Raw genomic sequence first — 144,179 nt, forward strand, 5'->3', positions numbered from 1 at the left:
CCTGTGATTAAATCCCACGGCCTAGGTATGGATTTAAAATTTATGGAAATGAAATTATAGACATAAAAATGAGGTTGCATAGATCCAGATGAGTGTTAACGAGTGTGAAGGCCTGTGAGAGTAATGTGTTATTTTACTATTATTGTAACATATGTTTATCTTTAAAGAAGGTGTCTGTAAAAGGTATCACACAGGGATTTAAGTCAGGTGGGTAGGTGCAAGTAGCGCAGGATTAGGTGGCTGGGGGACCAGGCTAAGATCAAGGAAATTACATCATTCCGAAATTCAGAAAACTCAGCAGTGAATCTCAAGGGAACAGGGAAGAACTCCACCAGAAGATGTTTTAGGAGTGGTGAATGTGAGGATGTTACACTTTTTTTTTTTTTGAGGAGCTAAGTCCCGGTAACACTTTCCAAAAATACAGCAAAAGACAGCAGTTCTGTTGGTCAGCTCAGGCATTGCTCCCAGTCCTGTGTACAGAGACCCACCTCTCGTGGGACAAATTCAGAAATTCAGCTCCCAGAATTACACAGCAGATTTTGACTTATTTGCAGCAGCCTTTCTTCCCATGACACTATTTTTGCTGTGTGTTGGGAAGCAGTAAACTGCTTTTTGGGCACACATGGCTCATTGAAAGCTGGCCAGTAAGCGTGTGTATATCTACCTATGGGACTGGCCACGGACTCATTGTGTACTGCTGGCGCTCCTGGCAATCCCAGGGAGAATGCTCCTAATAAGCCAGGTGTGAATGAATTTTTGAGATGTGGGATTCACTAACTGAGGGCAAAGCGTGGTACCTGGCTTTAGAAAGGAAAAGAAAGACCACCCGGGGAAGGATAGAGCAGTCAACAGAAGCTTGACACCCTGAGAAATACTCAGCCAAATTATTAGACAATCAGTCTGTGATTCTGAGACAATAACAAGGGGAAGGGAAACAGCCAACATGGATTTGTGAAGAGCAAGTTTTGTCAAACAAACCAAATTTTCTTCTCTGGTGGCATCAGAGGGCTGGTGGGTAGGGGTATGCCATAGATGTGGCATATCTTCAATATGGCTTCAATAAGATTTTTCAAAAGCATGAGGCTGGAGAGGCCTGAGCAGCATTTTCACCAGCAGAACTGAAAGTCAAAGCAGCCCTGATAAAACAAAATAAAGCGGATCTGAAATCAGTAGGGTGAAACTCGGCAACAAGGACATAGGGAGGGGCATTCAGGAAGGAAAACTTGGGTGCCCAGCAGGACAGGCTGGCGAGATGGACTGGGCTGCTGTGCAAACTGGTCCGGGGGTGAGAGCGAAGCAGGGAGCGAGCATGAATTGACAATGTGATACTGTTGGAAAAAAGGCAAATGTCATTCTGGGACATGCCAGCAAGCGCTGTAAACAATTACTCTGCTCTGCTCCACATTGAGGAGCCCTGAGCAGCAGCCCCGCACCCAGACCTTGGCACCAGGCTTTGCAGAGGATGCAGGCAGATGGGAGCACATAGGAAAGAGGAGCAAGAGGAGCTGCAAGGGACTGAGATGTGTGATTTATGGAGAAATGATGAAGGAATAATTCGTTTAGGCTAGAAAAAGGCTTTTGCTGTAAATAATACTCAGAACAGTATTAAATGCTGAAATTCACAGACTTGCTGGTGTGGGGTGGCTATGCTGGGGATCTCCAAAAGACTTCAGGCACAGAAGTGGGGAGCTGGTCCAAAATGCTTGGGAAACAAGCAGTCTGCCAGGGGCAATGCGGATACACTTGGGCTTGCTTCAGAGCAGAAAATGGTCCCACTGACCTCCCGGGCCACCCACCCACCCTCCCTCTCTATGGCTTCACAGTCCCACCCTCTTCTTGACTGAGATCCAAACCCACCAGAGCTACCAGCTTCCATGAAAACCCTGCCTTGACCTGACATCGCTGGTGAAAGGAGGAAAGGGGACAGAGGTCCATGCCCCACATTTCAATGTATGACTTTCTTAGGCAATGCTGAGCCCCCACGTGTGCCATGATGGGCTTTGGGTGCACAGGGTGGAAAGGACAGAACCCGGCTGTCAGTCTCTCTGCCACGCAGCACCCCAGGGGCGCTGGGCAGGCATGGAGCAAACATAAGCTAATGCAAAACAAAAGAAAACAACAGCAAATCATTTCTGGCTGTGGGGCAAAGGACATCTGCGGATGGGTTAGCTCCATAAAGAGAGAATCATTCAGCTGAGAAAGGTTGAGTGGGGGGTTATTGCTGTTGCTCAGGACCTTCTTCTATGAACAGACGCCAGTCTGGAGGGTGAGGACAGGGTATGTTCCCCCCAGCATCACCGGCTGGGGTTGTCTCTGCCAAGTACTAATCATTGAGGTGTGGGAGGGTTAGGGGGAGATCACATGTGTCCCTAGCAGTTGCCAAAATCATGCTTGCTTGCTTGCCTTTGGAAAACCAAAATCCCACTTACTTTCCCTGTGCTCCACATGACACGCCTCTCTGCCTGGGTCTGCTTTGAAAAATTGCAAAGCAACCATGACGTTCTTTTACTTTGTTGCTCATGATAAAAAGTGCACGGTATCAGAGTTTGTCTGGGTGCTGCACTGTACAGACTGATGTGTTCAGCAATTTTCTTACTTGCACACTGCACCTCGGCTGCTTTAATATTGTCCTTTGGTCTTCCCTCACCCATACATTTCTTTCCCTTATTCTTCTTGTGGACAAAAGTTTTTGATAAAGGATTCAAGACTCCAGCCACCCTGGAGGGGCCCTAGTCCCCAGAGATCTCCAGCATAGACACTGCAGTGCCATCAGAAGCCCAGCAGGGCTGTGTGGACCATCAAGGTCTTGGTGACAGGCTCAGGTCCTCACTTTGCGCAATGGGAAAAAAAAAATCAGTCTTCACACATCCCACTGTCAGGCATAGTCTTCCTCAGCAAGGGTAAAGACTGGAACATGACATGCCAAAATTGTACCCTGAGCAATTTTGCAATTTTATCCTGTAGTATGTTACTGTGAAACAAGAAGACCTTACCCTAATAGTAACTGCCAGTTACTATATCAGTGCTACACTCTGCATCTATTTTCTGTACCCTCTGCTCGACTGCTGGCCAGAAGGTCACTGCAACTGGTGCTTCTGCCAGCGTGCTGGCCACATTGGGCTGCTGGCATTTCAGCAGGACCTGCAGGCAGCAACACAATGCAAATAAATTACAGGAACTGAGCTCCCACAGGAGAATAGACTTCTCTGGAATGGAATATGTTTGTTGTTTGTTTTTTTTTAATTGGTTTCTGAGTTTTTCATTAACTTGTTCTTTCCAGACTCATTTTTGGAGTAGCTGTCCTCTATACTCTGGAACTGGATCACCCTAGAGAGTTACACTGCCCTCTGACAGTCATCCAGCCCAAGGCAGGTGTGAACCTTCACCACCTCCACAGCACACCTTGTACCAAAATAATCAGGACTTTCCACGAGCCCCCCCACGGCCGAGCAGTAAATCTGCAGAACCAAAGACGTGATCTTACTCAGGGTAGAAATGTCTTTCCCATCAATGGACATGATTTAATGCACGTCTGATACATTTCTTAAGTTGTGCAAAGCATCGTATTTTACCAACAGCACATCCTTCTGGGACTGTGCATCCCTTTGGATTCCCTTGGAGGATTCCCATTCCTACATGGAGAAGGGCAGAGAGAAGTTATTTCCTGAGTGAACTGAAAGATGCCCCCCCTGTCCTCACCCCCATGACTTTTTCCTCATAGAGAACAAGCAGAGTATAAAACCAGGGTTTCTGAGAATGGAAAAGAAGCATGTGATAGTGCTTTTAATGTCTGCTGCTTTTCCATGCCCTCCTCTGTGTTTGTTTCCTGGGGCAGTACACAATCTCCAGCAAAGAAAAGATTTTGAGTAACCCTCTGAAAATACTCCTCCACTGTGTCCAGGGAGCTAGTCCTGTGGGACAATACCAAGAAACAAAAAGCACTGTGGGCTTCCTAGTCAAAGGAATGCTCTGCAGCTTGAGCACACGTATCCATGGATGATAGAGATCAAAAGAAAAACCAGACAAGTGTCTCAGTTATTCTAATTAACACAAACGCTGACTCTTACAAAGTCCTTATCTCCATTGGTTGAGGTGCAACGTCAAACCCCCCCGGGGGCTGGGAGTCTGCACAGCTGCTTTGACAGTCCTGGCAACACCACTGTGTTCATGTTCTGGCTTATGAAACATTGCAGTTGCTCCAGGCTTAGTGGGGTTGCTTTGTTGTTGCATTACAACCATTGGACTTCACAGCACACTATGCAGAGGAAACACACAGGGGCCCAATATTCAGCAACTGAGGATCTCACCCCTTGATGTGCATTAATATGCCAGAAAGAAATATGAAGTTGACACATATATTCATTCCCCATTGTGCGAGTCTTCTGTTCCCATATTGGCTCTCAAATGCAAGGCTGTCACAGATAGGAAAGTGCTGGCTCTTCAGCAACAATATACATTGCAGATGGGAAAAAAAAAAAAAGAAAAGGAAATGTTACAATGTTACTAAGGTCAATGTGTGCTTTACCACAGGTCTTTGCAGAGCAAATAACCTAGAATATGTGCTGCACATAAAATGTTATTATGTAAAATAACATGTATTAGGCGTTTTCAATAGCTTTCTGCATAACCTCAGGATTGGATGGTAAAAGTTTGTTGTATAAAATATATTAGGTAAAAGCCCATTGCGATATGGAATATTTCCCACCTTTAAAAATGCTAGTTGATTACAACATTCAAGACCTGTTTGCTTGGGGTCTACAAACTTATTCATGCCAGGTACCTGCATGGGAGATGGAGCTGACTCTTCAGAGAAAAACTTTCCCTCCAAAGAGGTAGTGGAGACCAGTGTCTTCTTTTTTTCAGTACAATATTACCCTAGAAGGATGAAAACTAGAGGTCTGCTGTAAAAGTGAGAGTTCATGATAATTTCCTAGCAGTTGCATGTCATTACTGAGTCACACTTATTATACAAATTAGAAGCAGGTAACATCATGGTTTCTGGCTGGACAGATGGATGGCATTTATGGCTATAGATTTTTCCTGGAAAATGCTGACACGGATCGACAAAAATAACTTCTAATTTATGTCCAACATTGCCTAGTTGGACTGATCAGAAAAGTAAGTCCTTAAAAAACCCTGACAAAGTGAAAAAACAACTCAATGTTCGTATTTTTAAGACGAAATGCTATGCTTTCATTACTGAAAACACGGTTCCAGCTTCACTTAAATGACTGTAGTGTTTAATGTCAGGCACAATAAGCTGTTTTGTTCAGCCACAAATTATTTTTTTCACTCTTCTGTTCATCCAAAAGTCTTTGCATATTCTCATTTTGGGGCAACCTGAATCAAATTGTGTTTTAGTTCTTTCAGTACTGCCAATGAACTGAAAAAAAACCCTTGTTAGCCAAGCTCTATTTGCAGGTCCCATGCTCTGTTTTAATCCTTCAAAGCGTCTCTGTGGTTTCTAGCAATTGTGGGTGTTTCGGGCAAAGCACATGTGCACATTTATCTGTAAAATAAATTCTGGCACAAAGCTTTATTTAGTATGATGAGAAAAGCTTTTTGATTTATGAGAATGAAAAACTGCTTTGCTTTGTTTTGCTTCTTCGGTACCTGACTGAAATGTGGCTAAGACTAACTTAAAGAGGACTTAAGAAGGATACTTTATTTTAACCTAGGATTATAGTCACTTTAGCTAATGACATATAAGAAGAGCAAAGTTTAAAGACACATTTTCTGAAATACAAAAAAATTCAAGTTTTGTCCTTGTTCTAGAAGTTCTACTGATGTTATGGGGTTTTGTTTGTCATTTTTTATACCTGCTTGTGGAGCGTCAGGCAGCTTGAGTCCTCAATGGTACTTCTATAAAGTAGTCATTGAGTTATGTGGGTGCTGACAGAAGCCAAAACCAAAACTGTCTGTTACCACAACAGGAGACCCATTGAATTAATACCAGGCTACCTCTTCAGCAGGGGAGAAATTCTGGCCCAGAGAAGAGCAAACCCTCTGACTAAGCATCTCTTCCCTTCCAGCTACCCCGTGGTCACTCTCTGGGTTTTTGTAATGTCACCACTTTCCCAGCCGTCTCATGACTGTACCATCTTCCAGGAAGCAAAATGTAGGTCCTCCCGCCGTGCACCGGCAGTGTCACACCGCAGCTCTGCAGTGTGGCCCCTCTCTATGTCACCCACATGTGAGCTGATGCTCCAAGGAGCAGAGAAGGAACAGACCAACGTTGGTGCAGGGTGCTGTAAAACTTGGCCATGCAGAAAAACACCCCTTATAAACCAAAGCAAGGCTGATGTTAAAAGAAGAGACTTGGAGGATGATTTCTGCAGGAGCGGGAGGGTTAAAAGAGAAATTAGGTATGGTTATGTCTTGCCTAACCCTTGACCCCTCCAGAGCATATACTTTTTTCAGAGAATTTTGTACACAAAAATGGAAGGTGAAAGATAAGCCGTTCTAAAGCGCTGGTGTCTGGCAGCATCTGTGAGGAGGCTGTCTGTATGGGACATCCATCCCACCTGGGCAGCTCTGCTGGGAATGTAGATTCATTCACTCATCTCTTTCATTAACAGATAAAAATGAGTGCTGAAAAACATAGTATCTCCTAATGGTGATTCTGACATGGAAAATACCTGATGTGTGTGTCAGGTATTCCCAAGCAGCTCACATTCCCTGAAATAGCCAACAGAAGTAAAGCAGCAGATTAAAATGTGATGGCTGAACAGAAAAAGAAAAAACACATACGCCTTTTTTCCTTATCTTTTTACAAAGCTGCTTTCATAGAAGTTATTTCCTCTAACACCTTGCAGACTCATGTTTGTATGGATACACATTGTGGATGAGCATTTTCCTTTCTTTCTGTCATGGCTTCAATGACTGCGAGGGAAGCAAGAGTGTATTTTCTTTTAATCCAGTTCTTCCTCCAGTTTGACTCCAAGGTTTAAAGAGCTAAAATGTCTGCATTTGTCTTCCACGTCCTTCTGCCTTGGCAACATCAGCTGCAGTATGAGAGCGTAGGCTCCTCAGGGAAATACGGTTGTGGCTCTGAGTTTACTATTTTTCAGACCCAAGATCCCATTTCAGCTACTAGTAAATTCAATGGGAAATGTGTTAGATGTATGGAGTGCAAAACTTGCTTTATTTGTGTTAAAAGTAGGTGAGTTTAATCCTGGCTTTATGATAGACGGTAGCAAAGTCCTTGCTGTTTTCTGAAGGGTCAGGCTTTCACTCAGTGTGGTTTTTCTAATGAGCAGATGGACAGTGTCACTCAAACAGGGATCTTTCTGTCCTTACTAACTCCCCTCCTAGGAAAAGTCCTACAAGCATCTTCGAAGTGCCACACAGCTGGCCACAGATAAGGAATTGATCTGTCATTTCTTTTTGATGAGGCAAAAAATAAAATACAATTTATTTTACTGCCTCAGAATTGTGCTGGCTGCTCAGGGGTGGCAGAAGAAAAAGCCATATTGCCACCCAACTCAGCAAGCCTGGCTTTGAACTGAGGCAGCAAGCACATAGTGACTTCTTGAAGGAGAACTGCACATTATCATTTAGCTGGATGAATGCATGAGACAGAGAAGTTTTTCTTGATTAAAAACAAATATCGAGCATGGCAAGAAAATGAGTAAGGATAAACAGATTAAGTGTGATATGTCTGAAGGCTTCCCACAGTATAAAAGCCATATGTGGGAGGCATGAACCTAAAATTAAACTCCTAATAGTGTGAGTTAAGATTTTTGAAAGAGGCACCTGACACAATCAGACAGGGAAAGTCTGAGTAATTGGCTCATCAAGGGAGGTTCTCACCACTTTCCCATGATCTGCACCTTCTTTCTTCTGCTATGGTCATCCAAGCAGGAAAACACCATTCAGGGGTCAGACCAAACAAGCTGACTTACTCATCCCTCCAGCCTCACTCATCCGAAGGAGTCCCTGGGCTGAGCCAAAGCAGGGAAGCAGCTGTGGGCAGCTACAGCTAAGCCATGGCGCATTCAGTGCTAACCTATGCCCAGGCAGGCTGGAGCTGGTACGAATGCTACAGTCAAATCAACCTACGAGTGGCCTCCCCTTCCTGTGCTCAGCCAGGAGCACACAAGCTCAGGTATGGGAGAAAGATTCTATTTTAAAAACAGGCAACACATTTTTTAACAATCAGTCACAGACTAATTGCAAGAAGCAATTGCCTGGGACAACAAGCAATTAACACGGGGCCTTCCTTGGAAACAATAAACTGTTGGTTGCTGGCTCTGTGGTTGTCATCATGGGCCATAACCTCAACACCCTCACAAGCAGAAAATCAGAGTGGCATGTTTCTAAGCAACATAAATCTTTTACCAATTTCATTCAATCCAACAAACTGTTTTCATTTGAGGCTGCCACTTTTTGTTCGCTTGGTGATGCTGCAGCCTTTGCTTCCACAACGAGCCCGCACTTCCAACAGGAACGCCGTCTGGCTTGCTGCCGGCCGGCATCCTCGGGGTCCACGTTGGTCACCACCCGTTGCCATGCAGCCGGCATTGCCGCATGGCCCTTCAGAGGCTCCCCGCTCATCAGCAGACACAACGCAGCCTACCGTTGGTGGGAACCCAGCCTCTCCCAAGGCTTTACAACAAACTGCCTGTGCTGCCACTCAAGCCACATTTTCCAGTAACAGCACAATCGAGCAATCATTCACCCAGACCAAACTCAATAGCTGTGTGTTGCTTTAGCTTGCAAGCCGCTCAGCTCTGTTGGTTTCTTCCCAAATAGTTTTCTTTATAGACCCAATCAACAAAATCTTCTCTTTTCTTCACTGAGGAAGAAATAAGCCAGATCCAGTAAAGGTACATTTCTTAGTAACTAGGAAATCCTGAAGTTTCAGGCTCTCCCCATAATGCTGAGAGACCTATCTCTGCTGCCCACCGCCTCACCTTCCCGCTGAAGTCTTTGCAGAGAGAGACCACACAGCAGCCCAGAGGCTTTTCCACTCCCTTTGGGCACCTGCAAGGAGTGAGACTGCAGACACTCCCACGGCCACCCTTGCTCCTGCAAAGACCTGCTCTGACCACAGAAGAAATTCCTGCTCAAGTGCAGCATACGGGGCCTGAACACAACATTTTTTGCAAAACAAAGTTCTAAATTAACTCCACTGAGAGAAAAATAGTTGAGAGACCAACCCCGAGGGGCTGCTACAGCTCCCAGAATATGAGCAAAGCTTGCCAGCCTTCTGTTACATTTACCAGTTATATAGTTTTTCTCATTTACTGAGGGGAGACTCTATGCTTAGGCAGGGTGCAGCACACTTAGCCCATGCCTGGCTGCTGTTTTGGTAGCCCCAGGGTCTAAGCTGTGGTCCTTGGAACGATGCTGCACAGCCACGGGAAACACACGTGGCACCCTGGTCCACACCTTGCGGCGAGATCAGCCACCGCAGTCAGCTCCCATAAGCAAAAGCAATGAATGGATTTGTTATTTAAAGCTATCGGCCATCTCATGTCAGGCATGAAATTAATAAATGATTGGGAAGGTGAGCTTTTCTTCTTCTCCCTCTGTGGAGGAGCTGTGTTCATCCAACTCTGCACTGGTCCAAGATGAAGTAATTTTGGCTCCTTGCATTTTAGCTATTTGAGGTAACAAATTCAAATTTCTTAGTCATCCAAAGGCAAAACTGTCCTTAGCTCTTTGCTGGTGTTATGGCTTCATTTTTGTTGTAACCTGTGCTCCGGGTGCAAACAAGACACAGAAGCTGCTCCTACACAAAGCAAGTTTCCTAAATGAGATGCTGTGGAAGGACAAGAGGTGAAATTCAACCATTATCGGTAAAATTTCCCACAAAACTGTTCACAGGAGAATGTAATTATTGTAAAGTATATTTTAAAAAAACCTAATAGAAGGAAGTGGTAGGTTTTACATTATTGCTCACAGGCTGCGCTATAAACAGGGCCTGAAACACCATGTGCACCCATGTTTCCTCCCAGGAGCCACAAGACAGTCCAGCCTGAGGGTGTGTCAGAAGGTTAGTAGCACAGCCAGGACACAGTCTTCTCAGGAGTGCCCCAAGAATCACTCAGCAAAGCAGTGTAGATGCAGTTTCAAATACTAAGTGAACCCTTGATGGCATTTTGTTCATATCTTCTTTCTTTCTTTCTTTCTTTCTTTCTTTCTTTCTTTCTTTCTTTCTTTCTTTCTTTCTTTCTTTCTTTCTTTCTTTCTTTCTTTCTTTCTTTCTTTCTTTCTTTCTTTCTTTCTTTCTTTCTTTCTTTCTTTCTTTCTTTCTTTCTTTCTTTCTTTCTTTCTTTCTTTCTTTCTTTCTTTCTTTCTTTCTTTCTTTCTTAACAAGGCAGTGTAAATCTTGCCTTCAGAAGCACTAGGCAATCATAAGGTAGTTGGCAGGTATTTCTGACTGGACTAAAATTTGGGGAAAAAAACACTAGCTGCATGCCCAGCTGTGTAAAATGACTGTGTTCAGCACCACCTGGAGCTGGATGCCTGTGGCTCTTTACAAGGGCATGCTTCTAGGTTTCTAATTTGGGAGGACAATCAAATGTTAAGGATATGAAGACAGGTCACCATGGAGGCAAGGGTTATTCACCACACCTCTCTTAGTCATATTTGTTTACTGAGGCTAGCCACAGCAAAGGGCTTCTTGAGATTCAACTGCTATTAGAAACCAGGACCTCCAGCATTCTCCAAAAGCAAAAGGGAGCATGTCTTTTTTACCATCTACATAAAATCTTCTTATACAGGTGAGTGTACCTTCCTTTTTACAACATCATAGATATAGCTGGGTATTAAATATAGCTACTAGAAACCTGATTGTTTAAGCTGTGCTTCCCTAGGCAGCTAGCAGAAGCATGCTAAATGGCAAAGCATACAACCAAAGCTTTGTAAATATCTGTTACTCGCTGTGACCTGCCCCAGGCCAAGAGAGTAAGAAATATTTTTCAGAAGTTATCCAGAAAGTGTTGTTGAAAAATGAATGTGTTCAAGATAATGAGTTCTCTTGGAAACACATTTAAAAGAAAAACAAGATTAAATTAAACCAATTGATTTTTGCTGACAAATTATTAGCCCAGCTTTGACAAGTAGCAATCTAACCAAAACAAGGACTGTATGATCTGCTTTCCTTCAATTGTCCTAGAATTGCCTCTTGGTTTCCTGCTCATATAGAGCACTTCTCTTCGTTCAAGCTTCAAAGAATCCTTCTCCATCAAAAAAAAAATGGTTTTGAGTTGGCTAGTGTGAGGATGACTAATTTCCATCTCTCTCACTCATCTTAATCACAGTAGTCAGTCAAACTTTGGAATCCAGAAGATTGTATCAAAATAAGAAGGCAATAAAGCCAGCTGATTCATTGATAGCTTCTGCTTATTTATCAAATTAGGCAAAAAGAAATAAAAAAAACACCTGTTCTCCTGAAGACAGGAACGATCAACATCAGGAAAGGAGTTCCTTGCAGGTACTCCTCACAATGTTTTTGGCCAGCAGCTGTTCCCAAAACTTCTGGCCAGATGCGCTACCTTTCCATCCTCATCATCTCATTCCATGATGGTCTCATAGCGGTCTCTCTCATAAACCTCAGTTCTCCCCAAAAATCTTAGAATCATAGAATACCAGGTTGGAAGGGACCTCAAGGATCATCTGGTCCAACCTTTCTTGGCAAAAGCACAGTTTAGACAGGATGGTCTAGCACCGTCTCCAGCCGAATCGTAATAGTGTCCCATGTTGGAGAATCCACCACTTTCCCAGGGAGATTATTCCAATGGCTCAGTTCTCAGTCCAGTTGGAACCTCCCCAGGAGTAACCTGTACCCACCACCCCTCCTCTTTTCCATGTGACTCCTTGCAAAAAGAGAGTCTCCATCTTCTTTGTAGCCACCCTTTGAATACTGGAACATGGTGATAAGGTCTCCCCTAAGCCTTCTTTTCTCAAGGCTGAAAAAAACCAGTTCTCGCAGCCTTTCCTCCCATGGCAGGCTTCCCAGTCCTTTGATCATCTTTGTGGCCCTTCTCTGGACCCTCTCCAGCCTGTCCACATCTTTGTTGTATAGCAGGGACCAGAACTGGACACAGTACTCCAGGGGTGGCCTGGCAAGAGCTGAGTAGAGTGGGATAATGACTTCCTTAATCTCTGATCTCTGATGCCTTGTTGATGTCACCCAGCATCCGGTCGGCTTGCTTTGCCGCAGCAGCACACTGTTCCCTCACATCGAGTTCGCTGTCCACCAGGACCCCCAGGCCCCTTCCCACAGCGCTGCTCTCCAGCCGGGAGGATCCCAGCCAGTGCAGCACTCCTGGATTATGTTTTCCCAGGTACAAGACCTTACACTTGTCCTTGTTGAACTTCATAAGGTTCTTGCTAGCCCACTCTTCCAGCCTATCCAGGTCTTCCTGTAGGGTGGCTCTCCCTTCCCAAGTGTCCACTGCCCCACTCAGCTTGCTACCATTGGCAAACTTCATCAGGGCACATTGAGCCCGTCATCCAGATCACTTAGGAAGATATTAAACAGCATTGAGCCCAATGTCGATTTCTGGGGGACCCCACCTGCGACAGACTGCCCATTTGAAAAGGAGCTATTTACCACCACCCTCTGGGTGCGGCCCGCCAGCCAGTTCCCCACCCAGCGCACAGACCACTTGTCTAGAACTGTAACGCATCAGTTTCTCTAGGAGGAGGCTGTGGGAAACCGTATCAAAAGCCTTGAAGAAATCCAAGTAGACAATGTCCACCACTCGACCCACATCGGCTGAGCAGGTTACTTTGCTGTAGAAGGCGATCAGGTTTGTCAAGCACGATTTCCCCTTGGTGAAACTGTGCTGGCTTTTCCCAATCACATGCTTCATTTGACCCCCAGGAGGATTCATTCCATAACTGGCCCAGGAACCAATGTAAGACTGAAGGGCCTATAATTTAAGACCATCTTGTAGATGGGGGTGACATTAGCCTTCCTCCAGTCTTCTGGGATGTCCCCCAATCTCCATGCGTTCCCAGGGATTATGGAGAGTGGCCTTGCAATGATGTCAGCCACTCTCTTAACACCCTTGGGTGGATTTTGTCAGGACCCATCAATTTGTAGGGGTCAAGCTGCTGTAACAGCTGGCGGTGGGTCTGTGTTCGCATCAACCTGGATTTTTGTTCCCAAGGCCTGGTGCCCAACAGTGCTGGTAAAGACAGAGGTGAAGAAACTGTTGAGAACCTCAACAAAAAGCCCATCTATCCATAAAGTTCAAATTCTTGAGCTAGCTGTGGCTGCACCGAGTGTCATAATTGATATATCTGTTGTCTCCTAAAGAAATTATATTACCCAAAACGTGCCTTCTGTTCCACCAAAAAAGTTGCCAGGACTAACTTAAACAAAGTTACTTGTTTAAGATATCAGCAAAGGGAGTGGTATAGTTAGGTGTCAGCTCAGGCAAATTGAATTTGCTCAGATTTATTTTAGCCATATGAATACGCACCAAACTGTCCATGCATGTTTGTACATGCATGTATACACACATGCACACCCACAAAAATGAATGCACTGAACCAATATATATACTTTTTTATATGAACACACAGAACATATTTTCCTACAGTTACACCCATATACACCAAACAGTTGAGTCCATCACTTTTTTATTTACTATTTACTATTTTACCACCAGGCAGAAACTTGTAGGTGTTAAAAATCTGCTAAACCCAGCAAAGAAGAAACTGATGGTTGCTGGGCAAATTAAGGTGCCTACAGCTGGTGAGGAAGCTGAAGGTTTGTGGGCCTGCTGCTGCCAACTCAGTGTGTTTGGCAGGACAGGGAGGAGAGGAGATCATACACAGATGTTCCCCATCACAGGAACATTAACAAAAACTGAAGGAGAAAATTCTTCTTCCAACAGGACAAGACCACCTCATCAATATGCTCTTAACCAAAACTGTCCTCTGGGGAAGGTCCCTCTATTTCCCAGTCCGAGGTCTCCTGTTATGAGATAGCTATAAGATTTTATGACCCGCTAATGTAGTCCAGGATGGTAAAAGCCCATATTCCTCACTTTCCCACCATTTCTTTTCTCTGACCTATGGAACGAGAGCATGGACAAATCCCATTGACGTAAATGCTGTGGGGTAGCAAGAATGTTTGCCACCAGGCCATGGTCTGGAATGACAAGTATGCAAGAATTAGCATCTATAACTCTCCATAAACATTGGGGTTAATCTCCAGGGTTTACAAGACTCTTTAAATGTGTTTTAATAGGACAATCTGCTTTACACAGGACCCATCCAACACTTCACATATCAGCAAAGTTTACAAGGAGGTGAACTGAGCTGGGGTAATAGTTCAGATGTACAGCCAGGGCTCTAATGAGAATGCCAAAGTCAAAGTAATAAGTGGATTTGCAAGTATAATACCTTCCCAAATGGCTGAAGAGCTTTCCAAGTCTGGCAGGACAGTTGGAAGGGAAGAGCTGCAAGAACTGCATTGTTCTTTCTCAAACTCTGAAATCTAAAGGAATGGATCAAATCACCACATATTCAGTGCAAAATCATGGGCTGGCTTAGACCTGCAATCTGCCAACCTGCCCGGCTTGGGCAGGACTCTGCTCCCTGGGAAGTCCTGCTGAGGGGACCAGTCCTGCCCACAGAATTTGAGGCTGCTGAGAATGAGTAATAGTGGTCAATTAAAACTGAAGACTCTGTGGACATCTGTGTGGACACCTACGATAGGAAAGGAAAACTGAGGCCCTGGGCAAACCTGCTCTTCTCCAGTGATAACAAAAGCTTCCTTCTATCTTCCTAAAGCCAGGAGAGAGGAATCCTGCCCTGGGTTTATTCAAGCCTTGGGTGTCTACTTGCCTCAGGTAGACTCCACCTCTGCAGTTAGAGCAAGCCACCAGCCCCAGGTACGATGTGGTTTCATTTTGGAGAATGATTTTTGAGATGACTGACCTCGGCCTCGCCATTATTATCCAACATACACATACAAAAGGCAGAATAAGCCTTTGCTACTAGATGACCAGTTTGTTTCAAGTTAACTTATTCTCTCTGTGCTTTTCATCCAAAACTGAATCTCAACAAGACAATAAAGCTGGGAATTTCAAGAAGTGACACATTGCCATTAAATCAATATGAAAACCAGCCAGACTATGTTAATAAACCTAATGAATGAATTAGGTGTTCAAAGAAGAAGGATCTCATGTTTCACTTCATTATCCTCGTCCTAATTATCACAGAACATTTGCCCAACCTAGACTCTCTTTCCATGCCTCTGTAAAGACCTCAGGGGACTTTTTGGAGGGAGGCAGCCAATATCTTAGCTTCATTTGCTCTTGTCTCAGTTTATCACTTGGCACAACCCCGTCAGAGTAAGGGTAGAATGGCAGTAAAAGGATGATTGCTTCATTACAATAATTCAATCTGCACTGAGACAGGCTGTCTCCTGTGCTATGCGAGAAACAGCTAGAAACTTTATTTCATAAGCAAAATTACCACTGGCCATTTTAAAATGCCAAGAGCAACTATCATTACATTGTGGTTCGGCTGTCTCTGCTCTCCAGTGCAGGGGCTGCGGCAGCCTGGGAAGCATCCATCTCAGGAAGGAACTGACCTTCCTGAGAAGGAAGGAAGGTCCCTTGCTGGAGCTAAAGGGTGACAAGCAAGACAAGATCTGACCATTCCTTTAGCATAAAATCAGAAAGTTCAGAAAAAACATGTTTCTATACCAGGAGAAGAAATTCTGTAATTGCTTGTATAGGGAATTGGGAACAATTTTTGTTCCTTTAGAAACACAAGCTTGACCTGGTTGCTATCGCTGAAATCTGACAGGAAGATTCCCATGGCTGGAATGTTTAAATCAATCTTTGTTGCGTATTTCAGGAGAATCAGCCCAGCAAAACCTAAGGAGGACTTGCACTCTCTGTGAAAAGGGTTTTGGCCTGCTTCCAAGTTATCAGCAACTCAGGAACAAATGTTCTCACGTTGTTATGGATTAGTGTCCTCAGAAATGGCGCCTCAGATGGGTACAACCAGCATCAACTCCAAAGCCTACAGGGAAGAGTGAATTTAGCTCACTGGGTTGTGATGCATAGGGACAAAAAAAGAGGGAAATGTGGATATTGACAACTGCTTAATGACAGCAGATCAGTGATGACTAAGATTAATGAATCTTGGTTTGTGAGGAATGTCTTTCACCACTAAGTGACTGTTGGTATCTGATAAGGCTTGAGCTTGGTCAAAGCTTTGCTTATTGCTAGCTATTCATAAGGGCTCTCTCTGGGTGGGTCCTCTGATGTCTAATAAGTTAAGAAACTGTACCAAAGACTTTTGTCCAAAGAAGTCACTAATAAAAAAAGAGTAAATTGATAGTAATTAATATAAATTATAGGCTGTAAATTACAGCAGTATGGTAAGAAAAGGACACAAGTGCAAATCTATGGTCAGCAGGAGTTTCAAAAATATGTTAGCTACAAATGGGTTCATCGCAAAGGTACCACATTGCTTCTAAATGGGCATGCTAAGACTGCCAATAATAAACCCAAAGAAGTAAAAATGTTGAGTAAAAGTTTCCCACTTATATTGGAGAAAAGCCAGATAATGCATTGCATCTTATGTAAGAAAAACAAGGCTTTCTTTTATAACAATAATTTCCAAACTTAGAAATTTTTAATTGGCAGTTCCTGAATAATTTGCGTCCAACAGGCAAAGATGTTCATCGAACCCCTGCTGCTGATTTTAAGTAAGTCTTGGAACACTAGAGAAGTTAGAGATGTGAAGGAAAGATAACGTTGTGCCAGGACTTCAAGAGAGTAACTAGGATGACATGAATAAATATAGGCCTGTCAGGTTGACATCACTCTGAACAAGATAGTAGAACGGTTATTTGGGGACTCTATTGAGAATTAAAGGGGAAGAAATAGAATTACATTGAAATTATCATGAACTTATTAAAAACAGACCCTATCCAAATGATTTTGTAATGTTGGAGCATGTACAAGTTTAATTGGTAAAGGTAATAGTGCTGATGTAAATGATACTGTTGGACTATTTTACCAACTGATAGGTCCTCAAATACAACTGTCTTTGGGGAATCTGCCAATCTCATGAGCTGGGTTCTTGGCCCTTCTCTCTTTAAAAATCATTCCCTGCTGATGGATTTGGCAGATAACACAAAGACTGGAAAGGACTGGTGAACTGCAAAGATGTAACAGCTAATCTGGGAGATGAATCCGGTTTGCTCCATAACTGTGACACAGCACAAGTAAGGGACAGCAAGGAGGGCCAGACTTACCAAGTGAGGAGATCGGTGATTTTGAAGAGATTTCCAGATCCTGGTAGGAAGTCAGACAAACACGAGCTCAGTGTCTAAAGAGGCCAAGACAGCCTTTGGCTGTGCAAAGCAGGGTCTATTAAGGAGCAAGGTATTCGCTGCGTTTCACAATGGTGTGATGGCTCCTACAATTGTTTTGGTGTTCAGAAAAAGGGTCCTGAAAAAAAATTGAGAAGATTCAGAAAAAGCCACAGTAACCCCATTAAAGGATAGGAAAGCATGCCTTATCCTGAGAGACCCAAGAGCTCAATTTATGTGACATGTCCAAAGGAAGGCTCAAGGATGACTTGATATTAATGAGTTAAGGCCACAGAGACAGAACTTTCACAAATATGGGCTCCTTCTCTTATTGGACAAATGTTTGACAAATCTCATGGTCTGATGCTGAAGTTAGACTAATTCTGACAGAAATAAGACAGACACTTATTTTCAGAGGGGAGAATAATTAACTGCCGGAATTGCTTACCAATAGGCTTCTTGTTATCGATCAGTTTCTAATAAAGTTTGGAAGAAATCAGGAAATTTCAAGCAGGAAGAAACACAGGCAGGTCCCGTGTGTTGTGTTCCAGTAAAGATCTGTCTAGAAGATCTTCAGATCTATTCTAACCTTAAAAAATCTGAGAAAATAGATTGTCAGTGATGACACACACTTTCAGCGGGCCTTTAGTCCACCACTGAGACAACTAGGAAGACCTTTCTTTACACAGTAGAGTGCTCAAACATTCCCAAAGTTACTGTTTGCTTTTACCAGTTAGTTGCTCTTACAGATAAACAAAAAAAGAGATGTCTTGGCTAGTGCAGCCACCATGTTTAGCCACTGTGAAGCTTTTCAGCAGCTGTTCTTTTAACTCTAGCTTGAGAGTATGGTAATTTCCCCATGCCAATAGGACTTACAGATGTTGCAAATCAGCAAATATTTAGTAGCAAGGAAGCTAGAGTTCAAAACCATTTATCCCATTTCTTCATACTCCTCAGCTCTTTCTGTGGCCTTGTAAAACTTCTTGCCCACTGATTTTATGAAGAAGCTGGATGCATCTCTGGCTGCTCATCAGCTAAAGAGCTGATGAAGCACCGCTGTGAGCAGCTTTGCTGCACTTGGTGGGAAAGTTTCCATTTGCAAGACTTGTTCTTTTAGTTCACATGGCCTTGCAGCCCATCAGTTTGATGAAGTCTAAAGCCTTAAATCACAACTCAGGCAAAATCACCACCATTTTTCCCCTTTTCCCATTAAAGATTTGTGAAGCTACCAAGTTTCCCATGGCCTTTCCCCAAAACCACAACCTGCTGCAAACTCTTGAAAAGTAATTCCAAACTTAACCCAGATTAATAATGCTTCCAATTAGCATGGTCAAGTTTTGCAGTTTAACAGATTAAAAATTGTCAGATTTCTTGTCTCTTTGTGAATATTTTGTTCCACTCAAACTACAATCCCACCACAAATTATTATCGCCAAACTAAAGCTAGGAAAAAAGTCCACCTTTGCATTTTGAAAACTCTACACTTTGGTGGAGGTCAGATCCGCAGTTTAATTTTGTCCTGTTGCATAAAGATGGGAGGAACCTGCTTCTAGATCCAGAAGTGTTTCCAAGTCATAGCCCTACCCAGATCAGGATATTTGGACCCATATGCTTTTGTTTGGATCCTTCGCTATGTTTTCCTTAAAATGGAGGGCGTGCTCAGATAATCTGCAAGTGTTTCAAGCTAACATATTTTCAACCGTTAACCTCCCTTTAGCTGAAAATCATTGCCCCTTGACTGAAGTGTAATGTCTAGCCACCGTTCCCCACCAGTGCAATGTGAAATAGGTTTTCTGGCTCACCCTTATGGAGGGGAAGGAGATGGGAAGGGTGAACACCTGCAAAGATGCTAATTCAATTGGTTGTGATCACACTGGCTACCCTCTACATTTTTCTGAGGTTGGTTTCTTCCCCCAGCTTCTGCATTCTTCTCCCTAGGTATGGTATTTGGAGGCAGAAACATGGGCTGGTGATGACTGAAACCACGCTCCCCTGAACAGGATGGCCCTTGCACTTTCTAGACCAAAGTACTCTCCGGGACTGTGCTGAAAAAAAGATTTATAGTTTTTAATCTCCTCATAAGGTATGACTGTTAAGTATGCTGTAATATATAGGACAGGAATTAATCCTGAATTTATTTAGTATTTTTTCTTATTTCATGTGTCAGAGGATTGCCATTTCAATTATTTATTAAAAAAAAATATGTTTTTCAAGGTAAATGCATTACTTTTGTTATCTGCTTTCAATTAGCTGGGAATTCACTATGTTCAGCCAAATGTCCATTCATCAACAAATTCCAGATTCCTGGCAGTCTGAACAAATTCCCAATTTTCTTCTTTTATGGGTAAAATAAGTGAAGATATTCATGCCTCATGCTAAATTATGGCTGGGGTTAGACTAGCCTGGAGGGAGGAGAAAACAGCTATGGAAGGTCTTGAAATTTATTAATAGAAATACATTAATAGAAGTTTTGATAGAAGTAGAGCTAAAATATTTCACATTCTTTTTTCTTCAGGTGCTTTGTTATGTTAACTAGATGGCCTCCTGCCCTCCTTCATGGGCAACCTAATGAGCTGAGATGGTCACCCTCCAAAGTGCGTGAAATAGGTTGATGAGACTGTCTCTAGCTGCAGGGCTCTGCCTTCCACAGGTACATGCAGGAATAAAAGCCAAGCAAAATACATCCCATGCCACTACAACTCTTCATGTCGTGTCCAACCCTTCCAATTAGTGAATTCACATTTTCAGTGCAAAGCTGTGTAAAGTGGCTCCAGCAGTGTCACGGGCTGCCCCAGGGTCACCTGTACACCCTGGAGCATCAAGGGAGCAGGGAGAAGCAGAGTGGCCAGCCACGTGCCTGGGCAGAATAGGGGCCAGGCTCCTACTTCAGAAATATTCTGGTGCTGGTCCTCCTTTCTTTTCCTGCAAAAGAGAGCTACCTAGCTGAGGTTCAGCCCATTGCTGACACAGCTACATGGCTTGTCAGAGCCCAACCAGTTTCTCAGCCGAGCACCTTTCCATGCTGCATAACTGCATCCACCACAGCCAGTTCCCTCCCCAGCCAGCTGCCAGCTGGGAGGAGAATGCCCCATGCTCCAGCATGAGAGCTGGGCTTCTTGCACAGAGGCTTTTTATCCCCAAAAGAAAGCATAAGCCCTTTCTAAAATGTAAATATGCTTTTTCAAATGCTTCATATCAAAAGGCACTTTTGCTACCTGCTTGCAGTTGACACTTCACCCAGTGCTGGGCCAGAGTCCTTTACAAGGAATCTCCTGGAAAAAGCTGCAAGAAAGGCTCTGCCCCTGGCAGCCATGGGGATGGAGGGCAACCAGAGATGCTGCTGCAGCCTCTGTGCACGCTCACCACGGCTCTGAGTTCAGTTATTTTCCAGGCACTGATTGGAGTGGTACTTCTGTGTATGGTGTGACTGGCCTCAAGCCATGGGGAGAGCAGAGGAGCTGGGTGGTTTGATCCCACTCTCCCCAGTGGCTATATCAGCCTCCTTTATCTCTGTGGGGCATCAGGCCACATGCCCGAGGAGTTCCCAGGGAACAACACAGCTGCTGGCTGGCCCCCATGGCCATGGTGCCTTCCCAGAGGGCAAGGAGACAGGGAGGAGGATAAGCTCCCAACAGGGAATCAGGATCTAGCCAGGATGCTTGCTGGGACTCAGGAGTTTTGGTGTGAGATAGCCTTAAAATATAAGCAGTATTTAAAGCTCAGCATTTTCCTTCCAAACAAGGAAGTTTTTCGGTCATTTTAGTCATTCATTTTATCTCCTCTTTCTTTTGTTAGTGAAACTGCTGTCTCCCCTGGCTTCCTCAGCTGTTGTCAAAAATCCTCTGTCCTGGTCATCTCCTATGGGTCTTACTAAGTCACCTTGGTTTTGTGCTGCCCTTCTCTTTCCCCCCTTAGCCATCACTGACTGATTATATTTGCTTGGTCATCTCTTCTTTCCTCCTTTCCACTCACAGAGGATACTTTCTGCTCCTTTTGTTTCCTCTTTCCAATGATTTGTAGTCAGTAATGCTTTCCTCACACTGCAGAGCAGGTCTCTTCAGCCTCTCTCATCACATTCGGGTGTTCGTATGTCTCTCCCTCTCCGTGCATGCTCTGAGATTGCATTCTCTTGTGCACTGTATTTTTCATCCTGTGAGTGAAGAAACAGAGCCACTGCCCTGCCTCTCATTCCCCAGGTTGTGCAGAAAGCTAACCGTCCTTACGTGGGCTGACGCCTTTCCCACCAGACGTCGGAGAGGCAGGAAGATGAGATTTTTTTCCTTACGTGATTTGTGTGCATCTCAGCCAGATATTGCTCTCCACCCAGCAAGATGATTAGGCTGGTGTTTTGGGATAAAAGCTATGCCGCCTTCACTTCTTGGTGACACACAACCCTGAGAGCCGCCTCGCCATCCAGAAGCTGTGCCAATGGCGAGCGCTCCTGCTGAGGGCTCTCCCAACAGGCAAAACCATCGCCATCTCTTCAACATCTGCCTAATGTCCTACAGCCTAGGCAATCGTGAACTCATGTGTTTATTTTACTGGTAGAATACACCTGCAACTTAAATATTGTATGATAAGCAGATGTTCACTTCTATAAATTGACCAGCACACAAAGATTTATAGACCCCAGAGGTTCAGATTTAGCGAGTGGGAGCCAAGGTCACAACTGGACCTTCAGATTCAATAAATCTTGACATTACTGAAGCATTGGGGGAGGGGAAGAAGGCATCGTTATAGACATATAACAATTTTAAAAGTATGCCAGTGATGATCTGCAAAGCAGATGTAAGGGAGGCTGATTTGATACATTAAACTGACCCTTCCAGGCAAGAGATGAAATAACTCAGTATTTGATTTGGTGTCCCATATGGAATATAGGAGTGGAAATGGTGATAATAAGCCCCTGTTCATATGAGAAGCGGAGGGAAAAAAGCTCCATTAAAAAGAATAAATGTTTTGTTTTCATGCTATATGAAGGACACTGTTGATATCATCAGTGGTGGATTTATTCTAATTAAGGTACTTCAAATGACATATCTGTGCTGTATTTTTCTTTCATACAGTGCACTAATGAAAACCACTGGTTTAGCTACAGAAGAAACAGAGTCCTGCATGAGCGGAGTAGGTACCTGAAACACCTCAATGGTGTCTCCCAGCGCAGGAGGCAGAGTCAGTGCTGCTGGGTGCATTCGGAGGCCTGGCAAAGAGAACAGGTTGTCAGAAGTAATTCAGTCTCTAATTCCCCTTCGGACCCTGGTGTCTCTGCTGGACCTTTAAACACAGGCTGGCAGCAAGGATGGAGGGGAGGGAGGTGAGGCAATATGGCCAGTCTTTGTCAGTGACACTGCAGAAGAAAGAGAGGCTGGAAATAGAGAGAGTTAGGGAGAGTAAGAGGCAAGGAGGAAGGTTTTAAATGGGCACCAAAATATCCTGACATGGCTGTGCTATACAGGCCTTCATAGGAGCAACTCAGTAGCCATTGCCTTGTGATAGATGCAAAAAGATAGTGCTAAGGGTATAAACAGAAGCAGATAAAGTCTGAAACACCAGAGGCAGCCTGAACTGACCCCTGCCAGCCCAAAGACCAGCCTGGGCTGTAAAGCTCTCCAGAGAAGTACATAAGTTCTTCTACTCCAGACACCACACCGTACCCAGTGACTCCCAGGTCAGCACAGTCCAAGTTAGCTTTCATCGGCCGACATGCCGTCGCAGCCTGCGCTGGGCAGGGAAAGCCAGAGCTGTCGCTGATGTACACGTGGTATACGTGACCGACTCCTCCCGCACCCCCTTCACCCTGCGGGCGCCCATCCTGCTCCACACCTGCAGTTTTGCAACTGCCCACGATGTTTTAAAACAAACAACTCAACTGGCCCATTGAGCAGCTCACAGTTACAATAAAAACCCACACAGAGGTTTCCAAAGAGCGATTATAAATTACACTGGTGTTTTGGTGTTTTCTGCCTTTCTGTTTAGAGTAACTAAGAGCAGTTTATGAGAATCATCTAACTAGCCGTTTTTAGAGACTTCCAAAACATGCAGTTCAGCCAAAAACAAAGCAGAAAAAACACTACCAGTAAGGAATTCCCCAGTTACTAAATAGTAACTAATAAATACAAATACCTACTACAGTAGAAGATGGAGGCAGAGAAAAGAACACAAGAGGCAGACAAGAGAAAACAAACATGAAAGTGTTGTACTGACTTTTTTCTCATTGAGGTAGATATGCATGTGAACATCGCCCCCAAACTCATGTATCTGAAAGCAGAGCTGTCTGAAGCAGAAGTGGACAGGAAGATGTAGCTTTTGATGGCTTCTATGGCAACTGAAATGAAAATTTTGGAGCCAAAGTGAAGTTACCGCTAGCTGCCAGATACAGTCTTTGCAACCGCGAGTGCTCCTAAATAAGGCTGTGGGATATACCCTGACTGCCAGCTGTAATACTGATAAATAGTCGTATCATCCAAAAAGCATGACAGCCTGAAGCACCCATTCAAGATTTTCAAAGTGCTTACGCAAGCATCCTCTCGATGGCCATGCACGGCTACTTGCATGCCCTCCTGAAAGGAAACCCAGCAGGAAAAGCTGGAGTGAGGCTGAGGTGGTCAGGGCCCAGAGCACTACCCTCTCTTGCTCTCATCCTGGCCCCAGTTTTTCACATCTGGGCACAGGGCTCATTTTAACTCTCACACCCATGTATACAATATATGGGCATGTTTTGCTTCAGAGGACATAGTAAAGCTCACGGTACGACCAGGCTTGGAAAAGGCCACTGTAACAATCTGATGTACAGCAAACCTTCTGTAAGTGGTCTTTCATGACTGACAGTGCGTTTTCTGTACCCAGCTCCCATGTTACAGGACGGAGGCACAGAGGGTGATTGCTTGCCCCAGTGCCGCCCCGCAGCCCCAGCCAGCAGCCCCCTGCAGCGATCCCGGTCACCACATCCCCTTGCCTGGACATTTTTTCCCCATGAGCACAAGCTCCGGGATGATTAAGGAAAGGTATTTCTCAGTGGTTTCTCCACTGCTCCTTGTGAAAATCCTACACAGCCAGGGCAATCAGGAAGTGTTTACACTATCTGGCCTTTGTTCTGATGTCTTTAAATACTGACTCCAGAATGATTCTGATTTCCATACCAAACAAACACATTGTGGTTTCTTTACTGGTGAGGCACAGACTGAATTTCCCTGCCTTGGAAGTTGCAAAAGACAGCTCTGGTATCTGCAGCTTCTTTTAAGGGAGCCCCTGGTGTCCTTAATGAAAAATTTATTTAGGGTAAATCGATATTCAGCTTCATTGTCACCCTATATCAGAACAGGCTGCAGGTGAAAGTGAGTTTAGTGGTTACTATTTGTTCCCAGCGACTCCTAATCCCATTTCCCATCGCTGAAATAAGGCGTTAAAAACCAAAATAATCTCCCATTGAAAGGAAGACATTCCAAACAGCTGTATCCTTCAAAGGCTTTGGACTTTTCTTTCCCCTTACCGTCTGCCTAGGTAGCCCTCCGGGACTCACGGTTATGTGGGATGCCAACTGCTCACTATTCATCATGGCCCTATTCTCTAAGGGCCCATCGACTTTCAATAATTTATCACTCGATGTTTTGTGTGTTGCTGCAGAAATAAATCAGAACTGGGAGCACCAGATGCTCCCGCATCCCATCATACTGTGTTAATTTATTAAAAAGGGGTTTTCTCAGCCCAGCCATGGGGTGCAGGAATCTCCTCCACAAGGAGTAGTGAAGATGGGGGTTAAGGTCCACTGAGCCAAGTGCAAAGAGCACAGAGAGAGAGAGACTTCAACATGGAAGCACATGAGCTTGGAAGCCCTCGCAGGGTGAGCAGGCGGTCGGCTTTCCAAGCAGAGCTAGTGGTGACAGCGCTCCAAGAAAAATACATTTAGTCCTTAAGCATGTAGCTTTTGTTCTGGGCTCACAGTCTCTTTTTGTTTCTTGGACTAGGTCTCGCACCCGGATACAGCAAGTAAATATCAAGCCATAAATCACAAATTCGATGCTTGCTTTTCTTTCCTCAAGGTTGTATAATATAATGAAAAAGATCAAGCAAATGGAAAGCTATTTTACGCTGCACATGCAGAGTGCAAAAGGCCCTGGGTCTCTTCCAATGACCCCGCAAGAATGATAGGCCTCCTGCTAACAAGAAGAGCTATTTTTCTGAGGCATCACACAAATCCTCTCATGGATTGAAGAGTTTCTCCTGTTCTTGTTTTCTTTAATGCTCTTGCAATACAGTTAATTTAACATATAATGACCCTTCATTCAAACATATATATTATGGTAGTTTCATCAAATGTGCCTCTGGCAGAACAGGAAACACAAATTTCCTACGTTCCTTCCCAGAGTCCTGAATGCATGTCAACAGCTTTTTGGTACTTATCACCCTTGGTCATTTCTCATCTCCCTTCCAGAGGGGAAGAACTGTGGCTGCTAACACAGAGTCTTGCCTCTGACATTACCACTGGAGCACCAAGTTGACCGCACCTGGAAGATGGGAGGGGGCTGGGACTTCTCCTTGATATTATGGCACCTTCTTCTCGAAGTCCAGCCTTGCCAAGGTTGCACACTCAGTTCCAGCACTCCCTAATGCAGCAGGGCCTCTGGTGCTCTTATAAAATCAGCTTCTAGTTACCTGCAAGGGGAAGAGCCAAACTGAGACTGCATGATTCTTCCTACCCCCCAAAACATTGTTCAGGGTAATTCTGCATCTCTAGGATGGTGCCCACCAAACAGGAATTGCGTAACGGGATAGGATCGTTCCCAGTACTGCTGACACGTTAGCTGCCTGTCTGCTCATCTCTAAGGATGTAAAAATGGGACTTTAGAGGATCACATAACTAACTGAGAGCTAGTTTTTGTGGGGACAGCAAGAAAACACACTTTCTTGACACCAGCTCCTTTGCCAGGTTTCAAGTCTTTGATGCACCTCCATAGGGACTTAGCAACCTTTCTGGGAACGAGCTGGCAGGTGGCTTGTAAGCCTCACTTCTGTCTCTGCTCTCTCCTCTTCCTCAGAAGTTTCCATTTGCATTGACATTTTCCCAAACTTGTAAGCTAGGGAAAGATGTCCAATGCGCATAATTCTAGAGAAAAAGCTAAAGCTTGTCATGTTATGAGAAAGCATAAGCAAGAGCTTGTAATGGGAAGTGTTGGGCAATCCTGTCTTTACTGAAGGCAAAATCCCCTGCTGTGCCTGCCACCAAGATTAATTCCAGATTTCCTTAGGTTCTGTGACATGCACGGGGCCTGTCCCAGCAGCTGCTAAGCACTATCAAGTCTAATGCTCTTTCACATCCCTCAGCCCTAGTATCAAGAGCATTATTCTGAGAAGATTTTTCCTGAAATCTTCATGAGACAACATTGGGAAATCCTGATTAGTCAGTAAGACCATTGTTTATCCTCCTGGTAAAACACAGCTTCTGCTAAACCAGAGCCATTCTCTCCTTGAAGATAAGCAAATGTTAGCAAAATTACTGTAAATTGTGAGATTACTGGTTAAGGTTGCAGCAAAACACAGTTTGCATCTTAACTCTGTTTTCTCTCATTTACAGCCTTCTTCAGATGTCGTCTTTGGCACTGAAAACATTTGTCTCAACTTAAAAGTGAACTTTGGAGTGGGGGAGTCTGAGTAAAACCCCTACAGCTGTTTTTGAATTATCCAGGAAGAAAAAAGAAATGCACATTTCCCAGTATAAACATTATCTTGGTTTTATTTTGGGGTTTTTATTGTTGTTTTGCAGTGGTGTTTTTTTTTTTTAGTTCAGGGAGAACATTCAGTTTATTTGGAGTTAGATTATTTTATTTTATTTAGATGTCAGCACAGCACATCTGTATTTCCTTGTGAGACAGGAACATAAGAACTGCTCTGCAAGGTCAGACCACGGGTTGGTCCAACCCCGTATCCTGCCTCCGAGGGCAGCCAGTAGCAGATGCTCAGAGCAAAGCACAGAGCAAACAGGACTGGTGCCCGGGGGCCCTTCCTGGTGTCCCCGCTGCTTCCTCAGCTGGAGCTGCAGCTGGGCTGTTGCATTTCACAGTTTCCAGCAGCCCAGCCCTCTCTGAATTTGCCTAAATTCCCTTTTGAGCCCCTCTACCCTCTTGGCCTTCGCAGCTTCCTGTGGCAAAGACACAGGCACGAGGCAGCTATGCTGCGTGTGAAATCAATAATTTGCTGCCCTCTTTTTAAACCTGATAATGTCCTTGGAAGACTCTTAGTTCTTACATTATGAGAAACACTGAATAGGCTCCTTCCCTGAATAGGCCCTTTTTCATAAGCTGTTTCATCACTCCTCTCATGCAAGCTTGGTCATATCCCTCCTCATTCTTGTTTTTCTTCTCTCTGTACCTCTGGCTCTCCTGTATCCATTTTAGGGGGGCGGAATCATCGCATGGCTTGGACTTAGGATTCAGGCAACAACTTCCTTTCCTGGTAGTATCTAGTACTTAATTTGCCTTTTTGTTTTCCTCCATTGCTGAGAAGCAGACAATGCCATCAGAGAATTTTCCATCTTTATTCCAAACTTCTTTCTAAACAGCAGCAGCTTGCCGAGAGCCAACTGCTGGATAAGCAGTGGTCATTTTGTTGCTTTCCCTCTATTTCATTACTTTGCACTGGCTTTCTCCTGACATTTTATATCCCAGCCACTCAGCAGAGTGCAATCCTCCTGCAACTCTTTGCTCTTGGCTCTTCTGAAGAGTTCTGCATCATCCGCAAATGTGGTTAACCCACTATTTATCCCCTCTTCCAGATCTCTGATTAATACATTGGAGTATACCACATATGTCTACACTGTTTCCTAGGCTAGAGTAGCTCCGCAAGAGGACTTGGGCCTTTTTCCCTCCACAGCTTGGCTTTCCAATATGCCCAGGGCAAAGCACCATTTTTGGAAAGCTTGATACGCTTTATTGGTGATGCCTTGCTTAGTCACTTACCGACGTGTGCAAAGACTGCCAACAGATTTGCGAAGCCTGACTCCCCCCACAGAAGCAACATTTCTTTCCTTTCACCGTCTCTCTCACACACATGGGATCCACCCATGTGTATCAATTCTCATCTGTGATATAATTTTCAATACCTTGCCTGGTATAGAAGGCCAGGACATTAGTTTGCAGTTCTCGAGTTCATTCTTGAATTATTTCTAGCTATCATTAATATATCTGGAATAAAAGGTTCAAATGTGAGGTTTTTACTATCACTTAGAAGGGCAACAAATATTCCCTGTAGACAAGTTCAGATAAGTGCTAGTTTCCCTGTTAAAAGCGTAACTTCTTCTACAAACTGGGCCAAAGTACACCCACAATTAAAATATTTGGAAAGTTGCCCCTGTTCCTTGAACAGTGTTGATTTAGTTTTTGCACTGCAAAATGCACTGGCAACTTCTTCCCCCATAAACTCCAGTTTTGCATTCACAATTTTGCTCCTATATTCTCTCCTGGGTCAAACATTATACATGGCATCAACTGAACATCCAGAAATTGTCATATAGTTTGGCATCTGCAATTAATGCTGCGATCTGAGTTCACAGTTAAATAGAGCCCTCCTACACTGGGGAATGCACTACCATTATGTTGGCTCTATGATTTCAGCTATATTGGTACTGTGGTCGATGCCCCAAGCCTGCCAGTGCTTAAGAGGCATTTGGACAATGCCCTTAACAACATACTTTAACTTTTGGTCAGCCCTGAAGTGGTCAGGCGGTTGGACGAGCTGGTCATCGTGGGTCCCTTTCAACTGCAACAGTCTGTTCCATTCTCTTCTAAATCAGAGCTTTCCCTGTGCTGGTCCAATTTCCTGGAATAATTGTGCGCATTTTTTGACAGTTTAGCATATTTTCCTTCAGCGTGATTACCCCCAGTTTTACAAAGTAGAAATCCGCATACTTTAAAAATGTAGCCAAATGTATAACATAGGGTAAAAATATGCAAGTCTATATTTGACCCGTCTGCCTCTCATACACCTGAGTGCACGCACGTGCGTGTGCGTGCATAATGCATCATGCAGACGCTAGAGAAGGTAAATGCGTAAAAAAAGGTATGTGTACAGGAATTGTGTTTTATTTCAAAAAACGCTAAATAAACCCCAAAGAGGTAGAAGTTACCTACAGCAGTGAAGGCATCAAGTATTTAATCATGAACATAACTACACATACGAAAGCACTGTCTATGAAATTAATGAAACCTATCAGGTGCTTTAAAAACACGCTCCTCCTGCTTAAATATTTTGCCTACCCAGGAAGGGCTTCAGTGGGTGCCATCACGGTACCACCTAGGTAAACAAATGCAGATTAATGGAGGGAGTGTGGGCACTTTCACCTCTCTCCCTCAAAATTAGCAGCAACGCCGCACTGTGCATTCCCACACGATAATACATCAGGGCTGTGCAGCCTCTGCCTCCACCCTTGAGTCAGCTCAGGGCTGCGTTTGCCTCTGGGTAATGTTAAATTCAGGGCTTGCATTTCAGGACTACTCATCTTCACTTCGCAGCTCTCTCAGCTGCAGTATATCACTCACAGGCCAATACCCTTAACCCAGAGGGGGGTATCCCATGTGGCATACACTAATTTATAAATGAGGATGATATCTGAATGCGTCACATTTCAGTGAAGAAAAACAAAACTTATGGACTCTTTTAAGGCTGTGATAAATTAGAATGTGCACGGTACAAATATTTATCTTGCACCCTTATTAGAAGTATTTCCTTTTCACTGGTTAATTTAATTAAGAGGTGTCCCTTTGGATTAAAACTGTGTAAGATGGATATATTTTTCTCCAAAACATAATTCATTTTGAATGAAGAGGGGAAAACTCATAGCTCCCGAACTTATTAATAATGATCTGAATTAAAATACATTCCTGGCTTTCTTGAATACTTATGTATGTTACAGGATAGCTGGGAGGAGGCAAGAGGGATTATTTTTGTTTTCATGAGAAGGACCTGATCCCAGAAACACTGTCGGATGCGTATGATGAGCAGTTAGTCACAGTGATTTCTTTGGCAGGGGAGAAAGAAACAGAAACAAAAACAACACTGACCCAGCTTTCGTCAAAGCTGGGGGCGGGGATGAGAGAGCTGGTACGGGATCATTCTTCTTCCCTCCCGATGCCCAGGATCCCCTCTCACTCCAAAAAAAGCCTCCTTGTGCTTGGCAGCCCATGGCTGTGAAGGAGAGAGAGAACAGGAGCAGGAGAAGTGGTCAAGCCTGCCGGGAGCGGCTCGTGGCCCCGAGGGGGTCACTATCCTGCATGGCCGTGGGGACTGTGGGGACCTCCCTTGTGTCCTCCTCTCTGTGTGATGCTGTATCTGAGCTGTAGACCCAAAAAGAAAAAAGGAAAGATGAAGCTTGCTGGAGAAGGTGAAATTTAGGGGTTCTCAGGGCCAGGATTTTGCCTCAGGTCTGCCATGCTGATCTTGGATGTGCCACTTCATCTCACTTCTCGGGGCCCCTTCCTTCCCAACCTTTGTCTGATCTACTTCAAGGGCGATATCTCTGGATCTCAAGCCAGGTCCTGCCTCTGTGCAACGAGATGAGGCTCCACGCACAACTTTGCTGACATACAGGCATTACAGGGAGATGATGACAAAACTGCAACTGCTTTTCCAAAATACCTGCTTTGCCTCTGCTTACAGAGCAATTCCTAGAACTGTCCGTTAGAAAATTAGTCCCCAGCTCAGTCCCTACAGAGGGGTGAGTGATTTTGTGCCTAACTATCTCTTCAAGGGAGACTTTAGACATACAGATGGTTGGGAGACACACCTATTTCGAAAGGCCTCTTCTTCCACAAAGGTTGGTGTTTACAACTTCCAGCACTGCCTCTGTGGCACGATGATGAGGGATGATTTTAATGACGTTCCAGGTTGAATAATAGAAGCAGGCTTGCCTTTTCACTTCCTCTTTAGAGGGGAATTTTCTGATCAGTTTCGAGTATTGTGTCAATAATTCCTGCCGTATTTTCTTTCATTACAGAGCCTACCAATACACTGCTAACAGACTCATTTACAAAACAACCAGCATCACTGCCAGAAGAAAAGGCTACTCAAATATAAATACAAAGTCTAGCAAAACATCTCAAGCATAGAAGCTTGAACATGAGTCATTGCTGCAGCTATAATTGAAGGGGTTTCTCGACACATTATTCAAATCCGTGTGGATGCTGCTTTGCTTCCCACCCCCCTCCAGCACCTGCAGAAACCTCTCTGCTGACCCTAAGACCATTGGTGAGATTCACATCAGAGCATTTGGTCAATGCCAGCTCTTACATCAGTGACTGGCACCCCTTCATGGCTCACACGTCCCACTTTTAAAAGAACAATTATGGCCACGCTGTGTGTTGAATGACAAAACTCAAAGGAAAATGAACTTGAAGATGTTTCCCTAGCAACTGCATGCAGCAGTGTTCCCACCAGTCCAACATTACAGCATCACACTTTGAATTGAAAAAAATACAGATTGAAATCTTGGTCACTTAAATGGCAAGTGCAGCCTGGCAGAGACACAGCCTGCCTTGGTCACACCGGCCAGTACCCAACTCGTAATGCTGGCTTTCACCTTATGCGGAAGACCGCTCCGGGTAAGGACAGCAACAGCCATGAACAGAGATTCAGAGAGTGTAGCAGCCTCAGGACCTGGCCCTGAAAATAAAAAAGCTTAATTTCAGTACTCTTAAAAGAAAATAAATGTTGATTATCTCTTTCTCCTTCCATCCCTGATCTTTTTCACAACAACAGTAGTGTGCTTTGAGCATATGCTGTTTAACAAGCCACCTTCAGCCATCTGACACACATTGGCTTTCTTGAAACAAAAGCCATGAGTTCCCAGTGGGCAAAGCAAGGCTTACTCACCTAACTGTAATCATCTTTGTACAGCAAGTCTTTCCAGTCCTTCTTGCCCATCCTTCCTAAAATGACCTGACTCTTGGAAACAACATGCCCTGGTGCAACCCACCCTTTCTTTCCTGGCAGACTCAGAGGTCTGTGTTTTCTCTCCACCCTATTACCCAGAGCAGATACAGTGAGCGATGCAAACAGGGGGAGGGAAGAGGCAACAGTCCCATCATTATCCTAATATCCTATCCTTTGTTTACATTACCACCATTGTTTTAACTGATGTGGTTCAGCCTACAGCATGAGGCCAACTTTCTATGCTGAATCCTGCGTTATTATCTTCCAGAAGGACAGTAACCATTTCCCTCAAGGATGCTATTCTGGTTTGAATATTTAGGCACACAGATGAAAGGCTGCTATGACATCATACTGTAAAATCTATTTGCACTGGTACATTATGTATTAGATGTACTCCTGAGATAAATGCACCATTATACCGCATCACCCCGAGAACGATTTGCACTCACCTGTGCTGGAAACGTCCTGTTCCATAAACTTGGGTTCCACCTTCTGGGCCTGAAAACACTCTGAAAATGCTCCCCAGAGATGACTAATCAATTGCTTTCCTTAGTTGATGCGTGCTCAGCATCACGAACATGGTTTAATTAGCAATATTAAATCCAAATATTGCATCTCGCACTATGATTTATGGTTTACCTCGTGCAATATGAGAAGCCTTCTGCATTGCTGAGGCAGAGGCGCTTCAAATGCCAACAATGGGACATTTTTACAGAAAGAGTGTGAGGGGAGGGAAGCGTTCATCAACATCCGCGCATTAGTTGTGCGGCTCTTCATCCTGGTTGTTGGGTACTAATACTCACACCATTCATTCTTTCTACAGCTCTCCACATGCCATCAGTAGGAAAATCTCAGCCACGGGCTTTGCAGGGCAGGGCTAAACAGTCTTGAAGTTCCTGAAAGCCTCAGCTGATGAAGCAGGAGGAAGACTATGCAACTGCCCTGACCACAAGAAAGGGAGCGTTGCGTCTTACCTATGGAAAGTGGTAGGTTTGATGAGTGGAGCAACCCAGGAGGTAAAAGGACACTCAGAAAGCTGAAACCTCTCCTTGGTGATGAGACAATCCTGCAGTTGCTGGGCCTGCTTTGGGACAACAGCCCCCCATTGCCTCCCGAGCTACACGCAGGGACTTGGGCATCCCATGAGACCCACAGTCACCTGAGACTTCAAATGGCAAGTTTCTTACCTGAGGGAAGGGCCTGCTTTCACTCCCTCTAAATGACCAGGAACCTCTCAGGAGGCTTTGGAACATTTCATAGCTGCATACAATGGAGTCAAAGCCGAGAAGTCCAATTTTCTTCCCTATAATTGATGTAACAGCCCACCCACATACTTAGATTAAGGTGTACTTTAAGATAATGAAAAGTCATTAATTCTCTTCTTACAAGAGTTTCTTATGAAAATGTCTCTGTTACTCCATCGATCCCCTCCGTTGACACAGGATGATAGAGATGTAGTAGATCAAGCAGACAATGTTACAGACATTTTTCTGTGAGGCAGAATCTCAGATCCTGTCCTGCTCATCAACATACTTACATGGCAGGAGGAACGTTATCTCATACCTAGGAATTACTCCTTTTCCCATCCCTGTGCAGTCTTGCTAACATTACTTGCAAAACCTCCCTACTCACAGGTTGGAGCTGGCACTGGAGTCACCATCTGTCTTCCCTGTCTGCACAAGGCTTTGTTCCAGCCTCTCATTTTGCTAGGAGCCAGAGCACGGCTCCTCCTGGCTCTCCATCCCACCAGGTGCCAGGAGCCAGAGCCACTAATGGTGCAGCCAGGAAGGAGGCGGTACGACCTGTCACGAATGGGCAATTTAGATCTCTTAAAGAACCACTGTCAAAGGTATCAGCAAAAGCAGTTTTATTGAAATACAGTGTTGTAAAAGTGCGACTTAACAAAGTTTGATAGCAAGGTTCGCTTTATTACTGTACTGCACAATCATTTGAACAATGATTCAAAACTACCAAGGCAGAGGAAAAGTTACCAAGGCAAAATCAAAGTTACCAAGACACAAATCAAAGTTATGTGTGACATCGGTTGCTTACCAAAGATCTGCCATTAGTGAAAGGTCTCTCTGCCTTGAGGACCAATCTTGGCAGGCATCCCGACACAAGGGGAGATCACCGCCATAGAGCCAGACTGCTTAGCAGGGAGAGCTCAAAGAAGGCTCACTTAGGCTGTCATATTTATGGAATAAACTGGTTGGCTCATAGTCAGGTTACACGCGATGGGAAAGGTATGCATGAGACTCCTTGTACCCACAACTTTCTTTGCTTCTTGATAAATGAGTCTTGGAAAAGCCACCCGCTATTCATGTGTTAATGGCATGATGCGTATTCCAAGCTCACATGCATCAATGCTTACTGTGTCACTCGGCTCTTTTGTGGATTCTCAAAGAACAGACTGGAATTAGGGATGTTCTTGGCCTGGTTACAATTTAGGCCTTTACCTCCTTTGGAGCCTGTACCAAACTACTGCTAGTTCGGTTAAGGAGTCGAGTGCATCTCTCACAGACCCCCATACCTGCATATCTGCAATACTGCATTTTGAGCTGGAATCTGCCAGGATCTGACCCAGTCCTAGGACCTCGCTGCTGCAGCTGAAGCATGTGGACTACCCTGAGATGAGTTGAGGATTTGGTGTGCAAGGGTAGGAAAGCAGCAAAGCAGTTGCCCTTTACCAGGAAGTAAAGCCAAACCCTGTTCCCACAGAAATCAATGGAGAAACTGTTGGGACCTCAGCAGTGACAGTTCAAGTCCTTTGTGATTGTTTTCCTCCTAAAAAGACACTTGCTTCATTAAGATGCTGAGTCTTCCTAATTCGAATATTTTATTTACTTTGGGTCTTGCGTTGTCTTCATTATGTGGGTGCCAACAGGGCATCAAAAGGGGCACCTCGGAACCTGCTGCGAGACCGCGAAGCTTTACCGAGGGAGCGAGGGAGCGTTACATGTGGGGGAGAGCAAGTGGGCAGGCACATTCCCGAGGGGGCGCCTCCCTGTTTGATACCATTGTTATGGAAACTTAAAACTTCAGGATAAACCGGGAAGGCCAGTGAAATGCAAATGGCACGAAGCCCAGGAGAGACCTATTTGCATATTTGCTCACTACTTACCACTCTTCTACAGAACAAAATGTCTGATTTTCTGCCTTTTGTGAAAACGAGCTTTCCTGGGGTCCTAAAGGCCAAATTCCCTCGTAGGCATAAAAGGTCAGGACTCCAGCAGTGTAGAGGTGATCCCAACAGCCACTTGAGATGCTTACTCCGGAAACAAACTCTTACACAAAAGTGGCAAAAACAGAAGACACGATGCAACAGCAAAACAAATGAAAACTGTGTGTTTCGTCCCAGGGTGAGTTACCTACTGGGAGAGGGAGGACAAGAGCAGTGGCTCTGTTGTGGACTTCCAGCTTTTCACATCCATTTGAACCCAGATGGCTGGTGATGACAAAAGCTTCCTGCATTTTTATGAACGGAAAAATATGATTTTAACAACACGGGAAGAAATGTCCTTTGGCAGCAAAGTAAGTGACCAGATAGAGGTGGTTCATTGCACAATGGTTTGCTAAGCAGAATGGCACTCTACCACACTGCGAAATAAAGCTCTTTTGGACAAAAAACAGGGTTCATTTTTTGTTACAAGTGCCTTAATTAATCACTTGCCTCAGCTCCAAATGGAATGAGGCTTGGTCTACAAAAGCTCTCCTTGTATTAACCTCCAGGCAAGCAGACACTCTTCCCTAAAATTCATTTAGCTGTCAAAATGGGGAAAAAATGCCAGCAGCAGAAAGGTTCAAAAACTGTGAAGTCCAGGCACTTCGTTGAGGCTTTTGCTTTAGAAAAATAATAGTAATAATAGAAAAGTACACTGAAACACAACCCTAGAGAAGATTTTGTTCCCATTTCTCCAGAAGGGAGAGGCAGGGTGAGGATACCACCAGTGCTCTTACATGCAACCCTTTCATGTAAATGATTTCAAATGGGAGCTCTTGCTCTTCTCTGCAGACGAAAGCAGAATGCATCACTGTTGCCAGACCACCTGGGACACGGGGAGGAGAGGAAATTTCCAGATGGGTTTTAAGACAATTCATTTATATTTATATAGCCAGAATAAATGTTTTGGTTGGGTTTTTGGTTTTTTTTGTTTTGTTTTGTTTTGTTTTGTTTTTCTGAGATAGCATTTCCCTTTGCTCTATCTAGACCACCAAGAAAAGAGGGAGGCACAGAATTTCTATTGCATTAATAGTCCTGGTGTTTACGATTTTGGCTTTTATGAACTTGTGGGAGCTGTTTATTGAGTCATAAACTCTACTAATGGGAATATTATCTCTAAATTATATAAGTACTACAGTATTTGGGTTAGTTAAAAGAAAGGTTTAAAACAGTTACACACTTACAGTTTATCTCAATTACCAACATGATCCCATAATGGGAATTTAATTGCTAATTGCTAGCTTATATTGCTGAAGAACTACAATAACCACACACAATATATAGCCTGTATAAACATGTCCAGACAATTCTGTATTACCTCCTTTCACTGCTACCTTCTCGTATGGTAGCGTTTTTTTATTACAATGACTTAATTCCTAAATGCCTCAAATTAGGAATTCCTCTTTGTCAGGAAAGCATTTCCACCAGTGCTTCATTTGACCGATTTCAGCAAGCCGCCTGCACACACTCGACTGGCTTTGTGCAAAAGCAACAGCCTTATGCATATGCTTAAATACTTTGCTAGATTAGATTCTCAGAGAGCTCTAACAGGAGAAATCATAGTTCCATTTAAACCAACCCAGGTTTTCCTGTTTACCTAGCTAAAGTGAAATTTGACCAAGACCCACTGGCCAGAGCCTGAGGCAAGATCACTGAGGACAGTCAGGTCCACCTGCTAAGCATGGCACTGAGTCTCTGCTCAGCCAAAGCTCCAGAATATCCCACGACAGGGATCACATGCATGTTCAGCATGTAACGTGGACTCACGCTTTCCTCTGCCCAGCTCAAACCGGACTACCTAGAGCTGGCTGAAGCTCAGCCTTTCCTACACATACCGTACTCACTGCAGTGTGGCCGCAACCTGCAGCAAGGGTGGGGAGCAGTCAAGCGGTCACCATGCTTGACCTCAGTGCTCCTCTAGCAATGCTGATGGGCCCAAGGGTGGGATTCACCTCACCTGGCAGCAATGCAAACATCCACATTTAGCTGGTTGTTTTAAATCCCTTCACAGTCAGAGTGGAGGGAGGGGCAGTGTACAGATAAAAGGCATCCTGTAGATATTCCTGTAGGCTAGTCACTCCCTAGAGTTGCCCATCACCCTTCCATCAGCAAGTAAGGGATCCAGAAAGCTAGCAGAGGTGCAGACATCTGCACTGTAGACACCTGAAGGCAAGGGACATAAGTCTCACCCATAAACCTCATGCTGATTTAGAGGAAGCTGCGCCCCACCTGTGCCACAGCAGCTCTGCAAAAGGTCTTCCTCTTATCTTTCAAGACAACGCCATTCTGACAGATCTGCCTTTGAAAGTGGGAGCTCTCTCAAGTACCGTTAAGTGATGCAATTAATTTTTGCTGTTACAGATCATCCCACCATGCTGCTCGCCAGGGATCTGCATCAGATTTCGGAGCAGTTTGTGGATCAGCTCCTTTACTTCTCTTTGTTCGTAGTTCTTACTATGCAACTAGCCTGACGAAAGAGGAGAGCAAAGAGGACATATGGCTAGGGTGAAGGGCAGATGAGGACAGCTGGGTTATTTATGTGTAATACATCCCAAAAGAAACTTCCAGATGATTCAGAAATTACAAACTGTGCAGAGAAAGAGTTTATATGATCAGTCTATACCCTTAATATATGGTATCTACATTAACTTCCTTCTTGGTCTTAGTTATACTGTCTTACTGGTTTTAAACTCTACATTGGAAACTGGCAGGGACACAGACTTCCCCCCACCCCCCTATCTGGATTGTTTGACCATTGCCTAAACCATCACTGCTGCTTCTGACTGGTTCTGAGTCACCACCCTAAACAAACAACAAGAAATTAATTCAGAGCAAACAGTAACTTTAAAAAGTCTTCTTTCAAGCTAGATTTCTCTCAAATGTTATCTATACTGACCTCTAAAACCTAAAACTAATTTTAAAAATTTGTCTGAGCTTGGATAGTGGTATTTTTTCCTCCTCATACTGTAACTTCTTCACAACCATGCTGCCGTTCTGTCTCTCTCACGGTACTGCGGCTTGCTGGCTAAGCCACCTCGAAGAGGAAGAAATGCTACAAGTAAATATGCAACAGGTAAGTTACTGAGGGTAACTTGCTTAAAGAACTAATGTTTCCCTCCATGTCACTGAATAACCTACGTATGACTACAAGATGTTAAAAACTGGAAAATTTTCCTAATGATTAGGTCCATGTTCAAACCACAGGAACACATAGAAGGGTCCAGCAAGCAAGAGACCAGTGAATTACCATTGACACATGGGCTGCTGTTCTCTGAACGCTGTCAAGTGACTGAAAACATCCAATATTTTGGTTATAGTGGAATTAGGATCCCTGCAGTTTTCCCATGGAAAGTTCTCCTTTGGGAGGCAGAAGTGTCTCCTGGGCTAAAAGGACAAGATGAGAGAGCAGAGATGGGAGTCAACTGAGCCTCAAACCTCTTCTGTGAAGAGCTTTCCTGCCATGAAGTAGGATCAACTCACATCAGCATGAGGGACAAATGCAGAAGGAGGACTTCAGCATCTTCTCATTTATGTAGATGAACATCTGTCTGATGTTGGCTCTGTCTAGAAAAATACAATAGATGCCTGTATGATGGGCAGGACACAAGAAAATATTGCCTGCTGAGGAACTTCATTTTTGTCCACAGATCGTCTGTGGCTGCTTGTAGCTACCATGCCTGAGGGGGCCCATCTGCCGGCAACCAGAGCAGGCACTCTGAACTGGATAGGAGCAGAAGCTGATGTGAGGCCATGAGCTAACCAGTGCACCGCCTGTACATGAAGACTGGTCCTCTTTGCTGTTTGCAGCCTGCCATTTGCTTGCAGCAGCAGTTATTCCAGAGAACCTGAAGCCTCTTATTCTCAAATGCCAAGTTGAGGAAATAAAAATTAACACTGAACACACAGCAGACCCCAGCAGTGAGATGGGGAGCCGGTACTGTAATGTGAATCTCTTTGCTCCTGCCGTGGACGGCACAGATACTTGTGGAAAGAAGATATCTTTGGCTCCCCTACAGAGATCGAGAGCTGAGATTAATGGCAACTGTGAGGGCTGCCTTCCCCTTTATGCGATGCATGCTTTAAAGCTGTGGCCTCCTGCCATCTTGAAACATAATCTTGTGGTATTGTCTTCATTCAGGCCCCTCATCAGCCATGTGAAAAGAGAGAAGAAGCTGGTGGCAGGATTAGAAGAGAGGTTGAAATATTCTGGGCAGCATATGCTGTAAGTCACATTATACAAAGAGTATTATTGGACTGTTCATTGGCTAGGGCTTTCCCTTCTGGAAGCACTGCTCCTTGTAAAAAAGGAAACCTGGTGAAAAGTGTTTATAACACATCAGACCACAGCATACGACACATTGTGAGCACAGTGACAAGCACTGAAAATATTTTTCAGGCCCTGTCTGCCCTGCTCCTAGGAGATCCTTTTGTGCTTGTTAGGGTTATGCAAGATGCATGGGAAAAGAGGAGAAAGAGAAGTGGGAATCATTCTGAAGGGTATTAATAAACATCCTAAAATTACTGTCATCAGATGACCCACCTCAACCTTAAAACTAACTGAGTCTCGGAAGACTGTTTGAGGCTCTTGTTGTTTTAGAAATGAGGAACCATCTTTTGCTGTCCAGTTTAAATTTATTTGTGGCAAATTATACCCATTTGTTCTTAGACGATCAATGTTCTTAACTGAAATAGATCATTCTCATCACCTGGCCATAATGTAGTTACAGAGAGAAGATTCTCGCCGAGACTTCATTTTATTTCAGTAAATAAGACAAGCTCCTGTAGTTCCCTTTCTTATCTCCATTCTCTTGGTCACCTTTCTAGTACTTCTCTCCACTGGTTCCAGTTTGCAGTCACCTTTACTGACCATGACCAGACCAGACCATGACTGACTAGACCTATACACCAGGTTCCACTTGGAATTACATGAAATTATATTTCTTGTAATTTTTTTTTCCTGAAAAAGGCTCCTCTTTGTCCTATACACATAAAGGGAAACAAACTAAAGTGAATTTCCCACCTCTAAAGGCTACTTGGGAAATTCTACATGTTCAGAGCCAATCTTTCTTGGAAAGCCTCAGCTGTACAAGATTTCCACAACTGAAATATATTCTTCTGAAGCCTGAGGAACATTAAACATTTGCACGGGCAACTGCATCCACTTAAAGTGTCAAGCTCAGTCTTGGTGGCATGTTTTAAAAATCTCCAGCTTTCATCAAACTGGCTTCAAATGCAAATTATTATTGTTTGACTCCTGACACTATCCCCGTGGTCAGACATTTTTCTTGTCATGTAAGAAACCACCTTCCTCTTTTGGATCAAAAAGCAATGCATGCTCTTGTCTACAACTTGGAGCACTTTAACAAGTTTTCACAGTTTTCTTTTTGACCCTGTGGACACTGACCATCATTTACCCATTTTATTGCAAACATCTTTCTAAGTAGCAGAAACACACATAATTATGCCTTGTCTCAAGTCCTTTTTTGGTTACAAAAAAAGGTAAAAAGCTGCCGAAAGCTTCATATTTTGCCATATGGAGGGAAAATTATTTCTTCTCAGGAGCTGGGGGGGGACTAGAGAGAAGCCACACAATTAAAAATTTCATTCACACTATCATGCAAAAGTGCAGCAAGGTATTTCTATTAATGGAATCCTAATTCTAAAAGTGATCTCCAAGTCACCAAGAAGATACAGATTTACTGAATTAAATTATTCATTGAACTATTGCCTTTCCCTCAGTTTGGGGATTTAGATACTCTGAGTTCTCATCCTTCTAAATCAAACACTTCCTCTCTGAATTGTAATTTCAGATTACAGAAAGCACAGGGTTCTCAGTCTACTGAATGTGTGAGCTTCCCAGCCACCCGCAGAGGTGTGCTGGATCACACCTCTTCCCCTTCCCCTGTGGAATCGCTGTGGATTAGTCAGCTCCCCCCTTCACCTCAGCTCTTCCAGTCTTTTAACTGGGGTAATTACATCTCTCACAAAAGCATGCAGTAAATTCAGATCTAATCATGGCTTTGATCTGGCATAAGCTTAAAAAGATATACAAATATTAACAGGAACTGCATTTAGTCATGGCAATTTTGAGCAAAGAGAAAGGCATCAATTAATTTTCAAAGGGCAAGTACAGTGCTACTGCAAGAAAGCTGCACGCTAAAATTGTACTGAAACACCTTCTCTTCATACATGTGTCACCCAAGTAAACTTGGGTGGCTACTAATCTGAGCCACATTTAAACAAAAAGCAAGAACTGATAGCTTCCGTGCCATGCCTACAAAGTATTTACTTTGACACTGGAAGGCTATAATTATCTCTGACACCAGAGGAACTTTATACTGTGCGAAAACCTTGCTAGTATTTCCTCCATAAAATAACAAACTTTGACACAAACAATACTTAAGCATCACGACAGCAATATAGCAAAAACACAGATACAAGCTAAAGACCATGAGAGGAAATTTGAACGTAATTACCTTATCATGATAATATAGTCCTACCTCATATTTTAAGAGATCATCCAACAACCTCTTTTGTTTGAAGAACAAAGCAGGGTCAGTCGATTTTGTCCTGTTTGATTCAAAGATTTGTCAGTACTTGTAAATCCTCCATATAACCAGACAGAAAGATTAGAGGATACAGTTTTAATTATGCCTGTATAAGTATGAAAGAGTACTGTTGATTTCAAAGGAGTTACAAAAACACACAAAGTATACATTATGTTATAAGAAATGAAATGCAACAAAACCTATATCTGATTTTTTTTGTTGTTTTACAAGGAATGTTTTCACTATCTAAGTAAGCTTTGGGGCTGAATCCAAAAGCAGTGCCTTGCACAGACGAGATTATTCTTCCTTGCCAAATAGATCATCCAGAAGAGGTAAATATTTGATCCCTTTCACAGGAAGGGATGGTGGTTCTCTGCTCCAGTCATCTTCATTCTGAAATTAGTAACCCAGAGAAGAGCTTAGAATCTAATATTGAAAACAATAATAATTAAAAGCTCATCAACATAAGATTGAATGAGCTGCTTCATTTCCACATACAAAGCTGTGAAAAAGTGGAACTTTATATAGCACATTCTCTTACAAGATCACTACATGCACATTTTTTATCAATCTTGCAGAGTATTTTATTAAAAATATTTTCTATCATTAGCCCATTGCAGATATTTTCAAATTAAATAATGCTATATTGTCTTCCTTAAGACACTTATACTACAAAGTCTGGCAAGTCATCTACATCTCAACACCAAAAATCATACAAAATAACGAGACAGACAGAAAGAAGAAAAAAATCAGCTAAACAAGCACAACTCTGTTGCTAAAATCCATCTGTCAAATAGAGGTACTGTAGCCCCAAGAGCTTGCTGTTAGGTGATGGTAAGTCATGAACAGAATGACAATTGGATTCTAAAGCTAACAAGATTTAAATTCCTTACTTTCTCTGATTTTTTCCATTTCATATTGATCTCTTCATTAAAATATTCTTGTACTGTACCAAAGATAGCCTAGGTATTGCAGCTAACTAACCAAATAATAAACTTAATAAAACTCAGTAAGCTATACTGGCACCAATTTAGGCGCAGTTCATTAAAAACAGTGCTATATATTCGTATGACTGTTACAGCAAGGCCTTGGAGCTGATGGGGAACTGATATTCTCAGCATAATGATGACTGATTATAATTTCTATTGATGCTCTTTCTTCCTTTTTGACTTCAGTTGAACCCTTCCTCCCATAATTCCATGTACCATTCTTAACTGGGACCCTTGGCATCAGCCACTCCTGGAAAGCCCATCCACTGGCTGTCCAAAAGCAAAGAGAACATCTTCTTCATACCCAAACAAACCTCATCTCTTATGCTGATCAGCACATACATTTCACCACAAATGTCCACTTTAACCTCCTGCTCGTTTCACACGCACTTCTTCCTCCACACCTCATAGAATCATAGAATGCCCTGAGCTGGAAGGGACCCACAAGGATCATCGAGTCCTGCTCCTGTCCCTGCACAGGACAACCCCAAATTCACATATGAGTCTGAGGGTGTTGTCCAAGTGCTTTTGAATACTGTCAGACTTGGCAACATGACTGCCTCCCTGAGGAGCCTGTTTCAGTGCTCCACCTTCAACTTGTGAAGGCTACCTCTTGGTTCCACCACCACTTGCACCCCACCTTGACCCCGCAGGAGCTATCTCCTCCCCTCACCTGCCAGAAATCAGGTCATGCTCAATGGCTAGGTAAGTCATTCTGTGAGGGGAAAAAACAGTCAAATATGTTCAACAGCAAGTGTATCTGTGCTTCTTTCACCCTTGCTTTTTGGTCAGAGCTTAGCACCACCTTCAAGGCAAAAATCCTCCAGGCACAGGCTCTGACCTTCTTTTTGTTTCTGTGGTACTGAGGCTTACAAGGCCCCTTATCCTGACACAATCTCCTGAGAGCAGTCACTGTTTAAATATTGAGTTATAACTTAAGCACAGAATTCTTCTGTAAAAACAAAGAGTAACCCACTGAACAAAACCTACTGCATACTTTGAACCACAGGACTGTTGTATAAAACACATTGCAGGGCTTTGATTTTATCTGTAGAAGATGGAAAAATTCTTCTCAATGACAAAGTGAAAAATAAACCACCATGGAAAGCAGAGCAAAGCATCAGCATTGGGCCCTTGTTAGACATCACTGACAGTTTGAGATGCTACAGAAGAAAGAGCTGGTAAGCCAAGTAAGAGAGAGGAGTCAGGTTAATAGCACAGCACTTGAGGAACATTGGTTTAAACTATGTCACAGTTGAACTTGAATTTAAAGGAATGCTATGTTTCTAAACGGTCAAAATACAATCAAACACATTCTGTACAAGCATAGCAACATGTTGGCTTGGCCAGAACAGCGAAACTGTGCGTTGGCAGTAGGGCTTCAGATTTATCTGTTCCGAAGTTTTTAAAAATCAGCATAATTGCCTTATGCACCATCTATTTTAAAATGTTCCATTCGTCACAAGATGGCAAGTTCAATCTCTGCAGTTTTTTGATACTGCATTTTTATTTATCCTAAGTGGCAGGCTGGTGGAGATATACAAAGTTGATCTATCGGTACTGCTCCTGCTGTACGCCTACCAGTGATGTGGTGTATTATGTACAAGTTTCTATAGAGTTATAAAAAATACATAGCTATTTTCTGCAGTGTCAGTGGAGTTTAAAGTATTTCCTGACTACCTCAGCAAGCAAAAAGATCGTTTGACATGTGCCAATGATATTTGTGGGTGAAGCAGTATTCACGCCCATTGTTCATGGACAAATACACCTGTTTCCCCTTCTCTTTTTTTTTTCCTCTTCTAGAAAAATGTCACAGAGATGTAACACTTAGTAGACATGGGTGTGTTAAAGGGCTTCTCTGCTTCATTCTAAACCTCCAAGAAAAAATTAATTACTTGAAGAATAAAGGTACAAATACACAAATATGAAAACTATTGTGGTCTCCATTGGATAGAGCACCCATGTTAAAGTTGGACAAGTTATATCTATGTACTGTACTGTTCCTTTGCTCAGATACGCTGGTTTTACCTTGAGAGGAACCTTTATTGTCTGGAAGGCAGGGATTTGATTCTCTCTCCAGTTCAGCCCATCTACAAACTTTTTATATTCCACTTGCTTATGGTCATCTTCAAACCTAAGCAGAATATCCATAAGATGACTCAAGGTTAAAGGAAATTTTTAACAAAGTTTATCATGTTATCTACAGCACACAAATACATTACCTTTTGGATAATAATTTTTCACTCCTTTATTACCAAACACTGTCAGGAGTACAGAAAAACACTACCTAACTCTCAGGACTCTATATCAAACATTCTATTCCACATTCTTACACCTTATTACTGTCTCTCATAGTAGAATTCAACTTCTTTAAGGTTTAATACATTTCGACTAATTTCATTTTACTTTTGAAGCATCGCCTAACCTTTTCCAACACTGGGATCTCACAACTCGTGACAAACATAGATGTGGGATGATCAGTGTCTGATTCCTTTGTGTAGAAAAGAAACAAGTAGAATCATGTGAGAGAGCTGTGTTATAACACAGCTGACCTGCTTTATATAGCTTCTAAAATAACTTCCTGAAAATAAGCTGTTTGCATACACCTTGGGATCAGTTTAGAGTTGACCAACATACAGCTCTCTAACCTAATCAAATAACAGCCAGATCTGAAAATCACAAGCCTTGTCATTTGGTAGTTGTTTTACGGCATTGTTCTTTATTTCTATGGAATAAATATGTATTTGTGTCAGTTATGAGGGTCCCCTAAATGCATGAAGATACATATGCTGCCAGCTAAGGTCTACAGGTACATGCGGAACATGCTATCTCCCTCTCTCAAATTTCTGAAATCATTACCCTGCACTAATAAACCCCATGGGAGCAGATTTGTAAGCCACGTCATCTTCTGCCATTGATTTGGATGAAGCAGCTTCAGAAAAAAAGTCCTCAATTCAGCAAAACACTTAGGTGATTACGGCACTTGGGAACCACTGTTATTTCAGTGGGACTAGTCAAACGCTTGAAAGGTATTAGCAAGCTGAAGCTACCATGCAAATCTTTGTTGAAATGAACAGCTGAACTGCTCTGCTCACAAATACAGTACTAGCAGCTTTTGTGAATGACATCTGTCTCACCTAACACTATCTACATATACAAGGGATGTGGTTTAGGCATATAAGGACACCCTGGAAGTGTCTGTGCTTCATTGGGGTCCACAGAGGGAGATATAAACAACTAGCAAGACTCAATACTTACTCTTTGGTCAGAAACATCAGGTTAAACTATTCTGCCCTGTAATCTGGTGAGACAAGATTGCACAGAAGCGAGATCATCTCCAGGAAACAAGTCTTTTAGAAAATCATTTTACCTTGTTCTTATAGAAATAGCACTGCACAAAGCATGGGTCTCAAAACCCTTCAACCACTGCAGAGGGTTCTGGTAAAAATGAATCATGAAGGTACTTTAAAGGAGAATTTACAGCACAAACTTGGAAAACAATACCAGAGAAGAGAAGAAATAAAGCTAGTGACAAAACCAAACTGTAATAAAGTGCAATTCATCCTCTTCTTCTCCCCCCACACCTTTCACTTAATAGTCAGCAAAAGAGATAATAATAAAATACACTGAGAGCCATAAACAGAGATGCTAGCGATAAACTGGAATGTTAAGTACATTGAGTTATGCTGAAGATGAAAGCAAAGTCAGAGAAGAATGCTACTGTTACTAGTATTAAAGAGGAGCCTGAAACATTGCCATGAGAAACTCTCCTATGACAGCTTGCTTCTTTATAATAGCTCACATGCAAGTTAACATTTTCACAAAGCTTTACTTTTGGGGAATATATCCAATATACAATAAAATTAGCATTCCCACTTCTAGGGTATTCTTGCTTGTTTCATGTTTTTTGCAGGTGGCAATTGGGAAGAGAAAGGAGTTTTGCCTTAGAAGTACCAAGACAATAAAAAAGCTTACACCTCTTGTAAAAAAACCTATTGCACACAGATTTTGAATTTCAGAACTATCATAACAATTTTTTTTTCTAGCATTGAGTTGGCAGTTGGACTTGATGATCCTAGAGGTCTCTTCCAGCCTTAATGATTCTATGATTCTATGACTATGTATTTATCTTCTGCTCATTGTGAAAAACCAAAAGATTAAGTCTGCTGCCAAGATGCGGAGCTGTACAAGCAGGATTTTTAAATAAAGAACAAGCGAAGGTGTGTAACTACTTAAACTCTGTGTTGAGGCAGTGAAGTCAAGGAAAGCATTGCTTCTGCTTTTGACAAGCATTAACAAGGAGAAAAGTCCTTTGATGTGACAGCACTAGCAAACCGAGATGACAACATGGGCATGAAGTTAACCATAACCGAAGATTTTAATGTGGGCAGAGAAAACAGGATTCCTAAATTCCATATTTAAAACGCTATAGAAAGCAGCTTAAATTTTACTCTAGAATAATCTAGAAAGAAAGAAACAAATCTACTCTTTAGATCTCTTTTCTGCTGTGACTTACAGTATCAATGTAGTAAAAGCACACACTTGCAATTTGGCACAGAGTATCCAGATGGACTGAGGAGATGTTATCAGTTTGTGCATTATTAGGACAGAGATGTCATACATTTCAGTGGCTGGAGTTAATATGACTGAAACTGACAGTGCTCTTCAGGAAAGGAAATTAGATTTGTCTTATCAAGAAGATGCAACAAAGATCTCTTGAAAACACGCTTCTCTTTAGTTTTGCCCTATGACTTCACCAATGCATGTGATTTTAGACTATGAAAGTCACTCTCCCATCCCTATCATAGTTTGAAGAGCTTTTTTTTTTCCTTTGACAGTACAGAAATAATCACCCATTTCTGCTTCTAAAAATATATACATAATGAAATACTACACGTATGTGAAATCTGGTTAAACCACATTGTGACCATTCCTGAGGATGCTTTGCTGAGTAAACGCTACTTAGAAATATTTTTTCTTTCCCATCAAGAAATCTGTAACTCCAACACTTATGTGAAAGGTTAATGTACTATGTTTTGAGTAACATTTTTTAAGAAGTTAATCTGATAATAATAGAGAGGAAGCCTCATGCTGCTTTAACTTTAGAGAAATGTCTGGATTCTTCAGCCTGTTTGATAGTCTTTGTGTAACAGAGGTATATACCTAAATTGTCATAAACTGTTCATACGAAAAGATTTAAAACAGCAAGCATGGACAAGTCTATGCAGCTGATCGGTATGACTTAAGTAATGACTACCATCTTGTGTATACAGTTTTTCGCACCTTGAACAACTATAAATTGAACCACCAGTTCCTCAGCATACTGAATAACAGAAATAGTGCCTTTTAAAAAAGCCAAATATTAATGTTTGAGAGTCTTTTCATCACAAAAGGTGTAAGGAGTGTCAGGCATCAAAGGTAATGAGCAGAAGACAGTGCAGGAGAAAGACCTTGTGAGCATTTCCAACCTTGCTCCTGCTACAAGGACACTTGCTGTAGCAGGAAAAGAGCATTTGCCTCCTGAAAGAAACAGGTCAACCCTAAAAAAACATTACAGGTAGGCAATTAGGTAAAAAATTATTACCCAGCCACAAAACAGGGGAAAGCTGAGCAGGCAGGCTGGCCTGGCCTGGCCTGGCCTACTAGTGACTTAAGAACTGGGGTGAGCATGTAGGAGGCCCATTTTTATCAGGCACTGCTACCTGAGACACTAGGGATTAACTTCTTCAAAACAACAAGCCCCCCTCCAAAGTCCATCAGCCTCACCCTGGTACTGTAGAGAGGTGAAGAACTACACAGCTGCTTTTAACAGAAATTAAAATATATATTTAAAAAAAATTACAGGCATACGCTTAACAACTGAACTAATGCAGAACAATCAATGTGTAATACTTGTAAACTTGTCATCCATTCTTTCTTCCCTCCATTTTTTCTTTCCTTATCTGCCAGCTGCTTATACACCCTCTGGGGAAGGACTGCATCTTTTTAAGCCCTTGTTAGCATATATTTAGCATTGCAGTAAATAAAAATAACAGAAAAAAATACCCTAAATTCATTACTTAAGCACTTTAGCAACATTTATTTATTAAACAAACTATAATTGTTCATTATGCCTGCATGAAATTAAAGAAATGCTTATAATGACTACTGCAGTTTTCTGGCAGAAACAATTGTGTACCATCTGCACTGCTTAATACATTGTGATTAGAAGTCTGTATTGCCCTGTGATTAAAAAAACTAAGTGAGAAAATGCTGATGGAGAAAGGAAATACTTTTTAATAAGCCAGCTCAGGTAAACTGGAAAAATGGACACATTGTTGGGTACTTAAATCCTACTATTCTACCATCCCACAATTAAAAATATAAATTTACTCTAGACAGAGAATTTGAAAGGGTCTTATGAAACCGCACAGTCTTTGTGCTAATTCTCCCTGAACTCTGTGGAAACTGAATGGTCTTTGGGTACAGTAAACAAAGTCTCGGGTCATCTGGAGGTGACCACAAAATTAGACAGTAACTTCTAGTCCCATCTCATGCTTTTAATAAGTGACAGATCATTGCAGTATAATTTACAATGTAATTAATAAATACTTTAAGAGTATTGCCTTTCAAAATGGAAAAACAGAACCATTAAGTCCTACAGAAAGTCTTTGCCACCTAATCTCAGATAGCAAAGCTGAATAAACATACAGCTTCAGTCTTCAAGTATTATCTGATCACATTGTCTAGCTTCATTTTATAGCAGAATAGGGTCCAACTAGTGCATTAGTAATATACACTAATTTTGTGGGAATCAATCCAACAACTTTTATCATTCCACTTTCTTCCTTCATAAACCCAGTTACAGAGTAGGAACACCACAACCACTTGCTTCAGAAACATCAATGGACACAAAATTACATGCTTCGTCATCAAAAAAAAAAAACCCAGGGAAAGAATATTGTTGACAAATGTCGCCCACACTGAATTGCATACTCCCCAGGAGTGAGACTTCTTCATTAACAATAAACCTGCCTGTTTCATGATTCTTCAGTCTCAGAGAAAACTACAGAAAGGAGAAGGAAAGGAAAAGTCTAAATCTCATTCAGCCAACTCTACTCTTTGATTTCCAGTTTACTAGCTCCTATTAGACTTCAAAAAAATCTTTCCCTGACTCTGCACCCTCATGAAACAATAAACTTCTCAAGCAGTGCCAGCTGCATGCATTATTAAGAATGTGACAATCTTCCTTCTTATCTGCAGTGCAGTGACTCACCACAGAAACTGCCATTTTTCGAAGCAGCTGATACTGTAACGTAGAACTGGCATTACACATAGCACTCCATCATATGAAGTACTTCTCACACTGACTTCTGAGGCCCAGCTTCACACCATTTACCTTTCTCATACAGAAATCTGCAATACAGGCTGGCTACAACCCCTTTAGAATCAAAGGAAAACGGATAGTAATTTAGAAATCCAGCTTTTACACAGGCTGAGGAGGTAACTCTTTCCTTCTCCATCGCCTACAGAAAGAACCTACAGCAGCTGAATCCTAATTCAGCTGTCATGAGTACCTGCCTAAAGCTGCGTGAAATCCAAACCTTAGTCTCCTCCTTGTCTTCAAAGCTTATCTCTAATTTTTATTATAGTGTACTGGGCTTTTTCTTTTTAACTGCCTACACTGAGACTCTTTAGGAGAAAAGAGGTTCATCTCACAAAAGCTTTCTGTGGTACAAATTCACAAACAATAAACACGTCTCTGGAGCCTATGATGTGTCAGGCTTGTCTGTTTTTCATCAGCACTGAATTAGTGCATAAAGGAAATTCTCCAGTCCCTTGTCTGTGCATCTATTCAATTTCAGGCTTTATGAAGTGGAAACTACGAGAACCCCTTGCCTAGTACAGGATGTCAATTGTCCTCCAACACTTTTTGTGTTCGGCAGCTTAGTGGGAGTCCTAAAAAATTAGTTTAGATTAATGCTAAAATTCAGACATGTTTCTGATGACTAATGCTTGTAACCTGCCAGAAGTGATGAACGGCAAATTGCCAAAGCTGTCTATCTGGCTACTGTGGGGAACTGTTCTGAAAGCTTTTGGGCTGGAAACAGGGGCTTTATGAAAAATAGTCCCTTAGGCTCTTAAAGCAGTCTCGTTGATACTGATTTAAGTAGGAAGCCTTGCTTGCAGTACAAAGATGCTTTATTAAAATGTATTCCACATTTCTGCCTGACAAAAGCCTCTTCATTATTTGATAAATCCAGATGCTTAGTTTGCAATTCCTCCTGAAATCAAGAAGCCTATCTACCTGAAAGCATCTAAACATGACAGAAGAAAAGACCTCCTCCTGCTTTTAACACAGTACAAAGGCACAGACAAAACATTTCAGGATTTCCCACAAGGGAAAGAAGAAACCAATGAGCATGTATTTAAACCTATTACCAGAAAATCTGGTCATGAAAACCAGACTCAACATGACATGAGTGTTCAAAACACCACAGGTTACTCTGAACTCTAGCTTTTAATACTAGTGCACTGAATACTAGTTCTTTTCACTTTTATTCCCATTAATACAGCTAGCCAAGCAATTTGTCTCAAAACAATTAGATGTGCTATGGAAGAATACCAAAACCATGCCAATACTCCTTTTTCCCTTTTAAAAATTACAATGAAATATGTTTCAGGTGAGATTAATAGTAGCATCACTTTTATTTACTGGTGATGCTGTCTACTTCATTGAAGAACGTTTCATTGTATTCATCTGGGTATGTTTCTTAAAACGCCCATATAATGTGCTTTCATAAGATTATTGTTTTTACATCACTATACACAGGAACAACTAATGCAATAAAAGTGAATCTCATTGATAACGCTAAGTATCAGAAGCTGATTCCCGTAAGACTAATTCCATTGAATACTTGCAAAACCCAGATGATCTACCATGCCAGACAAAATGAAGAGATGTTGCTAGGATGGATGCAACTTAGTCATTTATAAATATTCTAGAACTAGGAAAGTCCACATATTTATAGGGACAAAATAGCATTGTGAAATGATTAGTATTATATAAATGACAGATTCTTAAGAACTGTGTCTGCAGTAGGTATTTAGCATTGATTTGCACCCATGCATGCAGGTCATACTGTCCTGCCCTTAACTTACATGGTCAGTAAAGCTTGCAGATCACCATCAGCCACTGGCAACTTAAAGGACTTGCAAATAGTCCAGCAAATCTCATGAGGCAGCACTCCACATCTACACAAACAGAAAGAGAAGGGGAGAAGTGTACATTAGGTATTTTCCAGATTTACTTCAAGTGAATGTTGCTTTGAACAGGAAAATACATGAGGAATATTGGGGTAGAGGTAAAGACAACAAGGTTGCATGAATTTTTGCTACTACAAAGCCGAGAAACTTGAAGTGCACATGGTGGCCTCTCTCCCACACACTGAGGCCCTTAGTGATTCTCTTGTGATTCTTTATCCATAACAGCAGGGAACAAAAAGGGCAAATGAGTTGTATAAAGAATCAGCTACAAATCCTTTCTTTTTTCCCCATAAATCACTATTTTTCCTCTTTGATTTAAAATACTGCGTTTTGCCTGTGAACAGGAATCTGATTATGTCACAGAATGTTCATTACAGCAGCTATAATAAAAAGTCCACAAACAAAATCAAAAAGAGACAAAAAGGCTAGCCTTTTCTTGTCTACTGTCAAGTGCTGAGAGGGGCTTAACATTACAAATAATATTGCTTGGCTGCAGTGTATCATTTGCTCAGCAACAAGCAGAAAGTAGGTAGGTTTACAAGCAGAGCTTCCCAAATAACAGTTTAGGATAAATGGAGGAAACTTACTTTTCACGGTCGTTGTATATAAGCACTGCAGACAGTTGTTCAAAATTCTCAAAGTTATTCTTCTTTAGTTTTTCTTGAGCCACTGCAAGGAGGAAGCGGAGATCCATTTCACACTCATCTCTCACACTGTAATAGCGCCCAAGAGTCATAATTTCATGTTCTGAAAACACTCCATCAGTGACACTGACAATCAAATTTCTGTTCACAAAAACAACAGTCTACATTAGTTATAAGTAAGGGAGTTAAAACCAGTTAATAATCACTAAATTTGGGGGCTGGGGGGGAAGGATTAAAGTGCACTCATTATAAAATGCTGTATTTAGATCTTTAAAGAATATATCTACTTAAATTTGAAATCCCGATCTGTTCAAGGAGATATAATGGAAATTACCTGAACTCTTAAACTTTTGCAGGATGTCCACATTTGCTCAGTAGTTGGCTATACATACAAAAATATGTAATAATCATGACTGAAGCCTTTTACCAGAGATGCCATACTGGCATGGAATATTAGCAGCACTGTTAAAGCCGGCCCTGTTGGGTAGCTTTCAGCGGAAAGCTGGGGGAAAGGAAACAGAAATTGCTCACAGAGAGAGGGCAGAAAATTACACCCAACTTGTAATCACAAGCCCTCCTGGCAAGAATGGAAGACAGGAGGCAGTATGAAGACCACTTTATGCTTGGACACTGTCAGCGGAGAATCAGATCCCATGCAGAGAAGAGCCTGAGAGGTGCTCTCCCAAGACTGCTTGTGCTGCTAAGAAGAATCAGCCCAACCCAAGGGAGAAGAAATGCTCCTGAGATCCATCTGATGGGCCAGTGCTGGCACTGAATGACTAGTCATTCCTGCTAATATCAAGAATTTGTTGCTGGCAATAGAGCTGGAGTGACTTCTGAGTAAGCTCCTGAAGGCCCTTGTAGTGTATCAGCAAATGGACGCAAGCTTTGGATCTTAAGAACCAGGACTAGTAACATCAGTTCAGAACAATCTCCATTATCTGCTTTATACTGCTGGTGGAGGGAAGGAGAAGGACTAATTTTAAAGACTACATTGTCTTTGTAGTAGGGGGTTTGTTGCCTTCAATGATTACAGGGTTCTTCATATGTCCTGGATGTTGATGCAACATAAGGGAAGAATAACACCAGCAGTGAGGTATGCAAGGAAACCTAGGAGGCTTCTTGGTCTCCTAGAAAAAAGATGGCCTGAATTGTAGGTTACTTCAGCTGTTACAAGGCCTCTTATGAAACCTGGCTTTGTGTAACTATACTTCGGTGCTATGAACCCAAATGCCTGCCTCTGGTGAACTCATGTTCAACAGGATTTGTTTTAACAGCAAGCATCAACATAAGCCTATGTGCCTCAATCAAAATTAGATTAATTATATATAATACTTGTGGTTAAACTGCACTGACAATAAACTTCACCATCGTTGCTGATGCAATTAGAGCTGTACCTTGTAGTACCCTTGAGGGTACTGCATCATTGTGATTCTACACCGACCTTCAAAAACAAATGGAAGAAACTATTAGTGATGCACAAAGTTCTGACACAAGCCCCAGACTTCTGCCTGGAGAACAGTTAAATTCTTGAACAAATCTGATAATGAGTCTCTTAACACCCATGTGTGAACTGAAAGCGCAGAAACTTTGTACCCTTCCAAATTGCAAAATTTTATCAACAAACATAATTTCTCACTTGTTTCCTCTCAGAGACTTGTGCGGTCCTGTTCAAATGAAGATATCTCTTCATAGAATATGATTGCACTTACACAGCTATTCAAAAAAGGACACTAAACACGGTGTAGTGGCTGCGTTGACTCAACTGCTGCTTTCTTCATATTGAATAAATCAGAAAGATCTATTTGCAGTGGTAGGATATAAATATAAGGAGGAGACAAGCTGTGACAGTAGCAAACCTTATTTGAGATTATGCAAATTCAATGACCAAAACTTGGTCCATCTGTTAATATTACTATTCTCTTATCAGTATTATTTTTCCACTTACTGAATATTATTATTTATATTGTAGCAGCATTCAGGGATCCAGTCAAACTGGAGCCTCTTTCCTGGAGCCTGCCGTAATACTACTGCAAGCACAAAGAAGAGGACAATACTGCCTGATAAGCCTGCTACTCTAAATGCTTGGGCTGGCAAAGGTGAAAGCATGTAGATAACATCACCCATTTGAATATTTTCACAGACTGGATTTCCACACATGGCACAGATTTTTCCAGTGTTGGGATTTTAATTCTTATTTTCTCAAGCCACTCAGTGAAAAAAAAACCCAAGATAAGATTATTGTCTCATTTGGGAATTAAGGAATATTCTAGTGGTTGCTAGGGACTAATGAGTGAGACCCAAGATTCACAAACAGAATTAGATCTAAACTCTTCCTGACAAATAGAAACAAGCTGCAACAATTGTACCAACAGCGTAGTTATCTTTTGTTTTACTTTTTTTTGTTCTAGAAGAATAGGACAGATTGCAATCTGAGTTTGGTAGAGAAAGAAGACATAATAATAAACTGTTAAGAGAGCTGTTTCTCAAGCTGGATTGAAGATAGGCATCTTTGTTAAACCCACATGGTTCTTTGTCTCTAAAATGGAACAGTCTTGCCAGCAGCTTATGAGAAAAAGCAGTCTGGAAGGACCATGTGATGCATGGGCATCTAAGTTTTAGTTATTTTTTTCTTCTCTTTTTAACAAAGCTTTCAATAGTTTTAACAACAGCTTAGGGGGTAGCTTCAGTGCATGCGATGTATTTATTTCCTGGATGACGTGCTGTAGTTCTGAAAGTAGTTAAAGTAAATTTTATCATTATAATTCTGCTTCACCTACATCGTATTTATAGGTGTATTTTTAAATGCAGCTCATATAAAAATACACAGGTAGAAAGGAAGAAATATGAACAGCCCAATTCAGAGCACAGTAAAGCTTTAGCTGTATTTAAGATAAGAAAAGAGGATTATCATTCTGGTTGAAGCTGTCACACAGATAATTGCCTGTACTAAAAATATGATTTGTAGTTACTTAATAGTCATGAAATGCCACGACAGATTAAAAATAAACAGTGATGTACACAAGAAAATACAACACTGAAAGAAAAATATCTATTCTATTCACAGACAAATATCTTTGACTTTTCATAGATGAAAAGAAGCGCTCTCATCTTCATCATGAAAAATGTTTAATTCATTCTAAAATAAGATACGTGAAAAATAAAAAGAAGAGAGCCTTTAGATTTCTGGATATAATATGAATTAACAGAAACAAAATCTACTATCACTATAAAGCACAAAAGTTAAATTTTCCTTAGAGGCAAATTCTTCCTCTGGCAGTGTAAATGTTTCCTGTTAGACCTCTTGTGATCCCACCGCAGGAGAGATGTAGACCATTAGTAGGTGTTCAGACAGGGCCAGTTGAGCACCAAGGCCAAAAAAACAGTACTACATGGATTCCCCTGCTTTCTCTCTTACTCATGGAGAGGGCTACTGCATTTTTGTTGCTGAAACCAAGTGCCTCAATACCATATAACTAGACACATCTTAGTCCATGCCACAGAAAAGCACTAGCCTAAATTAAACAGCTGGGCAGTTCACAGCTGCATAGAGTATGGCTGTGATTAAATTTACAGTGAACTGAGCCTCTTCTTGATAAAAATCTTTCCCTGCTGTTTAAAAGTGCAATCATCCCTTCTAAAAATGTGCTCGACCAATTTCGTCATGCACATGTTCCAAACACTGATGTACTCTTGGTGCATATAAGAAGACAAAGTTTTGCAGATGATTATTTCATAGTTTGAACCAAAACTGCAATTATTTGATTTTAAAAAGTTCTTGTGTATACAACTCAAAACCCTTTTCCAAGTGCTACAAGTTTCTCCAGATGTACATTAACTTTCAGTTTTCTCTCCATGTCGTATTCTAATAACATTGTCCTTCTTAATGTAGTTAACAATTCAGATTCTTGCTTCTGTTGAGTAAAACATCTGAGTCTAGAAATATTTTTACCAAAAACTGCCAGTAGCTGTGGCCTCTCTTAGTCTGAATCCTACCTTTTAATCACTTCTTTTTTATTTCTGGATACCAGCTTGTTTTCATTTCTCACTACTTTCACTTTGAATTGCTGGAAGAACCTTCTGCTGATCTATGTATCTTCTGAGATATTTCAGAAGCGATTGCTGCCTTAGTTAACATTCCTATAGGGATGACATTCCACACAATATACATCTACTTATATGCTTCAGTTACTATGACATTTCCTAAATATATAGTACATTACCACTGTGAAAACCAAAATGCTTCTAAGTAAAATCTCCTCCTCTGTTCCCCATCATTAACTTCCCAAGTACCCAACACAGTTCATATGCCTAAGCATTCTGGCTGTGGACAAACTGAAATCAGCTTGCATTTGAACATGATTTCCTCTTTCAAGTATCTATACATTTGCCCATTGCCATATCTGGATAAATTCCAGGTATCTACTCACCCTATCTCTGCTGAAATTACTATCCAAGCATTAATCATTGCTCTCACTACTGCTTTCCAGTCATTTTTGAAGATGCTTATCCCTGCATCCTATAACTTCAGTACGCTGTGGTACTGCAAGACTCTATCAATGATTCAAAACCCAAATAACATCATTTTCAGGAGGCCAACTCAAACATTCCTTCTTGAATTTCAAAACTACTAACTAATTTGTTTGACTCTCTCAGGATAGGCTTTTCTTTATCCTTCAGCATATATATTACTGCTGACTTGCCCTTCTTCACAACACCTTGTGGCAGCTCCACCAAAAGCAGGCAGATTTTAGTTGTGCTTTTCAGCTTACTTGAAACTAATGCATTTCTCTTTTTTTCTGGGGCATGGATTCACTTTCTTTTTCACATACAGTTTCCAAGTAAATGCAAAACAAATGTATCCCATTTGTCAGCTAGCACATGCAGAAAGCATCAAGAAACAGTCATGCTCTACGCATTTTTGGGGAACGTGCTTTCATTAAATATTAAAAAACAAAATCCACTGTCTTACCTGAAAGGGTCATACTCAATCACATTGGTATGCTCAGGGTCAGCGGCTGCAAACATCTGTCTGATTTCTCGGGAACGAGGTTCAGCTATGTATTTCAGTTTCTTGAGGATGACACCAATATCAGCCACAGAGAACTTAACAAAGGAAAGCAAGACATAGATTAAGAAGAAAGGCACTATGCGAGCAGCCATGCATGTACCAGCAAGAGCTGTCAGGATGCTGGACAATGTTGAACTGTTAAGTATTATTAGTTTCTTCATTGTCTCACTTCAAATGCATAAATCAGCACTATGTTAAGTTTGGAGGGAAGCTTGCTACTGAAAAAAATTGCCTCCTACTGAGAATATAAAAATTAAACAAAAATCATCAGATCATGCGCTCTCAGAAAGCTTATTCCAGCTACATAAAAGGACATCCACTTTTGCTTCAAACTGAATTGTTAAAGCAGAAGCAGAAATATTTAAAGTACGGTTCTAATAACTCAGTCCTCATTTGATGTTGGTACACCTCACTTAATTCTTGATTAATAAAATTCACCATTTTAAAACTAATCTTTTCACCGTTGGCTCTGGTGAACTGTTGAACAGATATGCTCGTTCATATTAGACTGAGTATGCTGTTTTACATGATCAGAATTATCAGCTTAGAAATTTGTTAGGAACCATTTTTTCCTGTCATGTAAGAAGAATGCTTATTTCTTCTAAATATAGGCCATTAAAATAAAACGAAATTTAGATGAACTGGAGCACTTAAGCTTCCACCCTATATTCAGATTGTTGTGTTAGGGCTCTACCAAAGATTTATTCGCTCTACTCATTTTGAACAAAACATTTATGTATTTAGTCATGAAATAGGGGTTGAGTCCAAGCAAGAGTATCTGATATGCCCTTACATCTGACATGCTCTACCTAATTTACAAAGCACAATAAACTGTCCAAAAATAGTTTTCTCCCATTTCTTCCAGTAAGCAATGTTGTTTTAACTAGCAATTATTTGAAATTTGGTATGACTGGTATTAAGGACCTAATCACAATAGAGATTGGGCCTCACTCTCAATTATGCTGAAGTCTGTCTACAGCATTGTATCAGTTCAAAGGTTTCTAGAAAAGGCTATTTAAAGTCTCTGTGACACTGCCAGAACAGTATAAAGTGATCCAAGTTTAATAAATACATGAGTGGTTGCAGGTAACATGCTCAGATTTAGAGAAAACAGCTGCTGCATATGCCAAAACTGCTCCAGGTACAACCCTGGCATGCAACGCCATGCAAGGCAGTGGTGTGGAGCAGCTGGACCAGCAAACAAAACATTTGAGAGACAGCAACTTTTTCAATCCCCTTCCCAAGCTCTTCTTGTCTGGGCCGTAAACACACAGCTTTTTGCTGAAAAAGCAAGGAACAGAGATTGAGAAAAGACGGGGCAGAAGGAATCAATCTGCAGAATATTTAAAGATGGACAAAGTGTTCTGTCTATTTAAAAAACTTCCCTCTCTACCTTATTAAAGCAGTTATTTTACATCTTTTTTTCTAAACTACATATTCCAAACACCTACACAGACACTGAGCATCTGAGCAGCATGGCAATAAATCTTTACCTGACTCCCCCCCTCCTCATGTAATTGCTGAAACGCTAGCAGTCACAATCTAGTTTTGTTTGATTGCCTTGCTTAAGTCAGAGGTTATTATGTTTAATTCACTGGAAATAAAATCAATCTCCATGTTTGTGCTGCAGAAGACTACAATGTTTGGACAATTGAGACTGTTTCAGAGATTATGAACTAATTTCTAAGGAGACACAGTGATGCCTTGTTTGAGACTCCTCCTCAAACCTGACAATACCAGTAGGACTGGCCACAACACATATATGTGCTTTGCAAGCAAATTTACGCTTTCTGAATACATCTTTTTTCCTCAAATTGGAAAAGAAACTAAAAGTGCTGAAAAGTTTTGAGAATTAGAACCTTAAAGTTACTTTCAGTACAGGTGGAAATCAAAATAACAAGTCTCAGTGATTCTTCTTTCCCCATAACTTAACAATACAATAAATACAATTTTGAAACAGATATTTCGAAATCTTGAAATATCTTATATGGTGTCAAACAAATGTTTCAATTGATAGCAAAATCAATTCCCACCTGCACTACGATTACCAATCAAAATTTCATCTAAACCAACATATGCCTATAGAAATGTGGTCAAAAATCAAGAATAAAAACATTCCATCTGGAATTCTTTCACCAGCTTTCAGAAAACATACTGATGTGTTCTGCTGAAAGAAAACCTCTGTCTATTCAGGCGGAAAATTATTTATTTTCTAACTTTAGAAATAGCTGACAAATAGTCATCTTAAAATTGTTTCCCTTTCTTCAAACAATCTTCCAGCTCTGCTCTTCTCTAATAATTGCTGAAGTTCTTGTGATTTGAGTATGCAATTCCCTGACAAACTGAGGCAAACAAGGTGTGCCCTTACTTCTAGAGCTCTATTCAAAGGATGTGAATAAAGCATCTACCACTGGGAGAGTAAACCTTTTTTTTCTACCAGCTGTTTTAAAATCTTAACTGTACAAAGAACATTTCAAAGTTCACTTTAAAGAAGTATTTTTAGTGTTGCTTCTTCCCATTTTGCAGATTTTATTTTGATAATATACAATCATTCAGTCTGGAAAACTAAGACCTCATCTGCTTGATCCAAGATAATCAATGCAAACAGAAGCTCCAAAGAACATTTACAGTCTAATGATGCACTCTGCATTTTGGAGAACAGCTTTGGCTTTGATTCTCCTAGGAGGAGAAACAGTCCAGCAGTAAGAAAACATAATGTATATAGCTTTGCATTTTACTGCTTAAAGCACTTAGCAGTTGTAGCATTTTACATCAACATGCATTTTGCAGACCTTTCTCATTATTCCAGGGGAAGGCAGGTGGTGCTAACTCCACGTTAACTTACAAAGAAATCACACTGTTCTGCTGTTTTCGTTTGAGTGAGAACGTGGCCCAGCACGTGTGGCCCAAAGGCAGCCCAGGGTCAGGCTGCATCTACCTCTGCCTCAAGACTCACAGTCCCCAAGACTGCGCTAGGCATACTGATGTCTTGGGAGTCCTGCAGGTTGACTTACTTTGGTGAGCCAGCAGACAGAGAACAATTAAAACTTGCACTAAGAACCTTCTCCCTTCTCCATCCACAGAAGGTCTGGACAAACAGGCAGGGGATCGTAGCTTGATAAACCCTTCTGGATACTGTCCCCAGGGGTACTCTCAACAAGCCTATGCAAAAGGCCAGCTCTGGAAAAGGTCCGCTGAGTGCACAAGTCATGCTGCTGCCCCACCATGAGCTATGAAGCATAGGCACTACCCCAAAGTCCTCACAGCACAGCCCAGTCCAAAGGCTGATGTTCAGGATCACACTGTGACAAAGCAACAAGCCAGAAGAGGGACTGGGATGCAGAAATGCCTTGGTTCCTGAGCTGATGAATTCTCAAGATGCATCTCAGAGTGACTGAGTCAGAGCTGCACATAACAGGAATTTCCAAATATACCTGCATACATTTATTCAAATATTGCAGCACAAACTTCCTTGTAAAAAAAAAAAAAGTAATCTACATTTCTTACCAAACCAATATAAAATCCCACAAAATGCTCTGTGACTCTTCTGTGGTTCTCCATCCCTGTATCCTTTCTTTTTTGACCTCTGTGACAATTGCTATAGGACAATCAATTTCCTCCTCTTGGATATGTTTCTGGCTTTGGGGAATGAGGGCTTCTTTACCAGCCATTTCTGTAATGACTGGTAGTATAAAGTATACATCAGCAGAGGCACCCCAGCTCTCTATTTATTCTTGTTGTCCCCTCTGAAGACAACACCAAAAGATAGTGAAACTTAGTACAAACTGTAAGCTTGAATATGTGATATGAATTTCTAATATTACAAGGAAACGTTTTGGCAGATTGTACAATGCCCTCAGACATATGGTGTGAATTTTGGGGTACTCCTGTGCAGGGACAGGAGTTGGACTCGATAATCCTTGCGGGTCCCTTCCAACTCAGGGCATTCTATGGTTCTTTGATTCTATAATAAATACGTATGCACCGAAAAAATCAAATCAGGGAATAAAATAGCCTCATCGGTAAGACTCTAAATTGGATGTGCCCACATCTTGAGTACTGCGCACTGTTCCAGTCTCCACATCTCACAGTGGCCTTGCAAGGACAGACTAAAAAGGATAAGACTCTTAACTGGATAGGATTAGGCTCAGGAGGAAGAATGTCTGAGATTTACAAAATTATGAAGGTGGTGCATAAGGTGAATGGGGATTTTCACCAAGCCCCAGAACATTAGAACTAGCATTGAAACTAGTGGGAGGTTGGTTTAAAACAGATAAAAGACACTTACTTCTTTTATCATATATTTTTTTAAATAGTAGGCTGTGAACTTTTCAACCTGCTGCCACAGAAAGCTGCGGAAGCAGACAGTATCTGTAGGTTCAACGAGGGTTAGACCAGTTCAGGGACAAGAGGTCCATAAACAGTCTCAAGAAGGAATAGGCAGGGATGTACCTTCTAACAGCCCCTAATACAATAAGAGTGGGCGCTGATAAAGTAGAAGGGGAATGGATGACAAAGACTGGCCAGGCTTGCATGCAATCCCTAGCTAATGTCTTCTAAATCCACCGCTAGACAGAGAGCACTGGGCTGTGAACTTTGGGTAAAGAAACTAGGTATAAATAATTCTGAAAAAATATACAGATAAGGTACAGTCCTTAAAGATAATAGAAAGTAACAAGAGTCTGCTTCACCTCATTTGCATGCTTCTCCATATAGTTGAACGTGTACTCATCAGCATCCACCAAAAGAAAGTTGTGACCATAGAAACAAACTCTGGCTCCAACAAACAGATTCTGAGCCTTGAAGTATTCAGATGGCTCACTCTTAAAGAGCTGCTGCCCAGGCTTCTTAATGCGACCTCTTTCCAAGAACTTCCCACCAAGTATCCCTATGGGAACAGAATTGTAAATAATTAATTGTGGCTTTACTTGGGGGAAAAAAAGCACACAAAAGAAAACCCAAAAGACACCCCAAACCAGCTGGTTTGTATTTAAATATTACTTTTTGTCCTTGAGTTTCTGGTCTCATAATATACCCTCCCGCTCTCTCTCATTGCTAAAAGAACTGTCTTTGCCAGTGTCCACAGCAACAGTTACATTGTGCAAGTTCTGTGACATGTCTCATTTGAACGCCTGCCAAACACCTTCCCTTTTTTTCTTTTCTCTAAAATGAGACAGCAACGTGCCTCTTCAAATCGTTCCCACAACCCTGTCACCAGCCTTGGGACTGACCCTTGAGAAACGTTAAGATGCAAAATGTAAGATGCAGGCAATTATCCTTGAACTGTTAAAGCAAAAAGAAAAAAAAAATCACAACTTAGGATAGCACAGTCCTACAAAGATCATGAATTCTGGTGCGCTGTAATTCTAACTTGTTTTTAAGTGCTTTTGAATGTAAAAAAAAGTAGGAGTGACATGACACTATCTTCCACATACCGTTCTCCCAGTGCAATTTAATTGCGAATTTCCTTTGTGAGCTGGGTATGTCACATCTTTTATTTTCACATTATAATGGTTTTATTTGTGCCACTGGAAACTGCACGCAGTACTCAAGGGTATGTAAGATGCTAAAAGGAACATTTCACTTTCCAGTAGTATCTTCTGGTGCACCACAAGATTGCATTGCATGTACCACGCTTTCTAGAAAACAGTCACATGTTCAGTTTCATCAGGATATGGGCCCTACAACAGCTCTGGAGAGCCTGAGGTTCATTTCCTGTTTATATGTGAGCTTCCAAGCCAAGAGCCAAAAAGCATACTTTAGTAACGTTTAATGATGTCTTACATATTAGGTAGTGATGCAAGTCCAATAAAAGGCTGATGAACAGTGTAATAAAATGCCTTTTATAGTCAAAATTATAAATGAATGTGAAACACAAACTAGTTATTAAACCAGAGTTTGGATCAGATGTCTGTCTTAATTGCTTTACTAGCACCATAAAAGCAAAAGACAAAAAATACACTACGGTAATGGTCAGATCTAGCCTGAAACAAAAAACAATTCAAATCACTAATGTAACTCTAATCTTAATACATTCATTCTCACCTAGCTATTAAAACAAATATGAAATTTTAGGTTATATAATCCTGGCAAATGTTCGTAATATTTAAACAGAACTGGTCTCTGTAAGATTGGAACTTCACTCTCATCTCTCTATTTCCCTGAAATTGTATGCTTGGATTGGAAACTTACCTTAATACCTCTGTCCCATAATTGTTTTTAAAATGTTACGGGTTAGTACATTTCAAGAGGTATAAAGGAAAACAACCAAAAATATCTCATTAGGTTAGAGATTCTACAATGAAACCTGATGAGAACATTTGATGCAAATCTACAAGAGCCAGGCTCAAAGCACAAAATAAACACCACAACCAAAGACCCTCTTCCATTAAGATCAGATCAGACTTTGCAGGTGTTTGTACAGCTGTTGGCTTGGTCTTACACCGAGTAAAAAAGGGGTTGTGATCTTCTGCATGGGGAGCCAAAGTTCTCATGCTTTGACCCCCGTCTCAACAAGTGCTTCAATATGTCCAGCCCTGTGCATTTCAGATACAGTTTCACAGTGTTACTAATGGTGTGATGTACTTCTCTGCAACCTTCAGGTTGCTGGACTGAGAAAAGTAAGAGCAACCTATTACTTCTATCTTAGTACTGAGAAATATTTTTACCTGCCAATTTGTATCAATTCATGCAAATAAAAAGCTGAAAATAGCCCTTCGAATCTGCACACAAAAGGATGGTCAAGTTGTTATTTTGGGAGTCAATTACTGTTTTAACTCGTCCGCTCTGTAAGATGTGCTCAGACTTACTCTTCTCCCACCCCATCCTCTTCAACATTTTTCCTTCTCACACACAAATGTTCTCACTCCCATTTCTCATGCCTTACTCTTTTTTCCTACCTGTTCTTAATTGACCTCTGCAAAGCCTTCTCATTCTTAACCTCCGAGAAACTTTTCACTTTTCCTTCAGACATGACTAAAATGAGGGAGGGGGGGAGAGAGAGGGAGAAGAGAAAGGGAGAAGAAAGAAAAGAAGGAAGGTGGGAACAAAGAAACTTCTGTAGTCCCAGGCCTCTTTCCAACTGCTGCTCTACCTCCCCACCAACACACACACTTCTTATCCTGCCTCTTCAGGGCTGTTCTCACTAAACTCTCCAATGGCCAGTTCTTAGCCACATCCTTCCACTTCACCTTTCTACCACCCCTGAAAGGCAGCTACTCTATCCACGTAAACATCCCAGGGAAGTTAAAACCCCATTTACAGATGCTTGCCTTTCATACTTGTCTTAAAGCATTTGTTATTGTTGGTATGCAAACTTGCCCATTTATTGTTTCACATTTTGTTTGACTAGCAATGTTCAGTGGGCTCCCAGCTGCAATCCCAGCATATATTCTCATTCCAAAATAAAAGGAAGCCAGGAAGCAACCTCTGGCCTGGCACCCCTGTTGTTGAGACCCTGACCAATTGACCACATCTGCACTGCACAGTGTGTGGCTCTGGCTCTGCTCTGGGTGCTGTGTGATAAATCTGGCGTCTTAAGACACAACTATTATTTTTGTGTGTTCAAACTGTTTGAAGATATGTGAGGGCTGTGCTGCAGTCCAACAGAGTGGTGTTTCACCACATGAAACTGGGGGTATTTATTGCAGCCCCTGGGTGTGGCAGAAGGACCTGAATTTTTCAGTGTGCAAAACTGCCTGCGATAGTGTTAGACGTCTGATAAGAGTGAAGCAAGCCAAACCCGGTGCAGCTTTGTCCTTACTGCCTTGCAGGAGAGTTTTCTGGAGTTAAGCACCCTCTAGGAGGGGACCCAGGCTCTCAGGGCCTTGTCTAGTCGGAATGGTGCAAAGGAGAACCAGGAGTGACCGAACAGGCAATACATATTATTGAGGTCCAAGATTCAAACTGTTCCCTGGATTTGTTTAACTTAACAGTGCAGATGTACCCTTAGCATCCTTTATGTGCTGGATATAAAGAATGCCAATTAAACATGTCACTCACTAGTGGAGAACTGAGCTGCTCTTGAGCCTTACAGCAGCATTACATAATATATACATAAGGCTATGTGTCTTTAGCTGTAATAGAAGAAGGTGCATAAATTACAGGCCACTGGATGGCAGGAAGCTAGTAAAATAATGATGACAGGACAACGCTGCCATAAGCAGTGCCAAATCTTGATGTTGCAGTGCAGCAGGGCTAACTGGGAATGCTCACTGAAGCCTAGGCAGGTACTCTACACATTTTCAAAACATTTCTCAGAGAATTGCTTGTATTTTAGTTAGGGGTGAGGTTCATTTATGCGTTCATAATTTGTTGCATACAAGCAGAGATGCCTTTAGAAGTTCTTTGCATTGAAAAGCTTCAGGCCTTCCCAAAAACCTACTCACGTGCAGGGCACTCAGAATGACTTAGTAGCACCACTGGCACAGAAAGAGTTCTCTAGGAATATGGAAGTCTAGCTATTCACCACACCTTCATTGTTTATCAAAGTTCATCATAGGTCTGAAAAGTATTAACATCAGAAATCATTTTCAGTAAAGGCTTAAGTGTAGGGTCGCAAGAGTACTTCATCCTTAACTGTAAGCTGAATAACTGGACCTCAGAAAGTCAACTGCTGGCACCAGAGCCTGAACCAAAGGGGCAGTGAACAGTCCTCCCTAGGACAGCCTTTGCTCTAGGCAGTGAGCTGGGAGTACTAAATAGGTCAGTACTGAGCACAGTGAGCTGGTCACCATTGCAGGGTGGACCTGAAATACCATACTAAGGCATGCTGTGCCAAGAAGCTGATATAGGGCAATTCAAGTAGTATGAAAAAAGCCAGTCACGAGGTTCCACAAGAGACTAACATGGTAACTAAGGAAACCTTCAATTACTCTTTTTCCCTTGTCTTGGAGAGAATACAATTTCCTAATTTTTTTCTTTCTATGTTTTTATCAGAGGCTGACAGCAGCTTTTAAGAATCAGTCCTTTGACTGCACATGTTGAGAGGTGCCAGAGCACTTCTGGATGTTAACTGCGCTGAAACTGTTGCTGCAGATTTTCTGTGGGCTTCACAAATATACACTAATTTCTCCAACAGGGTCATGCTTAGCCAAGGCTTCCCTATCTCTCTGAGTTACAGAAAGAATTCCTGATGTCCTTCCCAGTGCTGTGTCCTTCCATCCATGCGCAAGACACTCCACAGAAATAAAAAGACGCTTGAAAATCACAAAACCTTTCATACCCTCAGTAGGAGCCATCCTACAACAGACCACAGTGGTCAAAAGAATTTAACCATGACAACACTGGGTGACCATGCTCCAGCAATAGGATAAATGTGATCAAGCAACTGAGAAGCAACAAAGCATTTGTCACTTAAACACGGCTAGTCTGGCTCTTGAAATTCAGTTCAGTATTATACACACGCACACACGCACGCACACAGACGCTAGCACAGGGCAATCTTCAGTCTTTATATGCTCAACACTACATGATTAATGATAAAGTATGTTAAAAAAATCTCACAGCTGCTTTGCTTTCATGAGCTCCTTCTATACAATGGGTGCTATATAGGTTTCATGACACCATAAGACAATCTTGCAAAACAGAGGATTTACTCTCATTCTTGATGTCTTACATTTCCTGTCCCTATTTATCATCAGTTACAATACAATTCCTGTATGTTATCCACAACAAAAGCAAATGTTTAGAGGCCAAATTTGCAAATTAAAATGTAATAAAAGTTCTAATGCGTTAAACTTCCAGTTCCCAAAGGATATTGTGAAGTACTGCCATACAATGAACAGCGTTACTCTGAGTGATGAAGATTATAAATTACTATGACACACAGCTATGCAAGATAATGCAGTAGACCTGCTGATGTAATTCCCAGTGCATTTAAAAACCCACATCCCTGCTTCTGCTAGTGCTGAGTATGGCCACAGTATTTACTGTAAAGTCTAATCAAATGAGCAGGGTAACTGGGACTGACTGCAAGACATTACTACATCTTACCTGTGTTTTGCTGTATATGTTCAAAAACTGAAATGGTGTCATCACTCAGGAAGTAGGAAATAATGAATTTCCGATCCTTGTCAATAGGACTATCTGTGACAAGTTTTGCAAGAAAGCGCAGTATGTTGCTTTCCATACCACTTCTAAAACGCAAAAGAAGAGGTAAGAAGTCAAAAACAGAGTCTGAGAAAAGTTTTCATCACTAAGAGATGCATTCTCCTGAGTTTTGTAACATACATTAATTGTGCTACTCCTGGACCAAGAAGAAAAATGGCATAAGATTCCCTACTTTGTCAAAAAACATTTTCTGCTTAAATTAACAGAACCAGCTAGAGGCAGCCAGATAGAAAGGAATCATTTTCAGGGGAAAATTACTTCTCTGCCACAGGTCTGGAATGAATTTGTATTCAAATTCAGTTGCAAATCAAGCTCCAAGTTTTTTTCCAGAAAATTTATAAAGGAAAAACACAATTAGGTATGTATATTTTCAAATCAAATTCTGAATAGCAATATATACCAGGATTTTCTCCACAAAATGAGGCCCACCAGATGATCTTACTAGTTGGATATTTGTTGAGTAATTGTGTTTTAAATTATTTACATTACCGCTATATGCACTATCAATACATTCCCAAGCCTTTTTCTAAAAGCTTTCTTCTTTTATGGAGGTTCTACAGGTGAATGTCTAGCATGTGACTTTGCTTTTTACTTTGGCTTCAACAACCACTGCCTGACAAACCATTTTATAATGGAAAGTAAAGGGTTAATGCTTTAATATTGCTACAGCAGACAGCATGAAATTCAGCAGACAAAAAAAGTAAATGCCAGAAAGTCAAACAGAAAAACAAATCAGTGTTGGACTGCTGAAGCTAACAAGATTCCTGACTAATTCCTGGACTAAGACTTTCATCAAACTCCCACTGAAGACAGCAGAAGAGAAGGAGACAGAGGATGGGAAGGTCACAATATTTGCCCTCTCAAAAGAGAAATTTTGCTGAGTTCAGAGAAAATTGGAGTACCACGTCAGTAAACCAGTCCTCACATGCACCTGTCCCTTAAAAGTCCAACGCGAGGCATATTTTGCTGAAAAATGTACATCCCTGCTTAACATTTATCTCCTTCACAAAAAAGACATAATTTAAAAAGTTGGAATTATTTTTCACTGAAATACCTGTCTTTCTCCATGAATTTCTTGAAATCTTTTTGGGGAGGCTTGGGAAGCAAACCCATACAGGAGCACAGAGAATCCTCTTCGGAACCAAATCCAGTATAAGGAGGAAATGTTTTTTCTGGTTTTGGAGGTGGTGGAGCCTTATATTGAACTGGGGTGAAATCCTCTACAACAAAGACAGCAAGACTTATTTATTACTGTTCTGATGAAGCCATTCTACTAAGAATTTAAACTTCATTATGAATACTTCTTAGTCTATTTCTGTAACAGAGCACTGATCAAAGTCAAAGCAGGATCCCTCCTGCTGTTACAGGGTAGAAGAAGACTCCATAGAAGCCAACAGCAAAATTATTATTTCTTCAAGTGTTTCAGGATTTCATCTATAATCTTAAAATGTTTGACAAATATCATTAAGAATCACAGGCAAAAGGACAAATACAGTTTCAAAATGGGATAAAATAATAAATTAACAATTCTAAATTAATTTTTCAGTTTTATCCTTTGAGACAACATGATACTTGGCTTATGGGTTTCCTGCCCTCTGCTTTTGCAAGAGGAAAATAAATACATAAATGAATAAAATTTTATTCATTATTTAAATCATACATATACGTGAAGAATTTGGTACATTGAAGCCAATAGCTTCAGTCCACATAGCACTGTATCCAGAGTTTCAGAAGCTGTGCTTTTCCTCATTTTCCCCAGTCTCAAGTCTTATCTCGCAGTGATCAATGGTCCTGACTATCCCAGATCAACAGCAGGAGCTCTCCTGATTCAGCAGAGACATGCCTGGGCAGGGACCTGCACTCACTTCCCACAGGGGCTGCTCCCAAAAGCCCTGCTGCCCTGTGGTCCCTTCTTATCCTCTCTTGGTGAAAATCTTGCTGTACCATTTGGCCCCTTGTTGCTTCCTTGCACTGCTCTTTCACCGCAGCTTCCAGCTACCACTGGGGTTCACAAAAAACTTCAACAGAGTAATACAGTCTGCTGGTTAAATAAGGTTAATGGAAAACAGAAAAGGTGAGAGGAAAAACTTAATTTGTATATGGGAGAAAGTAAATGGGCAGACCTGAGGCAAATGAAGGCATAAATCATAGGAACACAGGACAATTCAGGTTAGACAGGACCTCAGGAGGTTTCTAGCGTGGTCTTCTGCTCAGGAGAGGGTCAGCCCCAGGCCAGACCAGGCTGCTCAGGGCTGTGTCCATTTGGGGCTTGACACCTCCCAGGACGAGCCTGCACAGCCTGCCCTGGCAGCCTGCCCCAGGGAGGAAAGTTTTTCCTGATACCCAATGCTGAGCCTTATTTTCAGTTATGCATGTTGTCTCATGCCCTTCCACCGTTTACCCCTGTGAAGAGCCAGGCTGCCTGGTCTCAGCAACCGCCCGATGGGTGGGTGCAGGCAGCTGCTCGGGGCCCTTCCCGGGTTGAGCAAGCCCTGCTCCTGGGGTGTTCCTCAGCCCTGACTGTCCTGGGGCCTCCCCTGAATTCACCCTGACTGGTCCATGTCTTTCCTGTCCTGGCAGACCCAAAAGGGGACACAGTACCTTGATGGGGTCTAATGAGCACTGAGCAGAGGGGGATAATCACTTCCTTCGATTTTTGGGCAGCCCAGGCTGTGGCTGGCCCCCTTTGCTGTGGCACCAAGCCCTGCTTGCCACCCCTATAACGTGCAGAGCCCTTCCTGCACCAACACAGATGCAATGAGAAGGTCAGAGCCAACTGGCGCAGCACCGCCGGCGTGGAGCGGCATCGCCTCCGCACCTGGTGGGCTGGAGATGCTGCCCTGAGGAAGGGAGAGCTGGCTGGGCTAGTGAGTGAAACACAGACACATGAGGCAAACTGGAAGAAGATGGATCACAGACCACAGCCCAGGGGGCAGAGAGTGATGTAAGTGACCAGCGTATAAAAGTGGATCCGTGAAATAAAGGTTTTTTCTTTAAAATTTAACTTTTCTACCCAGAACTGACGAGAGATTAATAACCTAAACTAGTAGCATGGGTTTCAGTGCAAATAAAGGAGAATGACAAAACTGCTGTCACTTGGAACATTTTCTGAATTAGTTTGTGATTAAAATGTTTTAACATGGCTACATCAGAAGATCAAAGCAACATACTCTCTTAAAATCTGACTTGCCTAACAGCAGTATGAAGTTGAAAAATACAGAAAGCATTCAGATGTCAGAGTTGTTCTTTAACTTGAAAACACAATGAAATCTTCTTCAGCCTCCACTATCTTAGAAGAATATGGTCTGACTCGAAAAGCTAATGCCTTCACCCGAATCAGTCAAAAAGGGGTTTTGCAAACCATGCCAACATTTTTCTCCGTAAAAATTACACGTGTCCCTTCTGCGATTCAGAAGTACAAAGGCCAAGCCCATACGCAAAAGAAAGTCCATTCAGAAAATTTCAGAGCAATCTTCACCATGAAAGAGCACATGCAAACATGCACCGAAATATTGTTTTCGAAACACCGTTTGTGACAAAACTGCCTCCGCAGACGCCGTTGGCGTGCCACGTCACGTAACCTGCGCGCGCAATTCTTGTTGCGAGAAACGCGGCGCAGGCGGATGGAGGCATACGGGGACAGAGGAAAACTCCAGCGCCCTGAAGGAGGGAGCCGGGGTGTGCCGGGGCGCGGCGGGGACGGCCGAGCTCGCCGGGCGGGAAAGAGCCGGGGGTCCCGCAGGATCGGGCCCCTGCGGGGCGGGGGGAGGGGAGGGAGCCCCGGGCGCGCGCCTTCCGCGCTCCCACAGCGCCACCTCGTGGACGCCCGGGGGCCCGGAACGCGGGTTCTTCCAAATCAGCGCCTCGATGCTGTTGATAAACCTCGACGTTAGTTTTTTTTAATTATGCGGTACGTTAATCCGCGCTAACATCTTCTCCCCCCGCGTCCGGAGGTTTGTAACAGCGTATCTGAGCGGGAACAAACCCCTTCTCTGCGCACGGCTGCGAGCAGCCCGCTTCCCGCCAACAGAGTTTGGGAAGGCAGGGCGCTCAGCTGAACTGACAAACTCGGAAGACGCGCCAGTGTGCTTACATGCAGGTCACAGCCCGCGCACGTTAACGCTCGCACGTAAGGCATTCATTAGGAAACGCTGAAGTGTTCCCCTTTGTATGTACGTTAGCACATATGGATGAAAATCATCTGTATAAACTAAAACGGAACCACAGAGTACGAGGAATATTGAGTTAGCCCCAGAGCGTACATTAAATCCCTCATAACTCAAGCATGGGATAAACAAAGTCCAAAGAGAAGTTCAGCGCTTTGGGTCCCAACCTTTCCCTGATGTAAAATGGGACCTTGCTTCATTCAGATTTGCTGAACACAAACATCCAGCCTCTTGCCACCTACAGTTTCCAGGATTTCTCCATTGCTGTGGAAAAATACAGCTTGTGAACTAGTTAAAAACTAATTTCTGCAACTTTTGAAAAAACAGCTAGGTGCAGTAGACTAATAGCCTTACCCAAGGTAAAAACTCATTTCATCTTTGCTCTGCCACACACCATTATGGTAGAATCAGACAGACAACTTGCACTCACACATCAAATGCACTCCTCTCAGGGTTATCACTGTTTCTTAAGAAAATTACCTCTGTCCAGTCTGGAAAAGGAATCAATGCCCTCTTCTTCCAGGCTGTAACATTTTCAGTGTGAATTTACAGTGGGTAGAGGGTAAATTGAAAGTCTGGGATTACAAATTTCTGCTTCCAGAAAGAATAGCACAGGTATTTTCCCCACGGACAGATTCATCCTTTGTGACTGCATCAACTGATGCCTAGCAGGAGATGGGCTGGCACTAGGGGGTTTATTTCACCTAGTATATCAAACAGGTACCCCACACTAGTAAATTTTTCTCATGACATCAAAACCTGAGTGACCTTTGAACAAGCACTGGGAACAGCAAGAAACAAAGCAGCCCCGGCCACATCTTTAGCATATAAACAATTTGAAGATAGCAGCCTTTTCAGTAAAGAAAAACTAAATTCTTCCAGAATAATTTTTTGCCACAGAGGCAGCATTAACCAGCTTGAACGAACTTGTCTGCTTTCAGTTTCAATATACTTCGTAAAATTTTGGTATACATTGTAAGATTATCTTCTGCCCTCGGTCAAAGAACTGTAGGAAAACCATCATGTGTTAGATAAAACTGTATTTCAAGGAAAAGTCAAGTGGATTTTGGATAGATACTGGATTTTGGATAAATATTTTGGATTAGAGTGATAAACATACTGAGTATCAGTATATAGGAGGCAGACAAGAAATTCTGCCTTCAGAGGAAGAGGACAGACAGACAAGAACAGGAGAGGGAAATCCCGCTAGCCTTGGACAATATAAGAGGTGGCGATAACCTGGAGGGATAACATTGTTAACATGATGTTCTCTATACATAAGAGGAGATGTATAATAAACAGCTGAGAACTGTTTTTTGTGAGAGTCTGTTTCACAATTTACATAAGAAGGAAAATAAGAAGGCAATACCGCCATCTTCACAGCTTCTATATGCAGGATTAAAGAAAATCTAGGGCTCACAGAACCATCCATTCAGCTAAAACATGACAGTGTTTATTCTGATTCAAAGGAAATCTCCCTTTACAGAGCCTTACTTCATGATTATTCCAGTTACCTGAGAAAAAAAGGCATCAGTAAAGGCACAAGTATATTTAGAAGCCTCTGTTCAGTTTTCACTGCATGTAGCAGAGAGGTTAGACGCCAGAGAGACTCTGATCTCTGACAAGTCTACTGAAAATTGGCAGCAGGCTCTAATGCCCCCACTGAGGGAAAAGCAAGAAGTCAGCTGTTATCCAGCAGCAGCTGCCTGGCCAAAAGTGCACATATACTGGCCAGCTGATCACCCCGCACGCAGCTCTGCCCAGGCAGCAGGTCAGAGAGGGAGCCTGAGAAATGAGGGGGTGGGAGGGCGAGGAGAGCTGGGACAGGAGAGGGATCGCAGGGTGCTGCGGAAAGGCGTAACAGACAGGCTTGGGAGGTGTCGGGACATTGAATAAAAATCAGTGGGAAACTAGATTTCACTGGTTTTGTTCCTTCAGGAACAATCTGTTTTTTAAGAAAGAACACTTTATACTCAACTCTACACTTCACACTCCACTCCGCGCTGAGATACCGTATTTAGAGAGAAGAACGAGTATCAGCTTCTTCCCACTGCCCATCACTGTATTTCACGTTTCAGCTGGGTGACCACAACACTTACACGGCTGTAAAATATTTTTCTCCTTCTCTGAGGCTGCACTAGCAAGTCTGGACAGATAATATCACACATTAAGGCATTTTCTCTTGCATTCATAGCACTGCTAGATGACAGTAATGTCATTAGCTTCCTATTGAAGGGCATTAGCTGTTGTTTACCCATGGAAAAGCTCTCCTTTGCTTTTCACAAACAGTATAAAGAGCAAAACAGGCAAAACCAACATTGGAAATATATCAGATATAATCATGCACTTCAAGGGAAGTCTAAACTGCCCTTAATTCTCCTAAAGGGCAAATTCCTTCGGCAAGCAACTTATGCTGAAACTGCAGAGTCAAAAATAAATGTCGGCCTCTTTAATGGCTTTGGCAGAAGAGTATAAATTGTAGGAGAGTAATGTGAAAACACAACAACAAACAGCTGGATTGATGCCGTGAGGTGCTGAGCACTGTGGCTTGATGTCAGAACTCATTCATCCACTTGCTTACTCTTACTCCAGTAAATGGTCTCCCTGGACTCAAACTGCAATTAAGCACGTTTCAGCGTTTAATTGGATGGGAGCAGAATGCCGGGCACTTTGTGGGGCTGAGCCCACTGAGAGTACCTTGTACGTCCACCAGACACAAACAAAATTTGTAACTCACTAACAATGAAAGGTGAACCCTAAACCCTTCCTCTCGCAAAACCTGCTTCTAAGCCAAAAACTACCCTGATTCTACACTTAGCCCCTTCTAGCTAAAAAGTCATATGTACTTTTTTAAAATCCTGATGGGGAAAACAGGAAAGGATTTCCCAACAAATTGTGAGAATCTCTTAGCTCTAAGAAAGTGTATATTTTCTGTGAACAAGACAGGCTGCATCAAGATGGATGATTTTTTCATGTTAGCCAGAGTCTCTGCCATCACGTATCCTTAAAGCGACATGCAAACCACTTCCCAGATTCCTGAAGGTCTCAGCTAGAGCACATCTTTGTGTGTCTTATGTTAAGGGGGTAGACAAACTGGAGAGAGCACTGAGAAAAACCAGAAAAATTATCATAGCTATACAAGAATGGACTATGGAGAATGACTGAAAGGTTTCCCCTGGCAGCAAATGTCCCGGGGGGGGGCGGAGATTGGTAAGATGCTGCATTGGAATAGTGTTCAAATATGTACGAGGTTGTTATGAAAAGAGGATACTGAGCAGTTGTTCTCCGTGTCCAACAAAAGTAAGACAGAACTCAGTTTACTCAAACCAGCTTCAGAGTAGCTATTAAGGAGCATTTCTAACTATGAGGTTAGGACAGGTTACCTCAGGAGGCAAAGAAATCTCCTCTGCTGGAGGATGCTGACAAAAGACTATACAAACATCAGTTAGTGACAGTCTGTGCATACACAGTATCCTGCCTCAGAACAATAACAATGGACTAGGATCATCTGTGGTCCCAATTTTCTAGAACTCTACACATCAGCAACTTCCTAACTTGCAAAGCACCGAAGTTTAACATCCTGAGACATAGCCAGTAACTACTGAGCCAGCATTATAGGAAGGGAACATTGTTTGTGTAACACTTGGTTGCATTGCTTGGTTGATACAGAACGGTCAGCTGCATTTCATTTATTGCCTGCTGTGAGTAAGAAATCCCCATTCACTGTTCCAGAATATTTTGCTCAAACAGAGGATATTGCTGCCAAACAGTGGCAGCGGTCTTGGCTGAAAAAATTCTCAGGGAAGAATCCCCTGTTTTGCTTCTCTGGAGTTAGACTCACTATTATTAAAGATAATACTATGGTTATCGAATATGGCTTCCTCACACACTGCCTAGTATAAGAAAAGATTTATTTTGGTACAGACATGCCAAGCTATTATTTAAAAAGTCATAACAAGATATGCTTTGCCCATTAAGAAATTCAGTGTTGTAATGGCAGCGCTACATCGTTTCATTCCCCCAATGCAGCAGACAAGCTTTGATCCAAACACTACACTCTATCTGATCACAAGCTGAAAGGAACAGTCTACCCAGGTATTTTGTTTCACAATGTCAGAGAAAGGCCGTAGCAGGATTCTTCTGAACAGTCAGACACTTAGCTATATTTATGGAATGAATAAACTGCCAGAAATTAACCAAGTTGTTTTTGCAGGAAGATGTCCATAATGGAAACCTTAGCAAGTCTGACTGAGGGAATTCAGAGATACATAAAGGAAAGCCCCTATTGTTATATGTTTCCAAAATGCTTTTCCATTATGGACATAGTTGCTAAATGTTTCCAGAATTCAGTGCTGAAACTTCACAGGATACATACTCTAATGGTCCAGAATACACAAAACTGCATTGTAAAAACCAATAATGTTATAGACTACTACTGTTGTGTCAGAAAAATCTTATTATGTGAGGATTCTGACATCCATATAAAATGAAACATAGTATAATGGGGAATAATTGAGCTCATTCTGCTTACCTGCTCACTACATGCTCTTTATTATTTTTCTGACTGCAAACACAGCTATTGGAATGGGAGGGGGAAGGAGAGAAGAAGAATTGGCAGTCTATCCATATGACTACTTTGTCATTCTAGTTTTAAAATAGAGGCAGTTAGGAACAGAACATGCACATTATGTGTTAGTTTTCAATGGAGTAACACATAAGAAAGCCCTTCTGGATCACCTGCAAAATTACTGCTTTGCTGTTTAACAGCCTACAACAGATTGTTATTGCTAAAGGTTTTAATGAACATGTTTTGTCAGTAATAAAATTCGAAGACAGCTCTGTCAAACTCAGAAGTATAAAAATGCTTATAAGGAAAGGACAATTATCACTACTTACCGATTCCATATTTTGTTCTGTAATATTCTTTAGTGAATTCATCACAATCACAGAGTATTACCTTCCTTCCCCAAACATTAATTACTGCCCCTATTTTCAGGTCACTTTCTCTGTAAAATTCCTGATGCACTGCTCCTGTCTAATATAAGAGAGAAGAGCAGCTCTATAAACCTCAAAATCCCAGAACCTTTCTTAAAATCTAGGTCATTTAGTGTGTGTGATTTAAAATATAACCTCCATAGTCCATTTGGAAGTATTTTTCACCCCATGCTAAGCTACTTCACTTTCACAAACATGGAATTTACATACAATAAATCTCAGTAGTTTTCATTTGAGCTTTTCTCCAGTGGCAACACAATTTTATAAATAACTCTGTTCTAGAGGATAACAACTACAGAAATCACAAAATCCACTATAAAGACATTCAACAGCTGGAGGCATTCAATAGTATCTGACCTTACGATTGTCCAGAATGTAACGGCCTCTGTTTCCTACTAACTTTCCAAACACATTGAGAATAGTGCGACTGGTGATTGTGCCTGGCTGATACAGGCCAGTGGGAGCATACTGCAAGAAAAGAAACCAACTCTTAAGAAATACAGTTAACAGTGAAGAAAGAGAACCCAGTTACCTTAGAACTAGCAGGGTTTTTTTTACAGTCTGACTGCTATCGTAGTATTTTCTTGGGAGAATTTTTAGTAAATTCTAAGGTAAGATTACACCACTGAACCTAAAAGCCAGTGTATATGTCAAAAGCCAGTATGTATGCCAGAAGCAGCATTCAGAATCTTACTGTGTACCCAAGAGTAAAGTCTCCTTTTTCTTGGAAGCAAACAGAAAGCAAAGGTTAGCACACCCGAAGTAGCACATCCTTGTCAAAATCTCCTCTAAAAGCTATTATTTTGATTGATAATAATTATGGAAACATGCAAAAGAACCACTCAGGCTTCGTCCTGCTGCGCTAACCACTGTGCAAATACAGGGGATTCAAGTCAGCGTGATTCTATTGGCAAAAATGTCAGTATTTTTGTTTCTATTGTAAGTTTCAAAATTACAGTAGTAATTTTTCCCAGTAATAGCAAACTTAACATGCCAACAAATTACATTTTTTTTAAACCATGAACAAACGGCTGATGCAGGGTAACCAAAGTGGGTTATTTCGTCATACCACCTTCCCTGACACCCCAAATTTTGACTGATGTCCTCTGCTGTCCTTCTCAAAATTTCCACTGAATTCAGAGGAAGAAGCCAGCCCTCAAATTTGCAGCGTGCACTTCAGTGGTAGAAGGGGTCTGTTAGCATAGAACCACTGCTAAATCAGCACTTCAGAACACAGGATGCACGAGGTGAGAAAAGAGCAGTATTTTGCTATCAGGTTTTTGCTATAAAATCTCATGTACATGTATAGCATCACAAATAGATTACCAGTAGTAGAAGGAAAGGAGGGAAAAGATGCCCCAGTGAGTTGCCTGGAGCGATACAGAAGCGTATCCAGCTTGTCAATTCTATAATCATAATAGGTTACAGAGGACTCAAACCCCTCGAAGATTTCTCTGTGAGGAACTTCCTCAAATAAGCACCTGATTTATACCCAACAAAGCTTATTCATGGATCCCTACTGATTTTAACTAGCTTTCCATAAGGTCCCAAATCTAGGAACTCAATTTTAAGAAATGACTCTAGATCTGCTACATAGAAGTTACGGAGTACTGAAACTGGAGTTTTCCAAAGGTTCCAAACACAAATCATATAGATCAAATCTGAACTCACCTCAGTTTTACATTAGTTTATCTATCAATATTAATTAATTTTCTGGACTTCCATTACTGCACAGCTTTATTAATACATTTACCTTAACATACTAATATGGGAGAAAGGAAATCATAGGGTATCTTTCTGCCTAAATTCTCTCTCCTTCTAATTTAAGCATGACAAGCCTAAACTTATTTTTTTCCATCACTTATTAAGTTATTATATGAATATGTGTGTAAAACCTGAATCATGCAATTATGATTAATATTCTGATAACACTTTCTAAATATCATTACAATCCTAACAGGATTCTCAAAACAAGATATTTAATATTTCTTAATTAGCAGAAGAATTTGAAATAGGCTGAAACTTTCAGTCCTCACCTTTGGAAGCTTATCTCTTCTGAGGAAAAGTGGAACTGCATCCCGGCCTGAGTTTACTGGTATAATTTCTTTTATATCAATAGTATCATCGGACAAATAATAGTGCAGAACAAGTTCCCGTGGGTCATGAAACATCGATTCTGGGTCATCCCACACGCAGAAAAAACGTAAAACATGTCCATTATGCTCCAGAAATTGTTTCAAAGTGTCAATGCGCTCATAAGGGCGCAAAGGCTTCATACTATCTAGACTCTGCAGGTAAAGGAGAAATTAAGAGATACACCTCTTTATTTATTTGCTCTTAAGAACAGGATACCTAACTGCAGGGTACCATCTAATCTTAGAACACGCTTTTAGGATTTCCAAATAACACCACACAATTACAATACATGAAACACTATTTATGCCATTACCAAAGAACTATTTACAGGGTTGATGTGCCCTCAGAAAATATATGAACACAATTTTGGATTGGTTTTGATCCTTGTTTTTCTTGCAATAACGTCCTTCAGATCAGAAAATTGTTAAATTATTTATAGTACAGCTCACATTTCCAAAAAATTGACCATGATAATCAGAGGACTACAACTCCAAATAGCATCACCCTTCCTGATTTACTTCCTTGAAAATTATTTTAATAGATGATGTAGTATAAAGAATTAATTCTTTCTCTTCCCTTTGGCTTTCCTTTCTTTTAGCTTTAAAACATAGTTCATTAACTTTTGATTCACATCATACAGTTGGTAGGTCCTGGGTATGTACTCCTCTCAATGTACACCCATAGGTCTGAAACAGAGTAGGAAATTTCCAACTAAAAATATATTCTGGCTGACGTGATTTGTGACAAGATGCTATCTACAGTCATGATTGATGCAAAACAGTAGCACTGCATTAAATTGGATCCCATGATGATGATTCAATCCGAGGACTGCATTTATATACTGTTAGTTACAGTCACATATATAAGTATTGTTCTGAACAAGATGTTTTTCCTAAGTCAAAATCCATCATGCCCAAAATGGGCTAAAGGGGCAAGAAGTCCTTCTAATCTACAAAATCATACACAACTGCTTCCAAAGGAGAATGGTGACAGACATCAATGATACAATGCAAGCTGCGCTGTCTGAACAGAAAGAACTGTTGACTATAGGCGGTTTATATCATTGTCTAAATTTCTATTTATCCACTGATACATCTTCTGGCCTTAAAAATCTGAGAGGCAAAAGGCCCGTTCTTTCAGAGCATCAAATCTGAAAATAGGAGAGCAGAACCAAGTTTTGCCTGTCAATGTCCATGCTCTTTCAATTTCAGGCATCATCATGCTCATATGCATCCTTTTTATCATCCTCCCAGTACTATCTTTCCTCCTTCCTGACCCTTGAAGATGCAGTGAACAACCAAACAGCAGACACAGAGCCAGATAACACCACCATCCATGGGATATCATCTCCAACAATACAGAAATATTAATCTAAGGGTCTTGCTATATTTTTTCATTGGTCTCATTTTCTATCTCATCATATTCCTTCCTTTCCTTCATACCTTCATTTTTTGGCCATCTGCACTATCAGGAGTCTGGTGCATACCGATTTAATTTTGATCAAAGCAGCCCAGAGCAATCCACCCCAAATAAATAAAAAAAATACCTTCCACAGATTAGTCACAGGAAGGTGAGAGCATATAGCAGCCAGAATTTGCTAGATAACTTTTCTGTAATTTCTCAACAACTGAGAATATTAAGACAAAGATTTCAGTAATTCCGGGTATTCTGATGCTCTTATTTCTCAAACCTTCTTCTCTTCTCCATTCTCTTTAGGCCCACATATGCACAATACTTGAATGCTTTGCTTGTTGTTTTTACAAAAAAAAGAAAAAAAGAAAGAAAAAAAAAAAACCAAAAAACCTAAGCAGGTTATGCAATACCACATATAATGTCGATGTGGTCTGCCAATATCAAGGCAACTCAGCATGAGTTAATACACGCCTGTTACCTACAAGGCCTGAGTAAGGGAAAACCAACCCATGGCTAGCCTGAGTCACCACACTGCAGAACCAGGAGAGGTATTACAAATACTACTTTTCAGTGAGGACTGCAAAAAGCCTGAAAGCATGAATGAAGGGAAACCAACACCTTGGCCCGAGAGTGCCTCAGAGACATGCAAATGGTCCTACACATCCCAGTCACAATTACCTTCCATTTTCACTACTGAGAGCTGCAGCAGTTTTCTCAATAGAAGAAATAGAATGCAAGGACAGAAGTTGAATGCAACAGAGACCCATAGGACTTGTTGCTTTCAGAGTACTAGGCTGGATCTATCACAGCAGACTGCATATTGTGGGCCAACAGTCCTAAGAATCAGGTCAAGAGAAAAACACAGTGCCATCTGCACTCATATTAACCAATAAAAACAGGAGTGAAAGAAACTGTCATTATCCCCTACAGAAAACATCACTCCCACTACTATTACACAGAATCACAGAACGGTAAGGCATGGAAGGGACCTCTGGAGATCATCTTGTCCAATCCCCCTGCTTGAGCAGGCACACCCAGAGCAGGGGGCACAGGATCGCGTCCAGGCGGGTTTTGAATGTCTCCACGGAAGGAGACTCCACACCCTCCCTGGGCAGAGGTTCTATTCCCAGAGAAAAGGGGATATTCTCTCTATTCCCAGAGAAAAGACCCCAAATACTGCGAAGAAGAATTCACGTAGCATCTAGGAGTTGCAAGTGAGATTTTTGGAGGAGGTGTGTATGTGTTCCTATATACTCATAAAAGAGGGAACTGTGTTCAAATGAAATCTCACAAGTCTTAAAACTGCAGAGAGCTGGGTTCTGTGTGGCAGCAGAATTTGCTTTACACATGCAAAGAGCTGTTAATAACACGTGGGGTAGAGATGAAGGATGACATATGAATAGACCAAGTGAGTCTGCAGGAAGCCACAGATGTGCTTGAACCACAATTCCAATTAGATCTTCTTTTAAACACTTTAAAAGTGTTCATTATTATCATTAAATTAGCTCAAGCAAAATCATAAGTAAAACATATAATAGGCCCCTTTTTTTTTTTCTTTTCAGCTTAACACAGAACGGTTTATTTTATTTTTACCAATTAATTTTGTTCTGCTTCAAAAGGTGTGTGAAGATATCAGGAGAAAATCAATTATATTTGGGGCCTCACTATGTTAGTACAATGAGCCATATAACAAAATTTTTAAAAGCAAGTTTTCTCTTGTGATTCATTATGTTGAAATAGCTACCTCTACATACTTTCTCCTTGCTATTAGAGAAATACTTTACACAGTCCATATTACTAATGGCAATGGCACTTTTATTAAAATCAAGTTCTCACTATTACTGCCTCATCTGACCTTTTGCCGTGCTTTGGTGTACGGGTCATCTGGACAACCTGTGGGAGGATTTAATCTAACTCCCATCTTCCTCAGGAAATTTTTTGTAAATTGGTCACAATCTATAATCTTATATCTTCGGGCATAAAGGATTACTTCTATGTTGATATTGAAATGATCTATAGTATAGAACTGATCTTCATGAGGAGGTGGCAGTGGAATCCGATGCCGTCGGACAATAGTTCCTGTAAAAGAATTAGAATAAATTCATTGAGTGAACACCCTTTGCTCTAAGGATCACTTTACAAACTTGCCAATTTTCTATGCTGATATGACCAAAACAGAGGAAGCTATATGGGACAAATGAAATTATCTTTCATTTGGCAAAAGAACTATTAGGTAAGAGGATCCTTTTTATTAACAACAATACTTTATGCTGATCGTCCTCTAGAACCTCAAGTTCAAGTATTTGACTTAATACAGAAAACTACCATCTTCTGGGGCAAACAGGAAATCACTGGAATAAATCCCCATGTGTTACTGCAAGTATAACAGGTTAGCATTTTTTCAACAAAAATAGTAAAGACGCTGCTCTCATTAAGAAAAAGATGTCTTTTTCACTTCTTCTGAGAAGCAAAACAATCTCCAGTACTCTTAAAAAAAAAAAAAAAAAACAAAAAAGAAACAAACAACAACAACAACAACAACAACAACAACAAAAACACATACAAAGTTGTGCAAACAACACTTGTGGGAGGGGTGTATAGGAGGGACTAGATTTGTCTACACTCTGTAGAGTGAAGAGAGCCATATATAGCTACGGTTAGAGAAAAAAAAACCTGTCCTACCAAGGAAAAAAGTGTGATCAAACATGGAAGCAGGTGCATTCAACTGAGCTTCCTAAAGGAGCAAACTGAGAGTAGAGACAACTGAGATGAGTTGGGCTGACTGCTGGGCTGGTGTAGAGAAAAGTAAATATTGATCCATCTCAGAAATACAAAGCCAGGAACTCATAACCCATAGTCTAACAAGAACACTATTCAAAAGAAAAAGGGAAAATACAAAGAACAAACTAAAAAGAGAGGCATTTCAACTTTCTTAAAGTAAGTACACACTTAAGTTTTTTTCTTTATAGTCTTTAAATGAAAGGACTAATATTCTGGGAGCACTGTATTTTTTTTACATTTACCACATTAAAAGAGAAGGAATCTACTATTGGTCTATCAGCTGAAAACTCACAAATACATAGATTAATTGGGTATTGCTTCAAAAGTACTCATTGCTGATGATTAAGAGACCATCTCTCATATGGAAGGGTTGAAAGAGCTGGGTCTGTTCAGCCTGGAGCAGAGATGCCTTGGGGGGGGGGGTGTCTTATCAATGTTTATAAATGCCTGATGGGAGTGAATGAAGAAGACGGAGCTAGGCTCTTCACCATGGTGCCCACCGACAGGGCATGAGGCAACGGGCACAAATTAAAAGATACAAAATTTGTTCTGAACACAAGAAAACACTTTTTAACTGTGAGGGTGAAGAAACATGGAAACAGACTGTCCAAAAAGGTTGTAGAGTCTCCATCCTTGGAGATACTTAAAACCCAACTGGACGGGGCCCTGGGCATCTGGCTGTAGCTGATCCTGCTTTGAGTAGGGCGTTGGACTAGACAATCTTAACATATCCCTTCCAACCTCAATGATTCTATGATACTACAAGTATTTTAGAAACAACTTACAAGCAAATACTTAACGCATACATTAAAGTATGCAGCTGCACAAATGACCAGCTATGATTTCTTGTGAGTGAAGTTAGAGTTCACAAAGAACAGCAGCTTGGCAAAGCTGGGACTAAACTCTTTTTTTCAACATTATGAGACAACAGAAAGGACAGCAGTCAAATTTTTGCCACATCAGTACCTTAGTGTATATGATACCGGTATCAGGTATCATGTGTACCTTGTGTGAAAATACCCTGCAGAGAATAAAAAGATGGTCCCGTCTTCAACCTCAGGCTCTTTGCTGTGCTTACCAACCCGGACATCTCTGTAACACCAGTTTTGTAATGCAGATATCCACTGGCTAAGACCAGACAGAAACCACCAATCCATATACTACTATAACAATTCTTTGCCAACACTAGTTCTCAGCAACTTTAAAATCACAATTATAAAAGGTGGAACTCTAAGACAACTACAGTAAACACACAAAAATTCCAAAACTAAAAATAGTTCCACCACTGACCTTCTACTACAATAATATTTTACTAGCTACAATTATCTAAAAGGTCTGTCTCATTATCTCTCACTACAGAACTAGATCTCTTTCCAGTGCCCTTCAGCTATGCATCTGGTAGTGTTTCCCACTGAGTCTCGTTTGATGATTTTCCAGCACTGCTATTTTGTTTTGGGGGTAGGTGGGAGTGGAGGGGGGCCTGGGGAGAGACAGGATGAAGAGAGGCAGAGGAAGAAGGAAAAAGATATCACTGTGTGGTTTTGTTTGGTGTTTGAAGGGCCTTATTACTGAGTTAGTCCATGGAAATTATTTATCATTTGCTTTATTTCCCTAAGGACTAATCTGTATGAAATACCTTCCACTACCACTTTATCTGAGTTGTTTGTTAAATTCTAACTCCTACAATGAAAATACACCCTTATTTTTTCAGGGGAATGAAGCAACAAAGCAGATTTACTTTATGTTCCCATTAAAATAATTATTTAAGACCCATTCAGCATCCTGATGTTTCACATGTACCAAATCTGACATTCTGGTTACTGACATTTGACTGTAAAATAACTTTGAACCTCTATCTGCTTAAACATACTTATACGCATATTTAAGATGCATCCTGATGGAAATACTAGTTAGAAAACATGGCAATTAGCACATTTTAACATGATGCAAAACAGCATCACGTTACCACTAACAAAGCCATGTACTTTAAAATACCTTGCCTGATTTTGGCTAATCCTTGGGTAACTCCTACAAAAATCAACAGATAATGTGCTAAATCAGAACAGTCCTTGCACAAATGCAAATCCTGCTGAATCATCATTTTAGTGAAAAGATAATGGTTGACAATTTTCTAATATGTTTTCTGAGGGTATATTCACCTCAGAATTGGTGAATAAGCCTTCAGCTAGTTTTTCACCTCACTTTTCAAAGTATAATATACATGTCCATTTTGTTCTGAGGGATAAGAATTTCTTTCCTAACGGAAAATGTCTTGTAAAGATAATATCTGTAGCAATCCTTTGCTTTTATTAGGTATCACCGTGCCTGATCTACACATGTAGAGGATACATTTTATAACGCTGAATTTGAAATTCAATAAAAACTGATCAGCTGAGGTTAGGTCTCAGCATTTTTTAAACTGTCCTTCCTTCTGGAAAATAATTACATTTCTACTTCTAGAAATTTGCTACAGGTTATTAAAGGAGGATCTGGGCATGTGCAACACTCAGGTTGCTCAGGATGGATGGCTCTTGATGTTTCTTTCATCTTTTGGCAGTTTATTGAACAGCCTATCCTACTGCACCAGCAAGCATTATTTTAAATATTTGCATCTGGTCAGACTAAAGTTCTCCTCTACTGCGCTCTTGTAAAGGCATTTGGGGTACTGTTCTTCTCTGACAGTGGTGGTATCAAGTTTCCATATCATAATTTGTAGCATATCTTCTTTTTTTCTCAGGGCTTCTGATTATTTGGCAACTACAGCAGCAGCTTAAGGAGACCTTAATAGTAGTGAAGGCCTTTTGACTGTGGGACAGCTCATGAAGCTGGGCAGCAAATGATTTGGTGTCTGCCACTACACTGCTCTGAAGAAGAAATAAAGTGGTATCAAGAATTTCCTCAGCACAGCTTTCCGACTCCCTCTGCACTACTCAAGAGTGCATTAAAGGGAGGAGAGGAATGGGTAACACCTGGAGTTTGTACACTCTTTGACTGCTTGCACAGAAAGGAGGAGAAGCAACCACTACTATTCCTGCAACACAAAGAGTTCACCCCAATAAACAAGGAGCATTCTTAACATTCCCTTATTCACCCATCTTAGAACATAGCAAGGTCATGATTTGGCTGCCATTAAGTACGGCAAAATCACAATTACTTCAAGGCCTCAGAGGAGGTCTTAAACTCTTAGATAATCGGTTATATTGGAGGAACTGACTGCAACTTCACTTTCCCGCTTGTACTTTCCTCTTCAGCCAGCCAGCCTTGGGAACCCTGCCAGCACGCAGCTCCACTCTTTTTTTCAGCTGGCTGACCTTGGGGAAACCAGCCAGCTGCTCCACTCTGCTCTGGCTTGCAGGGCCTGGATTGCACTGGAAGCTACTTTCAACCCCATGGGACATAAATGACCTTTTGATAAGGCACTATCAGCCAGCCACAGTCCTGTTAATTGGGAATTAGATCTACAAAACACTTGCACTGCCATATCTAGCCTGGCTCTCTATGGGAGAATTTCTTTTTATATGGGAAGAATAATTAGCATTCTGGCTCTGGAAGAACACGGTGCAGTTTGTTATGCAGCTGAGTTTACTGTCCTTCTCTTCACTCTGTACTCCCTTTTCTTTAGTTAGTTTTTGTGCACTGTGATAGTGCTGGTATTTTTTGCTTTGATTCTGGTTTCTCAAGTTCAGGTTGGCCTCTGCATTCCTTTGTGTTTTGCACTGAATTTCTTGGTTTGTATAAATTTCTTCTAATGTTTCTAATATTTTCCTAAGTTCAAACTATAGCAAGGCAGGTTCCAAAATGAAATGAAGTTTAAATATCAGTTATTTGTTAGCAACCTTATCTGTCCAAGTACAGCACCCAATTCCATAATGCATCTTTTTAAACTCACTGAAATACATTTCCCACAGATCATTTACTGTGTCACTCTGAGACTTTGATCAATGGTAAAAGCATGTTTTCTGGCTTTTCTTCCCAAAGCCAATTTGTTTTAGTTTTGTAAAATCATAATGAAAGTTGGAAATTCTTCTAACTCCTTTGACAGCTATTCCTTCACCAAATCTTCCTGCAGTCCTTAAGTCTCTCCAAGTTATTTTTTTTTCTGCAAAGCCACAAGTGCTACCCACAGTGGAGAGTACAGTGGGAAACAACTACATTTCTCTGATCCTACCATGCCCACGGACACCCATTCAGACCACCAAGCTCTCATTTGTGGGTTATGGCACAAGCAGTGGTAATCCTGTGGCCTCAAGGCGTTAACCAGCCAAGCTAAGATCTGCCTTTGATCTACCCTGCTACCTGCCTTTGATCTACACCACCAGTGCTATAACTACTGTGTTAGAAGACTCCTGAGAACAGCCATTTGAACTGTCTATTTTACATCTTTTCCACCAGGGTAAACATCCAAGTTAAGGTCACCACCACCTTCTGCCTTCAACAGTTCATTTCCACTTTTTCCATTACCTTTTTTTGCTGTCCCTCCTTTACAGAACCCCTTTCCCACCACTGCAGCTCTCCAACTGTTCACACAGACTGAGCCTATCCTGCTCCTGACGTTCCCGCACTTCCTTCTTCACCCACATCCCCGCACCTGTGCTCTTTTATTCAGTGCAGTTTGCCTTTCAACAATCCAAGCTCTCCCACAGCTGAAGTCTACACTACAAACCCCTGGCCTTTGAATTAACTGGAACATTGTATTTCACAGATGTGCAGAGGACAGCATTACGGTGAAGATTCTGAACTTAGTTCAGTTCAGTCCCTCATCCTGTTAATCACCTTTTCTGCATGATCATGGGCAAGATTTTCATTCATTTGCACTTCAGTTCACCAGCTTCACACGCAGACAGTTATGCTTCTGTTGTTCTGAGGCTTACAAATCCCCAGTCAGGACAGGGAATTTGAATAACCTAAGAGATATATAAAATTATAATAAAAGAGGCAATGGACAAATTTTTAATTAAATACAGAATAAGACTAGCAGCTAATGGTCTGGGATTTCTTTTTAAGAAACACTCTGTTTGCATATAGTCAACAACAAATATTTAGTGCTTTTAATGTAACTTTGTGGTTGTTCTTCAATTATGGGGAAAGAAGTCACTGCCCAAGCACATGTGAGTAAAGAATCCTCTGATAGGCATCTCCACCACCTTTTTCTCTCCACATCATATTAACCTTTAGGATAATAAGAATATTTATGAAGAGGTTTATGATAAAGTATAGGCCGCAGATGATCTGATCAACTGTGAAGCCTAAACACATCCCCAGTAGTCCTCGGGCCTTTCAATCTAAAGCATCTCTTCCTTCTTAAATGCAATCAACATACAGAGCTTACTTATCAGCCCAGGTACCAGCAACAAATATATTAAGTGCACTTTTGACATCCTCGAGCATTTTTTTTTAATCCATCAGTTTAATATATTGTGTATACTCATTTATCCTACAGGAAGTACTCATTCAAAGCCACAGAGACCTTCAAAACATCCCTGCATGGAAGACTGAGAGAATTCTTGCTTCTCACTAACATTATTCAGTTCATTTTAGATCCAGTACCAAAGGTGACTCCAAAACCATTAACATAAGAGACAACCAAGGGAATAGGGGGAAACTGTAGCCTTCCTGTCACCACAGGATCATGACTAGACTGACAGGAACGTCAGGCCTGAAGGGGCAGCCTGCACAACCCATACTACCAAGACGATGAAAATTACTCATTACTATTGCTAGATTCAAAGGAATCAGCTTTGAATTTGCTTTATCCTGCTCTAATGAACCTGGCTTTCACCTTCCCTCTCAAAGATGTCACTCCTGCCTCTCAGGTTAACTGTACTTCCTTTGCCATTTCCACAAAATCCAGAAAGAGCCTCTCCCGCTCTCATGACACACAGGTCAAAGAAAACTTAGACCTAATGACATCTCCGGCCTCACACATATGAGCGCAGGGATGGGGTAAGTTAGTTGTAAGTTCCCAGGACAAGAGATCCGACATGCTTTTCTTCAGGTCTTGAAAAAACACTTGCCCAGGTAGGAGTAGGACACGGTTCCTCTGAATTCAAAATCAGTTCCTATTGAAGAGCCACTCAACACAGGGAGAGCAGGGCCTGACGTACTGGTTTAAGAAAAGATTCCCAGGTAATTTTATCCCAGGTCTAACAATAACGGTGCACATAACACCTTTAAATATTATACTGCTCCATAGACAGAGAAACTGATAGCATCTGCTCACCTTGGAAAATAATACAGTAGTTAAATGGTTAACTTATTTTTGAAAATTGCTGTGCTAAGATCCACTAGAACATACAAAACATCTTTGGGGATTGGAGGCGCAGTCATCCCAAGGTACTCATCACAAGACATCCTGCTTATATGGACTACAACCCTTGAAAACTTTTAATTCTGGCAGTGACACATAAACACCAAGAAGCAGCAGCTGTGCTCCCCTTCTGCAACAGGATGTTGACCACTAGATTACATTTTTTTAATGTAAACCAAGTCCATTAATACTCCAGTAAATCAGCCCAGTAAACCCTCCTCCAAAAGTCCTCAGGCTGGCCCAAGTGAAGTGATGTCACATTGAGGCAAGGCAGTTTAACCTACAGGCGTCAAGGGAAAATTACTGGGCCAAGGGCAGTTTAATCATAGAAGAACCAACAGCCGGAGGCACAAAAGGCGCTCTCCTTCAACAACAGCAGAGATACTGCAGCAGCTAATGAACAATTACAGAGCTGCAGCTAGAGAACTTCCTGCCAGTGCCAAGATGGGAGGAACCAGGCTCAGGAACGAAGATCTAGAACACAAATTGTTTTTTCAGAAGTGACACAACACTGACAGCAGACCCGCTATTATATTAATTCATACAGCTATATTACAGAAAAATTGTATGTGTGAGTGCAGGATGGGATTCTGCCTTACAAAACCTGTATCTTCAGAAACTAAGACAGCAAAAAAGTTCACATTATGATCCGTAACAAGAAAAGACAATTATAGCTATTCACTTACAGCCCATTTTAACTATAAGAAGTCATGTTATATATCCATTGGAATGGACCAAGACTGTACTGAAGAAAGATATAAAGAGCAGAAAAAAGAGTGCTATTAAAAATAGATACCTTGAGTTATGCCACTATTTTTCACTTGGGGTTCAATCACTTGAATTGTATCATCTTCAAGGTAGAAGTATATTTTACAATGTCTGACTCTATATAGCTCTTGATTTTTGTCAGGCACTTCTTCCTCAAAATAGGCATCAAAAGACAATACCTATTAAAAACAATAAATAAATATAAAGCAGCAAAATCTTCAATGTTTTTGCAAAATATGTCAATAAAATAAACTTATATAGATTATAAGTAGCTAAAGGGATGGATTTCAGGAGGTAGATTTATTTCTCAGAAATGTAAATATAGAAATCCACATTAAGTCACATAAATTTAAAATTCTTTGCCTGGCATTTATATTATCACAACATCTAAGCAGAGATGGAACCCTGAAGTAAAGAAATAAATCAAATATAAAACTATCAGCAGGCTGCTTGGAAAACCTTCTGAACAAAGCACTTTTGATAGCACAATGAGCTACCTAGGTCCTAAAGCAAATTTTAGACTTCTATTCAATGAATTCCTGGAAAATAAAGTGCATTATGACAGTAATGGCTTTACCATTGAGGTAAGTGGAAAGAAGAGCTCTTTTTAAGCAAATCCTGTAATCTAATGAATGGCACCGAAGACTATCAAAGAAAAATGACGTTTTTCAGGAGTCATTTAAGGCTGTGCAATACTGGCATTTCAAAACTTACCTGCGTCTGCAATTCCACAAGTGGGGAAATCTCAGAGAGTATACCAACTGGTCTTCATGGTATCTTGCAATAGGAATAATGCAAGAAAAAAAGCCTTCATAGGTGAGGTGCTCAGTGGTTTACTACAGTGGCCTTTATGTCTGGAGATTCCAACTCAAACTCAGCAAACCATTACACAGTTTTACAGTTCTTGGTATCATTTATAGTGTTTAATCACCAACACCATTTTTAAGGGAATGTGCAAGAACTGTCTACTTAGTAGTGCATTACCTACCAGGGTGGTTGCTGCAGTAGGAATGTGAAAGGAGGCAATAATTAAAACAAGGTTTTCATCCTGCCCCCCAACACATTTGGGTCAAATCAGTGGTAATCCATACTTCACTTCTTTCAATTATTCTATTTGATATATGCAATTACCTTTATTCTTAATTCATTAGACGAACTGAAGCATTGGAAATAAGACATCTTAGGTTCCCTATGTTTCAATGAGCATCTGGCAGACTATGGCTTGAAAATGCTTGAAATCTAGTGAGTTAGCCAAGATCCCTATATGGCACAGAACAGACCAGTTAATAGTCTGTATTCCTTTAGCACGTGTCTTTGAGAAGCTCAGAGTACTTCCATGAATACTAATGACAGAGATATTAAAACATCCTAATAGAAAAATAACAACTTCTTTTCCTACATCTGGGAAGAGAGAGCTAACAGCTTGCTCAGGAGCACACAAGAACAGCTGCCCTGTGTCCTAGTCAGACTTCTCAATAGGCCACTCTTCCTTCTCTCAGGCAGGGTAACTGCAAGATGAGAAAAACTCCGTTTCTACAAACTATTTCAAAGGCTAAATCCCACCTATTTTCAGCACGCATCAGACAATATGACAGATACATTTTTGGCATCAACACTCCTGCACTGTGACCCACTACCATTCGAGAAATCAAATTCAAATTATAATTAAATGACTTAACAGTTACCTGTTAAGCCTGATGGCATTACATCTTCACACAAAAGAATCTAGACACTGTCAGTTATGGTTTGTTTATGTAGTACAACATGCAAGTTTCCGAACAACCTAAAGATGAAGTACTTGAAAATAAATAAAATTCATTCTGGCCACATGTAATTTTTAACTGTGGATTTCAGTTTCATGTATCAAACACAAAACACTGGATAAAACATCTGACATACAACAAAGCCAACACAAACAACTCTACCATCCTTTAACACCTCTTCTTCCTTCCATTTGTCTATAAACATTGGTGTATAGTGCCATTTTCGATGACCAAGGTATCCTTCCTGGCCTCCAGCTACTATTCTGGAAGGACCAGGAGCCCTGTCTTGAATGCTTATGGGGACTTAAAAGGTACTATGGTAGAACCACTATATCACAGTCTGAACATTTGCTACAAGCCACCTGATCAGGAAGAGGAAGTTGACAAGGCCTTCTACAGACAGCCAGAAGTAGCCTCACAATCACAGGCCCTGGTTCTCATGCAGATCTTCAACCACCCTGTTATTTGCTGGAAAAGCAACACGGCAACGCTTGCGCGGTCCAGGAGGTTCCTGCAGAGCATCGAGGATAACTTTTTGACACAGGTGGTGGAGGAGCCAATGAGGTGAGATGTGCTGCTTGACCTTATCCTAACAAACAACAAAGGTCTGGTTGAGGATGTCAGGGTTGGGGGTAGTCTTGGCAGCAGTGACCATGACATGGTGGAGTTCAGGATCCTGCATGGTAGAAGCAGGGCAACAAGTAGGATTATGACCCTGGACTTCAGGAGAGCTAACTTTGGCCTCTTCAAAGACCTGCTTGGAGGAGTCCCATGGGTTAGGGCTCTAGAAGGTACGGGAGTCCAAGAGAGCTGGTCAATATTCAAGGACCACTTCCTCCAAGCTCAAGACCAGTGCACCCCTATGAGGAAGAAATCAAGCAGAGGAGCCAGAAGACCTACATGGATGAACAAAAAGCTTCTAGGAAAACTCAAATGGAAGAAGAAGGTTTACAGTATGTGGAAAAAGGGACTGGCCACTTAGGAGGAATATAGGAACGATGTCTGGGTATGCAGAGATGCGACAAGGAGGGCCAAGGCCCACCTGGAACTCAATCTGACAAGGGGTGTCAAAGGTAACAAGAAGGGCTTCTTCAAATACAGCAGTAGTAAAAGAAAGACTGGGGAAACTGTAGGCCCGCTGCTGACCGAGGTGGGGGCCCTGGTGACGTAGGATGCAGAGAAGGCAGAGTTACTGAACGCCGCCTCTGCTTCAGTCTTTACTGCTAAGGCTGTCCCTCAGGCATCTCAGCCCCCAGAGGTGAGAGGGGAAATCTGAAGAAAGACTTCCCCTTGGTTGAAGAGGATTGGGTTAGAGATCTTTTATGGAAACTGGATCCTCACAGATCCATGGGCCCCGAAGGGATGCACCCATGAGTGCTGAGGGAGCCGGTGGATGCTGTCACTAAGCCACTCTCCATCATCTTTGAAAGGTCGCGGAGGACAGGAGAGGTGCCCAAGGACTTGAGGGTAACTAATGTCACTCCGGTCTTTGAAAAGGGCAAGCAGGACCCACAAAACTATAGGCCAGTCAGCCTCACCACAGTTCCTGGAAAGGTGATGGAACAGTTCATCGTGGAGGTCATCTCCAGGCATGTAGAGGAAAAGAAGGTTATCAAAATTAGTCATCATGGATTCACCCAGGGGAGATCATGCTTGACCAACCTCATAGCCTTCTACAATGGTGTGACTGGCTGGGTAGATGAAGGGAGAGCAGTGGATGTTGTTTACCTCATTTTCAGCAAGGCCTTTGACACTGTCTCCCATAACATCCTCATAGGTAAGCTTAGGAAATGTGGGTTGGATGAGTGGACAGTGAGGTGGATAGAGAACTGGTTGAATGTCAGAACTCAGAGGATCATGACCAATGGGGCAGAGTCTGGTTGGAGGCCTATCGCTAGTGGTGTTCCCCAGGGGTCTGTGCTGCGTCCAGTCCTGTTCAACATATTCATCAATGACCTGGACAAAGGGCCTGGAGAAGAGAAGACTGAGGGGTGATCTCATCAATGCTTGGTGGGTGTCAAGAGGGTGGGGCCAGACTCTTTTCAGTGGTGCCCAATGGCAGGACAAGGGGCGATGGGCACAAGTTGGAACACAGGAAGTTCCACCTGAATATGAGGAAAAACTTCTTACCTTTGAGGGAAGGAATGACAGAGCAGCAGAACAGGCTGCCCAGGGAGGTTGTGGAGTCTCCTTTCCTGGAGACATTAAAAACCCACCTGGATGCGGTCCTGTGCCCCCTGCTCTAGGTGTACCTGCTGAAGCAGGGGGCTTCGACAAGATGATCTCCAGAGGTCCCTTCCACCCCCTACCATTCTGTGATCCTGTGATCCTGGGGTTCAGCAACAAGGAGCTGAATCTCATTCCTTGTTCAGCTGCTGATAAGCCATGCAACCATTGGAAACTTACGTAGACGCTGTACCCTCTTCTCCCTATTCTGTTAGTCCCACTAGAGTATATTTGTTTGACAAACATATTATTCAAGTGCCCTGTTTGATTACTAATCATTCTTAATGTTGTCAATGAACTTTTCTGAGAATGATTGTCTTGTGAGACACCAGCCAGGTGAAACAGTCTGTTTGCACAGATCTCCAAGCACAAACAGGTCCTAGATACACTGTATTCTTTCCTTTCCCCAAGCATACACCTATGTCCTGGCTTACTCCATTTGAGGAGTTTGAGCAAGTTCTTTTGCACTTAAACTTTATTGTCTTTATACCCTTATCAACATGCCAGTGTATTAAATATATGCAGCAGCCAACAGATGATTCAGGAAGGGTGAGGAGGGGAAGGAACAGAAAAGAAGATGACTTAGTTTTCATTTTAAAGCAAGGTTAATTTTAAAAATACATGAAATGTAACACTTCCTAACTCATGTCTCATCAGTAGTATGTTGCTGTGTGCAAAGTTCCCATCCCACTCTTCAAAAAATTAAATGTTACATATCAAAACCAAAAGTAACAAATACTGAATAAACTCTGCGACATTTTGTGAAGTTGGCAGAAGGTTTGCCTGGCACCTGCGGCAGTCAAATTATAAACACCTTTTCAAGCCCAGGCAGCCTTGTGTGTTTACTTAATTGTAGAAGAAATTAAATTTACACCTGCTTCCTATTAGGCATATGAAATTGCAAAAACTATTTCTTAACCTAATTAATAATGAAGTTTTATGCCTGTCCTTCCTCCAGCTATTATGGTACTGCTGAACTTTAGAAACCAAAGAAAAATGGTAAGAAAGCAGACTATATTTAAATGGATAAACACCTACTCAAACCATTTTTCACGTAAGTCCATTTTTCTCCATCACAAACTGCAGCGCTGGAGGAAATGGCTGTGTTCTAGGCTCTTAGCTGGGGAAGCTAGATTAGTTGGGAAACCTTTAGCTGTCTGCAATTAATACAAACACATGAGCCCTCCAGAGGCCAATTCCAAACCTGCAAACTCCTGCCCAGTATTACCCTGTGGAGGAATACACTGATTAAAGAAGGAAAGTGGAAAGTCTAGCTAGTCCATCTCACCAGCCATGTTCATTGGCAGGTCCTCGCTGTGTCTTGCTTAACCCCTTTATTTTATAAACTTGGGTCCAAGTCCTGCTAACTTAAATATGGCCTGGAGAAGCCAATGCATACCTTCTCGTTGAAAGAAGGGTGCAGATAAAGCAAGTGCAGGTCTGGCTGAAGCCTTAACACTTTGGTACATAGATGAATTCATACTTGAGCACATCACTGAAAACTATGTGAGCAGTACTAAGGACTTCTGAAGTAATGCTAACCCAAGTCACATGTATCTGTTCAAGCCTTACATTTTCTTGTAGTAGTTCTAGTCTGCCAAAGAGATGAATGCATAATTGTACTGCAATTACCTGCATGGCTTTTTTTTTAAAGGAAAAATTGTGAGATTAGCCATTCTTCCCAATATTTAAATATCATAATCCTTTAGTCATGCAACATTTCTGTGATCTCCTGAATGATTTCTTTTTCTGGATCATTTTTCTTCTCTGATGGTAGGCTTTTTGCTTTAGAAATAAAACATAGCTGAATAGAATTTAATGTAAATTTAAACATGGAAAGTAATGACAGTGTGCTACAAAATTCATATCATTACTGATTGCAGTTATTTAATGACTCTGACTTTAAAGGCATCACTACACCCTTACAAAATGAGAAAATATTGATTTTAAATTGCTGTGCCTGTAACGGACACAATCTACCTATATTACACATGAACAGATCACAGCAAAGTCAACAAGACTTTGAGCAAGCAAACATGATGGCATAAGTGAATCCAAGCCTATAGCACTCCACTGTGGTTAATGATTCCCGAGTACCCATGCACATTTTCTCCTGGACTGGGGCCTACCTTACATTCATTCTTACCAGGTTGCCAAATAATTCCTTCATTGTCACCATTTTCACTAAAAAGAAATATATCAACCACTCCCTCGGTCTTATTATATCCTGTAGGAGATGTGCTCCAATACAGAAATATTTTTATATGTTGCTGTATGGCATGATATATATGTTTCTATTAATTGTCCAATATACCAATATGATGGGGAAATAGATGTTACCACTCTTTTTGTCTATCTAGGAGCTTTTTTTTCCATGCACAAAATCATCTTCTGAAGTATTTGACTCACTGAATTTCACCTTTATATCACCTTTGTCATATTGTAGCTATTCATAAAAAACATAGCAATACAGATTTCTACATACCTGCTTGTCAAATGCTACCCAAGCAGGAGCATCACTTCCCATCCCTTCAGGAAACACACTGTATTTAGGTTTCAGCTTCTGACCAGGTAATGGTTCACCTCCTATTCCAGGTTTATCTTCTCCAACCAGCATAGCAACATTATTGCAGTAACCCCAGTGCTGTGACTTGTGGAACTTTTCTTTCCCTATCTGTCAGAAGTTTGGGAAAAAAAGAGAGAAAAAAACATCTGTGTGTTTGTTTTTAAATCCATAGGAGTTAACTATCTAGGCAAGGGGGATGAACATGTAAAAGTTTTTCTATAATTACTTTTAATACAGAGTCTAAAAACCTGTAGCAACTGGAATGCTGCAAGTGAAGTGACATATTTCAGTGCTCAATTTGCTAGTCTTATAGATGAAAATGGAAAAATATTCCAGTAATTTACCCAGGCTGAGAGACAGGATGATACCGGCCATTTCCCCCACCCTCATTCCCTGCAACATGTATTGAGGTGTGTGGTAGAAAGAAGCAAGTTACCCATGAGAACTGTTGCAAAAGGTAGAGGCGAAAAGCCTTTTCTGTAGATCTCCAGAGGACAAAAGCAAACTTTTCAGGAATACCCAGAGAACAGCCTGCTCTCATTACTTATGTCAAAGATCTTATTTAAACTTGCATCCCCGAGTGCAAAACTAATAGCTTTGTACTAGTGAATACACTTACATTTTGGGAGGCTGGATCTGAATCAAAAGACAGAATATTAATTCCATCTGGGCTTATTCCAAAAGAAGGTCTCAGTAGTGATTTCTTTATATTATTACTATTTTTTTCAGGCAATTAAGGATGGTGTGCTTAAAAAAACATGCACAACCAACTGCAGAGAAACCCATCTTGCCTACTCGCCTTTCTTGGCTGGGGCTGGAGCCAGTCTTGAAGTGATGCAGAAAAGCCTCCGGCCTCACATGAACATCAGTCCTGCCTGTGGGAATGTCCCTCCTAATGAGCTGCCTGCTTTGCTGGCCTATTCCCTCCAGTGGAGGCAGCCGGTGTGAGCTGCACTCAGGCAGCAATCCTCTATCGACCCCACATATCAGTCTCACAGAAGAGGACAGGGAAATAGGAAAAGCCAACAGAAAGCTCCCTTAACCCTTTCTCCCATGAGCAGCTGTTCTGACTTAGCTCCTCTCGCTCTGCTATTCCTCCCTTCCTCGCCCTCTCAAATCCTCAAAACACTTTGTCTGGGAAGGTGGAGAAGGGTCACTGGGTAACTGCACCCTGACACACCTACTAAGGGTAGAGGGAGACTACCGTAGCTGTGCCCGCCCTCAGCCTGGGTCTGGGTGAACATGAGGGAAGACGAGGCTGAAGGGGGAGGATCTGATGTTACATATGAGTACAGAGAAGGCCCTGGGTAGAGGAAAAGGCTGGACAGCAAAATTTTCATAGTAGCACCGGAGCAGGTACATCAGCAAAGTAGCAGAGGGCCAAAATTGCCTCTCATTTGGAAGACTGAGCAACACTAGGTATCACATGCATATATATTTAAACCAGTACTCCCCTAAAAGGTGTAGACAACTTTAAGTTACTATCAGGAATCAAACAATGGCCAAGAAAAACAACAAAGAAAAGGAAGGGTTCATTGTTTTTCATCATGGTGAAGTTCAGGTGCTCCAAGGTAATGTAACACACTCAGCACAGCAGTTCTGGGAACAAGTGCAAGCAGGGAAACAGCAAAACCTGAAAGCAACCAAGTAGTTATTTCATTCTGCCAATATGAAAGAGACTGAGGAATCTGAAGGCAGCTAAACAACCTCATGGCTCATAATGTTCAATGCTCATATATACAAACTACTGCACATGGGAAGTTACAGTCTGAACTGTTCACCTGCCTTGCAGTGCTCTAAATCCAATGATACAGGACAGAGAGCTGCCCTTGACACAAGCAGCTCAATCACTGCCTTAGCTTAACCTTAGCTTAAAACCCTTTTGCATACCACTTGTGTCCTTTTGCAAGTGCGGTGGTATGGAAAATAATAAATTACTTGCTATTTTTACAAATTATTATTTTTAATATCATGATAATCAATGGCCATACCTTGCTTAGGTTAACAAAAGCTGGGCTAGCCAGCACTCTTTGAAACAGTCATTGCAAAATGAGATAAGGTTCATACACTGGGGACAGTAACGATTGGCAGTATGGAAGCACTTCCCCAAAAATGATATTTAAAAAGTAAGCAATGTTTTGAAAAGATGTGAATAAAAGGGCAGATAGCAAGTATCATAGCTTAAAGAATAATACAAAGGAAAACAAGAAGTACTCCTGAACCATATTTACTACTCAAGAACAAGGGTTACTGATAAAAGAGAAAATCAATAAAAGGAATAAAAGAGAAAATCAATAAAAGGAAATACTTGTTTGTGTAATGACTAGTTAGCCCACGCCCTCCGCCCGCCCCCCCCCCCCCCCCCCCCCGCCGCCACACAGCATTGCTCAAGCCAGGACTTTAACAAGATTTTTAAAAGCGCTGCATATTTGCAGGTTTAATATCTAAAATAAAATATTTCCTATCACATTTTTTTGAGCTGTGATTTCATGCTTCAGTGGGCAGTGTAAGAACTGACATTTAGGCATTACGAGCAGATCTTCATGCTGTCATCCCACCCTTCCCTGAAGAAGTGAACACAGGCACTCTCCTGGTACGGGACTCTAGAACAGACAGGCACTGACAGGGTCTGGCACCTGCTTTGTAACACACCAACACTTGGGATGGTTTTTCCCTCTCCTTTGGGTGATAATGAGCTGCCCTTTCTTCTCCTCTTTCTTTCTTTAATAACTTTGTTCCTCAGTAAGCCGATAGAGTTGGGGAGAAGTCAGAATGGGAGGAAGCTTTCTGCATTTATCAGTTCAAATGTGAAATAACTATAGTCAAGCTGAGTTTTAAAAGGGAAATTTGTAGGCAGAAACATCTGATTTATACTGAAGGTGCTACGGAACAGTTCCACTTTTTTGGCACAGCAAGTATTTAATTATTTTCCCCCTATAACCAAAGCATGAGTTAGGGAGAAAGGCATATAGTTATCAATGCACAGTGAGGGTGGCAGTTTTCCTGAGCAAAGGAAAGCTTTTCATGTCCTCAAAGCTTCTTCTAGAAGCATTTGCTGTTCATCTGTTCCTGGGTTTTGGGGAGCTACCATGTGCTAAACTGTTCATCAAAGTAATCCAGGTTCGCTCCTGCTGGAAATTTTCCAGAATTTAGGGATGAAATCACAATATCTGACACAATTTGATATGAAAAATCCATGGCCCAAGAGCTGCAATTCTGTTAAGAATCTTTTGTGGCATCTTGTAACTTTTTAGGGTTCGATAGAAAGGCTATTTTAGATTCCTCATCTTAGTATTACTTATAAGCCCCTTTTCCACAAAAAGCAGCTAAATCCATATGCAAAATAATCTCTTCCAAAAGTCTGTACAGTTATTTCTGGAAAAAAAAATCCAAACATTAACAACAAAAAAACAAAAGAAAGTTTAAGAAAAAGAGTAATTGTAATTGAAGATGACAAAAGAGAAAAATGATGTTTAGGAAACACCAGCTAATGAACTAAGACCACATCCAGCCTAAAATAGTGACAGAACATCATGTTACCTCCACACTAATACTAAATGACTTCTAAAAGAAATCTGTGAGAGTGCAGGGAAAGAGCTTTACTGTGTCTCCTGTGCTAATGCAGCTAAACTGAGCAGGCTGTATATCTGCTGAATGAAGTTGGCTATTTTCTGTGCGGTGAGCCAGAAATAAATATTGAGGATACATTCAATAGTGACTAATACAAAGGTCAGGATTCTCTGACTGCAGCTATTGGCTCTGCAAACTCAGCCACTGCAGTCCTTGGGGAACGCTGCCTCATGCTCTCTCCATCTTGCTATTTAATACTCTGGTACGGAGTCACAGCAAACTCATCGGGGAGCTGAACATTTCAGCTGAACCAAACACAACTGGAAATCTCTCACCACAGCAGCTGGAGTGATGAGGGAGCCCTGTGACACACACCATCTCAGGAGCTATGTGCTTTTAACCAAGTCCCACAGAATGTTACGGCAGAAGCCACCGGTAGCAGTGCAGTTCTCCTCCCCATATCCAATTTTAATTCCCACCTTGAGAACAGCAGATGCACTGTGGAGGTCCTACTCAAATCCTGTGTCAGGATGAACTGTGGCGTTTCTGAACTGCTCTAGGGTGCTGGCACAGTCTGCTGGTTGCTTTGACTAAGCAACGGAAATAGACGCAAATGCTGCACACTGGGCTAGTCACATCCATGTGACCTCCTGCCCTGTGGAAAGCGCAGGTCACCACCAGAGATGAGACAAACAGCAAGTTCCTGCAATACTTATAAGTAGTACCTCTCACAAAGTTAGCACTCGCTGGTTAGTGAAAAGCCATATTTCAGCTACTGATTTTCAAATCTTTTAGGTCATACTGTAAACAGAGGATTACCTCAAAACATTGTTCCCAGCAACTGTGGTGCCCATGTAACACACCCCAGAAAAAGGTGGATCACCAACAGCCTGGATCAGCACAGGAAAGACATGGACCTGTTGGAGCAGGTCCAGAGGAGGGCCACAAAAATGATCTGAGGGCTGGAGCATCTCTCCTGTGAGGACTGGCTGAGAGTTAGGGTTGTTCAGCCTGGAGAAGAGAAGGCTGCAGGGAGACGTTATTGCGGCCTTTCAGTACCTAAAGTGGGACTATAGGAAAAATGGTGACAGACTTCTTAGCAGGACCTGTTGCGATAGGACAAGGGGTAACGGATTTAAACTAAAGGAGAGTTGATTTAGACTAGATATAAGGAAGAAATGTTTTACGATGAGGGTGGTGAAACACTGGAACAGGCTGCCCAGAAAGGTAGCAGATGCCCCACCCCTGGAAACACTCAAGGCCAGGCTGGACGGGACTCTGAGCAACCTGAAGATGTTCCTGCTCATTGCACAGGGGGTTGGGCTAGGTGAGATTTAAAGGCCCCTTCCAACCCAAACCCAGAATCACTAGATTCTGTGATTCTATTAGCTCTTACAGCCTGAGCTGGTACAGCCTGAGAGAAGACAACAGATGGATATAAAGTAAAGGGTCCCAAATGCAACCTTGATGGGCAGCTACAGGAAGATTTGGGTTTGGGGGTTATGAACAGACAGAGACCTGGGGGAGTGGGGCTGAGGGGCAGGAGGTAGTGGAAGGGGTTCAGGAAAGAGGGACAGGGAAAGAAAAAGGGAAGGCACAGCAGGCAGGCTTACTTATAAAGAGGTTGGCAAGCGCTCTGTCAAGACAAACTAATGTCCCATTTTGGCACTGATGATTAGAGAGCAGCAGAAAATACTCAAGCCAGGAAACACAGAGACAGCAACAGTAGCACAGTTGAGGGCAATTCCCATCTCCTGCAATAAACAAGGAAGATGTGGAATTTCTGCTGCGCCTCTAAACTTCGCAACAGAAACTGATATTCTCCAGGATGTATTTTCCCCAAGATCTATAAACTCATTGTCCAATTCTCTGAGAAATGCCATGCCCAATTGTTGCACAGGATTCTCTCTCTGAGAGGGATTTCAAACCCCAGGCAAGAAAATACACTGGTGGGCTAGCACCTGGTATTTCTGACCTACATGAATATGCGCTCCTCTCCATTAGCTGCTGATATAAGGCAAGAACATCAATCTGGTATCAGAAGGGACAGCTGCCTTGGACAACAGGAGGTAGGCCAGTAACGCTAACAAAGGAAGTAACGATGCTGTTGCACTGCAACCAGCGTCATCCCTAACACAGCCCAGACTCTGAATGCGCAAACTTTTTCCTGCGGTAACAGAGTAAACTTATTTTATGCTACGTTTCCACCACATGCAGGATTAAATACGGTTATCGAGAAACATGATTTTCTGTCTTGAAAAACAGGCGACATGCATGTAACTTGTATAGACAAAGCTGAAAATCTCGCCATTGCACAATTTCAGTATCAGTTGGGCTCTGCAGGCAGAAGCTACAGTACCTAGGTCTCCCCGCAGTATTTAAACATTGGCTGCAGTGGCAGGAGCAAAAGAAGAGAAATGCAGAATTCCCCTTTTCAAGGGTATGCAACAGGTAGTGACATTTTCAAACAGGTAACCCATGAGTTACTGTTTGCAAAAATAAACTAACAAACTCTTTAATGCAACAGGATGGTAAATGATGCGTGAGTACCACATCCCACCACTGCCGGGCCAACAAGGACACTTCTCTAAGGCTGTTGGGACAGAGGAGCGCCAGCCTTGCCGAGGGGCAGCAGCACTCCCAGCACAGACTCTGGCCTCCCCAGCCTCGGCAAGGGGGAAAGCTCTGGCTTCTGCCATTACCCAGCCCCCTGAAGGGAGGGCCCTCGCAAGCGGGCAGGAGATGGGCTAATCCGTGCTCAAAATATCAGCCTGCCTGCTCTATCATTAGATCTCCTGATCACCCACACGTGAACAGGATAGGCACTGCTGATGAGCAGCTTATCTTTGGACTTCTGTTCAGGGAACAGGACTTTTAAAGGAAGTGAAGGGGGTTTATTTGACGGCTGGACTTGTGTGTACACAAACTACTGTAATTTTTATTTTAAAGATATTTGAAAAAAATAGGGGCAGTTCCTTTTACTCTCTTTGTAGAGAGTAAATATTTTATACTCCTGATGCCTTCTGCTATCCATCATTCTTCTCCACCCCATCAAACCAAACATCAAACGTGGCACTGCTTGTGCTATGCCTGTCCCTTTCATCCCTGCTCTTCACGTAGCACAAAGAAAGCATTACCTTACGTTACCATAGGAACCACTCCGGCTGTTTTAAAAGCGCCTGTCACCTCCCTGTGTTTCTCTCCAGCCTCATTAGCTGTGATGCCCAAGCAGCAAGATTTTGTCCCAGCTATGCAGGCAGCATCACTCTCGGGGGAGCTGCTGAATTGGGCACCCGTCGGTTACAGTTAAGTGAGGGAAAATTAGTAAAATCCAGCCAGCGGCTGCTGCCTTTTGCAGTGCCGGCACCAGGGGTGGCTGCAAGCTGCCTGGCCTCACTGCCCTTGCTCCCGGCCAGCCCGAGATGCAGCGTTTCTGCTCCTAGCTGGAGAGGAAGTATGTGCTCCCAGTAGGGCTAGCTAGAATTAATAATCATAACAGAGAGGTAATACATGGGCTAGTGGCTCTTAGATCCAGAGGCCTAAGCACTGCAAAAGGATTTCTTCCTTCCCATTTGCCATGCAGTCCCCGCTGCCCTGAAGTTAGGCTCCGTGACCCTAACTACCTTAAAGCTCTGATTTTCCAGAGACAGTCCAGCCACCTTGTTAAACACATCCAAGGTAGACAAAACGCATAGGTACTCCTCTTCCAGTGCGTTTTGTGGGCCTATGTATGAAGCAGGTGGAAGCATTAGGGGTAGAGAAAAGAAGATTGCAGCAGTGGCTTGAACAGTGGTAAGAGTGGAATTAATACCCGTAATTATAAACCAAGGGCCGACAGGAACAGCAATCCCCTGTCCCCTGCTCATCCTTCTTCAGGGTATGCTTCACTACTGTCATTTCAGTGCGGTAAGAGGCATTGATGGCAATGCTCAGAGTGCTGACAGGTGAAAATACTTTTTTCCTTTTCAGTTTATCTACAGCAGTGACGCTTTTTTTTTTTCTCCTTTAAATATGCGCTTCTTGGCCTCTCATTCGTAGAACTATATGAAAATAAAACTAAATCTAATAGCTAACAACTAAGCAGAGATGAGAAATGTTTTGCAAGAAAGGCAAGTCATCAGTATTACCTCCACTATCTCAAGGATCATCAAAAAGAGCAATTCGGAGCCCAGAGAATGGTGTAACCACGGCTTTACAAAGCTGTCTTGTGGCAATTGTGACTTGGTTTTCACACGTTTAGTTCTCATAACATGTATACGCTCTATATGTACTTCAGCATGGAGCGTTGGGGGAAACAACTCACTCCGTACTCCAAAAACAATAATCCCTATCAATTAAGTCAAACTGAAGTTTGGAGAACAATGAAGTCTCAGATAAGACTGAGCTGAGCTATTCTGCTTCCCCCCAGCAGATACAAATGGTACACACCTATTTCAATGTTGCTGATATGCCCACTTGGCAGCTACCTGAAGCATCATATACACAACCAACTCTTCACAATACAAATTTGAATTCACCAAGAGAGATTGAGTATTCACCACCAGGCCTTTTTGTTTGTTTGTTTTCTCCTTCTAAAACAACAGCAGCCAGCCTGCTGTTTTTAGGATAGAAGTTGCCTGAAAGATCCTCACCACTGGTAAGCTGGGCTCTTGCTGCAAGAGGTCCTGTGTGTACGCACACCTGTCCAACACTTACACCAAGTGAGGCTGGGGGGTCCACGTATTTCTACACAATTTCATGTTCCCTGTACCAGCATGCAAGGCAGCTGCAATTGCCTCTACTTGTCTTGTTTTTTAGAGAGCTGCCAGGTTTTACACGGGACCACACTTAATGCAAACTGATTCATAACTCATCAACTGGGCTCCCAGAGATGCTACCAGCATGGACAAGTCTTGTATTGAAGGGGTACTGATGCTCATGGTATCATTGGCATTAATACATGCATCTTGACAAATCATTAACAAATTGTCCCTGAAATGCTTTATCACGCACTCCCTCACAGGGTGGACCGGACTCAGGAGCTAGCAAAGTACCCCAGCAGTCAGGCTGCAGAAACAAGGGCCACACCATGCTCATCATGTGAAAACAACAGATCCCCTTCCAGATATTTTAACATTATTAAGAAAGTTTACACTGTTTCATCTGCCTCCTGTTGGTATTAGCTACAGCACCTGAATCCTTCCTTACCTCCTGCACCATTTCACAGTACAGATTGTATTCAGCAAGTTTCTAGCTATTCTCGACAAACAAGTTTGAAGTGGCGATGGCAGCCTTCTCTTTTGTTTGCTATTGTAGCTCATGATAAAAATACCATCTTTATATATTCAGCCTGCCATCAGTATCTAATAGTACTCTGAAGAACCAGGTTGGCATCCCTAGAATTCTTCTCCTTCCTCTGCAAAGACTTTTTGGATTTAGAGGGTGTCCGCTTCTCCCCGTTTTGCTTTGTTAGAGGCGCACCAAGAGCTCAAACTGCCCCGCAGCAGCTGCCAGAGCTGTGCAGAGCATCCCCCCCTCCCACGGAACAACCGGAGGCGGCTGGCACGCCTCTCGGCCCGGTGAGAGGAGCTGGGGGGAAAGGCCTCGCCGCAGCACCAGCCCTCGCTCCCCCGCCAGCCCCGGGGCCGGCGCCGGCTCCGCAGGGACCCCCTGGCGCCTCACGCCCTCCCGCCGGCCCCGCCGACAGCCACAGCGCATCGTGTCCCCCGCCGGCCCTCTCAGGCCGGCGGAGCGCTGCCGGCGACCGCCCTCTTGCCCTCGCCTGGCCTGGCCTGGCCCGAGGGAGGGCGGCGGAGCAACCGACGCCGGCGCAACCGACGCCGACGCCGGCACCGATACCGGCACCGGCACGGCCGCCCCGGCGGCGGGTCGGGATGGGACGGGACGGGACGGGACGGGACGGGACGGGACGGGACGGGACCTCTCCCCCCCGCCGTCACTCACGCTACGGCCGCGGGCAGCCCCGGGGAGGAGCGGCAGCGCCATGGCCGCCCCGACCCGCCGCCAGCACCGTGCCGCGGTGGGCGCCGTTGCCTGGAGACCGGCCGGCGACGTCACTGGGGGCGGGGTGGAGGGGGCGGGGCGCTGGCGGGCTCGGCCCCGCCCCGCGGCGGCGGCGGCGGTGGGGGCGGGGAAGGCGGGAGGAGTGGCGGGGCGGGACCACAACGCAGCCGGGGTGCGGGGGGTGGGGAAGGGTGTGCGGCCTTTGGGAGCGGAGTGGAACTAAATACAAAACCATCTGATTAATTTTTCAGAGTTCATTGCCGTCTTCTTCAAGAATCTCTCAAAATTTACCTCAGGCCCAAAGCTTTGCGTGGTCCGCATCGGTGCGCTTCCCCTCCCTCCCTCCCTCCCGCCTGCCGGGTGCAGTGACCCCTCATGCTGCTTTCCCCCCAGAAAATAACTCTGGAACCGGGGTCGTGAAGGGGGGCAAAGCCCACCTCATTTGCCATTTTCTGCACGGTTTCATTTTTAATGGTTTTCGTTTTGTGACTTTTAAAAAGCACGTTTTACTCCGAGGCCCTGGCGGGCTTGAGGGTGTGGGGGGTGGCATGCTTTTACATATTTTTGTTTGGGTTTTGGTTTTTTGGGGTTTTTTTGCATTTTAGTCCATCGGGATGGTGAAACTAGGTCAGCGGGTTTCCACTCTCTGGTTTCCCAGTGCCGTATTATGCACCTGCATTTGCATTTAGTGCAGAAAGGTAAACATTTAAAACATATTTTAATTGAAAATAAAAGGAACCATCATTTTAATCACATTCATTTCATACAGTGGGCGGTAGTGTGCTCAAATTTAAATTTCAAACAGAAAATACACTGAGAGTTTCTCACGGATGGCTGGGGGGTGTGTGGAAAGGGTTGTTTCTTTCTTTAATGGAAGTAACATTTTCCTTGTTAATAAGGGAAGATGCATCCCGGATCGCCTCCAAAGCCTATTCCAGAAAACAGCAACCGTGCTACACTATGTTCCTCCATTTTACATAAAGCTGTTCATTAATATATTTTTTTAATTAGAACTGCTTTTTACAGGAAAATGAGTTTATGGATAAAATAGTTAGCTGAAATGCAAATATTTCCGTTCTGATATGCCACCACGCTGTCTCAGGGGAGCTGTACTTCAGTTGCTTAATGTCCTTGTTCTCATAGATGGGACGGATCTCCCCTGCCATATTTCATACTCTATGATGGATCAGGCCATGAAGTTCCCATAATGTACCGTCTCTCCTCCCTGAAACAGAGGCTCGTGGAACAGCATGGGCGGTGTGCTCAGCCTGCACGAGCCTAGGAGGCGCTCCCCGTGCAGCTCCCGTGGAGCGCTTGTGCACCATTCGCTATCTGAATTGGTATTTAGCCAAAAAGTTCTGATTTCAAAAACTGTCATTTCGGTGAAAACTCTTTCATTTTTTATTTTTTGCTGAAAGTTTGAGATGGGGAAGGGAAGGAAAGGAGAAGGAAGGAAGGCAAGGAAGCTGTGCAGATTACGAAAGGGACGTTGCAGGGCACGCAGCCCTGCCGTACTTCAGCAGTGAAGCTCTTCGGCATCGCCCGTTGTTCTTTGCACACTCACGTGATCGCCCGATATCCTTTCGGTATGTCTGCATGTACCTGACAAGCATTGCACGGGAGACAGCTGGCACACTCACAAAACATACCTTTCAGTTTTGACAGCTGTCATTAGTGAGCGAGGATCTTCAAAAAGTGGATCCAATGCACTTTATAACGCGTCTGTGCCACTGCGTCTCTCTGAGATGAGTGAGCCAGCCTAGCTGCGGCTTCGTGCAGATTCCCCGTAGGCCCCTTGCAGCTAATGGCACAACTTCTCATTTGGGGTCATAGCCGTCTTCAAAACACGATAGTGAGGGGTCAGCGTCTCTTTTCACTGTGTTTATCCTTCAGAATTGGTATCTCCTGGTTAGTTTTTGTGGCTCATTACATAGCGGGGCAGTTGAAATGTCTTAATGCTCTTCTGATATCAATAATAAACCGTTGCTCCAGGGTTTCAGGCAGTATGGGCAGAGGCTGTACGTGAAAACCTTGCAAGGGATACAGCAGCGCTTCTCTGGGAAGGTTAGTGAAGTGCGCAGCATCAGTAGAGAGTCCAGTGCATTTCCAGCAGAAAATCCCGTAAATCGCCCCTAACCTCCAGGCCAAATCCTTTTGCGAAGGATCACCTTCTGCCTCACCCAGTGAAGAAGCCGCAGGGAGCTGTGGAGAACAGGAGCGTCTTCCTTGTACGCTACGAGCACGGTTGCAATGTGATGTTAGCTACTAGCCTTCAATCATTTTTTTGCTTTCAAAAGTTTGGAAAAAAAAAAGATATTATATTCAACTTCAGAACAGAATTGTTTCTTTCTGCATTACCTTCCCTTTGGGGTTTCTCTCACATGTTTATCTTTTTTGTTCCTTGCTATATTCAGTCAAGAATACAGACCAAATGCAAACAAATTAATATTAATGCCTTTTCTAGGAAAAATAAAAGTACTACAGGAAAACCATTTTTGATGAAAGCTTTTTATTAAATGAAGATTGTTAATGACAACAAGGCAAGCCGTTGGCAGCAGTAAATTAACTGTATATTCTGACAGTACAGATAATAGTGGTGAATGTATGTAAGACTGCATTAGCTGTAGAGTTCAAAGGAGGAAGAAAGCAGGAGGGAAGCTAAAGCTGGAGAAAACATGGAAAATATCGGGTTTGTGATAAAAGAACAGATTCTAGTCTCTTTGTTTTAGAATTGAGTTTTACTAGCAAACTTGAAATCAGTAAGGGTATTCAAATTGTAAACTTCTAAGCAGCCCAAAACTTTCCAGAAAAGGTTTAATTTTTTAAAAAATACTGGTTTTTACTCTGACCAAATGCCGTTGGCTCCAGGCTCATGTTAGTCCATTTGTCTGAGTGGAAGACCAGGTCTTCCACTTCCCAGTCGTGTCAATTTAGAATAGGAAAGTTTGGAAAGAAGAGGAGACCCGGGAAGTTTGACTCAAATCAGCATAATTTAGTGTCACTCCACTGGGAAGACATGTCTCTGCTTCTGTCATACGTGTTACTTCACCCTCTTTCTGGGACTGGTTTTGCAGGCCATGTTAAGGCTGGGCTGTCCAAAATTAGATTGTTCCCAGGCTGCGCAGTTTAAAGTGAACTATGGCCCTATGTGGATCATCACACAAGCACACTAAAACTTGAACAAAAGTTGAACTCTGACATACGCTTAATTAGGTACCAGAAATTAAGAATGGAAATTTATTACCTATTAATACCTTCTTCCATAGGCCATTGTTAGAAAAACATCAAATGCTGTAATAGTCATCACAGAAATCACATAGGGGATAGGATTAGAGGAATCACACAGACACACAGAGCAACAGCCCCTACCCGTAGGTGACTAGTGTAGGGGAAAAAGGGCAAATCCCAACGTGGCTTGTTCACTGCGGTGCAGTGTGGGTCAACCGATACCGTCAATGAACGATCCTTAGAAATTCCAATTCCTTCTGTTTCCCCAGGTCTTCTATTACCTCATTCATTCTGTTTTCACCAGTTAATGAACATGTAGTCTATGAAGATACTGCTTCAGTGGCCAGAAAACAACGCTCAGACCGTAGTTTTTGGCTGGAGCTGTGGAGTGCTCCAGGCAACCCACACAGGGAAAATTGGGCATTTTTGCAGCCGCGAGCCTGTGCGGGCCGTGTACTGCATGGGCGCTTGGTGCACTACTGCTGCAGCTGCCCATTGCCCCAAGAAGGCAAGGTATTAAAGATGGATGGATTTCATCAGCTCATGGCCCAAAACCTTTTTCTCCTGGCAGTACTGCAGGGGATAGGAGAACAGAAAAGCAGTTACGTCCAGCCTGGTCTCACTGGAAGGTTTCCTTAGACAGAATGACCCTTCCACAGCTAATTGCCCCAATTTGGTGTGTCCTAATAAGGCATGTTTGCACATGAGTCACCTCACTGAGATCTGCCATGCCCTTTGGGGAGGCGAGGTATTGGGCAGGGAGAAGGGTGGGAGCTGTAGTACCCCCGTTGGTGCTACTTCCTTGGTACAGCCTGTGCGCCAGAGGCCGTGCAGCAGGCTGGTTTTCCTCCCTTCCGTTCCCACCCTATCACACCATCTTACAAATTTGTCAGCCTCTGGAAGCTTGACGGAAGAAGTTTGCTGTCTCACAGAACAAGCTCGGTGGGCATGTTTCGCTTTGCCATGCCTGTTTAAAGCATTTTGAAGTTCCTACTCATCTGATACCCAGCTCTTTTACATAAGGTGTGAGCTTTTCAGGGATGTTTGAAAAAGAAATATTCTGGGCCTGGTAGATACCTTTGAGTTGCCCCCGCTGCATATATTCAGTGAGATCTGCAGTAGAGAGTAGCTGTTCGGTTCCTCTTCACCCTCCTTACGTGGGCTGATTTGAGATGCAGCCACGCTAGTAAAATGAACCTGACAGAAAAGCCTCTAATTTAATTCAGAAGTGGAATGCAGATTTTTTGCAATTAAACCATAGACACACATTTAATACAGCACGCAGTAGTTGCTGGGAAGAGTAGGAAAAACCCATGATAAGTAACGCACCACTGACAGGAGGAAAGTACAAATACAGCACTCAGCAGCAATATAACCATTCGTCAAAATGCAGTCGAGGCCTCCAAGTTATGTTGTCACCTGCGCAAAGAGCGAATCATGCGTTCCTCCCTCTAAATAACATCTATTTCAGAGTGAAGACAAATCACTTGGGAACACAGAGCCCCCATGGAAGGGGGGCACGGTGACTCTCTAACAGGCTTAAAAGGGCAGCCACCTACAGACAGCCCCAGAAAAGTCAGGGAAATGTCACTGTTGCCTCAGTGACAGCATCCAGACACCTGATGACAGTGTCAGTCACTGCAGAACAGTGGGTTACACGCATGGCCACAATAAAGACTGGAGGCAGCCATTGCCTTCCTGACCATATTTGGGTTTTCTTCCTTTACTTCTGACCTGTTTGGGATGTCAATGGGACTGAACCCATCCATGTCACGAACATTTTCTGACTTCCCTCTTTTTGCCCTGACACTGCCTTGCTGACAAAAATGGGGGGGGGTTGGCTCAGCAGAAGTGTCAATACGCATCTTTCCTCCTTTCCGCCAGTGGTATAACTTGCCTGTAGCCTGAATCTCCATGCCCGTTGTCAAAGCTCTCCCATCCAGCCAAAGAGGCACTGCAAGACACTCAAAAACCCCAGCCCTGGCTCTATTCATCCAGACTTACCAGTCTGCTTCCTTCTGACTAGGAAAATTCTGTCGGCATTTCTCCAGGTCTTGCAAGTTGCCTTGAGGATATGCCATCAGTTGAGGTTGCATGACTGATCAATTCCTCCCTCTCCTCCCATCCTCCATTTTCAAGCTTAATCTTTTCAGCTGATGGATAAAACAACAACAAAAAAACCCAACAATTTTTAAAATTCCCATGGCAATAAATAGGTAGATTACAGTCAATTACCAGAAACTGGTATTGATCAAGGCCGGTTTCAAAGTATTCTTGTTTTCTGCAATCAAGCTTACAATACAATTTGCCCTCCTTCAGCATCTATTTCAATTAAAATGAGAGGGGAGGAAATGCCACTTATTTTAAATAAAAAGCATTCAGGCTATCCTTGCAGGCTGCTTTGAGGATCTAGGACACATCAAAGCTGCTTTGAGAACTCATCCATTCTGCTTCAAATATGATAGCGCATTGTCCATAGAAAAAAATAAGGCAGTGTAAGATATCAAAGCAGCAAGTACATTTTGGGTTTCCAAGCAGTGGTCTCAAAACTGGTGAAGTCTGCCAGGATAATAACAGTACGGAAATGACAGCAATCCCCTCTGTCACAGAGACCTACACATCGGCAATTGCAGGCACTGCACCAGAAATTGCTTCTTAAATTAATCAAGCTCTGTTTTAATAATAGCGAGGACATCTGTACGGATCAAAAGTCTTGGTCAATACCAGCTTCTCAAAACTGACTGAAATCAGTCAATGATGAATAGGTTAGGAATTGAGGTTTACCCTAAACCTAATCCCTTTGCTGATTAGGACTTTATTCTAACTTCCAGCCTAAAGGCATCAACGGGAAACATCCTTTTCATCCTTGTTTTGACATTGTCCTTTGAATAACGTGTCTCTTATTTGCCGTTCGAAGCCTGCTCCTTACATAATGGTAGATCACGATCACATCTCCTTTCAGCTTTTCACCACGTTTAGCAAACCAGACTTTTTGGCACTCTGCTTGTGTGATAGCTCATCTTTCTTCTGAACGCCCAGGCCTGCTTTTCTCTCTGCCTGTTCCAGTGTGAGTGCGTCTTCCTTAAATAAAGGTAGCTATTCACAATAACCTAAAAGAAGTCTTACCAAGGTGCTGCACTGTTCCAGTCACTCTCACCTCTGCTGTCTCTCTGCTGTGTCTTCTCAATATTTTTCTCCTGTCTTTCTGCTTTCTTGGATTTGCACTTCCTCCTACCCCTTCTCATTCCCCTTGTACTTTGGTTCTGCTTCTTTTCTTCACTGCTGCTTTTCTCATCGAAGGCCAAAATAAGTGAGAAGAGTGTCAGGTCCCTCCTTCCAAACCTGTTGATTGAATGTGCTGGAGAATAAGTGGTCTGTGGGGAATAGGATTTATTGGGCTGCTAGCTTGAATGGAGCCGTCCGGCTGAGCCTGTCAAGTCCCTGAGCACAATTTCGTACTGCACAGCTCCACTGCTGCTCTTCCTCTCTCTGAGTGTGCTTTGAAGGGCTTTTGTATCAGTGTGTGAGGAGTATAGGTAAGACCTAATTTAGGGGATGGGAGAAGCAGACTTCACTATCTATCAGAGGTGGCTTCATGCCCTTAAAATATGTTTTTCAAGGCAATGGGTCCCGATGCTGCATGGCTAACTTGCCTTCCATCTGCTGAAATTAGTGCTGCTGTCCTCATGGGGTTTTGTCTGTTTGTTTGGAGGTAACCTGTATTAGCACAGAAAGAAATATCTTAACCTGAAGTTCAGTTTGAACTTGTGATTAAACTCGGTTCTTTTTATGAAGGAGGTACTTATTCTTATTTGCTATGGTACTACTTTAAAGATGGGGTGAACTCCAGACCTTGTCAATATAAAGGGTAAAGAAGGTTTAAATGAGAGATGAAACCCCTCTGTCGTGCCAGGGGACGACACTAGCTGGTTGCTAGCACGTTCCACCCCACAGTGAGACCATATTTATTTTTGTGTGCTAAATGCTGTAGCAAGGATAGTTAACAAATAAATAAATGAGTTGAGGTTGAATCCTTAAGGGAATTTCAAATGGAACAAAAACTAATGTGAAAGTTGAGACTGCAACAACCTCGACAGTGTCCCTTTAAATTACACTTAATAAATACCACGGAGCTGAAGTGTTCTGTAGTTATGCATATATTTGTAACAAACGGTTGCACAAATATTTGGCTTCTAACGATGAACTAACTGGTATGACATTTGCCTGGGAAAATTAATTACTTTAACATGTGTTGTATAAAATACGAGATAATCATGTAATGTATGTGTATACTGTAGAGTGTGCTGAGTGACTAAGTTATTACCAAAGGAAATTTATGAGGAATAAACAAGAAATACTTGGAGATGCTGTAAATGTCATGTTATGCTCAAGGGCCTTTTGCGGCTGAATAATTTTTATGTGGATGAGGAGGACAGGATCATGCAGCGAAAAGTCAAGTTAGAATGAGTTAATCTTTGTATTTGCACATAATTTTATTGGTATTTAATGTAGCTATGATGTTTCTGTTCCAGACTGTAGTGTCAGTTCATAATGAAGATGACAAGATTAAATCAGGCTAAACTGAGTGATCCAGCATGGCCTCAGCATCAAATTTTAAACTGTCTAGGTTCAAGAAGAAAAGCCGCCTATTAGAGAAACGGGGAATAAAGTGGTCCCCATGGTCAAATCGTGGCTGCTGGTTTGGGCAAAATCTTACTGCCTAATTTATGTGACCTTTTGGAAGGGTGAAGTAATCTCCCTTAGAGGTCTTGCCTGTGGAGAGGCACTTCTCCGTGCAACTCTCACGGCTCACAAGCAGGGAAGGTTCAGCGACTGCTGGAGCTCTGCCCTCCCCTCCTACTCGGATGCTTTGCAGAGTCTACATGAGACTGTGTGCATGAGGAAGAAATGGAAAGCAGTGAACTGGAGAAATATGAGCTGGTGAGGGAAAAGCAAATACATACATCTCTTCTCAGACAAAGAGTATAGAGTGCGATAGACCTGATCTATAAATGGTAGCAGGAAATGATATGGTAAAAAATCACGTCCATTACTCTCGTCTTCTTTCCCCTAACTAAGAAACTCAGACAGATGAGGTTCTTTCTTGAGCAGAACCATTTTTAAAAAACAGGGCTGATTGGTCGGGGGGTGTCTCTTTAACTACTCTGATAGTTATGAAGAACGTGATAAACTAGGGCACAGCCTGCTCAGCGAGTGTGCCACTGGCATTTTGTGATGCAGCAGTACAGAAAGCAGCTTCCCAGGTGACGATCCTAGAGTCAGTTCCTACCACAGGGGAGGAACAGCTGGGGAGTGTGAAGGTGGAGGACAATGTTGGTGAGATAGTTACAGGATTTGTAAGCCTCAGGGAATGAAAAAAGGACAACATATACCTGAAGGCAAAGGACTTGAAGGCAGCAGACTTTAATGAACACAGAGGATATTAGCAAGTAAATTCCTCTGGGAATATCTATGGAAGAGAAGAGCTCCAGAAGGAGTTGATGGTTCATTAAATAAAAAAATAAATAAACAAAAGACAGTAGGAGCAGAATCACAAAATATCCCAGTGTCTAGAAAGGATAGAAAATGCAGTAAGAGATACCTGTGAAAACACAAGCTCTTCAATGATCTCAAGTGCAAGAAGGGAGTGTACAGAACATAGAAACTAGGTCAAATATCTAAAAATGAATGTTAAAAAAAACCCTCAGCGTGAGCATATAGAGACAAAATCAGAAAGTCTAAAGCACAAAATAAAATACTTCTGATCTTTGCTTATACTAATAAGGCATTTTAAGGGCATTTTTGATAGTAACAAAAAAGGAAACCAAGGGAAGCATTACTCCATGGGTAGGAAAATTGGCAGATAATGCTGAGAAGCTCATAAAGCTTAGTCCCTTTTTTAAAGAAGACTAGAAGACTATGAACATAGTGCTTCTGTTAAAAGTAGGGGCAGGGAGTTGTGGAGACAGGGAATCAGAAATAATCACCATCCCTGTAACTCCTGCCAGAGAAAAGATTAAAACAACCAATCAGGTAATTTATAATTCCATGAAATTAAAAAATGAGATACAGCTTGCAACGATTTGCCTTTTTCCAAATCCACCTGATTTCCTTTTATGACAAGGAAACAAGCATTGTAGGTACAAGAGAAACAACACACACAAGGTTGTGTGTACGGGTGTGTGCATGGGTGCTGGGGGTCAAGGTAGGACTGGACAGGCCTACCACAAAGATGCTTGGAGGGGGCTTTCAAACAGAGGCAAAATGTGAGATCCCCTCTGTTTCCCACTACCAGGGCTTATGCAGCTGCCTACGCTGCAGACTGTGCGGTCTGTAGTAGCTGTAAAATGCAGGGAGCACAAGGGCTGAAGGGAGCTGGGAGGGAGAGATGTGAGTGGCAGGTGTGCTCTCACAGTGCTCTTGCAGCTGAGAGCAGTTGCGGCTCTTTTCAAAAAGACGATGCACAGCAAGGAGGGGAGGACACAAGGAGCACTTGTGGGCTGGTGGGGCTGTTTGCTGTGTAGCTTTGAGCATCCTGTGCTCCTGAGCTGAACAGCAGGAAAAGGTGTGGCCAAGGAGAAGACCTGAAAAGCCTTGCAGAAAAGAGGGAGCCAACCTGCCCAGTGCTGACACTGTCTCGCTGTGCTTTTGCATCCCAGATGCTTGGGCCAACGCCTTAAGGAGACCACCAAATGTGAGGAAGGATGCTGCATATAAGAAAGCCCAAGGTTCAAAGTATCTCTCTGGAGCTTGTGATTCTTTATCTATGTATAATAGCCATAGTGGATAAGACATGATGAAAAGTAATCCAGTTATATGAGAAGAATGCTCTTGTGGTAAGGATGACAAAAAGTGTCACGCCCCTGCTGAGCAGAGCATCCTCATCTTCCAGTTCTTGTAACAAGAGGTTAGACAGATTTCTGCTAGGTATGGCTTAGGTACAGCTGATCCACCCCAGAGTCAGAGGGATGTGGTAAATGAGTTTGTGCAGTCTCTTTCATCACTGTTTTTCACCCAGGATATTGTGATGGGTATCTGCAGTAATGGCCTAGCAGGAACCCTGCTGGAAAGGTGAGGGAATGGGTGGCCTTTCACTCACGGCAATCTGTCTCATCGTTCGCTCTAAGGTGCACATACAGGCTTGTCCCTGAGGTCTTTTTTCCTTCTGCACAGCTAGCAGCTGTATACTCGCTCAGAAATGGCTGAGGAGATCACAAGGATGATCCAGTGGGTGGGATATTTTGTCTCTGGAGGTAGCTGTGCCAGACGCCTCAGCGAGAAACACAGAAGCTGGTGAGTGGGTAACCAGTGAATAAACTGCGTGTTCATGGAAGAAGGGCAAATATAAGAATCTGACTTCTACATTAAGAAGTTAAGTCATAACCTGAAGCACAAATTACAGCACAGATCTGAAGCACAGAATATCCAAGCCCTGAGACTGCTCGCGGTTTAACCCTTGCTAGCATAACTGCTGTTAGGCTCATCAGTTGTGGAGTGGATGACATTTTTTTAATCCTGCAAGGCTGTCGAGGCAGTGAAGCTTCATCCCCTCGTTGAGTGGAACAGCCTTCCTCTCTCATCCCCTGCCTCTTGATGTCACTGATGGGTTTTGGTGTCTTATTATGAAAAAGTCAGGAGAAGTGCCAGGTCTACCTGCTCTTGACTTCATTAGCTTGTATACTTCTGATTGCTCCCTATGTAAATCAAACAGCTTCCTCGGCATTGATTTGTTTTTTTTTCCCCAAGTTCCTTAACAACTTCCATTATCTGTGCCTTACGTTTCTGTGTGTCTTGATAGAGAAGGGACTAACATTAGCCTCTGTTTTAATGGAGAAAACCAGATTATTCTGAAGGGTGGTGGAGAACAGTAACCAAATGTGAGGTGCTTGAAATGCCTCCTAGGAGAGAGCCTAAAACTCACTCTTGTCTGCAGAGGGATCTCAGGGAGAGTAAGATCCTTAAGCTAAATTAGCTCTTCTGAGTAGGTCTCTGTGGAGCGTTAGGCTGACCAGAACCAAATGTAATATTCCAGGTGAATAATTAAACCTTAATGGCACTGTCAAGTCATAATATTTAGTATATTTTCCATCCCATTCCTTATATACCCCAACATCTTGTTTGTGATTTGACTACTCGTTTACGATGGGCTTCCAGGTTAATGTCCCAGTCTCTCCCTGACTTTGTTGTCTGTGATCTAGGACCAAGCACTGTGCAGAGTGCTTTAGGTTAGTCCATCCACTGGACACGCTTCTGCATTAATGAGCACTTACAGCTTTATGCTGGCTTTATGCTCAGGCTGGACAAAGCTTCTGGGAATTCTTTTTTCTCCATTGGCTCAGTGTAACCCAAATAACTTTGTGTCACCTTCAAATGTTGTTCCCCCACCTCTTTTCTAGATCAGAAAGAGATACTGCAAATACCACTCATCGTGTCATACAATTCATTGGCATATTAATATTAAGACAGGATCTAAAAAAACAAATTACTGAAAAAATGTTCCAGTTGCCAAGACAGGAGATGCCAGGATTAAGGCTTCTTATGTAGTTGTGATCTAAATCCTTCTGTACAGCAGTATAGGTTTTAGTCATGGGTATATAGATGATTATTTAGAGGACACCTTCTCATTTAGGAGGCAGTGTAGATTCTGGACCAGCTGGACTATTTTTCAGACCAAGGATGCAGTCTCTGGGTAAATGTACTATCACTACGTGGGCACAGAGAATATGCAGCACCATTTCTGATCCATGCTGGCTGGACAGGCAACATAAAAGGGACTTCAAGGTGCAGTAGAAGATTATCTCCTGGACTTTATTTTTTTACATTTTATGAAAAAGAGGGGAGAGAGGTCATCTTTCTAAGACCTATCCATTTAGGACATGTTTAGATGAGTGGAACTGCCACCTTCTTTAATAAAGTAGGAACACAGTAATTATGTTCTGTGCCTGCTTCATCATAGTTGTAGATTTGGAAATGCAAATATTTGTGGTGCTTGGTAGCCATCACAGCTAAGCTACAATGATCAGCCCAGATACTGGACAGTTTTGAGTAATTTACAAGACCACAATTCATACAGGTTAGTAAATTAAAATATGTTCTGGGTGAAGCAAAATACTTCATAAATGTACAGTTTCTTAGGAATGGAATCTTATTTTTTGATCATGTGCTGGTCAAGGAAAACAAGGTATGAAAACATAATCAATTCGAAATTAATGTTATGTATTCTTAAATGGCATCAACACTCTGTCATTGCTCTGTGAAGTAAATTACTAATATCCCTAATCAAAGGCATTTTTGCCAATAATCAGTTCTGTTATTTTTGCAAAAGCTGTTCCACGACATACTCAATAGTGCAACTGCACTGACATGAGGGAATTACGTCCACAGATGACCTGCAGAATGTGCCCCACAATGTGGCACATAATACAGAAGGAGAAGCTCATTGATGTGTTTTACCAAAGGGGGAAATTACAGCGCTGAAGTTACAAGGCTCAAATTTAGCCTGTCATATGTTTTCCCCCTTTCACAACTTGTCCCGTATCTTGCTCTATGTGAGTTACTACTCCCAGGCCACTACTACTGCTCACCTAGATCCTACAAGCAACCTTGCAACAAGCGACACAACACCAGGTACCCTTGGCCAGAGGATAAGTTGTTTTCTCGGGGGCGGGGGGGGGGGGGGGAGGGGCAGGGGGGAAGATAGCAGCAGAGAGAGAGGCTGCGGGCAGAGCACCCATCAGGCTTATCCCACCTGTGGGAGATGCATTGCCAATAGCGAGTGTTAAAGTAATCATAGGATCACAGAATAACTCAGGTTGGAAGGGACCTTGGGGGCCTCAGAGAAGGATCAGCTCTGAGATCAACCCGTGTTGGTCGCAGCTTGAGAAAGTCTCTGGGCAACCTGCTCTGCTTTGGGCTTGCCCTCGTGGGGAACAAGTTCCTTATTATTTCCAGTCTGAACCTCTCTTGTTTCGATGTGTGACTGTTGTCTCTCTCCATCCTGCCATGCACCTCTGTGAAGATCCCATCTCCTTCATCTCATTGACCTCCTGTACGTGTGGGAAGGCAAGTGCTAGATCCCTCCAAAGCCTTCTTGCTTCATCGGCTGTCTCAAGAGGGACAGGCAAATATCAAGAGGCAGCGATCTGTATACTGTGATCATCGCCACTTTACATTTTATTCAAATAGTTAGACTCTGTCTATAGGAATCAGTGAGATTCCTGTCCCAGGGATATAAATAAATTCACAATTAACTAAGCAGTCTTCTTCCTAGCTGCAATGTCATATTGAAATAAAGTAACAGCCAGTTGGGTGCATGCACAGATGGGACCTCATGCTTGCTAGCAAGGGTTTTTTTTGTGCAGAGCTCCAGGTATTCCAGGTGTGGATATGCCCACCACCACCCGTTGGTCTTCTCCCAGCTGTGGTGGACAGAGGGTGTGGGGAGGGTGGAGGCAGCGGGAGACTTTCTCTCTCAGCCCACAGACCTCCAGGGCTGAACACCCTAACAGAGAGGTCCATTCCTCTGCATATACCTGCACATGCTCCTGAAGTACCTACCAGGCTTCTAACAAAATTCTGTGTTCAGGTGATTGCCATCTCACGCATTTCCCCTGTGCCGTCAGTCTCCTAACAGGAGCAAGTATGCAGCTGAGGCTAAAGTGGCCTGGGCTGGTTTGTGCTACCCAGCTAGGGTGATGGGTTGACATTTATACATAGAAGATCCCAGCCGCAATCCCCTTTTACCACCTGTCTTCCCCCACCAGGATTCGTTCACCCTAACACAATCTCAGAACTGGCAAAAGGAAAGGCTGATTTCTCTGCAATTTCTATAATCAGGAAAGTAAGCACTCCAACTTTCTTGTTCCCTGTGGAGATATCAACAGGCCTAAATTTTCTTCTGCATCTGTAAACAGCTGTGAAATGCTGACCCTTAAACCGTGTCCATACTGCTTTTCTTCTGGATTCCTCACCCTGCAGTTTGGCAGATTTAATGAATTTTGCTTTGGGACAAAAACAGATTCACTGAAATAGTTAGCAACTTTATTAAGTGTTAAACATGCGGCTCTATTAAATAAGAAAAGTTAATTTAACTGTAAATAAGAGCCAAAATTCAGTATAATCAGATTAATACAATGAACTATAACAACATCCATGGGAACAGGATGATGCAATATCAACTGCACTTGCAGTTTGTGCTCATCTGGAAAGAAAAAAAAAACCGTACCTGGGAAGACAGTCACCGGCGTATTTCAGAGAGTTTTTTCTGTTGTGTAATTTTTCAAGAACCAGCACTATTTACTTGTCAATCGGAAATTAAACCAGTGAGACTCAATTAATGCATGACACTGTTCCCTTTGAGTACAAACATGACTCAGAAGCAGTTCATAAAGAAGACAAGCTCTTGCTTAGTTTAGCTACATGACCTGCTTAGTTCTCAAAGGGACCCATCAAACTGAAGTTAGGCAGTTAAAAAAAAAAAAATCATTCTAAATAAATTCAGGAACTAAGAGATCCTGGGATCCTCTGCTAATTTAGATAGCTTTGCAACCACATCTTCCATTTTTTTGTCAAGTGTCTCTCTTAGGTGAGAGCATGAAGGTGAGGGGAGGTTGTCTCATCACAACTTGACAGTCTGCACATCAAGTGACAAGTCGCGCATAGCGTGATGTCAGCCCATTACAAAGAAAAACGGGTCATGTTCTGTCCTGTGCTATGACTGACCACAGTCTTATAAGTTTTGAGTGCTCGGTTAGCCATGGTGAGGATTGCTATGGTGGCACTGGTAATTTAAAACACGAAGATTTTTGCAGGGCTGAGCTGCAAGAGCTGAGCACAGAAAACATCTGCCTTTCAGTTCATGTCATACCAGCTCAAGGTCCTGAGAAAGGGAAGGGACATCATTCCATGTGGAGTATGGTCATTCTGGTCATGACTCCTCTCTCATCTGGGAGACTCCTCAGGCTGCAACGTTTGCTCTGTCTCGCTGCAGATAATTTACAGGAGGTTTGAGTAACTATGACGATATTTGGAAAAATACCCAGCCCCCTTTTTAAAAAACTTTTCAGGTGTAGCAGTTTTGCATTTGGGAAGAAGACGGGTTGGGAGTTGGTTGCGTGTTTTCAAACAAGAGCTGTATAGAGGTGAGGGTGAGACTCCCAGCTGTAGAGACAAGTTGCATCTCTCAGGGCTATGATTTGGGTTTCTAAACAGAGGCACCCTGTCCCATGTGGAACACTCTACAGTATCCAAGTCATCCATATATAGCTGGTGGAGATGCAACAAAGGCCCATGTGGATGGCTTGGACATCCTGAGGTGTCCCAGGGGTGCTGGACCCCCTGTTCAGGCACCTGAGTCCTGCCCCCTCTGTTGTTTCACCAGAGATGAGGTGGTACCCAGATCTACAACATCCTGGACAACAAATAGCATGCATGCAGGGATGGCAGTTTTCATTAAAGAGGTCCATCAGGTGAAATTTTGGACTCTTAAGAGGTCAAAATGCCTGAAGGACTTCATTATGCCTCAATGAATCCCTCAGCAACACTAGGCTACCTGAAAAGCCTCTCACTGCATTAGATTAGCACATCCCAAGGTCATGGGAATTCACAGCTGGAAGGGACACCCTCCCAACCCTTACTGACTCATGCACTGAGACAGGGCCGAGCATTTCTGAACCACCAGTGCTGGATGTTTCCTTAATCTTTCCTTTGAAAAGTTGAACAGAACATCTCTGGGTTATGTCGTCCAGTGCTGCACGATTCCCGTCATTAGGAAGTTTTCTCTATTGCCTAGCATAAATCTTCTTTACTTCAGCTTAAGCGGATTTCTTCTTGTCCTTCTTTTGATGGGCATGATCAGCAGTTGATCATAATCCTCTTTATAACAACCTTGTACGTACTGGAAGACTGGGAGGCAGATTTTCTGAGAACTTGGTTTGGCCTTAAAATAACTCTTCCAAATTATTTTGCTTTTCTACCACTTGGCCACAAAATAGGCAGTTTTCATAAAAGAAAGAGACAGGGACGATCATTTGATAACTATCTCTATCCTTCTGCAAACACAGGTTTTAGTCCTCTGAGAGGCAACCTGTGAGACATTAAACTGATACTCTTATTTATCAGTGTCATGTGTAATCTGTAAATCCTTCTAGTGAGATAAAGGTTTGCAATTTTGTTCCAACAAAAATGTTTGGAGACTTTAACTGACTGGTGTCTCTGATCCCTTATTGAACTTGCAGTGGCCTAAGTGACTAGTTGCTGAGCCAAGGAAAGCTATATTAGGTAATCTGGATAGTAACACAATAGACTTCCCACTTATTACAAAGCTGGAGATTAAGAAAAGCAGCGCAGATTATCAACAAAACCAAAATACACAGATTTTAGAAATCACTCAGGAGCATTTTCTCAGCAGTGTAGGACTGATGCTGCCACTTCCACTGTGCGTGTTTGGCTCCTGGTGCAAACCTTGGGCTGCGTGTGTCCACGTCTCCTTCTCTCTTCAGAAAGAAAACTCCTGCACAAAACTCGATTTGCCCTTTCTGAAAAATTCAACCTGTTTGTCAAGGAGCAGGAACCCTGTCTGGAGTCCAGAATCAGTTGGCACTGCTGCCGTTCATCTGTGAGAAGGGCCGGCAGCCTTTGAAAAGCAGTGGCGCCTCACACTACCGTTCCAGTTTAGATTATGGAGCTGGGGAGATCGAGTCCATCACTGCTCGTTATCTTGAAGAGGATCGGATTGAGGAAGAAGCAAGGAGCAATTGGACTGCATGTCTCTTGATGATGAGCAGGCTGGAAGAAACTCAAACCCAAAAATGAGAATAATACATATTGCACAGGAACGGTATCACTTCTAGCTATTTGTAGAAATACTTGTGCTCAAGTGTCACTCAGAAAACACCAGTTTTACATGATATATAGCTCTTCAGTGGTGTGGCATGATAGCAAGGAGGAGCAAAAGTGATGGGTGACAGTGGTGGGCACTGCCTTGTAACCCACAAGTCAATAGGAACTGAAGCAATGCCAACCCATTATGTGACCTGAGGAGTACAGCACGGTTTTGAAGGCTTGGTGTTCATTCCTGAAACACCCATACTGTAACACAGGCAGTACAGTGCAGTACAGCCCCCTGTCTCTGTAACCTCCCCCTCGGGAGCTCGGCTGCCTCTTTATCAAGGACCCAAGGCCCAGCTCTGATACGGCACAGCTGCGTAACCTTGAGTCAGGCTGCTGAGAAAGAGCCATGAGAAAGTCAGCACACAGATAAGAGAGGTAAAATTACAGTCAGAGGTAGGGATGCTGAGACAGGCTTGTTGTAGAGCACAAGAATTCAAGAGGGGAAACACCTGCAGGGAAAGATATTGAATCCTTTTAAAAAAGAAAAAAAAAGTGAGGCTGTTTGGGGGCTAGTCAGAAATTAGGAGATGGTTGGGTCACGTCGTTGGGGTTACCTCTCACTGTGTGGGGATAACTGGCTTTTTGAAACGCCCTTCATCCCCTGTAGTGAGGTGCCTGAGCCTGCTTTGAGCCCCACATGTCCCTCCCAGCCTCAGGGATTCTGTTCCACGCATGGAGGGACGCTGCTGCAACAGCACCAGGGGCATCGCCGTGTCCTATCTGAGCAGCACGGCGTGGAAAAGCAGGTATTAGTTTTGACACCTCGAGGTGAAGCAAGGACGCAGGTGGGTCATGCTTGCTGGACCAGTGCATAAACCCCAGGAATATGGTGCCTTCCTAGATGTGCGCAGACACGCGCATGCACACAGGGTTGCCATCAGATTTCCTGGCCCTCAGCAGGCTAATTCCAGCTGGACTCAGTTGTGCCTTTGTTCTTCCCCCAACTCCTGAAATTCAGCCAAAGATGAGTTTAGACATCCAAACCTGCACAGCAGCTGCCAAGCAGAACAGAGGCTGTGTTGGAAGATGAACCGTCCGTGGGGAGCTGAGGAGGAGGGGAGCTCCTCCTCAGATGGGAGCAGGATGTGGGGACTGCCCAAGGTCGCAGCCCTGGCTGTGCCTCTGGCGTCCTGGCAAGGTTGGCCTTGGCAGCTCTTTTGCCTCTGCAGTGCAGCTGCACATTGGTCCCATGAGGTCTCCCAGCCTTGGGCACATGGCTGAACCACACAAGAACTGCGGGTATCTAATGAGGGTCTGTTGGCCACCCTGTGGTGATGACCATGTCCCACTGACATCTCTTTAGGATTTGGGCCTGCACAAGTCCTGGAGAAGAAAACCCTCATGGCAGGTGCTATGTGAGTGTACTGGGCAGGGTGGTCGCTGTAGATGGGGGGACCCTGAAGGATGCTTTTGTGTCCGTAAATGCTCCTCTCATTTTCCCAGTGGTGGTTATTCTAACACAGCCTGTTGCTCCCACAGCTCTTGCCTCACTGGTTTTCTTCAGCCAGCCCAGTCAGAGCAGTGATGCTGGTGGTAGGCACCGTGGAAACACTCTGCAAAGCATCTTTGCCACCCTTCGGCTGACATCTTCTGGTAGGCGATTCCTCCTGCCAGCTGGAGATGGACTGGTTTATTCAACCGCTCTCTGCAGAGACTGCTCCCTTCAAGAGCTTCAGATTTTTCCAGCCCATTTCCTCTCCTTTTTTACCCCTCGAGCAGTGATCCCACTGGTGCTTTCTGAGGAAGGTACTACATGCAGCTCTAGGAGAAGGTATATGAAACACTCTCCAGAGCTTGTGACCTTCTTCCTACCTGGTCTCACTCCTTCGGGCCCTCTTTATATCTGGCGATGCAGGCTGATGGTTGGGTCCCTGAGGGCAGCCCCTACCTGACCCTGGAGCCGGCGCTGGGAAGAGGGCTGTGGGAGAAGGAGCTCTTGGCAGCCTCTTTGGGGAGCTACTGCCTGGTGCAGACCCTCGACCTGGTCCCCACCTGAGCTGTGGTGCAGCCTTGACCGGCCAAGGGCCTTGCTTATCCTGACCCCCACCCACAGGCCCACGTCCCCAACCCAGGGATATGCCCAATGCCCAGGGTTGGGGCTGCCCCAGTGCTGCAGCGGTGGGATGGGCCCGGGATGCCAGGGCCTGCCATGCTGCCCCCACCATAGGGAGCCCCCACTGCCCCGGTCCCTGGGGATAAATGTGGGTAACAGGATCTTGCTCCCCTGGGCAACACAGGATTTAATCAGCCTGCAATACCAAGCAGAGAAGTTTGCCCGCAATTTTTATTTTATTTTTATTGGCAGCAGTTAAACTATTTCATGAAGGAATAACGTTCCCATCTAAGATAGATCAAGTAATAAAAAGGTGTGGAGACCAGACAAGGGAAGGTGTGTAGAGGTATAGTATATGGAGAATTTGTATTCCTTTACCTTCTTACTCAACCTGCTGATGATAAACTGCATAGTTCCCATATTTACAGAGCTTTGCAAAAGGTTAGCAGTTACCTCCTGATAATATATATTAATGTAGGGAAAAACAACATTTGAAACTGTAGAAACATCAGAAACCCTTTGGAAAGGTAGATCATGAGCATAACATTGCCAAGACCTCTTCTCATATTGACAAGAAAGGATTTGCACTGAGAAATCCTATTAATAGAGATTATTTGCATAAATCTTTTGTGCCACAGACTCCAAATCACTTGTATCATATGTACTACTCCCGTGGCATGTATGTTAAAACAAAATATTCATTCTGCCACTTAAAAATGTACACAGCCATGACTCACCAGTATTTAGTTTCTCTTGCAGAAGTGAAGTCAAGCTTACAGATCTGTAAATGCCAGGATTGCGGCCCTCCTCCTCATTTTTCAGTGTAAACTTCTCAGTAATCCCCTTTCCAGTAAGTTATCACAACTGCTCCACAAAAGCTTTCCAGCATCTCCCTCTCCCTTTACAATTCTAGGATGTGATTTATCACTCCAGTCTGGGTGCGCTGACAACTTTTAATAGTACTAATTGCCTTATTATCCACTCCAGTGCAAGAATAAAACCTTTTGACATTTCCTTCCTTCCCTCAGGAAGTTCCTGGGATGTTGCCTTCTGCTGCCTCTGTGATTACTGGGGCGAGGAATTCCTTTAGGCCCTTTGCCTTATCAACCTCATCTGTCACCAGCTTTCCATTCCCATCTCTCCCTCGGTGCTCCCTAATCACTTTGCATCTTCCATTATTTTGGGATACTTTTTTCCTCTTCCTTTTTCATTTGCAATGTCAATCTTCATCACATATTCTATTCCTTATTTTCTATAAATGTACTTTTTCACGTCAGACTCTGTGATACTTACCTTGCTCCAGTTTACTATTTTTAAATTAATGTAGGAGTGCCTATTAAAAAAAAAAAAAGCATTTTTAAGGCTGTTCCATATTTGACAATTTGCTGCAACGACTCCAAGCAAATCACGTTGTACACAAATTCCTGTATGTCACCTACCAGAGGATCTTGATTTTCTAAAAGCAAATCTAATACCACAAAAAGCATTCAGCAGGTCTCTAACCTTTCCAGTGCTGTAATAATAAATATTTTTTTTTAAGTTAAAAACTGGAATTAATTGCAGTACCACATACTTTCAACACTATTTTCCCTGTTCAGTGTGAATAATAAGAAGAGACAAGCCATAGAAGAGCACTGAAGATGTATGTTCAGATGTGCAGGAATACAAGGCTAAACCCAGGAGAATCACTAAGGGGCTGAGTGGGATAACACCCACTTTCACAGTCCCATAGATGTGCTGCTTGCATGGGACCACTGGAGCCTTCTGCTCACAGCAGGATGGTTGGTCATCAACACTGGAGCAGGTCAGCTGTGGCTTTGTTCAGCCAAATCTTGTAACCCCTGAGGAAGGAGAACCTACACCCGCCTTAGGTGACTTGATCCAGTGCTGCACCACCCTCCTGGTGGAAGAGCTTCTCCTAATGTCCAGTGTGAGCCTCCCAAGCCACAACTTGTGGCTGCTGCCCCTTGTTGAGGAGGGTTTGGCTCCATTGTCTTTGTAACTCTCCTTCAAGTAGTTGTAGGCTGCCTTAGACTGCCCCATAGCCTCTTCTTCCTCAGGCTGAACAACCTTGGATCCCCTTGTAGGTCCTACGCGTTAGACCCCTAATCAGCTTAATTGTTTTTCTCTGGACCCTTTCCTATTTCTCCACATCCTGCTTGATCTGGAGGGCCCAAAAGTGGTCACAGTATTCCAGGTGTGGCCTCACCAGTGCTAAGTACAGACAGACGGATCACAACTTCCCATAACTGCTGACCATGCTCCTCCTAAGGCACCTCAGATTGTGATTTCCTTCATTTGCAGTGAAATGCAGGGTTCAGTCAAATTCAATTTGAGGTCCACCATAGCCTCCATGCCCTTTCCAGCATAGCTCCTGCTCTTCCAGTGCCTGTCTGTGGGGTTAACCTGCCCCTGGCACTGCCCTTTCTGCTTCTTGCTGAACTCCGCGAGACTGCCCATTGCACAATGCTCAGGTTCCCCAGCTTTGCCTTTGAATCGAAGCTCTACCCTTCAGTGTGCCAAATGCCTCTCCTGATTTGGTGTCACCCACAGATTTGATAAGAGGCTGCATTCTGGCCCATCACACAGGTCTTTGATGAAGATATTGAACGATATTAATGCAGCACCAACCCCTGATGTACTCCGCTTGTTACCACTGCCAGCTGCACACCAAGACACGGATCGCTGCCCTTGGGGCCTGGCAGCACAGGCAGTTTTCAGTAAGAGCCTATTCCACCAGCCTCCCCTTCTCTATATAGCCAGTCATTTCATCAGAGGAGAACAGGCCAGGCAAGCATCATTCACTGTTGGTAAACCACCTTCTCGTCCTTCATGCCCTTGGCAGTGCAAACATGTTTCATGGAATTCATCTCACCCAACCTTCAGTAGCTGCAGGTGAGCAAGCCGTGGCCTGGGCTGCCTTTAGAAACAGTGAGGAAAAGTGGGCCCTTCTAGGTCAGATTCATCTGAGCCACTGTAGATGTCAATTTTAGAATAAGGTAATTTACCACAGAAATGCCCATTTCCTTTCATTTATATAAGCAGGCCATAGGGTACCTAGCTCGACATCCATATGCAGACAGACAAATTCCACTTCTTGTGCCTTACCTTCAACCCCTACACATTGCGCAGTCCATGGTTTTCTGATTCTCTGCAGACTACCTGAGGGTCTCAAAGCCTAACTAGAGATTCCTGTAACAATATGAAGACAGAAAAATATGTATATATCACTTCCAATGTTTGTTCTACCTTTGCTTTCATGCACAAACCAGTTAGTCATTGAAGAATATGCTTAGCTTTTCTTGCACAAGCAGCCTCAAAACAAAGCTCCTACAGGAGCCAGCATGCAATTTAGCTGGTGCAAGAAGCTTTTAAGTTTGGAAATTAAGTATCATATTCGATGCCACAGAAATAGAAAAAATATTATCAGTGTTTCAAAAGGAAATTTCTCAGTATTTTGTAACAATCATACACTGTTATAGGAACATTGAAATATAGACTCCCTTACTGCTGTTCATTTTCATTCCTCGTCTTCATTGTCCCAAGTGGATTCTGAAACAATATTTGGCCAACGCTTGATTTTCATACATTCATACATCTGCAGGTTTTTCACATTTACAGAGTTGTTCAGATGTATTTGGGCTTAGATGTCTGTCTGAGCAACGTCAGCTATCAAAGCATTTCAATTTTCTCACTGGACAGGATTTGAAAACTGAAAATAAAGATCTGTATATTTGGCTGCAGTACAAGCTTGTTTTCCACTAAACACACGAGAAAACAGCAAAACCCTTACTTCACAATTCATACTTCAAGAAAGTAAGATGTTTAATTAAAAATCATACTATATATGTTGGCTCTTAATTCTCTAGGTCCCATGAGTGCGTATGGGCAAGCGTATGTAGATAGCCGCTTGTTGCGATGGAAGTTCAAAGCATTATGTTAAACAGGAATTGTAAGGTTCAATACTCATTAGTTTCCTTTGTTAACATTTTCTATTAAGTATTTTTAAAATATACAGTGCATGTATGCAGAAACGGTTTTTTACAGCTTAAGGCTGTGAGCAGTTGATTTTGTGGGGGGTTTGATGAAGCCAAAAACTCTTGTGTCATGGATGAGATCTCACATACCAAACAGGCAGCAAAATATCCTGGCTGTAATCAACCTTCCCACCCACCTACCTACCTACTTTCCTTCCTACCAACCTACTGTCCGTCCACCCATCTGTCCTTCCTTCCTTCCTGTTAGAGCATTTCCAGTTCAAGCAGCATATTTAGCAATGATTTAAGGTAAAGTTTGAGGAGATGAGACCCAAGTTTCTGTCCTCACTCCCATGACTGCTGAGACACACCCACACAATGGAACGCGTCTGCAGGGGAAGCCAAAGGTATCTCGTGCCAAAATACCTATGGTTTGGTAGGCAGGGTACTGGTCTAGGAAGCAGGAGAGGTCTCCCAGGAAGAGGTAACTGAAGGTGGTCCCCAGATTCTGTGAGCTCTCTAACCCAGAGGCACTAGCTGGCAGATAGTCCAACAGCTGAATTGGCGTGTGGGATTTATTCCCCAACTTCACCTCATTTTCAAGCACTGAATTTCCTCTTTCACAGATCAGCAGTAGTGTATGTGGCAGTGCCCTCTTCTAGCAGCTGTGAAAAAGAAGACAGGAACAAGAAGAGCAGAGGGCAGGAAGACGCAGCGCACTGAGAAACAGGGGGGACAGAGGTCAGGGGACAAGAGTAGAGGGTGAAGGAGGCAGAGGATCGCTGGGTGCTGAACCCATGAGCCACTCAAATCCATTAATGCTGCACTGGTTTACCCAAGCTATGAACGAGAGCCAGCTTGGGTCCACCAATATTTCTTAGTTAAAGCATAGCACCACTTGCGCCCAGGTTAGCCATGCTGTTCCCAGTCCAGCCTGCGAGCACAACAGCCCACGTTAAGTCTCTGCACCATGTTCCTCGGCACTCCAAGATTTAGACGGCCTCTTAGCTTGCATGTGGGCCCAAACCTGATGGAGGTTTCAGGCTGCGCTGGATCAGCACTGGGTGCTTTGTGCCAACCCACCTCACAATTATCTTAATTAAAACTGGCTTCCAGTCTTACAGGTCCTGATAAATGTCAGCTGTCTCAGTTGGTCACGTGAGCAGCCTCTTTAGCATGCACACTAAAAGTTTACAGGTCCGTGCTACTGAGGTGGTCACTTCATTCCGAAAGCCCTTCAGAATGTCCGAATTCATTCCAGGCCGGGAGGGTGACTCACATCAGTTGGCTTCAGCAACTCTTTCGACATGCCAAAAATCCATTAGCTTCATCAGCAGGAAAGAGCTGACTGGTTACCTTCCCATTATCCTTCGGACTGAACACTAAGGCGAAGAAAATTCCACATTTTAACATTTTCATCTTTCTTAATTTTTCTTTAAATCCCAAAAATCCCGCATTCCTCCTCGGGCTTCCCATTTCCGATAAACTTCAACAGTTGTGTTTATGTAGCTTTAGATATTCACCTTAAAACAAAATATTTATGATGCTAACATGTTATTTGTGGCCATTTATGCTCCTTGGGTTTGGGGGTTTGGTGCGGGGAGGCGGGGGAGGGAGGGGGTTAAGTTTTATTTTCAAAAGCGTTAAACAGGCTCTAGCCTAACTAAACCCTTAAACTCATAGATATGCATGATGTGCTTCGTGACTTACCCACCTTGGCCAGAAGCATCCATATATGAGGTCATAATATGGATCTCTGAAGTCTACAGATGCACTGATCTAAATATATGCTAGGTTACTATGGCAAACGCCTTTCACATACTGCCCAGGTGATGGATGTTCATCCCATGTCCTGCACATCAGACGTTGACATCCATCCATCTGACGCTAGTGAATCACTATTGCTGCTCAGGCAACGTGAACAAGAACCCAAGAGAACCTGCGAGAGACACTCCATTTCACATTAACTTGCTGGTACAGTAAAAAGCAGAGAAATTGGGGCAGAGCAAACAGTCCTTCTTGGGTAGAAATTTCTAAAAGGTTGACAAGTTTGGAATGCAGAAAAATGCATCAAGCATTTGTTTGGTTTCTTAACTTCTTTACAATCACCTAGTAACAAATTACCAAAACCACCTTAAAAACCTACTTGATATTAAGTTTTCCAGCCCATCCACAGTTATGCCTCCAATCTCCTTTAGAATCCTGCTTTGATCTGTCAAAGGCAGAGGCAGCAAACCCATTGAGCAGATTAAGACCCCTTTGCTTTCCCAGACTTCAGGAGAAATAGGCACTCCTCCAATAAACCAGCTGAAGCCAATCTGTACCCTCGTTTTTCCAGAGCTGACACCCTAGACAGTTAAAGTCAAATTAAGAGGCAACTGTAAAAGAAAAATTATGTCTACATTGGGGAGAACATAATGGCAAGAGAGGTCAGTATGAAAGCGAGTATCATATCCAGTGAAAATGGACTGAGAGAGCAGCCCTCGGTACATAGGAGGCACGTTGTACCGTTGCACTATCAAGCCCTACGGAGTGCCGGCCCTCGCAAAGCGCCCAGACAGAAGCCTCCTCCCTTCACCTCACCAACTACTGACGTCTGAAATGACCTCTGTGGTTCACTGAGTGTGAAAAAACTAAGCATCAGATCCCTGTGGAGTCTGTGCTTGCAATGTTTATCTGTGTACTACAGTTTTATCAATGAGTTTATGCACATCTACACATCTGGGAAAAATAATGTATATACATTTACTTAGCACACAAATATCACAAGTACCTCTGCAAATATTTGGACGAGATGCCTGCAGGCTGTAGAAAATAAGAAAGTCTCATGTTTATGTACACAAAGGCCAGAGTCAAAGTTAATTTTCACCTTTAATAAGCTCATGATTCTTTGTTATTTCATACTCTGTAAAAAGGTATTACAGATTGATAGATTATTGCAGTGACTTCTAAGGAACATGGACAGCCATGAGGCTGAAACTACAATATATACATTATGTAGTCATTTATACTACCTACTACAGCATGAAGAAAAATACTTTTAAAATAAACAATATTTAACTGAAAATGTAGAAATGGAGCTTTCTTTCTTACAGTATGGTTACATATCTATATTCCAAGAATAACATTTTAAAAAATGCTAGATCTTGAAAGGTCATAGATCAAAAGAGTCGTGATGAAGATGAACCAGTTTTGTCCAGAAATGCTATAATGAGCACACTGCACAGTTTTTCAGCAAATCCTAGTTTTGCCAAGCTTCAAGAGGCAAAAGCCTGAAATGTAAAAGCTTCCAAATTGTCTAGCTAGTCCGCTTGTCCTGCTCTGGAAGGCCCAGGGACCTGCACTGCTCCGAGACAGCGCGTCACCACAACTGTTCTTTGCTGACACGAATGCCATTGGGACGAGACGATTTGGGTCCTTACGATGCCAGGCCTAACAAAAAGCCTCCAACAAATCCACTGGACACCACGATGTTCTGTTTGATAAATTCTGTTGACTGAGAAGAAAAATAATATTCGTAAAGAACTGAGTCAGTTGTGTCTGACTAACATTTAATACTTATCACAATTGCCTGGAAACGGGGATATTAAGATTATGGAAGGGGGGAAGCAACGTAAAACATACAAAGCGAGGTGGCAACTGCTGGCTCCAATGGAGTGAAAACTGACTCTTGCCTGTCTTTAACAATCTATTTAAAATACAGTTAGCATTTGAAAAATCAAAATACAGAGCAATTGTCCTAGCAATTTCATGCCAACGCCAGTCTTGTTTTGATTAAAACAAGACAGATGTTTTACAAACTCCCTAGGCAAAAATGCATGAGCACCACCATCACTGCAGTCTTAAACACATGAAAAACGTTTTTTTAAAATCCTTTTTTTGGAAGACTGGGTCATTGAAAAAGAAATACACTGAACTCCATTATGAGCCAGTTTCCTGACAACTTAATGCTACGACGACGACTTATGTAGGATGACATTTGTATACAGTTTTTTATTAAGTGGTAGCTCAGAGTATAACAAGTTACATCAAACGTGCCAGGTCATAAATCCTCCACCTCAAACACTTCAGGCTGGCTACTAGTGCGCAATCTTACAAAAAAAAAAAAAAAAAAAAAAAAAAAAAGAAACCACCAAAAACCCCAACTTCTCCCACCCATTTCTGCAGGACTATGGAAAAGGCCAGGTTAAGCTATCTGGGGCATAAAAGAAGCTAGAAAACCATCTTTCTTGAGCTTCTACTTCACAATCACAGTAAAATTTAAGCTAATTTTTATCAACCTATGTGCAACTCCGTACAGGTTAAATCTGAGACGTCAAAACTCTTAATTATAGAGCGCTAGCGTGGCTGCTGTTACATTGTCTGCAACATACTCCCAAGTCAGGATTCACAGTTACTGAGAAAGAAACTTAGATCATCTGTATTAAATTTGAAAATACGTAAAACCAGACTAAACATTTATTTTTTTAAAAAAAGATAAGACTATTAAATAAAGTCTTCATATGACAGAATGAAATAGCCTCAGTGACACTGAGCAGTATCACAGGCTACCTCTTTGCCACATAGTACGTAACTGACAGATTCTGAAGACAGATATTCTTCAAACTGTATAAAAATGAGATAAAAACCACAACTCTAGTTACTAAGCACTTATAGCTTTTCTCCAGGAAGAAAGGTCAGTCTTTTCCAACCAAGTAATTTTATTATCAGCAGACTAAGATGATTTGGGTTTTGTCTTTGTAGCTACCATGTTTTAACCACAACACCCTCAAATTTTTACCCTGTCACGACCTCACTGCTTTCTCACGAGCAAAGAATCCACACCGAGTACATGGCAAAGCCAAGGGCAGTCCCTGAGCCTTATCAGCTGTAGAAATGCATTAACTTTGAAGTTTGTGTCATCTTTAAGAGTGAACAAAATAGAAAGCTAAATGAATAGAAGAGAGTACAGTCTGATAACTTTTAATAAAATACACAGCCAGACCATTTCTGATGCCTTCCAGTTTTGCACCTGCATTTCAACCTACAGTGTAAGGTAAGAAAAAGTGAATGGTAGAAAACAGTTTAGCACCTTAGACTTACCTCTTCAATTAGAGTATTGATTTCAGGTGCTGCCTTATTTGCACGCTTTTTTAACTGTTTCTTTGCTTTGTTTACATCTTTTTCAACTCTCTTCCAGTCAACTTGTACGTATCCACTATGACTAGCAATCTAGGAAAATAAAGGGGGTTTAGTACAGTTGTAGCTAGAATTTTATGAGTCAAAATACAGTATCTTAGTGCCTACACATTTTTTAAAATTTTTCTCATTTTTAATTACAGATACAGTAAAAGACATTGTGCCAAATACAGCATGTACTCTGCTTTAAACGCTAGTATTTTCCACAGTAACAATTCAAATTTGAACAAGCAATGACAAAGTTTAGTAGATTACTGTTGATTTTACCACTTCTCTATCCTTTAGTTATAGAAACTTGAAATAACAATATTTTTCCTTCACCATTTACTGTAACTTTACTTGTAAGAAAAGGAAAGAGAAAAGCACATTCATAGGACAACAACAAGAAGCCTGTCTCATTTCAGCTTCTTTCAGAACTGTGGAATTCTGATTTGTGATGGCGTATTTGGGACTAATCAGAATCATCCCTAGAACTACTGAAAATCATTATTTTATCTTACATCATTTAAACTGTCCAAGAAAAAAGTATTTATTACAAGGGAATTCTCACAGTTTCTACAAAACCAGTAAGTTGAAAAATAACATGGCCTGTGTACAGCACAAGTTCTATAACATCAGCAAAATGGGTATGTTTTGGGGGATTGTTCACACCAATTTACACACAAACTCCCCAAACAACATCCATGAGACGTTTAGCCCATTTAACTGTCGTCCTAACCCTTTGCCTTAGTTCTCTTCCTCAGATTTTATCCTGGAAAAAAGTAAGATGTTCTGTTACTTGAGCAACACTGACAGTCCCATCAATTTCCTTAAGATATTCACAAAAGAAAAACATATTTAAATGTTTCTAAGGTCGTAGCTTAAAAAACCAAAAAACCCAATTCATGCAATTACTGCATGCTCTAGAGTGTTCTAACAAACAACTCATTAGTTGGAAGAAAGAGAGGAAAAATCAAAACTAAGCATTACTCCTTTTTTTAATGGCTAAAACAAATAGATACAGACCACTAAAGGTAAATTACTGTTACACACAAACAGTTTATGAAGAATAGCATTTCTCAGGTCCTCCTTATGGTCAAGGTTGGCAAATTCATGTAACTGATGTAAGAGCTTTCTATGCGAATGGTAAAACTGGTAAATAAAATCACGGATAATGAAGTTTTGTGGAATGGATATTTAAATATACAATGGATTCGGTATGGCATAAAAAGAAATGTTTGACATTGTTTATCAGCAGTGAATTTTATTTTTCACATAGTTCTTTCTACCAAATAACTAAAATTCAACCATCTGACTCGTTTTAAAACAGCCACAATAAGTAAGCAACATATTTTGCCACAAATATGAATTTCATGATCCTGAAAAAAAACCACCCCAAAATGAAGCAAGTGTCAGATTTTGTCTAAATTAAAGCTCCTAAACAAAGCTCCTAAAAGACCACCTATGTAAGAAACTAAACTTCAGTTTCCATCTTTGAATGAGATTTAAAAAACAATTCACTGGAGAAATGCAAAATGAACTTACTAAATATTGTACTGTCCTTTACGTCATACCTCAGAATATAACAAATTCATTGACGTTGCCTGTCTATTTTAAAACCACTTATCCACACAGGCACATGAACAAGTCACTGGATGACATGCCAGGAGAATAAATGTTGCACACTGGCTAATTTTTACAACATAAATTTTACATCACCCCAAGAATTTCAAAAAGGCCAAAGTGTTGAACTGGTGCCTTCTAACTCATAAAACTGAAAACTAAATATGGACTGACCTACCTAGTCCAACACACTGTAAGAAATGCTAATGTATTTGCTTGCCTGAAAGTTGTAAACAAATACAAATAAATGGGACTTAAAATAAACACTTCATTTAGCTCAGTTATCCATTCAGTACAAGGATGAGGCAGAAGTTTTTAGTTCAAGTTCTGTTTAGCTTTCCAGTAGTCACAACTTACATTTCTATCAACACTCCAGTTTACACAGTAAAAATTATACTACTTTTGTCCCTGAACTTAGTAGCAGAAATCTTAAATTCTGCTTTCCAGTTTTTGTAGACATGTATGAAATAAGCAAGAGAGGGCAATGCTTTGAACATAAAACTTATAACTGAACATAAAACTTATAACTGAGAAGGAAAAAAACCCTCCAAACTGTACTTCACTGCAGTGATAGTCAGAGCCTGTGTCACATCGACTTTGGCTGCAATCCTACCAATTACATAACTTTGTGTGTAAGCGCAGAAATAATCCCACTGAACTCAAACGTTGCTAAGACAGGCTCCAATTTTTTGGCTCTAACACATCATGAAAAACCTATTAGCTTACAACAATAAATTTACTTAAAGACAAAATCTTAAAGTTCATTACTGTTTCTAAACCCAGCCCCTACAATAACATGGAAACTAAAATAATATATTAAAGAGTCAGAAAAGTCTATACATAGAGAGAGATTCCTCAAAGAGCCATATGGGGTGTGTGTGCATATCTATATATATAAAAATCTCTATACGTGTATGTATGATAACAGAATAATATATATATTATATATATCTCTCTCATATAGCACATCAATAAAATTTGGTTTTGTTCAAGATCTTCCAGAACTGTTGAAAGGATAATGGATTTTTTTCCCAAAAGGCAATTGAAAAAATACATCAGGTCAGGAATACTAAAAATACGTGCGTCTTTACACTAATCAAAGAAAACAGAGATCTAAAGGTAAGACCTCACTTTGGGGGTGATACTGGAGGGGCATGCAAGTACTTTGCTATTGTGAAACATTATTAAGAGTAACAAGCCCAAAAAAAAATTTTGGAGCAAAAAAGTTGTATGGCAAGATGGGACAGAAGAATTTTAATTTCCTCAAAGACAAAATCTCTCGCACTAAAAAAGCCCAGCCAAGCCCAGAAGGTACAGGCGAGCTCCCTGTGTTCAGCTGCTTGGGCAGCATACAGAAGCCATGTATACTTCTAGGTATTGTCTGGTATTTAGATGGGTAGCAACCCTCATCACACTCAACCAGTTCCCAGAACAGATCTGACAAGTCTCTAACTTCAGTATACAGGTAGGGAGGGACTGAGAAATGAGACAACATTTTTTGTAAGAGTTAAACTGCAGAGGCTGTATCTTCAGCCACCATCTGCTGGCACAGCTCCACCATAACCAGTGAAACTACTCCAATTTACAAAGGCAGAGAAACGATGCCCCTCCATTTCATGTCAAAACCTGCCAGAAATAGGGTATTTCTTTAAAAAGCTAACTTCCAACTACTATTTTGCTTCTTGTGTTGTTTTCAAAGATATACTTTTCTTAGGTTAGAAAGTAGTTTAATGAAGAAGTGAACTGAATTCATTCAAGACATGCTAATGGAACGAGGCAAAGTATATTAGTGCAAGCAAAACCAACTGAACAAAACTACAATTTTATGATTAAATAACAGTCGAGACACAATGAAAAAACCTGCAATTTGTATGCTGACTGCACAGCAAAAAGCAACAAAACCATTATTAAAGATTTAAGGAGTTTAAAAACACATAGACAACAGGAACTCATCAAGAACAATTGTTTTTAACTAATTCACTATAGCAGAACCACGTGAGTTCATACTTTCCTACTCTTCAGGATTTCACTAAACCCTATGCTGTACAAACTAGAAGGTATACAAGGAAATCCCTCACTTGCTATGAGAAATTAATTACATTTTCCTTAACAGAGTGCATGGGTATTGGTCTTATACCAGCATATTTGAGGAGCTACATCTGTTTCAATAAAAAGGACAGTTAATTGGACAAATTAAGCTGTTGACATACCCAGCACACAGTCGTGATAACAGACCTTAATTTTGAAAAACTACACAAATTCCTTAATGCCATTTTTATTTATTCTCTTCCTCAGACTACTTTTCATTTCATTTGTATTAAGACTGAAAAATTTCTAGATCACTTACAAAAATCTGAAAAATCTTTTTTGTTTCCTGTACAAACTGACACTCCAAAAATTGCTTTCGGCTTCCGACTAGATTTCATGACATGAAGCCATCTCATGCTGAAGAATAAATGCATTTTTTTTAGTTTCAGGACTGAAATGTTCCACTGAATGGGCTTTAGCCAAGAATTTTGCCTTCTGCAGTTCTTCTTGGTTTACCAGGTAATTACAACGTCAATATTGCAATCAGGAGTTGAAATGAAATCTGCAACTTCAGAGAAATTTACAGATAAAAAGGAAGTTTCTAGTCATGTGCTGAAATGCTCCTCTGCCCACTCAGGGGAAGCGCTAAACATGTATTCATAGGGAAATTAAAATCACGATGTGTGATCTTTAAATGAAAAAATTAAAGACTACAGAAATGTAATTACACTATAGAATTTATGACTCAGCTTTAAAATGCAAAACGTTTCGAATTAAAATGAAAGACCAAGGCATTTACTTCATTCCCTTCCAAGAGAATCTGATCTTACTTTAATTAAAGATATAGACAACTCAATCAAAATATGCAACTCATTTTTCCTCTTGGATAATATTCCTTTTCAGATACACTGTAAATGAGATCAGCTAAGAAATCAGACACTCAAACACATGGCTAATCTATTTTATGTACACAAAAGCTCCCCAAACTTCACAGCTCAATAAGCAAAAATACTGCACCAGTAATGTGTTTTAAGCAACTTCTGTTTCCTTTGTCCATAGGTCTTAGTTTTAACTTTTCAGCTTCCTGTAGTCAGAAGTACTAATGAAGGCACCTGTAGGCAATGTTCTGCCTGACGCCCCTGGATAATAGGCTTTTGTTCTGTAGGCTCTTTGGTCATATTTAGATAAGAATTGTCATTAAAAGAATTAAGAGCAATGGCATAGAATATGGGCAGAGAGATTCTGGACTTGAAGTCACCTAGATGAAAAGCATGACAAGTACTTCAAGATCCACTGCACATATATATATATATATATTTATATACACATATATATTTAATTCTTCCCTCATGATCCAGAAATACACATTATGGGCTGAAGAAGTCCAGAGTACTCCACCAAACTGATTCATTTGCTGGCATAGCACATTTTGCCAAAAATTTGCATCTGGATGATTCTAAACCATTTCAGATTCATCACCCTTGTAAAAGTCGTCCCTATGTTTAGGTACAAGCCCAGTAACCAGTGATTTCCAGGAGATCTGAAAAGGTCATCAATGCACAATGGTGAAGAGGAATGAATGCTGATACTATAAAGCTTCCTATCAAAACTACCTCTCTTTGACTTTTTACGTTTTTGTTGATGCTTACTTGTGAGTAATTAAAAATAAAATATACCTTATATTTGTTCAAAACAACTTAAACCAGAGAGTTCCAAGAACATACATCCTCATGTAAGTGCCGCAGTTCAGTTATGTGTTCAATGAGGAGTTTGAAAAAAAATAAAACCCAAAACCAGCAGAGAACACGATCATGAAGGAAGTAAGTGTACTTCGCACAACTGTGACATTTTGATGCATCACACAGCAGCAGAGGTACCACCAAAGCTTTCCTCATCAATAGTTGACTGCAACAGCTGTTACAATCACAGAAATAACTAAGAGTGGGACATTCTTTTCAGAAACCCTGCGGGGTGATGTTAGAAAGAATAATTTTAAAAAAAGTATCTTTAACATCCTGCCTGAAAAAATGGTATATTATCTGCATGCACCTAAGTAGGCACCAGTCTATTTCCTCTAGAACGATTTGAGGAAAAATAACAAGCTCACAGGTAGTAAGACATCAAAAATGCCACTAAAAAATTAAGAATTATATGGCAGCTTACAGAAGGATGTGTGACTTCTCCTTCACTTGAAGTTTTTTCATCTAATTTAAAGGCTCTTTGGAAATATGCCCTCCTCTAACCACAGTATCTGATGAAAAATGCAAATGATCATGCCAGATAACATCATTAAAAATTTTTGGACTCGAAATCCACTTGAATGGAGGAATGCAATGAAGCTATCAGAAGTCAGCAAAGCTTCAGAGGTTCAACAGATATAACTAGTAAATCAGCACAGAGATAAAAGACAAAAACATGGCTTCATAATGGGACCAGAACACACCTTCCAAGCAACTGCCAAAGAAGCCTGCTTCTTCCAAAGCACTATTAAAATTCTCAAACCTATTGAAAATAAATACAGCTTAAATTCCTTGATCTCCCTAACCATAGTATACAGGCAGTTCCTCTAATCTGGCAATACTGAATCACAGACAGCATCTCAGTTTCTGCACAGAGGTTTCTTTTGGCTTACTACGAACTATTTTACATGATAGAGTAGATTCTGATTTACCACTGATTTTTAGAAATGTCTCTTTTGTACACATTATTCGAGCTTAAATGTAGTTTTTGATTGATAAGACTAAAAAGAGGAAGTAGATAAGAAGGCTTTCTAATTAAATTTTACCCAACAGCTGTGTTTTTCCTATTGTTTAGTAAATAACATTTGCCAACTTATAAAGCATGAAGTACTACGTACTTGAAGCAGAAGAAAGCCACCACCTACTGCAGTTGCTGCAAGCTTTCCGACTTTCTGGAACAAAAATCCCGCACACCTTAGGAGAACAAAACAAGAAAAAGCCCAGTCCAATGAACTTGTCTGCTGAACAATGCCACACTTCGAAATTCCTGACTACAACTATTACTGTTTTTTCATTTAACAAAGCAAATGTATCATTTCACATTTTTAAATTTAAAATCAGAATATTTAATACAAATAACATTTAATTAATAATACCTAACACAAGACAACATGAGTAATGGTTGCTAGTTCATGGCTGTCCGATGGTCCCTTTAAAGTAAGGTTAAGATCTCTAGATCTTGTCTATATAAAAAAGCTGTATGCTGCTAATAAATGTAGCATGTTAATAAAGCACAACGTAATAATATAAAAGTGCCATTATAACTGATCCCAAATGGAAGATAAATATATTATACCATCATTTATATTAACTACACAACCCATAACTTAAATATCTCAGGTAAACATCCCTACCACAAGAGTTAAAATCAGTGGGGCCCCTCTGCTGAGACATGGCCTTAGTCCATTTTTAATGGATCAAAGCAACCAGAAAACTAATATCTTGTTCGCAGCCTCCAAACACTCCCACATCAAATAGAGAACTGCACAGATATCGGTATCATAGAGCAGTTTGGGCAGGAAGGGACCTCTGGAGGTCGTCTGGCTTGGCCACCTTCCCAAAACTGGGCCAGCTGCAAGGTCCGATCCAACCTCCAAGCTCAGTCAGGTTGCTCAGGGTCCTAACTCAGGCAGGCCTTGAATGTTTCCAAAGCTGATGGTTCCATAAATTTTCTGGGCAACTCTGCTGGTGTTTGAGCTGCCCCCCCAGCAGCCAAACACAGAGGGGAATTTTTTCCTCCCTGCAGATCAACAGTGAATTCGTATTTATAAACATGGAAACACACACAGAGGTATATACATCTATAGATACTGAAATACAGTTTCCAGATCTTTCAATAAGAACTATTCCCTAGAAGCTTCAGAGTTTATGCATACGCATCTAACTTCTAAAAATAATATTAAGGCTACTGAGGCAAATAAAAAAATCAGACTGAAAGGTAAGCCTACACTCCTCAGAGCCACATTGAGCCTGGACGTGACAATTTCATTTTTAGTCTATTTTATCTTCCAAATCTTGCATAGTTCTGTTGGAAAAGTTACTGTACTACCATTACGTTGTTTTTCACTGAACTTAAAATTTTCACCATACCGGAATTGACTAATACCATTCAAATACCTTTGACAAATAACAAGTACCCTGACATAGACGCTAAGACTGTGGCCACATTTCCCCATTTAAGTTCTCATCTTTACTGTCTAGCCTTCATCATGAATTATTTTAGCGTAATTATGCTGTGGTATCTCTCTTCAGTTAACATGAGAGCAGACTGTTAATTTGTTCAAAATGGCTCCAGTTGCATTTAGAGGAAAAAAAGTATAAAACAGGGCTCTTAATTAAAAGTATATTCTGCCACACATATTTTTGTATTTCTTTTATCTATAAAATATGTCTTAGCTATAATATCATAACTAGGTTTCTAAATCTATACTAGTGAGTACATATGCTTTCCCATACAAACAAAAATTATATGCAGTAATTTTCTATTTATTCCTTGTACTTTTACTGTTCTGACATTTCCCCAAATGCTTTTCAGAGTAACTGGTATGAGTTCCCTCAGCTAACTAGTGTTTTACTAATACTACAAAACACTTTACAACGATGAGTCAGAGTAACAAGTTAAGAAATTATTCACGCATGAATAATCTTGATCAATGATAAAGGAAATCCAGTTAGAGAGGATACATTTATCCGCTTCAAAAAGCCTTGGAAAGGGATCTTCTAAGAACAGCAAAAGGTCTAGCACATTTATGAGAAGTGATGCTCCCTCACCAGCCAGTCACGCCGCCCATCACAATCTGGGTAGCTACAGAATATTTTTCCACAATTGGTCCTGAATTCCGGCCAAACACACGATTCCACCAATGGTGACGCCGTGCATATTCTGTTAAATCCAACACTTCATAGGAATCATCATCACTTTCACGTTCTTAAATAAAAAAAAGAAAAAAGTTATTTTCTCAGTTATACAGTAAATTAACAATCCATGTAAAAACGCCAAACATTAACAGAACTGTTTTTGGTATTAACTGGCTAATCCAATGGTTTCAGTTGCAACATACAGGCTACCTATGGTCCAGCAGCTCACAGATCAATGGATTTTGAGATTGTATGCCATAATCTTCAACGTAAGGTATAGAAGGCTTTAGGGAAGGTATAATCTATAAAATCCATGACTGGAATAGAAAAGGTGAACAGGAATCTCCGACCTGTTCAAGTACAGAAACCGAGAGAAATCAGGTGAAACTAGAAGTTAGCTGGTTCAGCACAAAAAAAGGAAGTCTTCCTCTCCTCTCCTTCACCCCCACCCCCTGCAAGCTCTGCTTAACCTATGTAACAGCTCGCTGCAGGATGCTGTGGATACCAAAAGCTGATGTGGACTCCAAATAACAACAGAACAAAGTTAGAGGCGGGGGAAAGCCAACCCACCAAGGGCTGTCAGAGACAAAGACAGCAACCATGC

The 144,179-nt window shown here is 42.1% G+C and overlaps 2 protein-coding genes and 1 long non-coding RNA gene across 9 annotated transcripts in view; all 3 read right to left on the bottom strand.

Annotated features, from left to right (window-relative positions):
* Positions 1–23,383: 23,383 nt before the first annotated feature.
* On the bottom strand, positions 23,384–30,439 carry LOC142052127 (uncharacterized). Its single transcript, XR_012658726.1, has 3 exons — positions 30,354–30,439; positions 25,806–25,953; positions 23,384–23,626 (listed from the first exon to the last, which is right to left on the bottom strand). It is a non-coding gene; the product is annotated as an uncharacterized LOC142052127 (long non-coding RNA).
* Positions 30,440–41,441: 11,002 nt separating this feature from the next.
* EFHC2 (EF-hand domain containing 2) lies at positions 41,442–106,777 on the bottom strand. 7 transcript variants are annotated; one of them, XM_075098419.1, is made up of 15 exons: positions 106,683–106,777; positions 97,089–97,277; positions 90,643–90,793; positions 82,614–82,837; positions 79,246–79,497; positions 77,567–77,677; positions 77,111–77,249; positions 69,103–69,268; positions 67,932–68,074; positions 62,630–62,826; positions 57,840–57,973; positions 52,811–53,008; positions 52,119–52,211; positions 45,006–45,111; positions 41,442–42,381 (listed from the first exon to the last, which is right to left on the bottom strand). In XM_075098419.1, the coding sequence occupies exons 1-15, from the start codon at positions 106,722–106,724 to the stop codon at positions 42,286–42,288; spliced, it is 2,241 nt and encodes a 746-aa protein (XP_074954520.1). In that variant the 5' UTR covers positions 106,725–106,777; the 3' UTR covers positions 41,442–42,285. The 7 variants fall into 7 exon arrangements, with proteins under 7 accessions (XP_074954520.1, XP_074954543.1, XP_074954537.1 ...); XM_075098442.1 differs by lacking the exon at positions 106,683–106,777 and adding an exon at positions 97,969–98,552; XM_075098436.1 differs by lacking the exon at positions 106,683–106,777 and adding an exon at positions 97,789–98,552.
* A 25,965-nt stretch (positions 106,778–132,742) lies between these two features.
* FUNDC1 (FUN14 domain containing 1) overlaps positions 132,743–144,179 on the bottom strand; it is a 13,543-nt gene continuing 2,106 nt past the window's right edge. Inside the window, exons 2-5 of the mRNA XM_075098468.1 lie at positions 143,489–143,645; positions 141,556–141,631; positions 134,973–135,101; positions 132,743–133,386 (exon numbers count right to left, since the gene is read on the bottom strand). Of these exons, the coding sequence (XP_074954569.1) occupies positions 133,309–133,386; positions 134,973–135,101; positions 141,556–141,631; positions 143,489–143,645 (440 nt within the window). The 3' untranslated portion in view covers positions 132,743–133,308. The remainder of the gene's footprint in view (positions 133,387–134,972; positions 135,102–141,555; positions 141,632–143,488; positions 143,646–144,179) is intronic.

The sequence above is a fragment of the Phalacrocorax aristotelis genome, chromosome 1 (assembly GCF_949628215.1).
Source record: "Phalacrocorax aristotelis chromosome 1, bGulAri2.1, whole genome shotgun sequence".
In the NCBI taxonomy this organism is placed as follows: Eukaryota; Metazoa; Chordata; class Aves; order Suliformes; family Phalacrocoracidae; genus Phalacrocorax; species Phalacrocorax aristotelis.

Excerpts from the sequence above, each read along its gene's own strand:
- EFHC2 (XM_075098412.1), bottom strand. The coding sequence starts at position 97,710 with ATGAGAGCAGGCTGTTCTCTGGGTATTCCTGAAAAGTTTGCTTTTGTC. Across the intron at positions 97,278-97,605 it reads TTTTGCAACAGTTCTCATGG|ATAGGGAAAGAAAAGTTCCA; the intron begins GTAACTTGCTTC and ends AACTTCTGACAG. Across the intron at positions 57,974-62,629 it reads TGGAGAAGCATGCAAATGAG|TTCTCTGTGGCTGATATTGG; the intron begins GTGAAGCAGACT and ends TCCTTTGTTAAG.